At 44.7% G+C, this 135872-nt stretch overlaps 3 protein-coding genes across 6 annotated transcripts; 2 read left to right on the top strand and 1 right to left on the bottom strand.

Moving 5' to 3' along the window:
- The first annotated feature begins 25026 nt into the window (after window positions 1-25026).
- On the top strand, window positions 25027-28281 carry LOC117040382 (probable G-protein coupled receptor 34). The gene is made up of 2 exons (XM_033138121.1): window positions 25027-25079; window positions 27234-28281. The coding sequence occupies exon 2, from the start codon at window positions 27238-27240 to the stop codon at window positions 28246-28248; it is 1011 nt and encodes a 336-aa protein (XP_032994012.1). The 5' UTR covers window positions 25027-25079; window positions 27234-27237; the 3' UTR covers window positions 28249-28281.
- A 9173-nt stretch (window positions 28282-37454) lies between these two features.
- Window positions 37455-63489, bottom strand: TMLHE (trimethyllysine hydroxylase, epsilon). Of its 4 annotated transcripts, none has more exons than XM_033137742.1 (8): window positions 57471-57629; window positions 53510-53691; window positions 52751-52927; window positions 49639-49918; window positions 47610-47729; window positions 44567-44803; window positions 43070-43208; window positions 37455-38300 (listed from the first exon to the last, which is right to left on the bottom strand). In XM_033137742.1, exons 2-8 carry the CDS (start codon window positions 53688-53690, stop codon window positions 38169-38171), a joined length of 1266 nt encoding a protein of 421 aa, XP_032993633.1. In that variant the 5' UTR covers window position 53691; window positions 57471-57629; the 3' UTR covers window positions 37455-38168. The 4 variants fall into 4 exon arrangements, with proteins under 4 accessions (XP_032993633.1, XP_032993634.1, XP_032993635.1 ...); XM_033137743.1 differs by lacking the exon at window positions 57471-57629 and adding an exon at window positions 56690-56857; XM_033137744.1 differs by lacking the exon at window positions 57471-57629 and adding an exon at window positions 56710-56857.
- Window positions 63490-124495: 61006 nt separating this feature from the next.
- Window positions 124496-135588, top strand: SPRY3 (sprouty RTK signaling antagonist 3). Its single transcript, XM_033137586.1, has 2 exons — window positions 124496-124654; window positions 134621-135588. The coding sequence occupies exon 2, from the start codon at window positions 134668-134670 to the stop codon at window positions 135574-135576; it is 909 nt and encodes a 302-aa protein (XP_032993477.1). The 5' UTR covers window positions 124496-124654; window positions 134621-134667; the 3' UTR covers window positions 135577-135588.
- The last annotated feature ends 284 nt before the right edge of the window (window positions 135589-135872 follow it).

The raw sequence follows: 135872 nt of genomic DNA, 5'->3' as shown, positions 1-135872 counted from the left end.
TTCAATTATTCTGGCCAACTGGGGCAACAGATTAGCTAAGCATGGAAGAGGTAACCGTGTTAGACCAAGGGGTGGAGTTTATGGGCAATTTATCCGGAAGACATTTGTATTTCGAGGAGTTAGTGATCTGACATGGTTACCCTTCCTGCCTCCTCTTCCTTCTCCCTCTCTATCTCCTGAGCCGTGTATCAGGAGATTTTTTAATGCTGGATGTTTTCATTATGTTTTTAGATATGCTGTAAGCCCCCCAGAGTCCCTTGGGAAAGCCAGCCAAATGGGTGGGGTATAAAGATTATTATCATCATCATTTATTTATTACATATAGCTGATGTGCATACAGAAGCTGTGCAAAAACTTGCAATGTTTATATTTTAAAAAGATGAATACTACAATCACAGTTGCAAACACTTTCTATTTGCACGGTGTCTAGTCACTGATCTAAGTGACAGCGGACGGCTGTATAGGAACTACTGCTGGGTCACACTAGGTTGATGGCGTTCACTGTGCCATCAACCCAATATTTTTTTAAAAACGATCTCCCCAATCTTGGTGTAGAAAAGGGGAGAATCGTACATATAGCTGATGTACGTGTAGAAACAGTCTGTCACGAACTCAGAACGACTCTTGCTTCTTTCAGCAAAGCAGCCTTTTATTACAGCAAATCATAAATCACACACCCGGGGGACAGAGCAGGCATCTCTGCCCTCCGTGAAACAGCAACGGAGAAGACTGGGAAATACACCAGTACTAAAACATATACAGACAACAGATCGTCACATCTTGTGGGCTGGACGCAGCTTGGAGCGGAGTGTAACCCTTTCAGCTCACCCCTCACATTTGGTTTTCCTGATCATTCTGTTAGGGCTTCTGTCATTTTTTTTCCCAATGTTTCTTTCACACTACATTACTTGTTGTGTCATGGAACTGTGTTTTTTTCCATCTTTTACAACGGAAATGGGGCTGCTGCAGTTGGACAGATGCCTCACTTGGTCATATGGCACAAATGGTTGGAGCCCCATGGTATTAATGTTTAAGACATGCCTGCAAGGAGGTGTGGGCCAGCTCTGACACAGAGCACTCTGCATTTTCTTTGCCATTCTGAAACATCCCACAAATGTTTCAACTCACACCTTTTATAACAGCTTTACATCCTTGCACACGGCATTGTAGGAATGCCTTTCAGTGAGATAGGAAACTTGCTAATGACAATAAAAAATCAAAATCAAATGCCTTCATTTCTGCAATGCATCTGCCTCCTTAATATTTTAAAATTTAGGCTAAAAAGCATAGTTAACAAGTTCATCCCCAAATTTAAGTCGTTACAGAAATAAATCCAAACCACTTCCAATTAGATTTAAGTTATGAAACCATACTCAAATAATCCAACAGTGTTAGTTTTATTATTTGCACCACTTAAGTAAAAATGCTTAACCCTGTGAGCTTTACAGAAGTTTCTTTCTCCTCCCCCTCTAATATGGTTTTAATAATCAAGAACACTAGTTCCGTCTTGATTTCCAAGACTAGTTCAACTGGTGTATTTAGTCTATCAGGACATTTAAGCAATACATTCTTCCAGTTACTGTTAAATCAGGTATGGGGAACCTCCACCTTGCAGTCCCAACCCTATTCCCAATTTGGCATGATCCCAGTTTCTCAAATGCCCACCTTCCCCTCACCTAATGTGATGTGTCAGATGTGGGATAGGTAGAGATACAACTGGATTGACTTTAAAGCGAGTTCCTAGTGGAGAATGCCAGGTGATTGACAGGTGGATCAGCCCATGGGGCTGGGAACTAAAAAGGATCTGGCCTGCCAGGCCAGAAAGGTCCCCCCCACCCTGGTATAGGCAGATGTAAAAAATCCAGAACGGATTTAAGTATCAAAGGCAACTTCAAGTAAGGTTGCAGAATCAGTTAAGGAGTGTCTTAACAGGAGTTCTTTAATTGCAGGCTTTGAGTTGTGTGGCTGTAGCACCTGATGGTGTGTTTGCAAGGCAATCAATCGTGGTGTAGAAAAGGGGGTTGAGGTTTGCACAACCGCCGTGGTTGTGTATATAAAAAGGGTTCTTTGGTTTTTTTTGTATTTCAATGGACATAGTGCCTAACAGAAAGGCTTCAGGTCTTTTTAAAAAGGAGAATTTAAAAGATCTTTTTGAGTTCATTATATCTTATATCCCATAATTCTCTTATGTTAACACTGTCCCACTGCAAGTGTACAAAGATATCTAGCCCTTTTTTGCATCTCTAGCAAACAACTGAACATTTCTAGTACAGCTTGGCCATTTTGGCAGGGGTCAGGTACTATCGGTACAGCATTTTCATTACGTTTTCTCTCAAGGTACAACATGCAGTGAACCCTAAGTCTTCCCTCCACAGCCTTTTGATTAGCTTTAATTACGAAACAAAATATTTTGCTTAGCTTTAATTGCAAAAACAAAAACTCTTTTTACATTAAATGTATAATTGCAAAAACAAAAACTCTTTTTACATTAAATTTATAAGTGTGTTTGTTTTTTGTTTTGTTTGTTTTTGTTTTTGTGTGTGTGTGGTTTCCAGGCGTCAAAGCTAGCTGTCCTCTGGTCTCTTGACCCTCAGTATGCCACAGCAAGACCCATCAACATGCATCCTTGGTGTGAGGGCTTGCATTGACTTGACCTAAAGCCTTTTTACCCCATTGTGGTTAGGTGTGGCACTCCTTGGAGAGAAATGCCCCATGCTGCCCATCCTTGGGGCCTCTGTGGCTTTGGTCCTGCTCTCAAAGGGGTGGGCCTGCGCTCTTGCTATTTAAAGGGACGTAAGCCAATGACACCTTGGATACACTTGTCCAATTCAAATGAAGTCCAATTAAAATTTATATATGACAATAGAGTTGCAAAATACCCGGGTTGGAAAAACTCCTCTGCTTGACAATCTGGGTTTCAACTCGTGGATCATTAAGGGCAGTCTGGTAGAGGAAAAAGTTAACATGATTTTTTGGAATTGGTTTGTGGTATTCAGGGATTCAGTCCCAACTAGATCGATCTCTGAAGTCCAATTCCAAGTAAGTCTGATAGATGTCGTTTGGCAAACTGGGCGCCTTTCCAGTTAGGAGTTTGATCTGAACTTCCACAGGTTGTCATGCAGATCTTTTTGGGTTGAAATATTAGATGAGAAGAGTTAATTTTAAGGAGCAATAATAAAAAAAAAACAAGAAAAGACAAAAAGTAGTGATTTAAAAAGCAGACAAAAGCTAGGATGAAAACAGGGGCAGGAGGAAAGGGAACAGAAAATCCCTTTCTCTTTTCCCTCTCCCCTCCCCTCTATATATTAAAAAAAAGGTAAAGGAAAAAAGGGGGTCTTCCTTTTCTTCTTCCCCTCTTCCTCTCTCTCTCCCCCCCTCCTCCTCTCCCTCCTACCTCTCTCCTGAGGGGGAAGGGCGGCGGCAGCGGCAGCGGGGCGTTTTTCGGCCCCCGGATTGTCGGCGCTCTGCGGGGCAGGCTGATCTAGGCCGCTGGGCCTCGGGGCCCGGAGCTCGACGGCGGTCGCAGCAGCCGCTGGAGCGCGGCGTCCCTGCCCGGCCTCCGGGGCGTCGGTGCCCCGCTGGGCGGGCTGCTTTGGGCTGCTCGTCCCCGGGGCTCCGCTTGCAACAGCGGCGGCAGCGGCAGCGGCAGCGGCAGCGCGGCGTCCCCTCTCGGTCTCTGGGATGCCGGCGCTCCACGGGGCGGGCTGCCCCAAAACGCTCACAGGCCGCTAGGCCTCGGAGTTCTGGGCTCTGTCCGGCCAGGTATCCCCGGTCTCTCCGACCCGCCCGGTGTTCCGGCGACCTCCTCGGGCAGCCGTCGGTGGTCGTGCGTCAGCGGCAGCGGCAGTGGCGATTTCGGCAATGCAGAAGCCAGCCGGAGGAGCTCCGTTGGCGCTTGTCGCCCTTAGGAGCTCCGCGGCTGCGTGCCGATCGCCATCTTGCCTCGCCGGAAGTTTTTTAAAGGGGAATTTAAAGATCTTTTTGAGTTCATTAAATTTTATATCCCAAAATTCTCTTATCTTAACACAGTCCCACTGCAAGTGTACAAAGGTATATAGCCCTTTTTTGCATCTTTAGCAAACAACTGAACATTTCTAGTACAGCTTGGCCATTTTGGCTGGGGTCAGGTACTATCGGTACAGCATTTTCATTACGTTTTCTCTCAAGTTACAACATGCAGTGAACCTTAAGTCTTCCCTCCACAGCCTTTTGCTTAGCTTTAATTACAAAACAAAATCTTTTGCTTAGCTTTAATTGCAAAAACAAAAACTCCTTTTACATTAAATCTATAAGTGTGACCTCCATCGAGGAGGTAGGTAAGCTTGCTGTTCCAGTAGGGTACATGGGCCTCCTTGTTGATGAGCAGGCCCTGGTTGGAGTGGCTGCTATGTTGTTTTGTTTTGTGGGTTTGTTTTAAAGTAATGCCGCCAGGTCACTAGTCGGCATCATTTATGGTCGGAACTATGACAGTATCTGATCTTCTTCGGACCTCCGACTTTTGTTCTTGATTAATGAAAACATTATTGGCAAATTCTTTCGCTCTGGTTCGTCTGATGGCCTGGGTCTCCTTGAGGCGGTCACCTGTGTGAAGGGACTTGTGTAGGCATTCGCTGCCAGCCAGGTCCACCAAGCTCAGCACGGAGGAGGTTATGACAATAGAGTTGCAAAATACCCGGGTTGGAAAAACTCCTCTGCTTGACAATCTGGGTTTCAACTCGTGGATCATTAAGGGCAGTCTGGTGGAGGAAAAAGTTAACATGATTTTTGGGAATTGGTTTGTGGTATTCAGGGATTCAGTCCCAACTAGATCCATCTCTGTAAGTCCAATTCCAAGTAAGTCTGATAGATGTTGTTTGGCACGCTGGGCGCCTTTCCAGTTAGGAGTTTGATCTGAACTTCCACAGATTGTCATGCAGATCTTTTTGGGTTGAAATATTAGATGAGAAGAGTTAATTTTAAGGACCTGTACACATTCTGCGTCGAGCTTAGGGGTCTGCTCTTGTTGACACCATTTCACTTTGGTGCTTTGGTCTGTTGGTACCTGCTTATTATTAACAGATAATCTATGGACCTCTTTGGATAATTGAGTTATTTGGGAGTCGATACCTCAAATTTGTTGGAAGATGTGTTCAACCGTTTTTGCAACTGGAGTTAATTGGGTGCTTCTTTAATTGCCGGCTTTGAGTTGTGTGGCTGTAGCACCTGATGGTGTGTTTGCAAGGCAATCAATCGTGGTGTAGAAAAGGGGGTTGAGGTTTGCACAACTGCCGTGGTTGTGTATATATAAAAAAGGTTCCTTGTTTTTTTTCTAGTAGCACCTTAGAGACCAACTGAGTTTGTTCCTGGTATGAGCTTCTGAGTAATACCCCTCTGAGTAATACCCCTCCCCACTCCCCCACTATATTTAAGGATCTGGTGACTTCTGTTTCAGTGTATCTGAAGAAGTGTGCATGCACACGATAGCTCATACCAGGAACAAACTCAGTTGGTCTCTAAGGTGCTACTAGAAAGAATTTTCGATTTTGTCTTGTTTTTTTTGTATTTCAGTGGACATAGTGCCTAACAGAAAGTCCTCAGGGTTTTTTTAAAAAGGAGAATTTAAAATATCTTTTTGAGTTCATTATATATTATATCCCAAAATTATCTTAACACAGTCCCACTGCAAGTGTACAAAGGTATCTAGCCCTTTTTTGCATCTCTAGCAAACAACTGAACATTTCTAGTACGGCTTGGCCATTTTGGCAGGGGTCAGGTACTATCGGTATAGCATTTTCTTTTTTTTCTTTTCTCATTATTATTCTCTTTTTTAAAAAAAAAATCTGTATCTTTATTGTCAAATAAAATTGTATACATGTACATCTGCTCAAGATTCCAATTCAAAGGCTCAAAACAGAACAAAACAATCCATAACAGAATACCAAACAAAATACTCCAACATTTATCCATCCAGAATTCCCCTCCCTCTTCCCCCTCCCCCTCCCCTCCTCCCTTGCTTCCCCTCCCCCATGAGTGATCATATATCGACAATTTCAGTTTCTCTTAATGTTTTCAGTTGCGTTCTTTTCCAAAGAAATATTATCTTCTATCTATTTGTAACCTATCCTTTTATCCTCCTTTTCCCGTGCAAGTCTCTCTACTCAATCTATTAATATTTCGTAATTTGGACAGCATTTCTCCATGTATTCTTTTAAACCTCCCCAATCTTTAATTAAATCTTTGTTTGTGCGTCCTCTAATATTGGCTGTAATTTTGGCCAATTCAACAAATTCAAGGAGTTTTTCCCTCCAATCTGCTATAGTTGGTAAATTTTCCCCTTTCCAATTCTTAGCAATCAGCATTCTTGCTGCTGCTGTTGCGTATAGTAATATGTTTATTTATTTATTTTGGTATATTTTCTGGAATTAGTCCTATCAAGAATAGATCTGGTTTTTTATCAAAGTTTATTTTTAGGATTTTCTTTAGATGTTCAAATACTTCATTCCAGAAGGATTTTATTCTTTTTCATTCCCACCATACATGGAGAAAAGTACCTGTCTCCTTTCCACATCTCCAGCACATTTTTGATTGGCTCTTATAAATCTTTGCGATTTTCTCAGGTGTCATGTACCAACGATAGAACATTTTTATCATATTTTCTCTAATCGTGGAACATGCAGTAAAATTCATAGAATCATAGAGTTAGAAGAGACCACAAGGGCCATCCAGTCCAACCCCCTGCCAAGCAGGAAACACCATCAAAGCATTCCTGACAGATGGCTGTCAAGCCTCCGCTTAAAGACCTCCAAAGAAGGAGACTCCACCACACTCCTTGGCAGCAAATTCCACTGTCGGACAGCTCTTACTGTCAGGAAGTTCTTCCTAATGTTTAGGTGGAATTCATAGTGCTCTTCCACATCTTTCCCCACTTCTCTAATTCAATAGTTTGACATAACTCTCTAGCCCACTTGATCATGACCTCTTTCGTAGTTTCGTCTTTTAACTCCCATTCCAATATATTTTTGATATTGCCTTTTTTGGTGGGTTGATTAATACTGTTTGCAATTTGGATGTTCCTAATTCAAAGCCTTCCTTTTTATCTTGCCTAAATCTAAAAGCCAATTGGTGATATTGAATCCATGTGGTACAGACATGTTTTAATTCCTCATATGTTTTTAGCTTAATCTCATTCCCTTCTACTATAGTAAGGTCGGAATATGTGGGCCATTTTGTATCTTCAATTTGCATCTTAATTGCTTCCAATGGGGAGGACCATTTTGGGATTTTCGGTTCAAGTAGCCATTTGTGTTTATTCCAAATATGGTACAATGATTTCCTTATAACGTGATTCAAAAATTCTTTATGAACTGCCACTTTATTATATACCAGATAGGCATGCCAGCCATACTTGTTGTTCCACCCCTCTATGTCTAATATTTCGGAGTTGCTTAGCATGACCCAATCTTTAATCCAGTCTATGTAGACTGCTTCATAATATAGTCTCAGGTCCGGTAGACCCAGTCCTCCTCTTGTGTTGTATCTGTTAATAGCTTGTATTTTATTCTCGGTTTTTTTGTTTTGCCAGATGAAATCCACTTGTCAAAGCAGTCGCTTTTACCTATAATTGGTAACATTTGGAAGAGATACATCAACTTGGGCAGTACATTCATTTTTATTACTGACACTCGCCCCAACAATGAGATTTTTAATTTCTGCCATTATTCCATTTGTTTTTTAATTATTCTCCATGTTTTTCCGTAATTATCTTCATACAGATTAATGTTTCTCATGGTTATTTCAATCCCAAGATATCTAGCTTTTTGTACAATGCCCAATTTGGTTTCTCTCTCCAAATTTTCCCTGTCCTTCTGGTTCATATTTTTGGTCATTAATTTGGTTTTTTCTCTATTTAATTTGAATCCCGCCACCATCCCGAATTCCTCCATACATTTTAACATTTTATTTACACTTTCCACTGGTTCTTCCACCATCAGTAACATATCATCCGTGAATGCCCTTATTTTATGTTCTGTCTTTCCTACCTTAATTCCCTTTATTCCTTTATCCATTTTGATGACTCTGATTAGAACATCTATGACTATTAAAAATAGCAAAGGGGATAGAGGGCAGCCTTGTCTAGTACCCTTCTCGATTTTAAAGAATTCCGTAAGTTCACCATTTATTATTATGTTGGCTTTTTTATTCTTATATATTGCGAGAATACCTGTCGTCATTCTTCTGCCTAGTTCCATACTTTCCAGTATCTTTCCCATAAATCCCCAAGACACTCTAACGAATGCCTTTTCGGCGTCTACCAAAACAAATGCAGCTTTTCCCCCTGGTTGCCAATCAAGGTATTCTATTACATCCACCAATAGTCTCATATTATTACTCATTTTCCTTCCTGTCAGAAAGCCTGTTTGGTTTGAAGTAATGATCTCATTTAAAACTACTTTTAACCTGTTTGATAGAATATCAGCATAGATCTTATAGTCATTGTTAAGTAGGTCGGTAATTACTTACATCCTTCCTATCTCTGTCTTGTTTAGGGATTACTGTGATTGTAGCTGATTTCCACGACTCCGGTGTTGTTCCTTCGTCTAGTACTTTATTTACTACTGTTTTCAGTGGGATGGCAAGTGCTTCTTCCATTTTTTTGTAATGTATGGCGCTAAGACCATCTGGCCCTGGCGTTTTTCCTGCCTTAGCCTTTCTTATAGCCTCATGGATTTCCAACATACTTATTGGAGAGTTTAGAGATTCAAGTTTTTCTTTATTTTGGGGATTTGTTTATCTTGTAAATATTTTACAATTTCTTCCTCTGTTTCCATTCCTTTTTTATATAATTCCTTGTAATAAGAAATAAAAGCTTGGTGTATTCCTAGTGGATTACTAATTATTTTCTCTCCCGCTTTAATTTGGTCAATTTGCCTTTCTTTTTGTTTTTTCTTTAATTGCCAAGCCAACAATCTGCTAGGCTTGTTGGCAAATTCAAACGTCCTTTCTCTCATCCACTTTAGATTATTTTGAATTTCGGTATTTAGTATTCCAGATAGTTGTATCTGTAATAATTTGATTCTTTCCACAGCTTTGGTGTTCTTAGAGTTTTTTGCTAGCTTTCTTTCGTTGGCTGCTATCTCCCCTCTTAGTTTCTCTAATTGTGCTTCCTGTATTCTTTTTTTTCTGGCACCTTGTTGTATATAGTAGCCCCTAATGAAGCCTTTACTTGCGTCCCATATGGTATTAATATTGGTGTCCTGTGGTTTATTGTTCTCGAAAAACTCTTTTAACAGATAAATCCCCCTTTCTACTATTTTTTTGTCATTTAATAATGAATAATTTAACCTCCACCTTCTATTACCCTTCAGGGTCTTTCCTATTTCTAGTGTCACAGGGTTGTGATCCGAAATTGTTCTTGCTTGTATTTTGGCTTTTTTGACTTTTGTAATCAAATTGTTGGTAATCCAAATTGAATCTATTCTCCCTGCTGACTTTTTCACTTCCGAGAAATATGTATACTGTTTTTCTAGTGGGTTCTTAAACCTCCAAGTGTCTCTCAAATTTAAGTTCTCTGTTAATTGAAAAAAGGTATGTGGTAGTCTGCCACTTTTATTTTTCTTTTCTCTTTTTGTCCTGTCCATGTTTAGGGAGGGTACGCCATTTAAGTCTCCCATTATTATAATATCATATTCAATATAATCCAATAATTTTTCATTTATCTGTTTGAAATATTTTGTTTTATTACCATTCGGAGCATAGAGGCCAACCAGAACTATCTGGTCTTCCCCCTTTGTCACTTTAACCCCTATAGTTCTCCCCTCTTCATGTTTAAAAATCTGTTCAGCTTGCAGATTTTCGTTTATATAGATTACCACCCCTCTTTTTTATGTTTATCTGAGGTTATGAACTCCTGTCCTAGTCTCTTATTTTTTAAGATTCTTTCATGTTTTGTTGCAATATGTGTCTCTTGAAGGCATATTATGTCCCATTTCTTTTTCTTAAGGAGGTGTTCTACCCTATTTCTTTTCTTCTTATCATTTAACCCATTCACATTCCACGAGATTATTTTCAGTTCCATTTTAAAAGTAAACTAATAATTCAGACAGGTTTTAGAAGTTTTTATTAGATATTTTATTTTGAATATTCTGGGGTTAAAAAGCAATATTATACTTTATCAACTTTAAACTGAAACTGTGTTGCTGTCTCCTCCTGCAGGTTTTTTTTTTGGGGGGGGGGTGCCTTCACTCCTGATCTGGTGTTCTCGTTCCTAATTTTTTCTTGTTCTTTTGCCAAAATCTTTTGGCTTCCTCTGCTGTTCTAATTGTCGTCTTTTTTTCCTTATATGTAAAGGTAATCCCTTCCAGGAACTCCCATCTAAATCTAGTTGAGTTTTTGTTCAATGCGTCCGTCAGTTCCTTGTAGTTTTGTCTCTTTTTAAGTATCCTTTTGGGGATTTCCTTCATAATCCTTACATTTTTGTCGTCAATTCTCAATTTGGTTTGTCTACTTTTTATTAGGATCTTATCTTTTAAAAGTTTTGAGTTGAGGAAAATTAAGCAATCTCCTGGGCCCTTATATGCTTTGGAACTTTCATATTTTATATGAAAGATTTTGTCTATGTCCAGCAGGAGCTCATCCTGTTGGACGCCTAACCAATTTGCTAGCTCCATTATCAATTTGGCTTCCACATTTTCATCTTGTGTTTCTGGGAGACCTCTAATCCTTAGAATCATCTCCCATTGATGCATCTCCAAGAGAGCAATTTGGTCTAAAATGGATTCTTGTAGGTCTCTCAGTTCCTTCATTTCCTCACTTGTCACTTCCTGGGATTTTTTTAATTTCCTTACTATCCGTTATAATTTTCTTAACTATTTCCTCTTGTTTGTTGGTTTTAGTTTTCAAGTCTTGGACTGATTTATCAATTTCTGTATGCTTTGTTGTTAAGTCTTTTATTTAATCACTTTTACGTTTTGTTCGTGTTTTTTGTCCATTACATCAAGTTTCCCGTTTATATTTTTGTCCATCTCGTTAATATTTTTATCCATTTTTGTTATCATCTCTTTAAGTTCCATCATAGGGTCAGCCTCAGGTATTGATTGCCGCCTTGTTTGCGCTAATGCCGTTAGTGTCTGTTGTCTTTTTGTCAGTGTTTTATTTTCATTATTCTGTCCTGAACTCATTTTGTCAACACACTTGATCCCTTAAGAATTATTTCTTGTCTCTGATTTGGATGCGTTGATGTCAGTATTTATGGGAGTCCCTGTAGGAATATCAAGATGTTATTACCAACAGCTTCCCAAATAATTACCAAATGCGAGTGGTAAATGTAGAATATAAAAGTACTTATCTCAAATGCCCTTCACGCTCCCTTGCTCTAATTATTTTTCACTTCACCGCTTATCAAAACTCTATTCAAAACCAGCAGGTTTAACAGGAACCCCCCTTACATTCAAATCACCTTTACAAATTGTTAGAATCCTAATATATAGTTCTTAGTATGTTTATTTATCCTCCCATCGCTAGGTGGCGCTGCACCTTCTTATCTTAACTTCTGGGTTCCCCTTCTTTACAGCCCATCCATTGTTTAAACTTCTGGTAGCTTCTCTTAATTCTACTTATTCACCACGTCTTCCCCACCCCATAATTCGTTCAGTAGTCTTTATTTTACAGAAACTCCCGGTATTTTCCTCTTCTCAAATTCTTTTTCTCAGTGTTCCAAACTGTCTTCGGATTCCCCTTTCGCCAGTTCCTCGCCACTCCTCTCTCTCTCTCCCCTCCACCAACGCTTCCTCCGTCTCACTCTCCCTTGGCGTCCTGCTCTTTCCTTGCTGGTCTCACTCCACCTCCAGACTTCAAGCTCCAAAATTTTCCCTTTCTCTCCTTGTCTTTTGCTGGATTTTAATGAACTTTAATGGGTTATAACAACCCTCAGCACAGTCGAGTTTTGAAGCCACACGGTTCTCTATAGGCCCCTTGAATAGATCACTCCCTGGTGAGTCTCTGTTATTTATTAACTTTTCAACTGTGCTTAACTTATCTCTGGTTTTTCAGTCTCCTACTCAATATTTTAGTTGTTTTCAATATTCTAAGGAGACTGTTCTCGGCGTCAGTTGTAAAAATAAAGAGTACCTGGTGCCTGCTTTCCTGGGTCCTTGGGACGCCTCGCGGTGGGGAATTTTCCCTTTTGCGCTGGGGTCAGCTCCGGTAGTTTCCGCTCTTTGTTCTGAGCTTTTTATCTTCGGAGGCAGGAAACCCCTTTTTACGCTGCTGGGCGTTCTCTTTTATCAATTAGGGACCTCTTCCCTAATTTTTTGGGGGGGTTACGTTATCCTTGCTCCCCCCTGTCTCCCCAAACCGCGTCGGGATGAGCGGAGCTCCTTTCCCCGACCCGTTTCTTGGAGCGCACCACGCCGGAAGCCCGGTATAGCATTTTCATTATGTTTTCTCTCAAGTTATAACATGCAGTGAACCCCAAGTCTTCCCTCCACAGCCTTTTGCTTAGGTTTAATTACAAAGCAAAATCTTTTGCTTAGCTTTAATTGCAAAAACAAAAACTCCTTTTACATTAAATCTATAAGTATGGCCTCCATCGAGGAGGTAGGTAAGCCTGCTGTTCCAGTAGGGCACATGGGCCTCCTTGTTGCTGAGGACGGTGATGACCAGGCCCAGGTTGGAGAAGCTGCTGTTTTGTTTTGTTTTGTGGGTTTTTTTATAGTAACGCCGCCAGATCACTAGTCGGCATCATTTATGGTCAGAACTATGACAGTATCTGATCTTCGAACCTCCGACTTTCGTTCTTGATTAATGAATACATTTAATCTGTTCCATGTCTCTAGTTCTTTCTTTATTTCCTTCCATGCCTTAATATAATTATCTTTAAATAAATTATTTGTGTTGTTGGTGACCCAGATTCCCAAGTATTTTGTTTTACTTATCACTTTCAAGCCAATTTCCTTTTGTAATCTCTCAATCTCTTGTTTCGTCAGATTTTTTGTCACGATGTTGGTTTTGTTCTTATTTAAGCTAAGGCCTACCAAGCTCCCATATTCTTCCACTCTCTTTATACTTTGCTTGATACTTTCTATTGGATCTTCTACCATAATAATAATAACATCATCAGCAAACGCTTTAATCTTATGCACATCTCTTCCATTCCTGATGCCTTTAATTTTGTCATCATTTCTCATATTTTCCAATAGACATTCCAAACTCAATACAAAAAGTAATGGGGATAAAGGGCACCCCTGTCTGGTACCTCTTTGAATGTTTATTTCTCCCGTTATCTCACTATTTATTATAAGTTTTGCTCTTTGATTTTTATATATTGCCTCAACTGCATTAAAAAATTTTTTTGCCGAATCTTAATAATCTTACTGCACTTTTAAGAAATGGCCATGAAACTATCAAAGGCAGCATGGTATAATCTCAGTCCAGTAATCAACAATCCTAACACAGCAAAATTCACAGTATTGGTATCAGCTGTGACACTGTGTGTGTGTGTGTGTGTTTGTTTTTGTGTGTGTGTGGTTTTGTGTGTGTGTGCTTTCCTCATACAAACATTGCAGCCTGAAACTTCCTCCCTTTATTTGCACCTCTAGCGGACACCAATCAATCCTAGAGGACCACTCCTACACACTAAAGAAAATTCTACAACCCTTTTTAAAGCTTCCAGGAACTTTTATCTGTTTCTTAAAGAATGTTTTCCTAACACCCCCTCTCATTTGAACAGAAACAGTACAGTATTATGAACATATGCAAAAGTATTCACACATCATGCAACACAATTCCCAACTTCATAACCAGTTGTGCATGTTGTTCCTTTCAAGCAACTCAATCATTGTGTGTCTTTCACTTAACAAAAAACTTCCACCATTGGTTCGCTGGATCTCTAGACCAAGGCAATCCATCTTGGTGTAGAAAAGGGGGTTGAGGTTTGCACAACCGCCGTGGTTGTGTATATAAAAATGGTTCTTTGGTTTTTTTGTATTTCAGTGGACATAGTGCCTAACAGAAAGTACTCAGGTTTTTTTTTTAAAAAAAGTAGAATTTAAAGATCTTTTTGAGTTCATTATATATTATATCCCAAAATTCTCTTATCTTAACACTGTCCCACTGCAAGTGGACAAAGATATCTAGCCCTTTTTTGCATCTCTAGCAAACAACTGAACATTTGTAGTACAGCTTGGCCATTTTGGCTGGGGTCAGTTACTATCGGTACAGCATTTTCATTACGTTTTCTCTCAAGTTACAACATGCAGTGAACCTTAAGTCTTCCCTCCACAGCCTTTTGCTTAGCTTTAATTACAAAACAAAAACTCCTTTTACATTAAATCTATAAGTGTGACCTCCATCGAGGAGGTAGGTAAGCTTGCTGTTCCAGTAGGGCACATGGCCCTCCTTGTTGATGAGGACGGTGATGACCAGGCCCAGGTTGGAGAGGCTGCTATGTTTTGTTTTGTTTTGTGGGTTTTTTATAGTAATGCCGCCAGATCACTAGTCGGCATCATTTATGGTCAGAACTATGACAGTATCAGATCTTCGAACCTCCGACTTTTGTTCTTGATTAATGAATACATTCTTGGCAAATGCTTTTGCTCTGGTTCGTCTGATGGCCTGGGTCTCCTTGAGGCGGTTGCCTGTGCACACTTGCTGCCAGCCAGGTCCCCCAAGCTCAGCACAGAGTAGGTTATGGCAATAGAGTTGCAAAATACCTGAGTTGGAAAAACTCCTCTGCTTGAGAATCTGGCTTTCAACTCGTGGATCAGTAAGGTCAGACAAGCTGAAGAGAATATATGAAACATAATAAATATTTTTCAGTGTTTGGAGAACAACAGAGGGAAACAAGCAGCCATATTATCAGTAGACGCGGAAAAAGCCTTTGACAGGGTCTCTTGGCTATTTATGATGAAAATATTAAGAGAAATAAACTTCGGAAAGGAATTTGAAAGGGCAATCAGAACAATTCCTGCAATTCCGTTGCTCCATTGACCTGTATGGGAATGAAAGTGTATATAAGTCAAATTTGCCTATTGTTTGGGGTTCTCACTCCGTCTTTCCTTGAGAGCTGGCAGTTATTTGTTAAGTTTGTTAAGTTATTATTTTCCTTTGGATTAGTTTATAACTTTTTGAAGTGTTTTTTGAGCTATTCTGCTCTCGTATACAATGGTTATTTAAGTATTACTATATACCGTATTTTTCACTCCATAGGACACACCGGACCATAGGGCGCACCTCATTTTTAGAGGAGGAAACAAGAAAAAAAATATTTTTCTGGTATTCCTCCTCTAAAAGCCCTGTTTTTTTTGTTTGGTTTTTTTTTTTTTTTTTTGAGGATCAGCTAAAAGTTTTGCAGCTTTTTTGCAAAGGGAAAAGCCCTGGCTTTTTTGAGGATCAGCTAAAAGTTTTACAGCTTTTTTTGCAAAGGGAAAAGCCCTGTTTGTTTTTTGTTTGTTTTTTAGGATCAGCTAAAGGTTTTGCAGCTTTTTTTGCAAAGGGGGAAAAGCAAAGCTCCTTTTGCAAAGGGGGAAAAGCAAAGAGGAAAAGCCCCATTTTTATGGGGTTTAACTCACATTTCTGAAAAATCTTAAGGAAAGGGAGCCGTTTCTACTGTTTCCAGACAGATAATCTAATCAGCTAGTCACATGTCCTGGGGAAACAAACAACCTCCCTCTGCAGCACATTCAACAAAGGAGGGCGGGGCTGAAAGGGAGCCAAAGACTCTCATCTCTTTCCTGATCTCTTGCTGATCAGCTGCTGAGTGGGGTCCTTTCAACACTCCCTTTTCTCTTTGTAAAATAAAAAGCACAATCAGCTTTTGGCCCCTGGGCAATTCAGCTCCAGGGACCACCATTCGCTCCATAAGACGCACAGGTATTTCCCCTTACTTTTTAGCAGGAAAAAAGTGCGTCTTATGGAGCGAAAAATACGGTAAATATACGCTCATCTTGTTACATGGATCTTTCACCGTGTGGATTTTTTCTTGTTATTTGGGAATCCTGCTACAGCAGCTCGCTTTCTCCCAATTTTGTGTGTGTGTGTGTTTTAAGTAAAAATCATGCTTTGCTTTTGAATTTTCCTGGTGTGGTCTCTGTAATTTTTCCCTACTGGTAAGAGCCTACCAAAATTAAGACTCTCCCCGGAGGTTCGTCCTCCTTATGAGGCAAAGACCTTATTATTATTATTAATTTCCTATTTCATTTTTGGTGAGCCAGGCAGGAGGGTCGGTTTCACCAAGACTCGGGGTGCCAGATGTTGGAAATCCAATCACACCCTGCCTCTTGCAGGGAGGTTTCCCCGTTTTCTGAAACCCTCGAGTCCCGGCTCTAACTGGGATCCTCAGCAGGGCAACCCAGGAGGAAGCAACGGTGATCCAGCTGGCTGTAAAGGGAAGGGAAGGGGTTGCTTTCCCTTTCCTGGATTTTATAACCTTTTGTGGACTTTTCTCCTCTTTCTTGGCATCCCTGTCCCCAACCGAGATCCCCAGGAGAAGGAAGGACAGTGCGCTTGCGAAGTGGGTATAATAAGGAAACACGGTAGCGGGTTGGGACCCCTTAAAGGGACCCCTTAAACCACAGCAACCAAGATCTCCTCTTCTCTCCTTTTCTTCCTTTGAATCCGTGAACCTTTCCCTTCTTAGCTTTATCCCCTAATTTTTACCACAAATCCAGATTCCTCGGAGTTGTCCAGAAGAGGGTTTGTGGTTTTCCTTTCTTTAAAACTCAATCTGCCGACCTGAGTAGAGAACTCTATCCTTAGCTCGTAACAGGCAGGAGGTTGCTGTGGGCTCCCCGACTGTGAATGATCATGGGGGGAGGGGGGTTAGATGTCACCAATTGCACTGATAACTCAGTAGCCAGAAAGGGCCAACAGCTGAACCAGCCTACTAAATCAGACCAGACGAATGGCGGTGTATCACAGTAGGATCCCTCAGAGTTGCCCACATCAGATTTTACTGTGGTTCATTTTGTGTTTCCTGAAGAAGTGGGGTAAGACCCTGACTGCAGTATAAAGGAAGTAGAGACCAACTCTATTTAAACATTTCATGCACCCTTGTCCAAAGAAGTAGGTTCCCAGACCTCTGACGAGAAGGAAGCTCAAGGGATGCTTACTTCTTGTCAGAACTCTGACAGTCCTCTCAAATATGTGCTCCTAACCTGGAACAATTTACCGGGAATGGAAGGACTTCAAAAATCCAAATTAGTGAAACTTTGCACCAGGAGCTGGGTGCGAGCCGTCACCCAACATTCATTAGAAGGCAGGTGGATTAAAGAGGGGTCGTTTAACATCCAGCGTCTCGTTACCCTGCGCACTGTTCTTGAAGATCAGAACCCTTTTCAACTCCGTTATCTTGAACTGTTTGAACACGCCCAAAATAAACTTAAAACAGATAGCGTTAAGTCCTGCCAGATGCCAGTTTTGCCTTCCTAAAAGAAGCCTCCCTCATATCAAGAAGCCGTTTAGGAAGAATTCACCCATTTACCCCTTGCCCTGAGACAACCCGTCTCCAGTGCACCCCTTCCTCCTGAAAACAGTCCTAGAGTCTCTGCGTCTGGGGCTTCTACCCCCGCCAGCCTTCCCAACAACAGGAATAATAACCCACCAAATTTAAATGCAGAGCCCAGACCATTTCAGCAGAACTTCTACCACAGACTCCAGCCCGCCAACCTTAAGCCCAGCAAGCCCTGTTACACACCGCACTTGCAGTAAAAACACTGATGACACCCTAGTGTCTCAGCTGGTCATTGCTTTAAAGAACGTGACCAACTCCAAAACACACCAAGGGGAAGATGTGCCTGGCGATACAGAACTTCCAGAGGCAGGACAGTATCCCCTTAGGTCTGTCCCTGTTGTCCCAGCCACTGCGGGACAACCAACTACGTATTTTCCCACGTTCCCTTCTTGACATCAGACCTCATGGACTGGTCAAATCAAATGACCTCCTTAAAGGAAGATCCAGACCGATGTTACTGACAGATCTCCACTATTTTCTCTACACACAACCCTTCATGGGCTCATGTCCACATGCTCTTAAACGCACTATTCAATGACCCGGAAAGAGAGGAAATATTTAATAAGGCAGGAGAAGCATTAGAGAAACCTCAATTTCAATCAGACAAACCTGACAATGCTGAACTAGTGACAGTGCCCCAGCTACACAACAACCCCAACTGGGATTACAATACAAAAAATGGCTTCTGGTGCCTAAAGATTTTCAGAAAAGCTATATTAGAAGGCATCAAAATAGCTGGGGAAAAGGGCATAAATTGGACCAAAATCCAAACCATCACCCAGGGATCTGACGAAACTCCTTCCTCATTTTACATCCGGCTAATATCAGCCTTTTGAACCTGGGGAGGAATAGATTCTGATAACCCAGAGAACCAAATGATTGTTAAAAGCTTCTTTAAGGACCAGTCCAATATAGACATTAAAAAAGCTCTAAACACGGTAATGCACATGTGGTGGACGTGTGAGATAATTAGGCCATTTTGGATATTGATGCATGAAGAAATTAGGAAGATATTAAAATTATCGATAATTAAAAGAAAGGATTGAGGGATGGATTATAAGTTTTTAGAGTAAGAGATAAAAGATATAAGGAACGCAAGTTGAAAAAGTATGGATTAAAGGAAATCGAGAAAAGGGTGGAGGGAAGGGTGAAGGGAGGGGGGTGGGTGAGGGTGCATATGACTGTAATTGCTGTATATGACTATCAATGTACAATATTGGATCTATGGATTATTGTTTATGGAATGTATGATTGTCAAGCAAAATAAAAGTTTAAAGTTGTATACACTGTTTCCCTACCCTCATGACAGCACTGCACAAACCCGCTCCCCACACCTCCGTTCTTGCACCTTTGCAAACTGCCCACACTGTACCTGAGGTTGTACCCATGTATCATCTGGGAGAAGGTGAATATGTGGCCATGAATTTGTGAGGCAATAATAATTATTTTTTAACAAAAAATAAGCCTCAGAGAGGGGAAATTGTTGTAAGAGAGAATTATCAAGAGGAAAGACAGAATCTGAAAAAGACAAACATTTAAGAAGGAATCCATGGTCAGAGAGGGGAATTACACGTAGGCACTCTCAGACCCCAGTGGTGCTCAAGGCTATGTGACGGTGTTGACAACTCCCCCCCCCCTTGAGCAGAAAGTCACATATGCAGAGGGAAGTGCCTCAAAGGACAACTGCTGGACAAATCCCTTCCTCCGGACCATCCAGGTGTCAGGTGTCTCCCATGCAGCCCCTTCTGTGTTATGGACTGCATCTAAATGAATTCCCCCTTTATCTCCCATGCCCTTTTCCACCTCCGTTTGCTCTTTTATCTTTCTCAATCTACTGCCTCAGGAAACCCTGCATAATTGTTAGATGTCTAACCCCCCCCCCCTATACAAAAAAGATGTCCACTTTTCCATCCACAACCACCTCACAAAGTTGCTGTACAATTGTATCCTGAATGCTACCTATAGATTGTATCTAAAAAAATATGTCTCTTTTTGTATCGCTGTTTTAAGACGTGACTTGTTGCTGCCTGTCTGCAAATGTTTGTTTCAATCCCTAATGTTTATCCAGTTGTATTCTTGTAATGTCATTTCCTAAATGTGTGCTTTCCCCTGCAAATAGAAGAATGCTGTTTTTCACCTCCCCTTATATTCAACAATCCTGCCTTGCTGCTGACAGATGTCAAACTTTTCTAGCATCCTGAGCTGTCAACCTCCCTTTTACCAGCGCCACCTACTGGGTCTATAAAGCAATGTCAGAAATACACATCAAATACGACTGTCAAACCCATTTTATTGACCAAAGAACTTCACATTAAGGATTGATAAGTATGCATGATAGGTGTGGCACCCCAGTAGATCTGCATCCTGATGACCAATGTTTTCTTCGAGATCCGATAAATTCCTTCCTGAAGACGAAACAATCAAGAATTGCCAGCCAAACCCCGGGACAGGAAAAATCCCGTAGCACCTTTTGTCTCCAACTCTGGACTTGAAAGCACCCCTAATTAAATAATGTTAATCTTATTCACACATTTCCTGTAATTCCGTTGCTCCATTCACCTGTATAGGAATGAAAGTGTATATAAGTCAAAGTTGCCTATTGTTTGGGGTTCTCACTCCGTCTTTCCTTGTAAGCTGGGAACCCTGCTGCAGCAGCTCTCTTTGTCCTTATTGTGTTTTTTTAAAGTAAATAACATGCTTTGCTTTTCAATTTTCCTGGTGTGGTCTGTTATTTATCCCTACTGGTAAGGGCCTACTAAAATTAACACGCTTCTGGAGGTTCATCCTCCTCATGAGGCAAGGACCTTATTATTATTATTATTAATTTCCTATTTCTCTAGCAAGGTTGGAGGAGGAGAAAACCAGCCACTCATCCGTGAGCATTCCAGAGCCATGAATGCGCAATAGGCCACAAAGGCGCAGGCAACCAGCAACACCCTTAAACTGCTCAATGGCAGAAGAAGACATTAAGTTCCTTCCTATAACTCATTTCTTACAGATTCCCTCATGGCAATAAGACACACCCTTGGCCCACACACAAGTAGCAGGACAAGAGAAATCCAACTTCAAGTCTGAAGGAATGTCTATTTACATTAGAGACTGTGGAGTGGGCCGGGGGGGAATGTCATTTCTGAAGGAGGGTTTCCACACAAAATGTGACGGAGTGGTTTCAGAACACTTTGCTCTTCTGCATAGCAGAACTTCAAGAAGTGGGAAATACAAAAATAAAAATAACACACACTAGCCTGAGATGCCCAATAAGCTCGTATCAGGAATAAGCAAGCAATGTCAACAACTCAAATCTGTTTCCAAATCTGGAGACAGGGACCTTGCAGAGAACCTACTGCAGAAATAGTAATGGGTCTTCAACCCTTGGCCCCACACCTGCATCATGTTTTACTGAGAAATCTCTGGGTGAATTGTGCTGTATTGGGAAAGGATCCTGCCTCCCAGTTGTTTAATGATCAGAAATAACATTGCCCATTAAAACATTCTGGTTGCTTATTTCTCAGTCTCACCCATCCTTGCCTATGTCCACACCACCTTGAACTTACCTGATTTTGGAAACTTAAGAAGGATCAGCCTTGCTGAGTACTTGGATGGGAGGAGAGCCTGGAAATACTGGGTGCTTTAATGGGGGAAGGGCTGTAGCTCAGTAGCAGATCTCCAACCTTATAGCATTAAGGTTACAGTATCAGCTAAATAGAAAAGATTCAGAAAGGGAGGTCTGACATAAACATTAGTTACACTCAGAAGGGAAGATTTTGTAGCGTTATACATTGTTTCAAATAGAGAGCATCAGTGTATCAATAAAGCGATAAAGAGAACTAAATATAACTACAGTATCACTCAGCAGGGCAAGGGATATTTACAAGAATATTATGGTTTTTGAGTCTGACAGCTGTCATTTTGAGATGAGTTTCTCTCCCCTCCTTCCTATGTGAGACAATAGCTGCTAGCTCATCAAAGGAGCAGATTGACAGCCCTGCTGGGCTGTGGAAGTTGTGAATTGTTGCTGCCTGTGACTGATTGAAAGGAGAATTTCCTTCCTGAGGGGTGATAGGTGATCTGAGGGGTGATAGGTGATAAATTCCTGAGGGGTAATTTGCAAATGGAATGAAGAGGAAGATGTTTGAAAGCTGTGCCAGTGGATCATGGCGTCGAAGAGGAGGATTCTGGGAACTGGTGAATTGGGCCTCATCTCCAGTCCAGTTACCCCTCTCTGTTCATGGCTAAAATGGTAAAACTAGACATGCCCTGGCATCGCCCCCCCCTCGTAAATTCTTATAACAATAATAATAACAATAATTTATACCCCGCCCTTCCCGATTTAAAAACAAGGCTCAGGGCAGCTAACAGCAAATATAAAAACATTGATTAAAAGCGACTTAAAAGACAGCTTAAAAACAGCATAAAATACAAAATAAATGTAGCATCCATGTCAATAAAATTAAAAAAATTCAGGGTCATTTTTTTTTGGGGGGGGGAGGAAACCCAGTTCAGTAAACATCAAGTGATCACCAGGGCTAACTAGCCAAGTTTGTCCTGCTAAGGCCAGCAAGGAGACCAGGGAAGAGTTTAAATGTGGGGTCCCAGAAGGGTTTCTTCATAGAAAAAGGAAAGGGAAAAGGGAATGGTGGATCAGGCTAATTCATATTGAAGGCCAGGTGGAATAGCTCTGTCTTACAGACCCTGCGGAAGAAGATAAAGTCCTGCAGGGCCCTAGTCCCGTGGGACAGAGCATTCCACTAGGTCGGAGTCATCACTGAAAAAGCCCTGGCCCTGGTAGAGGATAATCTGGCTTCTTTAGGGCTTGGGACCCTTAAGCTATTATTATTCATGGACCTTAGGGTCCTCTGCAGGACATACCAGGAGAGGCAGTCCCGTAAGTATGAGGGTCCTAGGCCGTGCAGGGCTTTAAAGGTAAAAACCAACACCTTAAACCTGACCCAGTACTCCACCGGGAGCCAGTGCAGCTGGTAGAGCACTGGGTGAATATGCTCCCATGGCAAGGACCCTGTGAGGAGCCTCGCTGCAGCATTCTGCACCTGCTGGAGTTTCTGGGACAGTTTCAAGGGCGGCCCCGCATAGAGCGAGTTACAGTAGTCAGTTCTGCCTTCTCTGTGTCATTGAATAGCATTGAATAATTCATTCTGTGTTTTGGCTCACCTGAACCTTCTCCCTGCAACTGTTGGCTGCTTGTGTATACTTTTCTCTCATGATTTCTCCTTTCTTACATCCATAGGAAACCAACTCCTAGGGGCTATGGGGGCTTTGGCCCCCACAATAAAATATTTGAGGGGGCTGAGCCCCCGCAAAGTTGATGGGCATTCCCATTCAAATGGTGTGTGTGCGTTGTGTCATGTGATTGATTATGCAAGGGGGGGGGCTTACCTGGCCCAACAATATTTTATTCAAGTTGTCACCCCAGCTTCCATCTCTTACATTTCAGCTCATCTGTGAGCTACTTATGCAGCTATTTAGGTGTTACACCCCCACCCCACCCACACCATTTTATTAAAATAATTTGTTATAGAAAATAAAGCGATGAAAGAACAAAGAAGGAGAAAAAAGTGCAAAAAATACATGGGATTTCACTCAGTAGTTCCTTCAGCTTTTTGAAATCAGCCTTCTTAATTGCCTGCTTATAATGAAACCCAAGAGGACATGATCACTTCCTCCCAAGCTCCCCAGTACTTTCACCTGGTCAATCAGTTCCTCCCTGTTGGTGAGGATTCTCTTGTTGCTTCTTCCACCTTCTGGGAAATGAAATTGTCGGTGAAGCAATTGAGGAATTTGTTGGACCTTACATTCTTGGCAGAGTTTGAGTTCCAGCAGATACTGGGGTAGTCTTCCATGACCACAATCTCTCTTCTTTCTGAATGTTTGGTAATGTACTCTAGCAAGGCATTATCCAAGTCCTCAGTCTGGCTTGGAGTTCTATAGCCAACAGACATAGTAAGATCACTGTTGCTTCCTACTCCTACCATTTTTACCCGTATACTTTGAAAATGCTTCCATGCTCCAGGTCATGGATCTCTTTACAAACATACACATCCTTTATATATAATGCTACTCCTACTCCTTTCCTGTTTGGTCTATCCCTTTTGAATAGGTTGTACCCAGTGCTATTTTTCTAGAAAAAGGGGTGCTGGAGCTCACCATGAACTCCCTTGTTTTCTAAGAATGGCAATGGCGCCCATCTGAGAGGTGCCAGAGCTGAATTCCGGACAACTCCAGCTGGGAAAAAAAGCCGCCAGTTTCTATATTCCAGTCTTAAGTCTCATCTCACCAGGATTCAGTAATGACTATTAGGTCATATTTGCCATCCTGTATTAAGAGCTTAAATTCCTCTTGCTTGTTTCCTGTACTCTGTGTATTAGTGTGGAGACAGCTAAAATGAACAACTAATGTTAAGGTGGTTGCTAAGAGGTTGCTTTATTAAAATTACATTCTGTTTTCATTGTATGATTTCAAAAGGTCAAATGTGCTACCCTTTAAATAGGCCAGTTACAATTTTTACTGAGGAAAGACTGGACCACAACCAACGCACATCCACCCCAGTGTCTCCACTCCCCCTTATCCCCAAACCCCACATCAGATAGTAAGAATTCTGAACCCTCACTGGGCTGTTTTTGAGGTCTCTCAGTGGGTTGATGCTTTTGAATTATGGTGCTGGAGGAGACTTTTGAAAGTCCCATGGACTGCAAGAAGATCAAACCTATCCATTCTGAAGGAAATCAGCCCTGAGTGCTCACTGGAAGGACAGATCCTGAACCTGAGGCTCCAATACTTTAGCCACCTCATGAGAAGAGAAGACTCCCTGGAAAAGACCCTGGTGTTGGGAAAGATGGAGGGCACAAGGAGAGGGGAACGACAGAGGACGAGATGGTTGGACAGTGTTCTCGAAGCTACCAACATGAGTCTGACCAAACTGTGGGAGGCAGTGGAAGACAGGAGTGCCTGGCGTGCTCTGGTCCATGGGGTCACGAAGAGTCGGACACAACTAAACAACTAAACAACAACAACAACTGGTAGGTTGTGGGTTGGTTTTTTTTTTTTTGCACTTTGTAAAAATTGATGTTTCTCCAAGCCTCTTGTATATGTTTGTGGCTACGTAAGCAATGAAACTTACAGCTTTTAACATTGAAAACAGAAGTAATACTGATGATTGCATGCTCAGATGCATATGTATCTCACCCCAAGACACACATGCTATATACAAAGCACACAAGGAAAACACCATCACCTCTTATCCTAAGCCCATGTCCACTCCCTACTTCCTCTCCATCCAATTGCTTCTGTTTCCCTTTGCTGAAAAGCAACCAAGCAAGCAAGCACACTCTTTCACTTCTGCTCTTTCTGCAGCAGGCTCAGACACTGCTGGATGTGGGCTGATTTTTGTAGATTTGCTCTTTTATATATATTTTAAAAAACCCTCCCACATACCAAACCACATCCATCTCTTTGCTGACAGTACAGCATCTTGACATTAGAGGTGAAAGGTGCAGAAGACACTACATGAAGTTCTGTCACAAGCTCGTTGGACTTTCTAAAAGGTCTGGGACGTGTGAAAGAAGCCAAAGCTGCAAAGGTAGGCAAGAGTTGATGGTTTGTTTTTAAGCCTAGAATGGTTAGCTTAAGCTGTAAGCTGGAAAACCAGGCATAGGTATGGTATTTGTTAACCTCTTTATGGGGAGGTTATGTAAATCGCTTCGTATTACTTGGAGCATTAGGATTTCAGTATGTCTGATTTCTGAAACCCTTGGGTATTTTTTCACTTCTGCCCTGGATAGTGTTGTTTTCTTGTTTATTGTTTTGTCTTTGAGGATTTTTGTTTTCGTAAATAAAAAACAAATATTTTTGTTTTTCAGATTGTAAATAAAACTGAAAAAGGAGAGATGGTACAGAGATGTGTGGGGAGGGGTCTAGATTTTGCTTACAAACATTAATAGTTAAGATACCCAAAGATGCTGGTATTTAAAGGAAATTGCAAAACCTCCTTCTAAGATAAAAATGTGCTTCGCTGTCACATGTTTTGCTTCTGCAACCAAACTACCATAGGAACACATGAAGGTGCCTTATATGAAGTCAGACAACTTTTCCATCCAGCTCAGTATTGTCCAAACTACCGGTAAACAAGTATTGGCTCTTCATGGTTTCAAGCAGGGGTCCTTTCCAAACTTACCTGGAGAGGCAGGGCATTGAACCAGGGGCCTTCAGCATGCAAAACAGATGCCGTACACTGAGCTATTGCCCACTCCCATATATTGGCAGAGATATACAAATATAGAGCCAATTCTGGGTTTGCTGGTCATTTTGGATGTTTCTGCTGGCAAATCTCTGTCCACAGACATTTGACACTCTGAAACAGTAGATTCATCATCAGGGCCAGATTTAGGTTTGATGAGGCCCTAAGCTACTGAAGGTAATGGGGCACTTTATATGTCCAGCTGTCCTTTGTCAACAACAAATTGTTGATGTTTTTTTGTGTTGAATATATGCTATATGGTAATTTATGGACTTAATAGGTATCTAAATCCATTTGCACATAACAAAATATGTATTTTATCAAAGTTATTGTTGAACTGAAATACAATTAAGAAGAAGTGATATTTTAGGGAGCAGGCTAGCAGGCGGGGCCCATTACTTACATCATGGGAGCCTGCACAACATAAAACACTGTCTGTTGCTGTATGAAGGTTTTATTTTATTTGTTCTTTATCTTATATTTTGGAAATGTACATCCAGTTTGTTTCTTCTTTTAAAAAATTTTGGGCCCCCAAGAGAGTGGGGCCCTGAGCTTTAGCTTGTTTAGCTTATATGTAAATCCGGCACCGTTCATCATTAAATAATGTGATTAAATAGTCATGGGTCTGAGAAAGTGGTGCCACGTAGGGAGGGGCAGTGGACCCTGGGTGCATTGGGGGAGTGCATCTTGCTCCTTGCCACCCTGCCAGTCCTGTGCTACAGGGCTGTGTGAAGAGGACACAACAGGAAGGGTGCATGCCTGTTGCGTCCTCCTCCACATAGCACTGCAGCACCGCAAAGTGGTGCAGGGCTGGCAGGGCAGTGTGATGTTCCCTTTGTGCCTGCTGAGGGCTGCTGGTGGGCAGGGGCACAGCGTGGCTGCACCTGGCTCAGGTGAGTGGCATGTTGGAGGTGAGGGCTTGACACAGGCTCTGTTCACCCTCCACGCCCTGTCCCCAGGGCATGCATGCGCCCACAAGCAGCTCATGCTGTGCCCCTGGTCTGAGAGGTTGTTGTTGTTGTTGTTTTGTTCTGCCACTTTCCCCAGGAAGACCTGCTGTTTACTGTTGAATTGGAACAAATGTCCATTGGATTTCCTGTGGATTGATGTTCTGATTCAGCAGTAAAACAGTGAGTTTTCCTAGGGAAAGCAATGGGACAAAGAAAACCCCTCTTGGACACATGACTAGAAATAATAGGACAAACAGAATAAATCACAGGACAAAGTAAGTGCAGATGAGCCACTAGTTATGCACAGATGCATTTATGTTAAAACATAGCACTTACACCATTTAATTGTAAATTTTAGATTTCCTTTAACTTCTTAAACAAAACACATTCTGAGTTTTCATCGCATAATAGGCAGATATGAATCAGCAACATGCCTGATAAGTTAACCAGAGATGTTTGCAGCTAGAGCAAAAATGGACCAAGTCATTTGTGGAATCAGTTAATCATCTGCACCTTGGTTCCCACCCCACCCGCTTTTCTTTTGCAGAACTATGGATTTCCTTTCCCCTAATGACCATCTCCCAAGGAATGATTCTAATGGATCAGCCTGTGAAATCCAAGATGGCTTTCTTGCAGGGACTCTGCCTGTGATATACTCAGTCATTTCCACAATTGGTTTCTTCAGCAACATGCTGGCCCTCTGGGTGTTCCAGTTTGGCACGCGGAAGGCAAACTCCATCACGGTGTACATGAAGAACCTTGCCATCTCAGACCTCTTGCTCGCCCTCTGCCTGCCCTTCCGGGCTGCTTATCAAAATGAGAGTGGCTCTCCCATCCTGTGCAAAGTGGTTGGAACAGTCTTCTACATCACCATGTACATCAGCATCCTGCTCCTCAGCCTGATCTGCCTGGACCGCTACCTGAAGATCATCTGGCCCCTCCAGCAGTTCCAGATCCACAAAGTACCTCACAGCACTTCTGCCTCCAGAGTGGTGTGGCTGCTCTGCATTGCCACAATGCTGCCATACTTTTTCAACAAGGGCAATAGCAACGACCCCTGCAGCCACAAATGCTTCCACTTCAAGAAGAGAGGAGCTCTGGCAGCAGTGCTCAACATGACAGCAGTGCTCCTTTTCTTCTTCCTGTTGCTGTTTTTCATTTACTCTTACAGCAAAATCTCACTTAAGCTCCACACAGCATCCTTAAGGAAAAGCAAGAGGTTTAGCAGCAGAGCCACTCTGAAGGTCTTCGTGGTCCTGCTCGTCTTCACAATATGCTTTGCCCCCTACCACGTGGTCCGAGTGCCCTACATCTTTGCCCAGGTAGGGGTCTTCTCTGCTCCAGAGAGTGTTCAGGCCCTCCACCTTGCCAATGAAGTTGTCCTTTGCATCTCAGCCCTCAACTGCTGCTTCGACCCTATTATTTTCTTTTTTCTGTCCAGCAATTTCAAGAGGGCTCTGCTGGCAGCCACCCATGGGAAACTGAAAGGAGCTCTTCAGAAGAACCCAGACATCTCAGGCAACAGAAAATCCATCACAGACACCAGAATGCAGGAGAGCTGAGGTACAGGATGAGCGACTGGTTGTTGGGCAGTATGGAAGATATGCAGCAAACATGTACCGCATTTCAAGGAAGCCAGACACTAGGCTAGGGAGTGGACATATATGCACATCAAAATCCAAACAGGGGTGCAGAAACCTCTTTTATGTGGCTGGAACTCATCCCATTGTTCAAAGGTGGGAGTCACATCCATTGCTCCTTCTGCTTTTGCCTATAACCCCAGCCATCTCTGGTTTGTGGTTCCATGAGAGAACCGAGTCCTATTACCATGCCTCTTTGTTTTCATATACATTCAGTAATACCTTCCTTGGCTGGTGGCTTGTTTTTAATTAGTTTAAAATGTTGCCCTACAATAAAAACATCGCATTTTTCTTTAAGACGTGGTGGGTTAATCGAAGACCCAGTGCTGAAATTGTATGCTTAGTTACATCACACTCGCAGGTTCAACAGTACATTCTAGGACCAGAGCCAATTTTAGGGTAGTGCAACTGCACCGTATGCTGCATTGCTAAGAGTGCCACAAAAATGCTTTAGAATAGAGCACAAGAAGAGGCCCCCCCCCATTTGTCTCACACAGGGCGCCACTGAAAGTTGAGAGCCCAAAGTCCGCCACTGCCAGGATGTATACAGAAAAAGCAGCAGCTACAGGGGCTGAAGCATAAAATGGTCATTTACACTTGCATGTATTGTAGGGTGGAAGCATGACTGGGTCACACTAAAAGCCCATAGTTTGGAAACCACTTTTTATCTACTTGCCTCAATGGTTTCCCCATGAATTTGCCTGGCCTGGGGAACTCCAGCCTTAACAGAGCAACAGTATTTATAGTTCTCCTGCCAATGCTTTACTATTCAACTAGCCTCCCTCCCTCCCACATTGAGATTCCAGTGCCTTTTTTTTTGTTCCTGCAAACGTTTAACTTGTTGGTTTTAACTGACATTTATTTTATTTTTCTTGTCCTGCAAACTGTTGAAAGACTATGGTAATTAAGCAGCATATGCATTGTTTAATTAAATATATAAATAAAAGACTGCATAATCAGTGAAATGTATATTTATGGATCATTTACCTTATTTCTGTAATCAAACAGGCATCTCTTTCAGTTTATATATTTTATAATTGCTTCATCTGGGATTACATATTTATTATTCTTCAAAGTTAACAAGGAGCAAGTTTTATTTATTTTTTTATAATATTTTTATTTATTTTCCATTTTTAACATATATATATAACATATTCATTTAGTATATTAATAGTTCCACAGAGCTTCTCAACTTCCCTCCATCCCGTCGTCTGGTTTTTTAATATCTGTTTCATATTCACACACATTTGTATCATCTCCATTCTACCATTTTCCTTAGATATTTTAAACTTTAAACATCTGTAGATAGATCCATCTGTTTGATGATACAAGATTTACCGTATCTCAGTCCTGCTAGTGTCTTTAGATGTTTACAGTGATTGTCCATATATTGAATAAATTTACTCCAGTCACTCTGGAATATTTGGTTGCTCTGGTTTCGGATTTTTACCGTCAACTTTGCTAGTTTGGAAATGACAAACAGGTTCATTAGAGTAGTGGGTCTACTCTAAGGAGGGTTTAGGTCAGGGGTCTGCAACCTTTAAGACAAAAAGAGCCACTTGGACCCGTTTCCAAAGGGAGAAAAAAACTGGGAGCCGCAAAACCATTGCGACATTTAAAACAAATATAACGCTGCATATATTGTTTCTTACCTTAATGCAATAATAATAAACTAGTGGTTTAAGCCCATTAAAATAATGGGCGCTAGAACATATGTGGTAAACATGCATGCTTACTCAGGAGTAAGCAATGGGACTTAACTGCAGGTAAGCATACATGGGATTTTCTATCATGCTGGAGCCCCCACTGTGTCAATTATGCTTGAAAGGGGATAGGACACGTCCCTGAAATAAGATTGACCTTTGTGTTTCATTTGGCAGTTTGTAGATGGTGGCTGTGATTTATGGTGAGTGGGCTGTATATTAGGCTGTTTAAGTTGGAATATGGTGGATGGATATAGTTGGTTACCAGAGGTTAAACATTAAGTACCTTAGCTTTTGGGTTGGATGAGTTATGAATAGTGTAGAATGTGGAATGTTGGATGTTCGCAGGGAGGTTGGGGGTGGCTATGAATGTAAAGGAATCAGCTGCAACTGTTGAGGTAACCCTTCCTATATATAATTTGCATATAAGGGCTTGTTTGCCTGTCTTAAAGGTGCACAGTCTTAAGAACACAGGCTATTGATGTTTTCAGTTTCAGTATTAGAAACACAGGAAACGGGTATGATGAGCAGCAGTATTGATTCATAAATTAGCAGGACCTACAAATAACTACAGCGCAAGCCTCACACAATTGGTAGTAGCTGTTTCCTATAAAACGGTCTCCCCCCGTCAAATGCCCAGGTCTGGGGGGTTATTGCCCCCTCCCCCCCAGCCAAGCCACCCCCCTTACTACATGCTTTGCTCCCCCAATAAGCAGAGAAAGAGGAGGGAGGGGAAACCCCACCAGCATCCACCCACACCACCCAGCCTGAAGGGGAACCATCTTTGCCCCCACCCCACCCCACCCCCTGTTGCTGTGTGTAAAAGGAGACTGCACGGGGGGGGGGGAGAAGTACGGGCAAACAAACCTCCAAGAAACCCAGCAGCTGCCACTCGCCTTGCCTCGCACGCCTGCGTAGACCCTCCCACTCCGCCCGGCACGCTGCAGAAAACCTCCTGCAGAAAAGCCAAGCGCGCGCCCGGCAGGCAGTTAAAAAAAGAAAATCGGGACTTCCGTGGATATATAGGCGACCTAAGCAGACCTAAGGCTGCTCCGACGAATCCCCGCCGTTCACTCCCGCTGCAGGGGGCAGCTGGGGCTGTTGCTCCGCGGGCACTACAGCTGGGACGGTGCTGCCGCCCGCTGGGTTCTCAATGGGGCGAAAGCGGGTGACTGCGCCCGGGGAAGTCGGCGAAGGGAGCCCCCGCCCTCAGGGCGCGAAGGAGGGAGGAAGGCTCATCCCGCCGGGCCAAAACAAACTTCGCCGCCGCGCTGGAGGTGGGAGAAGAGAGATGAAAAGGTCAGCGACGCCTTTCTCCCGTCAGCGCAGCTCACCTTGAGTGCAGGAAAGCTGCCCGGAAAGCTTCCCGCAGGGTTGCTGGTAGCGCCTGGCGCGCGGGCCGGTTCTTGCCCCCTGCTGATAACCATTTAATTATTATTGAAAGGGCATTGAAAGGGGGCATGCCGGAGCCGCGGGAAACCTGTCAGAGAGCCGCTTGCAGCTCCGGAGCCGCAGGTTGCCGACCCCCAGTTTAGGTAAATATTACCCCAACTTTAAATTTGCACTGAAACACTCTTTCATGTAAACACTAATCCTTAAGATATTCACATGATACACACCTAAATAAACTCATATTTTAAAAACTGATTTGAAATAAACACACATTTCTAAAATGGCATGCTTAGTATACACACAGAGACACACTGGAAAAACTGTTTCACTTCCACATTTGCATCTGTGCACAGAATTGCTTACAGAAGAAGAACAATGACCAGGCGACAATAAAACAGGAATAGGAAACCTCTAGCCTATGAGCCAAATTAGGCCCTCTAAGAGTCATAATTAGCCCTACAATGCTGTCATGCCCCCTGCCCCTGCTGGGTGCTCTATGACATCAGATGTGGGAATAGGTAGAGGTGCAGCTGCAAATGAACAATCAAGCACATTAAACCATGGTGCCAATTATCCCTTGGCAAATGGGGCTTTTGCAATTGACCTCAAATATTGCCCCAGCTATGGCTGCTTTCACTCGGGAGCTCCCAACTCTTGCTCCTGAGTGGAGCTGATCCCTGCTAGAATCAGCTCCACTTGAGCACTCCGAAATGAAACCAATCCTAGGCCAGCTTGCATTTAGGGGCCTAATGCAGTTCAATCATTTTTATTATATGTAGCCAAAGGCCTTCACAATGAACAGCAGGGGACAGAAGCATGGCTTTCCTCTAAAATCAAACAACTGAAGTCTATAAAGGGCTACAGCATAAAAGTTTACGAACACAAAATTTAAAATTAAGAATAGATGTATGTATTTTTTAAAAAAATATCTGGGTAAATGCAAAAGCCCTACTTGCTGAGGCACAATTGGGGGGGGAGGGGTAGAATGAAAGCTGCCACCTTGGAAACACCCATGTTGTCAATTTTTGTTATGAAACCTTGAGTCCTAATAGGGTGCCATTGTTGAATGATCTTGTGAAATGCTTAACTGAAGTATTTAATATATAGTGGGTGCTGGGTTCAGATTAGGGAAATGAAGTCATTTCCCTGCGAAACGAGGCAATGTCGTGCTTGGCTAGATGAGGTTTACCACAAGCTTCTGTGTGGTTTCTCTGCAGAAACCAGTAGAACACTTCAATCTCCCAGGACATTCTATACAAGATCTCAAAGTAGCTGTCTTAATACAAAGGAATTTCAGAAATAGACTGGAAAGAGAAGTTGCTGAATTGCAACTCATTACCAAACACTGTCGAGGACAGTGTTCTCGAAGCAACTGGCATGAGTTTTGCCAAAATGCGGGAGGCAGTGGAGGCTAGGGGTGCCTGGCGTGCTCTGGTCCATGGGGTCACGAAGAGTCGGACACAACTGAACGACTGAACAACAACAACAACCACCAAACTTAAAACAACAGAGAGACCTGGTCTGAACAAAGACATTGGATTCTTATCTCATTATACATGACAAAGCTATCTTTAGCCATCTTACCCCTTGCTTTTCCCTTAAGACTAATTGCAGTCGTTAACAGTCATCAACACGTTTTCCACACAAATCAGCCAATCACCCATTCCCACCACCCTTCTGAGTAATACCCCTCCTCATTCTCTCACTATATATAAGGGTCTGGTGACTTCTGTTTCAGTGTATCTGAAGAAGTGTGCATGCACACGAAAGCTCATACCAAGAACAAACTTAGCTGGTCTCTAAGGTGCTACTGGAAGGATTTTTTGATTTTATATTTTGTTTTGCAGAATTAATGTCATTGCAATAAAGCACTGCTTTGTTTTCACACACCCCAAGTGTCATTTGTCTTTCATTTCTTAACTGTGCTGCAGGGAAAGGATGGGTGGGAAACAAGATCTGACCAGTAGGCCAGATCCTCAGCTGTCCTACAATCCAAAGGCATGCCGCTGCTCATCTTCTCCAGGCTACTTCATCTATGCTAAGAAAGACTGTGAGGGTTAAAAATAGGTGTGCATGAACTGTGTAGAACAGGGAGGGGGAATCTAGCAGGGCTGATGGACTTTGGGAGTCCAGGAACTTCCAGAGGGCCATAGGTTCCCCATACCTGATGTAGAAAAGATGAAAACTTCTCTCCTGTTTCGTAACATTTGGAATTTGAGATCATTTAACAAAGCTGATTGGCAATAGGGTTCAGTATCAACAAGAGGAAAAAGTACTTTCCCGACACACTAAGGATAATTTATGGAATTTGCAAGTATAAGATGAGGTTGTGATAGCTGCAGGCTTAGAGAGCTTTTGTAAGGGATTCTTAGATAGTTTCATGGAGGACAACTGTGAAAGTGCTTATTAAGCCATGCAGAAATAGTGGAACATGTGGCCCCCCAAATGTTGCTGGACTCTGGCTCCCATCACCCCTGAGCACTGGCTATCCTGGCTAGTGCTGATGGGAATTGGGAGTCCAGTAACATCTGGGAGGACCACAGGTTAGCTAACCTTGAAGTAAATGGATTTTGACCTGATGTAGCAATCTAAGTATTTGTGTTCTGCATGCTGTTTCCCAACAAAATTCTGCACACAGATTAACCCAGATCTAGTGCAAAGGAACACTGAATTCCACCACATGTAGAATTTTACTTACATTTATTTAGTTTCTGCTCAGTAGGGAGACAGCAAGCACATAGGAAAGGCTTACTCCCTATTCTTGCCCCTCACCCCCTTTGATGGAGACAGAATTGTGAAAAGTCATCGAGGAAAGGTGAAAGAGCTTTTGTTTTATCTACAGAAAGTTAGCTGGAACTGAGAAAGCTATGGTTGCATTATACATGAAACCACCTGTTGAATAGAATGTTAAGCCACAAGCCAGCTGCTCTGAAAAGAAATGCCACTTGTTTTATGAGCAGAGAGAGAGATGCAGAAAATGCTGGCTTCAAAATATGACCAGAAACACCACAGTGAAGGCAAGCTATTCTTATCCAAAACACCAAATGCATAGATCGGCAGAGGGCTGAGCTTGAAAGAGAGTACAAACTACATCAGCTATTTCTGATGTTATAATTTCCCTGCTTGCAAAAATGTGTGCAGGGAAGTGTGCCTGGGCAACAGCACAAAGCATCACTCTACTGTAGATCTGCATCTTGGAGCAAACACACCTGGCATTTGCCTTTCAACCTTCTTTTCTCGCTGCAAAACCAGGTTCCACTTCAGAAAGTCACCAGCTTCCAGGCAACAGGCCTCAGGAGCAAGTATGGCTGGTGGTGAGGTTTATGACTCAGAAAGATTCACAGAAAGATGATGTGCTTGCATGAACAGATGCCTCTGTATTGAGCTATTGCATCACAATCAACTTGATCTTTATGTTCCACACTTTAAAAAAAAGCTAACACAAGCAGGGAAATTACGTGTGTCACCCTGCTCACTCCCCCAAACCTGAATGGTCCTGTATGCTAACAAATGTCAATGAAAAAGTTCACAGAGGAATTAGAACCATGTTAGGTCACTGAGGAAGCCCCACAAAGGGCTGAGGAACCTGCAACCCTCTAGATGTTGAACTACAACTCCTATCAGTCCCAGCCAGCATAACCAACAGTCAGAGGTGATTGGAGTTAGGAGTCCAGCAGTTATCTTGAGGGTCACAGTCAACCCAGCCCTACCGGACAGTAATGATGTGGTACAAGTACTCAAGCAAAGGGCTGGTAGAGTAATGGAAATAACCAGCTCTGGACACTTTGCTGGTGACCAACTTGTATGGTACTTGAAGACCACAGGAGGCTAGGCTACAATCTATACTCTTGCCCTGGATTTGTGTTTTCCTGGAGAAGCATTAAATGACACAAGTCTCCCCATCCTCCCTCACTTTCCGCTGTAGCAGCACTGTCCAAAATACATCACTTCTATGCAAAACTCAGCTTTAGATCTCGATTTTTGGCACTCCTGGGGGAATCTAACAGCTTATCTTACTTTGATGCATAAAGGGAAAGCCGCCAAGCACCAAAAATGCCACCAGGGAAGTATAGCATCACTTCCTACCGGTATTTACTAATAGAGACCAGGTTTTCACAGCTGCAGGGTATAAATTAAAATTTATTTTTATTTTTATTTTTATTATTTGCAATGACCCTGTGCACCTGATTCTGGTCATACCTCGGCTCATGTGGAGTTGGGAGCCGCTTTCCTTTCCCCAGGAAAATAAAGTCCACTGGCCTAGCTAGCTGAAGCCGGTTGCCAACCCCTATTTGACAAAAAGGTATTCCAGCTACAGGAAATGGATTTGGCCCAGATCTTGCCAGATTCACCAGTGGAAATATGTTAAACCACAGCATACTTTCAACCCCTTCCTCTGCCTGAGATTAAAAACATATAAAATATTTTCAGGCATTTACTTTCAAATACAATGTGAAGCTAATTTCACAGAAATAGAAACACACACAAAAACTTTTTTTTTTTAAAGATGAACTGCGTGAACTGGAGACATAGGCAAGGAGTCTGCATCTGAAAATAAGTGTTGCATTGTTAGACATGATTAACAACTGAAGCATGGATGCAAGTCCAATGTGGGCTGGGTGGCAGGAAGTTTACATTCAATTCAGGACAGAAAAAGTGGATCTTTAGCTGCTACTTGAGGGGCTCGTGCAATGGCAGGTAATTACTTCCTGTGTCAACAGAAATAGCAGCCCTTGATATCCCAACTCTGTCCTTGCCAAGAGCTGCAACACGAGAGAAAGGAGACCCACTGTGCTGATAGGACCCATAAGAAGGTACTCCTGGTGAATAGCTTACATTCATACCTCATCTGCACATACACAGAATCCTTTGTTCGTGGCCAAAAAAGCTATTTTGTACAGGCAGTGAGGTTGTTCGGCACAGTTTCTTCACTTAAGACATTCACTTGAATTCTAGCAGAAGAGTCCTCTGTGTGCTATTCCTATTCCTACTGGTACAAAAGGCAGCTGCTGAGAAAGGCCCATAGTTCCAAAACAAAACTGGTAAGTCGCTCAACCAGCAGAGAGATTCCCAGCTCAAGGAGCGCAGAATTGAAGAAAGTTGGCTTTGTTTCCTTTTTTTCTTGAGGTATTTTCCAGAACAGGGCTCAACTGCTTCAGGCCTTCCCTCGAAACAGCAGTGCCGATGGTTAATTTTAGATGCTGGACTTAATGGCCTTATGCAAGGGCCGATCTACTATGAAACTAATGAAGCTTAAACTACAGGACCCTTAATCCCAGAGGGGCTCCAGAAGTGACTTTAGTGCAGCTGCACAAGTCAAATTGATTAATTTTTCAACAATCCCAAAGTTTGAGAGTCAGTGGCACAAACGCTGCAAAGGTGGAGTGTTGCAGGACAGCAATTTCAATCAAAATATGAGATGCAGTAGTTGAGTTATTATTATTTAATTGTGGTGATGTGTCATGAAACAAGCCCATTGAGGAAGACAACCATGGTTACCCATACTTTGTTCCTGGTTGCAAAGGGGCCCCCATAACAGAGCAAGCTTCAGGGCCCCAAAAATGTAGGCCCACCACTGGTCTTATGGCAAGTCAGTGCTTTTCCCCACCTGTATGGAGGAACATTGCCTCTTTTTGTGCTGGCATCCTTGGTGTTAGATATGAGTACCAGCACCTCATTTTTTTTTTAAACCAAAGAAACCACAGCTGGGAACCCCTTCCTCACTTTAGATGGTCATTCATCTTGTTCCAGTAACTTCAAAAATGTGGAAAGTCAGTCCTGCTACCATGTCTATCGGTCTCCATGCTCATTTTGCTGTGGGGACCATGGCCTCTGCCCCAGAGTCCTGCCCTGACAGTGCCACTGCTCCTAATTCAATTACATTCCTATTGCTCACAAGGTGAGAGGCTATCAAGGAAGTAGGAGTAAATCCTTGGAAGGCCAAAGCAATAAGAAAAAGCAGAAGGCCAATAAAATAAAAAATTCAATAACTAAAATGAAGAAAGGGCAGCAAGGTGGTGTCAGATGGACTAGGAGGAGCTATCATGGCAAAATAAAAAGAATGCAGGATATAGGGAAGGGGAAGATGTCACTGCGCAAAAATTGTCGTTCGCAGATCTGGTAAGGAAGGACCCCCAGCATAATTTTCTGGCTTCAGCCACGCAGCTCTCGTCCCTTGCCACAAAACTTCCTGTATCTGCTTTCCTATTAATATGGCAAGTTTGAGCCGCCAGCAAGCAATGGGGACAACCCTAAAAGCTTCCAGCACCTGGCACTTGTGTATTTTTGAAGGTGTTTGAAGACTGGCGGCGGGTGGAGAGAGTTCTCTCCCCACACTTCTAAGGACACTCACTTGTCCTGTGGTCAGCAAAACCATGGAGTGCCAGTGTATAAGAATACCAGCTGACCAAGGTTAGCATTACAGTTCAGTTTCAACAGCAAAAAGGCACAACAAGATCTGGCACTTCGAGTGCTGCAGCGGACTTTGATGCCTTCCCGCACCAAATGAGTCCATTGTGTTCGTGAAAGCCAAAGGAAGCTGGACAACAAAAGACCAAAAAACTGGGGTAGTGTGTGTGTTGGGGGGGGAAGGCAAATAAACTGCATGGGATGGCTGGCAATCAAGTAATCCCATGGGGAACTCTCCTCCTCTTGCGAGCAGAAGGTCAAGTCTGTGAGGTATATTGCGAAAAGCTCTCTCTCGTTCCTGGATCCGCAATCCCCAAAATTCTGGAAGCCCAGCTCAAGCTAGGCTTGCAGCCCCAGGAAGCGAGCTGTATTCAGCACGTCGTCTCTCGTCAGGTAGCAGCCGCAGAGCTGGCGGTAACCCGTGAAAGACTCCCGGCCGTGCAGAACTCGCCAGTTGTCCACAAAAAGGGCCTGCAGAAAGAACGAATGGGAAATTTGTTCCACGCCACAAGGCTCTTCACATACCTGTTATATCATTGGCGTCTGGTTAAGTACCGTATTTTTCGCTCCATAAGACGCACTTTTCCCCTCCTGAAAAGTAAGGGGAAATACCTGTGCGTCTTATGGAGCGAATGGTGGTCCCTGGAGCTGAATTGCCCAGGGGCCAAAAGCAGAGTGTGCTTTTTATTTTACAAAGAGAAAAGGGAGTGTTGAAAGGACCCCACTCAGCAGCTGATCAGCAAGAGATCGGGAGAGAGATAAGAGTCCCGGCTCCCTTTCAGCCACCCCTCCTTTGTTGAATGTGCTGCAGAGGGAGGTTGTTTGTTTCCCCAGGACATGTGACTGGCTGATTAGATTATCTGTCTGCAAACAGTAGAAATGGCTCCCTTTCCTTAAGATTTTTTCAGAAATGTAAGTTAAACCCCATAAAAATGGGGCTTTTCCTCTTTGCTTTTCCCCCTTTGCAAAAGGAGCTTTGCTTTTCCCTCTTTGCAAAAAAGCTGCAAAACCTTTAGCTGATCCTAAAAAACAAAACAAAACAAAACCACCCAGGGCTTTTCCCTTTGCAAAAAAGCTGCAAAACCTTTAGCTGATCCTTAAAAAAGGCCTTTTGCCTTTGCAAAAACAGCTGCAAAACTTTTAGCTGATCCTCAAAAAACAACAAAAAAACCAGGGCTTTTAGAGGAGGAAAACCAGAAAAATATTTTTTCCCCCTTGTTTCCTCCTCTAAAAATGAGGTGCGCCCTATGGTCCGGTGCGTCCTATGGAACGAAAAATACGGTAATCTTAGCAGGAACAGACATGTAGCTCATGTCCCCCATTCTTTTGGAAATGGAAAAGCTGACAAAGCTGCTTTATACAAGGGTCATAAGATCTGCCCACCCAACCAGGATTGTCTGCATAGCTTTGCACTACAACTTTCTTAGTGGGTGGTAGGAGAGCTGAAAAAAATGCCAATATATTTTGCATTGGACAACCAATGAGCCCCTTGGGTTTCAGACAGTATACAGGTACAAGAGTCTAAAAAGCCTGGAACCAGGGTGGATAAAAATCAATGATTTTTTTAAAAAGTAATTAAAAAATCGGATTTTTTTTTTATTTAAATCAATTTTTTTAAAATAAAATGCTTTTTGGTGAAAATATATTACCATCCAAAGGTTATTCAATCATGAAATAAAGATTAGTTTTTTTAGTTATGTAGAATAAGGCTGTATATGTTTATTTTTTTGGTAAATAAATTCCATTAATCCATTCACAATGTCATTTATGCTCTTCCAGAGGTTTTTGTATGATTATTGGGCAGTTTCTCTGCCTACAAGATATTATCACAGATGCTTGGTTTACTTTTGCACTTCTCAAAACTGAATTTGACTCAGCACAGATCACATGCCTCTTCCTCACAGCAAAAATGTTATAACATGAACAGAGTTTAGAAAAAGACCTTAATCCTATTGTTCTACAAACCTATGAATACAGAATCAACCCCTTCAATGTTAAGTTTCAAGAAGTTCAGTGAATAGAATAGAAACAATATTTTTCTGATTGTTTGAGGTGGAATGGATCTAATAAATCTATTTAAATTGTTATTATTAAGGTAATGATTATTTTTCTCCTTCCTAAGTACAACAGAAAAGTTGTCCAAATATGAACGATTAACCTATTACCGGTAAACTGGGGATAAAAAACTAATATGAAAAGTTGTTATTCTAAAAATCTTCATCTACTTGCATATTAAAGTTATACCAGCAAGAATTAGTCTTTATGTAGAAAACTGTGATTTAAATCAAGCCTTACTGACTAGTGATTTAAATCGTGATTTAAATCAGTTTGATTTAAATCAAATCCACCCTGCCTGGAACACAAGTTTTCATAGCCCTCTAGTGGCTATGGTGGCTCATTGACCACAAACCTATCCATTCTGAAGGAAATCAGCCCTGAGTGCTCACTGGAAGGACAGATCCTAAAGCTGAGGCTCCAATACTTTGGCCACCTCATGAGAAGAGAAGACTCCCTGGAAAAGACCCTGATGTTGGGAAAGATGGAGGGCACAAGGAGAAGGGGACAACAGAGGACGAGATGGTTGGACAGTGGTCTCGAAGCTACCAACATGAGTCTGACCAAAGTGCGGGAGGCAGTGGAAGACAGGAGTGCCTGGTGTGCTCTGGTCCATGGGGTCACGAAGAGTCGGACACGACTAAACAACTAAACAGCAACAACAAAATGTATTTACTAGACGTGTATACCTGATTCTGACCAAACTAACCCTCCTTATGTATATGGTCCTCTAGGAGGCTGAGTTTGGTCAGAATCAAGCATACACCTCCAGAGTTAATGCTAAAAACATTACTTCTTGTCAATGAGCCACCATCACTGCTTGAGGACCGTGAAAATTTGCGTCCCAGGCTTTTTAGACCTGTCTACCCATGTACTAGCTGAAACCAAAGGGGCGCATTGGTTACCAAATGTTATCCCCCCCCCCCCAGCTCTCCTACATCACTATCTGAGTCTCAGGAAGAGGGGTCTTTCCCACCACTTGAACTGGAGAGGCCATGTATTGAAGGAGCATGTGTCTGTCTGTGTATAAAACTGTGTGTAGCCATGATGAGGCTACTTAGTACAGCAACAGTGGGGAAAAGTCAGCTGGCTCCTTTCTCCCTCCACCCCAGCTTTGAAAGGTGGGCGGGTCCACACACCTGTCAATCATCTAGAGTCATTTGTGACATCACAGAGGACCTTGTTGGCATTTGCGCTCGCTCTGTAGAACGCCCTCCTGTCAGATGTCATGGAAAGAAACAACTATCTGACTTTTAGAAAACATTTGAAGGCAGCCCTGTATAGGGAAGTTTTTAAATATTTGATGTTTTACTGTGCTAAATGTTTTTACTTTGTTGGAAGCCACCCAGAGTGGCTGGGGCAACCCAGTCAAGATGGGCAGCATATTAATAATAAATTGTCACCATAACCACCATCAGGGGATGACTTCAGAAGGTCTCCCTCTCAACTGATGGGTGCTGAGAGCAGCCCCAACCTGAACCACATCTTTACTTGCTTTACACCTTATGCCACATACGATGTCAGACGTTGGACAGATGGGTGTGGTTCGGGTAAAAACAGCCTCATGGGCTAAACTAGCCCGTGGGCTTGAAGTTCCCCACAATATGAACATAAAAAGCTACTTTATAACGAGAATTGAGTGTCTGTTGCCCACTTCACTCTTGAGCAGATGTTGGTTTGGTGTGAAATTAGTGCTGGGAGCCTCAGTATGTTCCCTTTGTGTTTCCCCTGAGATGCTTGAAAGATATAACAAGGATGGTTCATTATACTGCCTAGCAAGTGGCAGTGTCTCTGGCAGTGGGGGTAGAACACAGCCACTGTTGTCACTAGGAGACATGAATAGCCTTCTCCTCTGTGAACACGTCCAACCTCTTTTAGTGCCATCCAAATTACTGGCGATCTCTACGTCTTGTGGGGGCTAATTAATACTACTACTACTAATAATAATTTATTATTATTATTATTATTATTATTATTATTAGTAGTAGTAGTAGTAGTACCCCACCTATCTGGCTGGGTTACCCCAGCCACTCTGGGCGGCTTCCAACAAAGATTAAAAATACATTAAAATGTCACACATTAAAAACTTCCCTAAACAGGGCTGCCTTCAGATGTCCTCTAAATGTCAGGTAGTTGTTTATCTCTTTGACATCTGAAGGGAGTGTTCCACAGGGCAGGTGCCACTACCAAGAAGGCCCTCTGCCTGGTTCCCTGTAGCTTTGCTTCTCGTAGTGAGGGAACCGCCAGAAGGCCCTTGGCACTGGACCTCAGTGTCTGGGCAGAACGATGGGGGTGGAGACGCTCCTTCAGGTATACTGGGCCAAGGCCATTTAGGGCTTTAAAGGGCAGCACCAACAATTTGAATTGTGCTCGGAAACGTACTGGGAGACAATGTAGGTCTTTCAGGACCGGTGTTATATGGTCTTGGCAGCCGCCCCCAGTCACCAGTCTAGCTGCCGCATTCTGGATTAGTTGTACTTTCCGGGTCACCTTCAAACGTAGCCCCACATAGAGCGCATTGCAGTAGTCCAAGCGGGAGATAACCAGAGCATGCACCACTCTGGCGAGACAGTCCGCAGGCAGGTAGGGTCTCAGCCTGCGTACCAGATGGAGCTGGTAGACAGCTGCCCTGGACACAGAATTGACCTGCGCCTCCATGGGCAGCTGTGAGTCCAAAATGACTCCCAGGCTGCGCACCTGGTCCTTCAGGGGCACAGTTACCCCACTCAGGACCAGGGAGTCCTCCATACCAGCCCGCCCCCTGTCCCCCAAGAACAGTACTTCTGTCTTGTCAGGATTCAACCTCAATCCATTATCCGCCATCCATCCTCCAACGGCCTCCAGGCACTCACACAGGATCTTCACCGCCTTCACTGGTTCCAATTTAAAAGAAAGGTAGAGCTGGGTATCATCTGCATATTGATGGACACCCAGCCCAAACCCCCTGATGATCTCTCCCAGTGGCTTCATGCAGATGTTAAAAAGCATGGGGGAGAGGACAGAACCCTGGGGCACCCCACAAGTGAGGGCCCAGGGGTCTGAACACTCATCCCTCACCACCACTTTCTGGACACGGCCCAGGAGGATTTTGTAGTTTAGCAATGGAAGAGGACTTAACTCTGAGCTGCTAGTACCAAACGCCTCCACACCAAAACCACATGCCGATCTGCTCGCCATGACTTTACCTTGCCCGGCTTCAGCTTCACCCAGAGCTCATTCTCTGGTCTCCTTAGCTCCGCGGTGAGAGTGCGGTGTGCGCTGTACCAGCGGTGCACAGTGTCGTAAGGCACCGTGTTAATGACGGCTCGGTCGTAGTTGTTGTACCTAAAATAAAGCGGCAGAAGGGAACATCCACAGTGCACTACTTAAGGATTGCAATCCCCACATAGGAACCAGTAAGACTCTAAGGATCCGCATGGCAGAGGCAGGGCTGCTAGAAGTGCTATCTATTTATCAGTGGGAGCAAACGCTTTGTGTATATCAGAGGAGGGGAACCTGTTGTTAAGACTTCAGTTTCCACCAGCCAGTAAGGCTAATGGTCAGGAATGATGGGAACTGTAGTATAGGAACATCTGTGAAGCCAAAAGTTCCCTATACCTGTGCACATATAAACTGGACTTGGGTTTTCTGCAAAAAATTACGGGGAAGGACAGGAATGGTGTGCACAGCCAGTAAATCTGCCAAAACGGTGCATCTTTTAGTAGCTTCACACCTGTGATTTTTTTAAAAAAAGCAAACATTAATTTTTTTGGGGGGGGGGGTGTCATTCCATTCAGTAGGAACTTGCCAGGGGATGGGGGGCAGAAGGTAATTTTGCAGCACAACTTGATTTTCCTTCCTTTCCCAGTCAGATTCCGTAATAAAGTGGCAACTATTTTATCAGCACAAGATGCACAACAGAGCATCGCCTGGGTTCTGGTACAGGACTATTTTCTGCAAAAGCAGCATGCTGGGATGGTTAGAGGAACAAACAAGGACTGTAGATATATCTAGGATCAAATCCCTGCTCAGCTCTGGCTGAACTCTGATTTGCCTCATCTGCACTATACATGTAAAGCAGTATTGTGTCATTTTAAATCAGCCACTGCTTCCTCCAAAAAAAGCCTGGGAACTGTAGTTTGGTAAGTGTGCTGAGTTGTTAGGAGAACAACCATTCCCTTCACAGAGCTACAACTCCCAGTGTTTCCCAGGAAGAGGTACTGGTGGTTAAACCATTCAGGTATCTCTTCTGGTGGTGGAACATGCAATTCGACCATGTTTGCATGAACACAAACTGCTCCAAATGAAGTTGCCATGACCCCAGAATCCAGCAGCACCCCAGCATACCAAGTCAGAGGTTGCAGAGTCACCCCCTAAGGATCCAGAATGGGTTCTTGTCACAGAACCTGATGCTGGAGACTGGGGGGGGGGCCTGCTAAACTGGAGTCTGATGGGCAAGAGCCCCCTGGACCAGATTCCTCAACGCCAGATCCAGGACCCTCACAGGTGCTTTCCCTGGGCCTGAGAAGAACTGCCTGTCTACAGGCCCAAGTGTGGCCCCTTTAAGAACTGTAGCTATCACAAAGGGGGTGGAGCCTAGGACTGGTGACAGAGGCTCAAATGGCCTCAGTCTACCTCTAGCGTTGTTCACTTGGAGTGCTCTGTGGTGCGGCAAAGACCAGGGCAGACACCAGCCATCTCACCTGATCAAGTAGATCTCGTTGTTCCAAGGGTAGACATTCAAGACAGGCCCAACTCCAATCATGTGGTTGTGGCAGCCCCCCACATTCTCGATATATTCGTGCTTCAGTGGCACCTTGGTGAGGAGCTCAAAGTCATCCGGGGCTTGCTGGAGCACCTGCTCTGCTGCATAGAAGCCATCCACAAGCAGTGTACGACCACCTGTCCCTTCGTGCCGGAGGCAGTGAAACACCTGGATGCTGTGGAGGGCAAGGAAGGAGCCGGTCACTTGGTGGCAATATGTACGTTCAGATGTGGAGGGCAAGGAAGGAGCCGGTCACTTGGTGGCAATATGTACGTTCAGATGGGGGGGGGGCATCCTGTTAATGCTCCTGTACTGTTCCTTTCACAGTGCATTACCTATTGCATTATGGAGCATTGGCTTTTTGACCAATATACTGTACCAAATATAATGTGGAAATTAACAGGGAAACTGAATGCAGCCTGGAAAGTGATTCTGTTGTGGCTCTAAGAGTGGCCCTGACAAGTTAGATCAACAAACTCTCTTGTGGTCCTTTGCAGTGGCCTTGTTCTAAACCAGGTGTGGGACACTAGAGCTGGCCAACAGTCAGGATTCTTGTCTCCCTCCTTGTCCCCAATATGACAGATGAGCAGAGCCGGCCACCTGCCAATCATCCCAAGCCACAATGTCAGGTTTCACATTCTTGTCCGTGTGGTTTGAAACCAAATAGTGCAGGTGAAAAGCAAAGCCCTGTGTTCTGTTAAGCATGGAAAATGAGCTGCGTGTTGGTGCTTCAAAGCCCCATGCACAGGGCTTTTCAAGCACCATTGATCAGCTGACTGGCAGTGCCTACAGCCTCTCTTTTGGCTCAGCCATGTCATATGTGGCCTCAGGTGTAGAGCAGGTGGGTAAGGCTTGGTGGGCCAAATGGGGAGGCCTAACAGGTATAACTAGGTCTGTGGGCCGGGGTTCCCCACTGCTGTTTTTGACATTACTCTTGTCTTTACCGCTTTGGCTCCTGACTCATTAAAAGAAGTCTAGTCCCTGGGAGGAAATGAGTAGGAAGCACAGCATCCATTCCCTGACACAGAAGGTATCTCAAGTAGAATAGCACCTGGCTCCTCCTTGCTTTGGGCTCCTGGAAAATCAGACTTCAGGTTGCTGCCAAAAGGTTATTGAATCTGATTTTCTGGATGCGAACCACTGAATGCCTCCCATATGCACCTGGTTCAGTCACCTGGATTTAGTTAGGGAATTAGGCTAAAACTTCCACTGCTGCATCTACTGTGGAATCGTTTATTGTTTAGGCCTGCGATGGACCTGGACCTAAGCCTTCTGTATGTAAAACACAGACTATGCCAGCAACCTACAGTTCCTGTCCACTTGTCTATTTATGTAAATAAATGTTTTTAAATCCCTCTCCCTCTCTATTGCTTCTGTTAGTTATTAGAAGGGGCAAAACTAATATTGCAAGGTCTCTGAAGTTCAGCTGGCTTCTGAGATTCTACAAACATTTTTGTTTCCCTTTACTATCTTGAGGTCTAGAAACCTGCTTCTTGTCTTTTGATCATAACGTATTACATATAGCGGTGAATATAATGGTGTAACCTCAGGCTTTCTCAACTTCTTTTCTTTTCCCCTTAAGAGAGATTTTAAACTTTGCAGTCTCTGTGCTGGATACGTTCTCCCAAAATCTTGTCCAAGGTCAATGTTTTCAGGACCTGTTCAGAGCGCTATTCAAGCAGGCTCAGGCTATTTGGAATTACCACAGGTTAAAGGGACTTAAATTCCTCTGTACTAGAGCTCTCTGGAATGTGGCTATATTAGGTTTTGAACTTCACGTAACAGGGTAATAAAAGCATGAAGCTGCTGTCACTGGTAATAAAGGCAGGACTGCTTAGTTTTCTGTTGCTTTTCTGAAGCACTCTGAGAAGCTGGAAGAGATAATGACAGCTGGGGAGTCCCTTAATACCCTGTGCTGTTGTATTCTTCACTGTACTCCTTTCAAAAATAATCAGGAAGCAGGGGATGTGAAGAACCTTTAGAGAACCACTGCCACAGAGTTGACACAACTGACCTAGGTAGAAAAGTAGTCTGATCTGATAGGAAGCTGCCATACCGAGGCAGATCACTGGTTCATGTAACTCAGTACTGTCAACACTGACTGGCAGCAGCTCTTCTAGAGTTTCATACAGGGTTCTTCCCCCAGCCTTACCTAGAGATGTCAGGGGTTGAACCAGGGATCTTCCTTGTGCAAAGCAGATTCTCTACCACTGAGCTATGGCTCTAACTGATGTAAAAACAGCTTCCTAGGGTTTTTAATAGGCTGGCTGGTTCCTAATTGCAGGTGCAGCCACTGTTAATGAGTTCAGGGGAGCCTGCCCTACTGACAATGACTGAAGTCATAGTAGACTCAAAATCTGAATGTCCCACAACCTCTACAGCATTTGTTGAGGTAAAGTGAACCTGACTACTCTGGCAGGGTGGGTTCCCTAAACCCTGTAAGGTGGGGTGGGAATGGGGTAGTTATTGGAAGATTTAGCAGAGATTTTAAAAAGTGTTTCACGCAGCTCAGGGTCAAACTATAGAACTCTCTCTCCCAGAAGGCAGCGATGAAGGGCTTTAAGAGGATTAGGCAAATTCATAGAGGAGAAGGCTATCAATGGCTTCTAGTTCCACAGTCAGAGGCAGCAATACCAGCTGTTGGAAACCACAAGAGGGGAGAGTTGCCCTTGTGCTCATGCTCTGCTCCCTGGCATACCACAGGCATCTGGTTGGCCACTGTGAGAAAAAGGATGTTGGACTAGATGGGCCATGTAAATTTGTTAAACAATTCAGGCCTCAGGATAACTTAAAATACATCTGCATTACTTACTTAATCACCTAGACAATCCTTGGACGGAAGCCCAATGTAGGCTGTTCTAAAGAGGTAACCAGGATAGAAGTATTAAACGTAATAACGTGGTTAAACCTGATCGTGACAAAAAGGAACAGTGCATTTGTGACTCGTGTCAGTCCCTGCCTCTTAGGCTATTGGAACATACCCACAGGGTTCCTGGAAATAAGTGGTATCTGTGTGACGATCCAAAGCCAGCTTGGTGTACGCTGTGTCTCCCCGGGAGAAGTCAGAGGTGAAGTGCCACATCCTGCCATAGATAGTCTCCCTGGAAAAGAAGAGAGAGAGAGGAGCACACACATAAAGGCCTCTGTGTTGGCACCAACCACTGAAGCCATGGTAGGTGGGACTGATGACAATTCATGCGAATGGGCAGGTGATGCAACACCTGTGCAGACCAATTCTATCTATGCATGCTCAGAAATAATTTCCACAGACTTGGAAGCGAGCACAGAGTTAGATATTTCGATGAAGGGGCAGTATATAAATCTAATAAATAACAAGAACAGGTGAGTTCCTGAAAATACACATCTCGGGTATCAAAGTACAGGGAAAAGAGGAGTGTCTTCAGCATAAGGCAGAAACAATATGATGAAGGTGCCAGACACATCTCTGTGAGGAGGGATTTCTACAACTTAAACAGCTGTCAAAGAGAATGCCCTTTCCTGGGCCACTGAACTTCTGAGTGTGATGGAACTGCCAAGAGGGTCTCTCTCTGCTTATCAAAACACCCGCAATCAGTTATTCCTACTTCAGCTATTTGTCTCTGAACCCAGTCCTGAATTCCCTTCTGGGGTTAAGGGTAGCAAGTCCAAATCTTGTATGCACATGTCAATCTTTCAGGAGTAACAATATTTACTAAAGCGAGAACAAATCTGGGTGGATTTGAGAAGATGAAAAGAGAATCCAGCCTTAAGAACAAGCCACGCATGGGAGGGGTTGAAAGGAACAATTATCAGACACAGCAGCAAGAAAGACTAGAAGCTCCCAGGCCAAAGAGGCTGCTCAGGCCACTTACAGGCTGGAGAGAAAGGGAGGCGGCAGGCAGGCAGCTGGTATAAATCCCTTCTTTTCCCCAGGGCAATCAAGGGTCAGCCTGACAATTGCAGTTTAAATTGGAAGGGGCGGAGAAGAGAAACATTCCTTGTACTTTCCTCTGACGTCCCAAGCACTGCTTTCGTCTTTGGGTCTCCAGGGGCTGAGGCTGTTTCTCCTAACCTTTCCAGGGAAAACAGGAAGCAGTGATTGGCGTGAACACTAAAATGTTCCCAGCCTGCCAAAAGAACTTGCTCCTTGTTCTATGCTCAGCTCCAGCAGCTCTTGAACAAAAGATGGTACTCTTCTCTCCACCTTCTTTATTGTGAGCGGGAAGAAAAATAAACATTTCCCCCCAGCATAGCTGTCAACTTTTTCCTTTTTTTAAGGGAAATTCCCTTATTCTGAATAGGATTCCTCGCAAGAAAAGGGGAAAGTTGACAGCTATGCCCCCCAGTTCTGTGCAGCAACACAATAATCCACAATAGACATCAGCATGGAGCACATTATCTAGTGCAGAAGAAGAAATGCCACAACCACCAGGGCCCAGGTGCAACTGATGCAGGTAGACAAGGACTAAACAAACCTGGAGTGCTCCAGATTTTTTGGACTGCAACTCCCATCAGCCTCATCTAGCACAGGAGCTGATGGGCATTGCAGTCTAAAACACCTAGAGGGCACCAGGCAGCTGAAAGCTGGACTAAACCATTTATCAGTGGTAGAACACAGGTTTTGCATTTAGAAGGTGCTTTGCAAGATAATAAATAAAACGTGCTTTTTAAAAAGTACGCTTCATTGCATATATAAAGTGGTTTGTAACTCTCGTCCTGCCTAAATTCTTTTAACACGGGGTGGAGAAGATGCAGCACTTCAGATGTCTCCAGACTAAAATAATCCATAGCCACTGGCTGGGACTGATGAGAGCTGGAGTCCAACAACATCTGCAGGGTGAGAGGTCAATGCTTCCGAGTCTCTTTCCAGCCCTATGAGCATCAGCAGGAGATGCTGAATGCAAAGGCTGCAGACTCCAGAATGCTACACTCCTTTCTGAGCTCAGTCAGAGGAGAAGCGCAGCAGTGTTGTGACCCAACCCAGGCAAGCCCCTGACATATTTCCACTTACCAAAACACCCACACAGTTACCTGATCAAGCTGATCCTCTCTGCTAAGATCTCGGTGTCTTCTTTGGTTGGGGGGACGTTTTCCACAAATGCGATCCCGTAGAGCAAGAAGTTCTGCAGGAACTCTTTCAGGCCCTCATTGGTCTCCAGGAAGCTCTGGCAGTCCACCGAGGGCACCTGGGCTTCCTGATAGATCTGAGCATTCCAGAGAATGCGTGGCTGCATGACCTGCTGTTTCTGCCCTTCGTAGCTGTTCTTCAGCAGCCATTCCAACCCGTACCTCGTCACGTGGCCATCTGGCCCTGGGAGACAGACAGGATTAGTGCAAACATTTTTTTTGAAATGCTAAAGGCAGATCTGGGTAACTGATAAGCCTTTTATGATCTGAGAAAAAGAGAGGCACAAATAGAGTCCACAGTCTGTTTCTCCCAGCAGCCTTTCGTGCAACCCTTTGATCTGCTATGTAGCATCAGTGCAACCCAGGGCTAGGGAAAGCTGTTGTTGGGACTCCAGATGTTGTTGGACTCCCAACTTCCATCAGCCCCTGATGGCACAACCAATGATCGGGGTGATGGAAGCTGGACTCTAAACAACAGAAAAAGCCACAGGCTCCCCAGTCCTGATCAAACATAAAGGATCACCTTCTTTTATGTGAAGCCGTGCCAATCCTGCATGAACTCTGCGATATTTTGCTAGGCTGGTTCTACACCTAGATTTATGCAACTGGAATTTGGTTGCATACTGAGGTTATTTTGAGTGCACGTTGGGATTTTCTGGAGCTTATGTTTGTTTTGCCTTTGCTACTTTTAGCTGCCTTGAGCTTCTTTGCAGAATAAGGTAGAACATGAGTTTTAAAAACAAAACAAAACTGAATGAAATACCGGTTGAAAGAGTGGTTTGGTTTGATAAGGTTTAGTATATGGCTGAAATGACCAAACTTACTGAACTTCTTGTTCTGTATGTTTATAATGAAAATATTCAAGTCCAAGTAAATAAGCGGTAACAACTTCACTTTCATCTAAAACCAGAGCCAGCCAGAGGGCAGTTGTTTCTCATGCCCTCAGTTTACAGAAGGGCTTCTTCTCAAAGCAACACTTAATCAAGGGAGAAGCTTGCATGCTTCCCATAGGCATTTGGTTGGCCCCTGTGAGAACAGAATGCTGGACGGGTTGGGCTTTTGGCTTAACACAGCAGGACTCTTATCAGCTTATGTGGGTACAGGAAAACACATATAATGATCACAAGGTCTCTTCTAAGAATTAAACCTCTGTATTATGCTTTACCTAAGTAAGAAATTACTTTTTAGTTATTAGGTACTAGCTAAATATTAAATAGAAGTAGTAGACTAGAGCATGTATTGATGTTTTGTTGAAGTTTCCAAATATCAATTTCCTGTAACCAAGCAGATAACAGCACATTATGTAGTTAAAAACAAGGAGGTGATTAATCTTGCTAAAAACAGGTGCAAATCATACCTGGAAGAACAGAATGCCCAAGGAACTGTAGGTTTCACGCATGGGCAGAATCATCAAAAGCAGAAAATAATATTGGATATTTTAAGACCCTTTGCCATTTCAGGAATGAAAATTAATAATCACAGGAGGAGAGACAAGGAAGTATAAAGGTGGGGCTCAAATTCTGTGCTGCTGTGATTTGGACTGGGTGTGGTGCTTCATCAATAGAGTTTTGTTTTCTTACACTGCTTCTGAGTTTGTAAGTCTATAAGCTTTTGCTATGAAAGGGTGTGATTGGTTTACTTGTTTTTGTTTATTTATTTTGCTATTAAATAAAAATCCTTATTGGACATTTGTCTGCGGCGATGTGGTATGTGAAATTTGCTGAAGCTCGAAAGCCTGTGTCTTGGGAAAAATTGCTGAGTTCTCAGCACCCTTTGACCCCTAATAGTTGAAGATTCCTTCCACAGTCTTCCACGAATGCTGGTTACTCATTGACTAGAAGGAGTCTTTAAATGGTTTTGGCTGCTATTTTGTATTAAGAATAGTTAAGAGTGAGAATAAGAATATTGCTCAGTCAGTTCAGAAGGACAGTTCAGTGAAGGAAGCCTGAAGTCCAAATTAATAGGAGTTCAGAGTAAAAAGCAATAAAAGCAACTGAATAAATATAGGGGTATAAAATTCAAGTCCACAGGAAAGGGTCTATTTTTAGGATCTATTTATATCTATTTGTATTATTTAATAGCAAATTTTGATTAAACCTACTTTTGACAATTAAGCTTGCTTTTTAATCCAAGGACACGTGAGATGGTATAAGGTCGAATGAGGGTGTGAGAATGTGTGAAGCTGCAATTGATGGGTGTATAACGAGAATGGAAACTTGATGGCTATATAAGGCAACATCTAAATGAATTCCTATGAGAAGGAGATACCAACAATTAAGCTCAATAACTGATATTTAAGATAACATCTAAATGGATTCAAAGAAGAAGGTATAATAATTTTAAAGTGTGCACATAGTTAACACTCCCTGTTTGGATGCTCTTAAGTATCTGTTTAAATGTCTTAAGAGAATTTTTATGGTTTTGAGTAAGGAATTGGCTGTTTGCTGAAATGATGTTGCTTATTTGGCTTAGCTACTTCCCAAAATACTTCTTCGTTAATTCCTGAATCCTAGCAGGAATATCCTTTCTGTTTTTGCTTCTTTGCAGATTTTTTAGACCTGCCTCAGCAAAAGGGCAACAAGAGCAACAAGGAAAACAACCATTTATGTTTTATGCTATGTCTTATTTACTTGCTATTAGTCTTGTGGCCGTAACAGAACCATATTTGAACTCATTTTATTATGACTTACTTTTAAATCCTTAAGAAATCCTATGGACTCCTTCTGTGTTGGATTTTTTTTTTAATTACTTTGTAGGAATCTTTAAGAAACAAATTCTTGGTATCAGGATCACTAGCAAAGTCATGAAGACGGGTGTGAACCCATCTTTTACAGGTTCCTTTTCTTTAGATGTTCAAAGAACTTCGAGTTTCCTCTTCTTTTACCACAAATAAAGAAACGGAAAAGGCCTCTTGGTTTCCTCTTTACTCAAATTGTGGTCTTGAGAAATCCTTCTCGGCATCCTCCCCTGCTCCCTCCTCAACTAAACCCAAGAAAACAATGTTCCATGGACTCACAGGTGAGAAAGAGTGTTGTTTCATCCACACGGATACTCTTTGGCCTGATGCACAGATCCACACTGGCTGTGTCCAAGCTGCGCTGGTTGGTCTTGGTATTGTAGCAGGAAGCCGAGCGGCAGTGATCACGTAGCCATACGTAGTCGAAGCGCATGAGGACATCCCCATATTTCAGCTCTAGGAAACACACACACACACATACCACTTGGCTAAATGCAAGAAACAATAAGGAGGATTTTCTTCCAAATGAAATCCTATTCTTTGCCAGAAACTATTAATAGTAGCTAATGTAGGTCACATGCATCCCACACATTTAAAGCAACCCCAAAGAATCCTAGGACCTGGAGCTCCCACAGCCATGACTATTTAAGTGGCATGAATGTTCTTCAAAAGTACAATGTGGATGCAACTTTCTAATAACGAACACATTCTGCAAGCGTGCATGGCAACACAGCCAAGATGGCACCAACTGATTCGCAAGAAGTCAGCTTCAAGCAAGCTTGGGGGAATTCCAAACTCGGGGGGGGGGGAGGGAGACCCTAAAGAAAAAGAGGACCGACACAGCTCAATGAAGGCTAAGTTTGCTCTATAGACATGGAATGCTGATTAACTACATGGTGGGGGGAAACTGAATGTCCTAAGAAAGCGGCACACTGGCTGGCATCTTGAATGGGAGCACTTTTGCCCAGGAAGCCACACACATGCTCTGACTTTTATCCTTCCCAGCCCTTCAAAGCCCCTCACCCCCAGGCTCCTTACCCAAGTGATCATCGTTTAACCGCCAAGCACACTTCAGTGACTCTGGGGCTGTGTGATGCCAACGGGTCAGACTTGGAAGGGTTTTCCTGAAGTTGACCAGCCATGGCGCCCGGCACCTGGGACTTTTCTTCAGCAGCCGCTGGGAGCTAGAGAGCAGGTGAATCAGCTGACGACCCCACATCCTGGGAAAGGGAGACCAAATAGGGAGAGACCCTCACTCACACATGCCATTGTTAGAAAGTTTTTTGAAACCACACTGCAATCCATGCTTGACGCTCTGCATGCAAGGAGCTGTGTGTGTAGCGATATAAGAAAAGAAAGACACTTTGGATAAAACCCTGGATTACAGCTGCACCACCTGATATGCAGCTGGTCTCCTGGGGTAGGGGAACCTGCAGCATCCTCAGCCAATATGCTGATTTGGGTGGTTGCTGCTGGGTTTTGTCCTTTGCATATGAACAGGTAAGCAGGGCTGCTGTGCAACAGAATTACATGCAGCTGAAAATACCTTCCCTCCCTCCCAACCAACCCTGCATGGAGTTTATCTGCATTCACCTGGAGGGGAACCTTTAGAACAAGAGTTATTTGCAACGAAGAGAGAAGGCCAAGGCCATGTTGTGGGTTAATGATCACACCCACATCTCAGACACTTGCTAAATCAGACCGCAGTCGAGAAACTGCTGTTCTGGGTGGTAATTGGACTTGCAGTGTGTCAGCTGCTAGGTTGTGTGATGACAGCAGCGAAGAGAATTAGGCAAGTAGCTCTTGGGTCTTTTGCTGGCAACAGTCACGTAAACGGCCTGCTGCAATCAATCAGTCCTCTGCACCTGGCAATTATATGCTAGGAACCATGGTGTGGCACAGCAGCACAGGTCCTGCTAACTTGTTCTGCTGGGAGACCTGACTGAGTAGAGATTGGCTGCAAATAAGCACCCGCTGAAGTGGATTTAGGAACATACAGGGTTGTCAGATTATCAGGTCAGAGTACTTGTTCATATAACTCAGTATTGCCTATTCTGACTGGCAGAGCTGTATGTACAGGGTCTCAGGAAGAGGGGAACAGATTATAGCCCAGTGGTTAAACACATGCTTTTCATACAGAAGGTGTCAATCTCCATCATCTCCAAGTAAGGTGGGCAAAGATTCCTGCCTGAAACCCTTGAGAGCTACTGCCAGTCATCTAACTGAGTTAGATGGATGAATAGTATGGCTTGGGGTAAAGCAAGTTGCCATGTTCTCATATGTGGTGTCCCTACCTGCAAGAACACGTCCACTCTTCCCAAATCCTAGTGACAACCAAGCAGGGATTTATCAATGCCAGCAACATCCTTACTTGACTACTGGTTTAGGTTACACAACATAGAGGTCAAGCAGGTATTCTAATCTTTATGGCGGTATTTCACAAAGTTATGCAACTGACTTTATATCTCAGCTCAAGGCAAAAACAGAACTGGTATGGCAGTGATGGAAAGAAAACACAAGAGGAGGGAAGGAGGGCTGCAGAAAATTGCTCATAATTGTAGTAAAACTCCAAAAGCAGGACCCAGAGCACTAATTCAACCATTCTCACAGCAATTATTTTGTGACTGTGCTAGCATAAAATGTAAGGTTTGGCAGGGTCTAAACATTCATTTCATCCAAGGCTGGTTCAAGACATTTTGGCACCTGAGATGAACCACAAAGATCTATGCTGGGGACAAGGGTAGAACGCAGCAGCAGCAACAGTGAGCAATGCATTCATTGCAGGTTGGATCTGCTGTTCCTGTGGATCCTGCCACCTGAGGCGGTCACCTCATCTTGCCTCATGTGTGGGCCCATCTACTAAGAACTTCAATCCTAGGTACATTTACTGGCCAGCTGCAATTCCCAGTATTTTAATCTTATCTGGATTATAATTTCATTGTTGTTGTATATTAAATTTCTATACTGCCCTTCATCTGAGGATCACGGGGCAGTTTACAATATGCATTGTTGGTACAGCATCTCTAGAACACTAGAACCAAGTTAAACAGACCAAAACAACCAACTGGGTTCAATTCCCAGCATCACTAGGAATAGCTGAGAAAAATTCCCTGCCTGAAACCCTGAGATCCACACTGCCAATCAGCTAGCTAGATGAACCAATGTATAGAAGATGAACTCAGTATAGTATAAGGAAGCTCCCCATGTTCGTAGTGTAACAGGCAGGTCAGTGGTAGATGCATCATTTGTGTGCAAAAGATTTCACCTTCAAGCCCTGATATCCCCAGATAGGTTTCCTGCCTGAAACCCTGGAGAGCAGCTGCCAGTTAGTGCAGACAAAACCAAGCTAGATAGACCAAGGGTTCAACTGTATACAAGTCAGTTTCCTATTACAGCTTTTTAAAGAGAGTTGACAAAGAAGATACCGTGAAGCAATTCACATGAACAGCATAACACAGACATCAGAGTTCACATTTATCATCAACAGATAAGTTAGCAAGAATGATTCTTAATAGCTGCAGCTGATCTTTTGAGACCCTCACATTATCGATAAGTGGTTACCTGCTAGACTGTGGCTATGATGCTCCTCTCAAAGCATAAAGCAGGGGACATGATATACTTTTATCAGACTGATTTTCACTGCTACAAGAAGTTGCAAACTTTTGAGTTTCAGGTGAGTTGCCTGTTGGCAGCAAAGATGCATTTTTAAACCATTGCCGAGGTTCTGCGCCTTTTTTGTTTGTTTTGTTTAACCAAGAGCCCTGTGAAATGCAAAAGCTTGCATTTTTTTCCAATGCCAACTTAAGCTTGTCTGATAAAAAAGGCCATTTAATTAAAGTCAGCAAGAAAAACCACTTCTGCTATGTTCTCCTAATGCATTTGCTCCCAAAACTCTTGCCAAAGGGAGAAGAAACTAATTCACACATTGGTAAAAAGCAGACCCAAAACACAAAGAAAAATATGATCTTTATGTTAAATCAAGAGAGGAACAACCAACAGAGCACTCAGCACCATAAACTGCAGAATTAGCTCTTATATCCCCACTTTTGATTCCTAGAAAACAGCTCAAGAGAGAGAAAAACAAACCTGAAGAGTGGAAGTGTTCATTTCTACATGACGTTTCTCTAAGCATCAATGAGAAATTTGAATGACTACAATTCCAAGAGCCTAACTGGCATGAATGCGTATGCAGAAACTGAACAGAAAGATGTTACAAACCTATGCTTGCTCCAACAAACCTGCCAACAAGACTCTCCTGGGTTGCCAAGAGCCTGGAGTTAAAAGCTGTTATCTCCTTCCCCACACACAGTCTCTGTCACCTTTCCCGTTCCAGTATCAAAGGTTGCCAGAGACAGACTGAATATATTTCACAGCTAAAGGGCTCACAGCCTTTGATCTAATCAGTCCAGGCGATTCTGTATGTTCAATTCCATGCATTAGAGGCTGGTTATCAGGGCAAGATGGGGGCAGAGCCCAACCATTATTTTTACTCTTGCACTGCTTAAATGCCCACAGTATCTTTGCAAGGGAGGAAAATGGGGAGAAAAGCAGAACTAAATGACCACACGCCTGGTGATCCCTTGGCTACCCCCACCAAGTCCAGTGATTACCAGCTGGCACTGATCCCAGGTGCTCGTGGCTCACATCCAGAGATTTTGCATGGACCTTTAACCTTTACAATAATTCAGCATGTTTAAGGATCCAAAGGCTGGCAGACACACACACACACACACACACACCAACGATGGAAATTTGCATCAGCCACCAATCGTGGCAATTTACGTACAATGTACAAACATATACACACAACTAAGCAGATAAAATTGCCAAATAAAATATAGAATTAGAAATAAAGGGGAATGACCATGGCTCTTACAATGACCAGTTGGTAACAGAAACAGTTCAGAGGTAAATTTTCTGTTATCCTCAACATCCCTGAACACCTCCTTGTTTTTTAGGGAAAGGCTGAGCAATTACTTTGTCGTCAAGCAAAGTTTACCTCCGAGCTTCAGCTGAACATAAGCAGGATGAAATCCGCAGCTCATTCCAACCAAGTACAAACTCAGTGGTGATCTGGAGTGTTTAAGGGAAGGAAGTGGTCATCTCCTTGGTGGCGACAACAACAGACTCTTGCTTCAAGGGGGCCAGACTGTGCTGGATCTGACCCAAGAGGTGAAAGGTGAGATGGAATAAAGGAAAGTGGTCAAGAATTGTCAGCAATTCCAAAAACAGCAGATAGGACCAGCCATGCCTAGGGCATGTATTCTTGGGGCAAAAGCAGAATTTGAGGAAAAGGCAGGAAGGCAGTGCAGCTGTAGCCCGTGGGAAGCTGCTGAGCAACAGAACAGCTTCCCTGTGAGGATCTAAGGAGGGGGAAACAGTCCTTCAGCTATTAGTATATCCCCTCCCTGAAGTTGGTCAGAGGTCAAGGCAGCTTATTGGTGCTTTTTTTTTTTTTTTTAAAGCAAAGCAAAGAGCTAAGTGCTTTCCAAGGGGGAAAAAATGAAATAAAAGGAAGGCCATGGTGACTTCAGGTCTCCAGAGGGGCTTCTTGCTCTGTTTGCACAGAGGATGCTGTGACTATGAAAAATAGAGAGATACAGCATGATAGGTTCCAAGAGTTCCACGTATAAACAAAAATGCATATACTCAAATACTTGGAACCAACTATCCTCGCACAAGCAACTTGAGGCTTCTGGAGCTTGCGTACCAAAAGATTTACACCCCCAACCAAGACAGAAAGCTTTAAAGCTCCTTTCCCACTGGTTTCCCCATCTCTTTGCCAAGATGTCCTTGCAAGGCTATCCACAGAGGCAAATTTAGGGTAGCGTGGCTGGTTCAGTTGTACTGGCTGCAGACCACCAAGGGCACTGCAACTATGATGCAGAATGGAAGGGGTGCCTGTGTGCGTATATCAAATTTTGGCATACCACATAGGATCCGCTGAAATTTGAGACCTCCAGGTCTGTCACTGAAATCCAAGTTCCTGCACACTCTTGCAAGAGCATCCCAAACCTGGCACATAGAGAGGGCCTTGCGTCAGATTTTGTTCCATTTAAAATGTGCAATTTCAACTGCATGTGGTTAAAACTGCACAAGTTAAATGTGCATAAGATGCGATCATATTGTATAACAACTGGTCTGCTGCAAAACAACATCATCGCAGTATATACTAACATAGGTGCATGCACCCACCTCCACCTAGGCGCTTTCTAGGTCAGGGTTCCATTCAGCTAGCATGTCATTGTCATACCTTCCTATGAGGTACTACAGGGTAGCCCAAAAGTAGGTATACTTTTAAGAAAAACGAATGATTTTTTTTCTTTACCAAAGCAGTACACCTACTTTTGGCTCATCCTGTATTAGGTGTCAAGGTAGGTGGAAGGGGAATATTTATCCATAGAGCAAGACTGGCCCGCCCTTGAGGGCATCCAGTGGTGGGTAGGTTCAGAAGCAAAAGCAGGCACAGAAACAGAACTGACTTGTTGTGTGGCTGGTACGTTCCAGACACACAAGTCCAAGGTTTCTACACCGCTCACATCTCTTCAACCTTTATCCAGTTGAGGAAGTTTCAGTCAGGCAAAAGAGTGCAAAGTAGGGCTGGTAAGGGGTGTGCCCTGAGGCGAATCTTAAGGGCCAGATCGAGAGGTTTGGGGGGCCACACCCATGTGAGGGCCTTCCCCTTTAATGTAATCTTTCAACTGACCCTCAACATTTCACGGATCCTGGAGACCACAACTTTTCTTTTTAGTGCAGCTTTTGAGCCATAAGTGGTTGCTCATTTTCTGAAGTGGTTTTCACTACTATGGTTAAATTATTTTGGTTGCGCTCTCTCTCTCTCTCTCTCTCTCTCGTTTTTCAGCATTTAATGGCTGCCTTTCTGTAATGATTAGAGTCTTCAAACTTTTTTTTAACTTGTTAAGTTAGGCATAGGTATCAAAATGAATAAACAAGTAAAACCTATGGGTGCTTTTACTAGAGAACTGAAGAGCCAAACTCTTATTACGTTTGCAAGCATCGTTGACACCATCCAGTTACTGTTGAGTTGCTGTTCCATCACGAAGGGTTCAGATCTTTGGATGGCTGACAGTACACAACTAGTGATGTGGCTTTGCCCCCAAAAAATTCAATTGGAAAATTGTCAGTGGCTGGGGGAAGCACCTATGTCAGGGGTCAGCAACCTTTTTCAGCTGCGGGCCGGTCTACCATCCCTCAGACTATGTGGTGGGCCGGACTATATTTTTTTGGGGGGGGGGTGGGTGGGTGAACGAATTCCTATGCCCCACAAATAACCCAGAAATGCATTTTAAATAAAAGCACACATTCTACTCATGTAAAAACACCAGGCAGGCCCCACAAATAACCCAAAGATGCATTTTAAATAAAAGGACACATTCTACTCATGTAAATACATGCTGATTCCTAGACTGTCCACGGGCCGGATTGAGAAGGCGATTGGGCCGCATCCGGCCACGGCCTTAGGTTGCCTACCCCTGACCTATGTAAATCAGGCTAATTTACATGATTTGAGTGATTTACATATTTTTTGGGTTCGCATCAGAAAATTTTCCGATGTCATTAACAAGCAGTCAAATTTGCCATGTTTATTTTAATTGTATTTAGTAAGCCAAGATTTCAAAAAGCACTCTGTTCCAGTCTATTGTCGGCATCCACAAAAAGCATTTGACCTCACATGTATGAAGGGTAAATTGAAAGCTTACTTAATGCGGTTTAAATGTTACATTTTGCAGAATGTTTTACTGGAATGTTTGTGAAAATGAAATGACAATAGCGAGGGTTTCCTTTACATTGTTTAAAAACTACTAAAGTACTGAAAGCCGTTGACACACTAATAAGCTTTAGCAACCCAAAGAACTGTGTGTGATATGCCGACTCGCAAATTTGCTAGGGATAATCACCTGAAAAACATTAATTACAGCTCTGGAGCAGCCAAGTTTGCCTAATATTATCCATTGTTACTAATGAACTTATGAAACACAATTTTCGGCAGGGGGGAAAAGCACTGGAATTTTCCTGCCTCAAATCACTGACTGCCATGATGGTTCAGGTTGATGAGAGTTGGGAGTCCAATAACATCAGCAAGACTAAAGATTCTTCACTCCTGATTACACACATACAAAATTTAAAAACCCAGCCATGGACTGATGGCAAAAGAAAACCATGCCTAGAAGACATGTCTTGTAACACATGTCATCATGTCTTACAAGAAGTTTATTTAGTACCAGCAGTGTGTTAAATACCTAATGGAACACAGAAGTTATCTAGCAATGCCTAGAGGTTTTAGGAACATAGGAAACTGTCTCATACTGAGTCAGACCATTTGTCCATCTAGCTCAATACTGGAAGGAGGTTTCAGACAGAAGGGGCTCCCAAACCTACCTGGAAATGCCAGGGTTTGAATGTGGGGCCTTCTGCCTAATGGTGACTTGTGGATGTATGATCAAGGATTGTCAAAGTGTAATCAGGATGGGGAGTCCTCATATAGCAATAGAGGGGCAGGTAAACTACGGCGAGGTGGTTCAGCCACAAGCTTTCACAACCTGGGACCTTCCAGGTGTTTTGGACTACAACTCTCACCATTCCTGACCATGGACTGGGCCATGTTTCCTGGGGCCGATGGGAGTTGGATTCCAGAACATTTGGATGGCTCCAGGGTTGGGGAGGGCTGTGTACAGTCTGTTCTGCAATTAAAGCAAGCCACAGCTAAGATGATAGAAGGGTACAATGATAACTTAGCAGACGGCAAGGCACCTGCAGAGCACAGAGAAGCTACAATAGGATCAGGCTAGAAAGTCTGGACTGACTCACGGTGACACTAAAAGCCATGCAACATTCGGCAGAGCTCAGATTTATTTCCAGGTGCTTCAGCAGTTCAAAAAAATTATGTGCCAGACAAATATAAAAAAAGCCAGGCAAGTCTTTGTTCCTGCCTGACATCCCTTCTCTGGTGGAGTCCTGAAAGCCAAAAGGCAACTTCAAACACGCTTTCCAATTGCTTACAGGAAACCACCGTTTTGCATGGGGGTTCCTTTCCTAACCTCCACAGGCATCGGCAGAGCAAGTGTGAGCCAGCATGATGCTTGCGTGCGCAGCTGTGCGTCAATTGGGCATGCCTGAAATGGTTGCTGCCTATAGTTTATTTTTAAACACTGAATATACCGCTTAATTGTAATAAAACCATTTGGGGTAGCCAACATGGTACCCTTCAGAAGTTGTTTAACTCCCATCAGTCCTAACAAGCATTGCCATTAATCAAGGATGATGGGAGTTGTAGTCCAACAACATCTGGAGGGCACCACGTTGGGTACTACAATATGAACAGGAAAGGACATTAAGTTGCCTTCTTGCCAGAAATTTTTATTTCAACTGTTACTCTAACCATGGAAAACACACACAAACATTTCTTTTTTAAAAAACCTATGACCGCAGGTACTGTATTAGTAATAATTTTTAAAGGCCAGACAACAAGTTACTTGGGCTTCCACAAATGTTTTCATCCCAGCTTTTAGGAATTTGTAACTGATTTTAGAGCCACATTCAGTTTGGGATAAATACAGAGTGTTTCATTCAGTTTGCCTAAAATACAGATAGGAAATCTGTAGCCCTAAGCTAGCAGATTGTGGTTCTTAGCAACCAGCAGTTCCTTATATGCAGATGGAAAAGAGTGGAAGGGAAAGAATAGTGTCAAATGTATTAGAGAGGAAGATATAACAGCTGCTTGTGGAATGCTAGGCCGAAGCAAACAGGTTTTTGCAGTAGTCAAAATGAGTATTCCACTTGCACAAAACGTCCTAGTGAAATGCTGGAAGAAATGACATTTTGTTAGAGCCAAGGAACATAGCAGAAAGAGTTATACATATTTATTTCCATTGAAAATAGTCAGGAGGGGAGCATGGCTACTCCATTAAACAAATATGGACTATACAAGTAGTTAGCATACATGAGTGCAGAGGCACCTCAGCCAATCTCTTTGTGTGGCCCCTGACAACATACCGTAAACATATAGCCCACAACCAGAACAAATGACAAAAACCCCCTCATTTCCCAGTTCTGTCAGGCACTGGAGACAGCAGCAGAGAAGGAACAGAGGGAGCACAATTCACCCCAAGCAGATTCATTGTGGGGAACGTATTTGATGCTAATAAAAACATGAGAACATCGGTTAGATTTGCAAGGGGGAGCTTCCCCAGGGCAAACCCTTCCATCTAGATATGCCCCGGGATTGACATCTCAGCATCCCTTTTGAGAATCAAGCAACAGGTTTGGGAGGATTTCATTTTTTGTGTGCCAGATTCAGGTATACAAACATGCCACCAAGTCATGAAATTTGGCTTTCATGATGTGTTTTTCTGCCTTTATTTCCCCTCATTATCTGCTATCTATTTATTTGGAAAACACTAGCTCCTCACTGCTCCTATGATTATGTTTTCTTCTTTGTACTTTTGAATTTACATTAATAAACCCACACCCCCTGTAAAACCCATCAACAGATACCACTATTTCATATCTAAACAAGAAGTGGCGGGGTGGGGGTAGAACGTTTAGGTCTGCCTATGGGCTGCAATCCTGCCACTTACTCGGGAGTAACCCTCAATGACTGACAATAGGACTTACTTCTGAGGAAACTGAACAAACATGCACGGCGCTCACTTAACCAGCTGCCCTTTTCTCCACACACACACCCAATCCCTTATGGGTTGTGGCTTTCTTTCGGCGGAGGAAATGCACTCTGGGCGTGCTCAGAGGCACTTTCTCCTGGGGGATCACATGTCCTACCGGCGAGCTGTCTCAATTAAGCGCAATTAAGAGGCACCCCCACGAATGCTTCCGAAGTTCTGTACCCTCCTCCCGACCCCAACTCCCCTTTCCTCTTCACTGTTGCGCGCACACGCCCCCCCCCCCCGCCTTTCAGCTCAGCATTCCTTACCTTCGAAGGTATCCGCACCGCTAGCCAGCAGGCCGCCCCGCCCCTACAGGAGGAGGAGGAGGAGGAGGAGGAACCCAGCGACCATAGAGTGCGCGGAGCAGAGAGGTCTCAGGAAGATGACACTGTTGGGAGAAGCAAAGAGGAGAGCCATAATAAAACTGTTAAGTCACGTCCGGTTGCTATTTTAACCGTTGGAGCGACCAAGGGTCAGAGATAGGCCGGGGGTAGGGGCGTTCCACCATATGGCATTTCTGTCCGTGCCCCGCACATGGCGGCCATCCCACGGGAGCAGGAAGGAATCCCGCCCCCTATGTAGATACCGGTAGAGGATTGCAGGGCTCTTTGGAGCGAGTTGGCCGCTCGGCTCAAGGGGCTGCAGTCTCTGCATATCGGTTTTCGGTTCTTGACAGCAGCTGTTAGGCTCCTCCATGTGCGGGGCGGGTGCTGCGAGAAAGGCATAGGGGGTCAACGTTAAAATGTAAGGATCTGGCGAAGCCGGCCTAATCGGAGGCACTTTTTTTTTGTTTTGTTCCAGTGTTCCCGGGACATTTTTTCGTTTCGTGTTTGCTTCAGTGTTTGATTCTGTTTTTGCCGAAAAGCAATCCCAAACTGGTTGTCAATAACATAGGCCATAGAAACTCCCTTCAAAACACTACTTTGTCACGTAAATGCAAAACTAAACAAAACACACAATGTGACAGGCTGTATGTAACTATATAAATTCTTTTTTTTTAATTCTTTAAAATTCTTTTTAAAATACGATTCAACATATCATATCAAAATATGTGGTTCTGTAGACGGACTTATCATACAAACAAAACATATTATTAAGAAATTAGAGTCCAGCAGATTGACCAGGAGATACAATCTATTGAGTTCTTATGTTAGCAATATCCACAATGTGGAATTCTTATATCAATCTTGTAATGTTCCATGTGAAGTTGCTTTTAAGAATTCTGGCGTTCCTTGTATGCAGGTTTCAGACGAAAGACTTAGAACTTTTGTCTGAAACCTGCATACAAGGAACGCAAGAATTCTTAAAAGATTGATATAAGAATTGTATCTCCTGATCAGTGATGCTGAATCGTATTTAAAAAAAGAATTGAAATAATTAAAAAGAATTTTAAAAAACAATTTATATAGTTACATGCAGCCTGTCACGTTGTGTGTGTTGCATAGAAACTCCCTGGCAAGGAGGGGAAGGTCCATTTTGTGGTTCACCTCCTGTACCAAAATGCCTTGGACTGGCCCCAGTCATAGGCCATTGCCATCATCAGGCTGCCATACTCCTGCACAGAGCAGGTACTCCTCTTCTTCCTGTAATAGGAGTATACCCATGTCACCTACATCTTCGCCCCACCACCACCCCTACGCACAGAGAGGGGACCTGAAATCCACTGCAACGCCATTTTAGATCCACTTCTTTCCAGAAGCAGAAGGACAAGTTGGCCAGAGAGGGGAGGGGGAGGCGGGCGATAACAATTCGGATGTTCAGATGCAAATCTGACCGCTCATTATCATCCAATCACCCACATCTCCGCACCCACCCATCACCTGCAGCCAGATTAGCTTCCCCACCCAGCCCCTCCACCGTTTGCATATCTAAATGCATCAGCCAAAACCCAGTGAGTGAAAACAATAGACAAACATTGCCTCAGGTCCTGACCGAAATAAACATCCTTATCGCTGGGGCTGCCCTTCCTCAGCGCACCCCACCCGAACCTGCAAAAACACCGTAAAGGCGTGCCTTTTTCCCTAATTGCTAAGCAGATGTCTCCCCTCTGTAATCGCTGATTTTAATGTGCCCTTTTCACCTCCAAAATGTCATGTATCGTTACGTTGTGTGTGGGTCTCTGACATTGTATCCAAAATGTAACTCTTGATTCTCCAGCTATGTACCTTAAATGTATCCCTGCACTCCATGTATTTTTCTCTGTAACAACTATAAGGTTATAAGGTTATCTGCACTCTGACTGTATCAAAATTACGTTGCAAAGGGCTTCCTCTAGCTGCCGCCCTTCATAAAGACCAACTGCCACTCATCCGGGAGCTGTCAGATTCCCGTCCTCAACATTCTATGAACTGTCAAATTGCTTCCCCTATACCACAGCGCCATCTACTGGGTCTACCACCAAAGCAGCAGGATAAAAGACAATGGAAACATCTGCCATTCAAAGAGAATCACCTTTATTCATATACAAAACAACACGGACGTTCACCCTCCAGGAAGTTCCGATCACCAACTCCACCCTGCAGGACAGAAGACAACAGGAGTATTAGCAAGTCCAAAGAACCGGCAGGAAGACCACTTCGTCACTATTGTATAAGCCATCTCCTTGTACTTACCTTATGTAAATCCCTCCTTCCTGCTCTTTTCCTTCCATTCACCTGTATGGGAACAAAAATGTATAAAACCCTCCCTGTGACTATACTCATGGTTCTCTCTCTTCGTGATTCTACACGACGTAGGGGAACCTCTGTTGCAACAGATCCAAATAAACGGGAGGGCTGTGCCTTGCTTTCCCTTCTACCAGCTCCGGTGTCGCCTCTGTTTTTCCAGCGTAAGTGGGGAGCTCAGAAAAGGTGTGGGCTTCTCAGGGCTAAATTTCCGGAACTCCTCCTTGGGAAAACCGGGCCCCTTTTTGCCTTTTTTGTCCAAAATTGGCTTACAACATTTGGCGACCACGAAGGGACCCAAGTTTCCCGGTGATCTGAGGGGTCTGGGGACGAGGGAGCTCAGCGCGCACCCAGCCTTTTGCAGGGAGAGCATTCCCCCGCCCCGGGGACCAGGATCTCCGGCAGTAATTTGGAGTTCCAGCGGGACGCACCGGAGGAAAGCAACGCAACCGGGAAGGAAATTTGTTTTTTTTTGTCATTTCGTTCATTGGTTGAAGGCTAAAGGAACCCGGGAAAGCCATCGAAAGAGCGCTAAGTGAGTATAGGGGACACGGGATAACGGGTGGATAAGTGACCGCAGCAACGAAAAACTCTGTTCTATCCCTTTTCTTTCTCTTGGCTCGGACTTTGGTTAGCAGCACAGCTGCAGGGCAAAGTGATAAAGCAGAACCAAAGTCCTGGGTACAGCGCTTCCGTCCTAAACGCGACAGCTGACCCAAAATCTACCCTGACTCTCTTGTCGAAATCTTACTCCTTTCCTCTTTTAATCTTTGAAGGTAAAGCCGCCCCTGCGCAGTTCTGATCTGAAAAGACGTGACGGACTGCTGTCAGAACGCAAGGTTACCTTTTCCTTTCAAAAATCTATCCTGGGCTTACCGCTTCGGCATTGCACACGCAAGCGTTCGAAGGCAGGTAGCCCCTTCCTTAGCGTGTAAGAGGCAGGAACGTTGCTGTCGGACCCTCAGCAATTGAATTGACACTAGTAAGGGGGGTCTCGAAGGTACTTGATCGCACCACAGCCTAGTAGCGAAGGAGCCAACGGCTGGCCGCCTAGTAGTTAGCGCAGACGAACGGTAGGCATGAAGAAGGGACTGTGCAGTCCCAGGGTTAGTGTTAGTGAGTGTCCGATAATTCAGGGTTTCCCCAGCCCGAACTGCAGTATAAAAGGCCGACCCTATAGTTAAGATGGGTGCACCTCAGTCCAAGGAATTCCAATACCAGACTCCCGAGCAGGGCAAAGCGCAACTGCGACTTGGCCCGGGACGGGACTCTGAGTCTGACAGCCCGCTCCAGTTCGTCCTTCTGAACTGGGCGAAGCTGCCAGGGACACATGATCTTGACAAAAGGAAGCTAAAGAAATTATGCAGGACCTGTTGGGTGAGGGCTACTGCCCACCACCCCGTAGATCAAATCTGGCTATCCGGCGGTTCCTTTAATATCAAACGTCTCGCCTTGCTACGGACCGTCCTGGAAGATCAATACCCGCTACAGGTCCAATACCTCGACCTCTTTGTAACAGCAAGAGACGTCTTACAGAGCAACAAATCCCCTAAAGCTTTCCACCAGATGTCAGTGCTAGGGAAGAAGGAAGTTAAACCGCCTCCCTACCGGGAAGTTACAGAAGATGAGATCCAGGACAGCTATCCCCTCCGAACCTGTAGACTCGGGGAAGTAAGAGGAGCCCCATCCGTCCCTAACAACCCAGATGATGAACCTGAGACCGCACCGCCCGTCCTCAGCCCTGTGTCACCATCTCCTAATAGACCCCGGAGCGAACGTACTACCCCTCCAACCCTGAGCCCCGTTTCCAGCAGGACCCGCAGTAACTCCCTCATAAGGCAGCTCATAGTGGCACTGAAGGAAGTGACAGCGGACCAGAGCCGCAGCGACGGGGAGGGTACCAACTCCACTCCGACTAAGACAGCGGAAATGGACACCCCTGAGGGACAGTATCCCCTCAGGCATGTACCCATAGCGCCCGCCTCAGATCAGGGAGCTGCCACCTTCGTGTACTCTCACGTCCCTTTTACATCATCGGATCTAATGAATTGGGCTGATAAGATGGCCACCCTTAAAGATGAGCCCGGACAATGCGTCCGATTTATTAACTCTATCTTCAAGACGCATAATCCATCTTGGGCAGATGTCCACATGCTGCTAGAAGCCCTCTTTGATGACCCCGACAGGGAGGAAATATTATCTAAGGCAGGAGAAGCGCTTATCTTGCCACAATTTCAGGATGGACAAAATAAACCTGCCGATGCCGCTTTAGTTACCGCGCACCAACTCAGGAATGAACCTGACTGGGATTATAACTCAGCAAAAGACCAGTGGCACCTCAGGGTTTTCAGGAAAGCGGTTATTGAAGGAATAAGAGCAGCCAAGAAGAAAGGGATAAATTGGACAAAAATACAAGCCATAACACAGGGAGCTGATGAGACCCCATCCTCCTTTTACACACGTCTCATAAATGCATTCAGGACGTGGGGAGGCATCGACCCCGATCTAGCAGAGAACCAAATAATTGTGAAAAGCTTTTTCAAGGACCAATGTAATGCAGATATTAGGAAGGTCCTCTCCCTACAGCTTGGCTATGAGGGGAAACCTATCAGTGAAATCCTGGCCATAGCAAAGACTGTGTTTGACGGAAGAGATGAACGAAGGAAAAAGGAGGCTAGGAAGGAAAAGGAGGAAGATGCCCGTGTGTTGGCCCTAGCCCTAGGCGTTCCACAGATTGCCCCGACAGGGAATAATGTTCCCTTCCACAGAGGTCCGCCCGGGAACCCCAGCTTCCAACCGTCCGCTGGAAACCTACGAGGGCAACCCCAAGGCAGGGGAAACGGCTTTAACCGAGGCCCAGCCCCCTACGGGAAACCGGGGTTCAGCCGCCAGCCCGGCCCCTACCTATGCTATTACTGCAATCAGGAGGGCCATTTCCGCCAAAATTGTCCGATTTTCTATAAAGATATGGTGTCGGCGAATCCGCAAGGGATGGTAACCCAGACCCTACCACCACCCCAGAACCCCACACCGAACGCTGGCCCAACTGGAGGAAATCCCTTTCATAACCAGTTTACGCAACAACGCACCCAAGCCTCACAGCCGCCACAACCCTATAATTATTGACAATTAGCAGGGAATCCCGAAGAGCCAGCCCTAGTTTGCCCGACTTTCCTGTTGTCCTCGCAAGATCCCATCTGTACACTTAAGATTGATGGTCGCATGATTATGCCCCAAGCCTGGGTCCCTAGACATTTGCGCGTGTTACATAATTTCACCCATTGGGGAGCCAATCGCCTAGCAGACAGCCTTCTTAGGAATTGGTATGCCCCTGGTGCACATCAATTTGCCAAATCCGTGTCAAAGAACTGCCCCATATGCGCAGACTTCAATCCCAAGAGAGAACCCCGAGGTCCCCCCGGTTCCCGACCTTGGGCATATATCCCCTTCAAGAGTCTTCAATTAGATTTTGCCGAGCTCCCCAAATGTCAAAACTATCGGTACATTCTCATTATCACGTATAAGTTATCAGGCTGGCCTGAAGCTTTTCCTGTAAGACAAGCTAATGCGCAAACTGGGGCCAGAATCCTTATGCAAGAGATCATTCCTAGATATGGGGTTCCACGACGACTTGACAGCGACCGCGGAACCCACTTCTCTGCAGAAGTCGTCCAAGCAGTTACCAAAGCTTTTGGGATAAAATGGGAATTACATAACCCGTATCATCCTCAGTCTTCCGGCCAGACTGAGCGCATGAATGGACTCATAAAAACTCAGTTGGGGAAACTGTGTAAGGCCACCAACCTCAAATGGATTAACGCTTTACCCATAGTTCTACATAACATCAGAAGTCAACCTAGGGGACCCACAAAGCTCTCCCCGTATGAACTTTTATTTGGGAGACCTTCCCCTACCCACACTTCCCAACTCCCCGTCTTTGAGCTCAAGGCTGGGGAAGCTGAACTAGCCACTTATGTGTCAGAATTGCAGCGGCACCTTAAGAAACTGCATCACTATGCCGCAAATTGTCAAAATATCCCCCTTGACATTGACGCTCACCAGTTCAAATCAGGGGACTGGGTCAGGGTGAAGACCCACAAGAAATCCACCCTCGAACCACAGTGGGAGGGTCCCTTCCAGGTTCTCCTTACAACTCCAACCGCCCTCAAGGTGGCTGAACGTTCAGCTTGGATACATTATACCCGGTGCAAACACGCCTCGCCTCCCGACGACGACGTGGCAACAAGAGACAACCAGGAACAACCAGCCACCGACCCAGATGACACCTCCGCGGCTCCAGCTCCTTTGCATCACACCGCCACGCCTGTGCCAGACACCGTAGAGTCATCCCCGGATCCTTCACCACACCTCCCACCAACGTTCCCAGATGACAGCGGGGGTAATCGTAGTCCCCTAGCAGCTGGAGAGGGGTCCTGGAAGAACCCTGAAGAAAAGTGGCTCTCGAGGATACTTATCGATCCTAGCCCAGAAGATCCAGACCATCCTCCCATCAGAATGCAGTTTCGGAAAGAGGCTCGCCCGTGACGAGCCTTACCCTCCCCTCTTCCCTTTAAAACACCACCCCCCTCCTTCCCTTCTGTCTCATTCCCCCTTGTCTGTCAATCTGCTCTCTTTCCTCACAGGTAGACCTCGCCATGGATGTAAGAAGCCGGAAGCTCACCAGGATCATCGTAGCCGCCGTCCTGCCAGGCTATACCCTCGAGAGCACCACCCAGCCCTACAACTGTGGAAGAAACCCGTCGGAACACTTCTTCCTAGACCAGACCGCCCTTGGAACCCCAGGCCAGCCCAACTACAACTCCTTCGGTGACTTCCCATTCTGCCTGCCGGGAACCAGGACATGGCTCCGTCACGCGTTCCGACCCTGTCTCCAAGGCTTACAGGTCTGGGAACTTCTCGTCAGGTCAAGCTCCTTTGAAATCTTTGGTAGAGCTTTCTTCACCCTTGACCAGCAGTGGAACCGTTTGACTTGCCACAATGGGACTACCTTGCAAGGTCGTTGGGGGGGAATTCACGCACCCATACTTCCCCCAGGACCAAGGACATGGACTTTGGGAGGGCCACACAGATTCTTTTTACACCGAACATTGGACCTATGGGTTTTACTGCAGTGACTCCGCCTCCGCCTCTTCCATCCAAGGGCAGGGCGTGTAAGCTCATCGGGGCAGAGTGCTGTTCTTATGTCACGGACCAAACCTTCAACATCTCAGCCCACCTAAACGCCATTGCCTCCCTCACCGGTAACCTTAAAGGCATCCAACATGAGGGTATATCCGACTGGGACCCATGGTCATGGCTCCCTAATACATCGTGGATACGTGAAACAGTGAAAGGAATACTTTTTATAACTGCCTCTGTGATTGCAATAGCTGCCTTCTTCTGCTGCTGTTTCCAATGTTTCCCCATTGCACTGCGTTCAGCTTGACCCTCCCCCCCTTCCTGTCCAAGCCCCCTTGGTGCAGCTCCATGGAAACCCGGTACCAATTCCTATGTACCACTTAGGGGGCGGCGTCTACTCCACTAAGGATGTGCGGCCATAATTTTGTGCCAAAATTAAGCCGCAGAGAGGGGAAATGTAATAGGAGTATACCCATGTCACCTACATCTTCGCCCCACCACCACCCCTACGCACAGAGAGGGGACCTGAAATCCACTGCAACGCCATTTTAGATCCACTTCTTTCCAGAAGCAGAAGGACAAGTTGGCCAGAGAGGGGAGGGGGAGGCGGGCGATAACAATTCGGATGTTCAGATGCAAATCTGACCGCTCATTATCATCCAATCACCCACATCTCCGCACCCACCCATCACCTGCAGCCAGATTAGCTTCCCCACCCAGCCCCTCCACCGTTTGCATATCTAAATGCATCAGCCAAAACCCAGTGAGTGAAAACAATAGACAAACATTGCCTCAGGTCCTGACCGAAATAAACATCCTTATCGCTGGGGCTGCCCTTCCTCAGCGCACCCCACCCGAACCTGCAAAAACACCGTAAAGGCGTGCCTTTTTCCCTAATTGCTAAGCAGATGTCTCCCCTCTGTAATCGCTGATTTTAATGTGCCCTTTTCACCTCCAAAATGTCATGTATCGTTACGTTGTGTGTGGGTCTCTGACATTGTATCCAAAATGTAACTCTTGATTCTCCAGCTATGTACCTTAAATGTATCCCTGCACTCCATGTATTTTTCTCTGTAACAACTATAAGGTTATAAGGTTATCTGCACTCTGACTGTATCAAAATTACGTTGCAAAGGGCTTCCTCTAGCTGCCGCCCTTCATAAAGACCAACTGCCACTCATCCGGGAGCTGTCAGATTCCCGTCCTCAACATTCTATGAACTGTCAAATTGCTTCCCCTATACCACAGCGCCATCTACTGGGTCTACCACCAAAGCAGCAGGATAAAAGACAATGGAAACATCTGCCATTCAAAGAGAATCACCTTTATTCATATACAAAACAACACGGACGTTCACCCTCCAGGAAGTTCCGATCACCAACTCCACCCTGCAGGACAGAAGACAACAGGAGTATTAGCAAGTCCAAAGAACCGGCAGGAAGACCACTTCGTCACTATTGTATAAGCCATCTCCTTGTACTTACCTTATGTAAATCCCTCCTTCCTGCTCTTTTCCTTCCATTCACCTGTATGGGAACAAAAATGTATAAAACCCTCCCTGTGACTATACTCATGGTTCTCTCTCTTCGTGATTCTACACGACGTAGGGGAACCTCTGTTGCAACAGATCCAAATAAACGGGAGGGCTGTGCCTTGCTTTCCCTTCTACCAGCTCCGGTGTCGCCTCTGTTTTTCCAGCGTAAGTGGGGAGCTCAGAAAAGGTGTGGGCTTCTCAGGGCTAAATTTCCGGAACTCCTCCTTGGGAAAACCGGGCCCCTTTTTGCCTTTTTTGTCCAAAATTGGCTTACAACATTCCTCCTCCTCCTGGTTGCTGCCTGTTCACTTTGCTTCTCCCAAACATGCAAAATCCTGGGTGAGCTGAGCAGGGGTGCAAATGGGGACCTGTGGGAATGGGCAAGGCAGTGGTTACAGAGCAGTTGGTTACAGCAGCAAAGAGGCTCTGTGAACGACCTCAGCATCTACAGGAGCACTTCCACGTGGGACAATGAGCTGGCAGAAGTTGACCAGCCCTTACAGTAGAACTGGCACTCCATACACTTGTTCCCTGTTCCCCGCCTACTGCTGGGCAGCCGTCCCTGTTCCCCTTGTGCTCAGCTCCACTGTCCTCTGCCTCCTTGTGGGCATCTGCGCCAGCAGCAAAAGGCAGAAGGAGGAAGGTCAGCAGCAACTGCCCCAGGGTGTGTGAAAGGTGGAGGCGAGTCACTTTTACTTCATCACCTCCTGCCTCTAGGTGAGGTTTGGGCCCAGACCATGAGAGAACAAGCCAGGGAAAGACGCAACAGTGTGATGTAGTGCTTAGAGTGTGGGTCCAGGACATGAGAGGGTTCAAATCCCCCCTGGGCCAAAAAACTCACAGGGGTGACCTTGGGCCGGGAACTGCCTCTCAGTCTATGCCTACCTCACAGGGCTGTTGTGGGGTTTGAACGAGGAGAGGATCATGGAGCCACCTTGAGCTCCTTGGAGATGAAGGTGGGATATGTATGCAATAAATAATAACAAGGGGGCAGAATAACACAAAGGGAAGAATTCTCTGGGAAAGCCAAGCAACACCCTTGACAACCCCAACTTTTGTGGCTGCCTGTCATCCCCGCACCCCACTCCGCACCCCCCAGTGCAAGGCCCTGCCTTAGCTCTGCTGCTGACTAGCAGCAGGAGATAGACAGAGGGGAACAGGCAGTAGAGGCAGCCCTCCTAGGGCCGCCAGGGAGGTGTGGTTTTTTGGGGGGAGGGGAGGAATGAAACAGGAGAAAACGGGGCGGCTGCTAGTCCCCCTCATTTGCCCCTCACCCACCCTTGGCCGCTGTCCCACCAGCAGGGATGGCAGTTGTGGGGGCAGCAGGGAAGGAGAGTTGCAGGGAGGACTGGCAGCCAACACCTTCCCCCGGGGCTGGGCCATGGGTGGGTTAAGGAGCTTTCCTGCCTTTCAGCAAGGCTTGCACAGGTTTGGAGGGGACCCCATTTTGTGGTGGGTGGGGGTGGGGTGTTCGTAGTTAATTATCCTTTTCAGCAACTGATGTCAGTTGCATGGTAGTCTGGTTTTGCTGTAAGAACCGCAAACCTCTGGGCAGGTCAGGAGCCCTACATGCACATATGCTAAGGACTTCCTCCACCCCCGCTTTTGCTGCAATTATTGATGATTGTTTTTGCAGTTTGCTGTCATGTAAAAATGCAATGATATTTTAAATACATCCTAACTCTTTGCATATTCTATTTTGTTTGTCAGGCTATAATTCAAAAAAATAAAAATAAAAATACTCAGAGTGTTGTGCGCTCAGGTAGTTCCTAATTCACGTAATGCCACATACATTGTTTGTGGGGGTATTTTAATGTAAATTTTAATGTAATGTAATGTAAATCACTGTAAGATTTTTGTTCTACCACGTTACTGTTATTTAATGTTTGTAAGCCGCTTTGGGATCTTTTGAATGAAAAGTGGCAAAGAAATGAAATCCATCCATCCAAACCCTCTGCTTATTTACGGTATATGGTCTTCCAAGTGTGCATTGAATTACGACACGGGTGGTTGTGTTTTTTAAAGGGATTGAATTGTGGCGGGGCTTGTTTCCTAAATAAATTTTAACTTATACTTGGTGTGCTATTAACATTACTTTGCAGGAAGTTGACATGTAAACTCACTGAAGGAAAAAGGACTTAAATATGCTGCAGAACACTATTCTCTCGTAGAATTATATGTGGCATCATTGCATTGCGCCTGTAGTTGTCCCCGCAGTCTGCTATGGGATGGGCAGCTACATGAAGCTGTAACGTGCCGCGAGTATCTCTATTTTGTGGCAACTTTTCCTTCTTCTTCTGGCTATTGTATACAATGCAGTGGCGTTTTAAATACAGTGCTGGTAATCCAATATTTATATCAGGCTAAAATGCAAAAATGAAATAAAATACTTTTCTTTCTTTTTACCGGGACTGTGATGTGCTGCGTTCGGGCAGTTCCTTTTCATCACAGTAGGAGGTGCTGTGCCAATGTAAGAAATCATGACTATTTAACAGTAAAACAGATATGCTGCTACAGTCTTTATTTGTGTGTGGTTATACGTGTCAAGAACCTTGGCTCTGGGGGATACGAAGGGGGGGGGTCCGCCCCATGTTCCAACGTGGAGTGGGGTGACAAAATTATTAAGAACAATTACTGCCCTACCCTCCAAGGTGGTTTGGGACCCATTGCTGGGCTTCCTGGGTCCTGGAAAGTCAGCCTATGTGAAGAAAATGAGACTATGCTGAGCAGATTCAGCCTTGCTTTGCCTTCGCCCCGCCCCCTGCACGCAGCTGATTGGCCAGCTGGTTTGGGGGCGGGGCAAAGGCAAGGCAAGGCCGAATCTACTCAGCCTAGTCTCATTTTCTTCACATAGGCCGACTTTCTGGGCTGCTGGGGAGGCCTGCCAAGGCCGCAGCCACCCCCTTCAAGCCCCTATCCCCCTCTGAAAAGCCTCTGCTGCCCGCAAAAGCAGAGCACGTGGAACAATGGCAGCCCCCCCCCCCCGTTTCGCCTGTGTGTGGCGCCAGGAGGAGTTCAGCACTGCCCTGGGTGCTCAACAGACCGGCCTCCCTCTTGCCCCCCAGTCTTCACTTCATGAAGGTAGGATCCCCCAAAAGCAGTTGTGTAATTAAAAGAAGACAAGAAAAATCAGCAAAGCAATTCTGTGGCTAACTGACCAATTCCTTTAAGTAGGGTCTATTAATGAAGTTCACACCTTTGACAACCAGTATGATGCTTTCGCAGAAAAATATTCCTAGACACAATACTTTTATTTTTTTATTTTTTTAAAGCCCTTTCAGTCTCCCATCTCGAGGCTAAGTACAGCAAACTGTACATTCCCACCCTTCTCCCCAAGGTTGGATTATTTACTTCTTTGTGCTTGTGTATCTGTGTCTCCCTTGTATCTGTTAGGGACTATTCTCTCGCCTTTCCTTTGATAGCTATGCTGCTGGTTACTACTGCTGTTTTAATTTTAGAGGAAGTGTTTTGTTAAATGTTCAGAAAAAGTCAGAAGCCCAAGGCAGTATAAGTTCCTCAACTACGTTTATTCAACATTTGTCCAGTGACAACAGCCCACTCCTAGAAAAACAAGAACAGAACTTGCAGGATGCATACACTAAAAACCCCAGCAAGAACTGCCAGTTGACAGTTGACAGTGCCTGCGCTTACTTGCCATTAGAACGTTTGTCTACCAACGCTTGTACGATTGGTTAGAACGCACCTGGCAACATAAAATGTGTTAAACCCAATACATAACTGTTTAAAAAGGATCTGTACTATAATCATAATCATTTATTATTTATACCCCACCCATCTAGCTGGGTGACTTCCAACCAAATATTAAAAACACAATACACCATCAAACATTAAAAACTTCCCTAAACAGGGCCGCCTTCAGATGTCTCTTAAAAGTAAAATAGTTGCTTATTGCCTTGACATCTGATGGGAGGGCGTTCCACAAGGCAGGTGTCACTACCGAGAAGGCCCTCTGCTTGCAACCTTACTTCTTGCAGTGAGGGAACTGCCAGAAGGCCCTCGTGCTGGACCTCAGTGTCTGGGCTGAACAATGAGGGTGCAGACGCTCGTACTGGGCCGAGGCCATTTAGGGCTTTAAAGGTCAGTACCAACATTTTGAATTGTGCTTGGAAACGTACTGGGAGCCAATGCAGATCTCTCAGGACCGGTGTTACATGGTCTCGGCGGCCACTCTTAGTCACCAGTCTAGCTGCTGCATTCTGGATTAATTCCAAGTCAAATTCAAAGGTAGTCCCACGTAGAGTGCATTGCAGTAGTAGAAGAAGAAGAGTTTGGATTTGATATCCCGCTTTATCACTACCCGAAGGAGTCTCAAAGCGGCTAACATTCTCCTTTCCCTTCCTCCCCCACAACAAACACTCTGTGAGGTGAGTGGGGCTGAGAAACTTCAAAGATGTGTGACTAGCCCAAGGTCACCCAGCAGCTGCATGTGGAGGAGTGGAGACGCGAACCCGGTTCACCAGATTACGAGTCTACCACTCTTAACCACCACACCACACTGGCTCTCAGTAGTCCAAGCGGGAGATAACCACACTGGCAAGACAGTCTGTGGGCAGGTATGGTCTCAGCCTGCGTACCAGATGGAGCTGGTAGAGAGCTGCCCTGGACATAGAACTAACCTGCACCTCCATGGACAGTTGTAAGTCCAAAATGACTCCCAGGCTGCGTACCTGGTCCTTCAGGGGCACAGTTACCCCATTTATGACCAGGGAGTCCTCCACACCAGCCCGCCCCCCGTCCCCCAAGAACAGTACTTCTGTCTTGTCAGGATTGAACCTCAATCCGTTAGCCGCAATTGATCCTCCAACCGCCTCCAGACACTCACACAGGACCATCAATGCCTTCACTGGTTCTGATTTAAAAGAGAGGTAGAGTTGGGTATCATCCACATATTGATGGACACCTAGCCCAAACCCCCTGATGATCTCTTCCAGCGGCCTCATGTAGATGTTAAAAAGCATGGGGGAGAGGACAGATCCCTGAGGCACCCCACAAGTGAGTGCCCAGGGGTCTGAACACTCATCCCCCACCACCACTTTCTGGACACAGCCCAGGAGGAAGGAGCAGAAGCACTGTATAACAGTGCCCCCAGCTCCCAGCCCCTCCCAATAGAATAGCAGTGGTAACAATACATTGAAGACAAGTAAATATTTTTGGGAGGGTGGTGCTAGAGATCTGGCAGCATCCCAGAGCCCTAGCGCAACCATCCCAAAGAGGATAAAATGGACAGACTTTGGTACTGTTTTGTCCTCCCCTCCCCCAATGTCTTTCTGAGCTGGCTCCCTGCCTGTTACGTTACATGCGGGGAAACCCGTGTGGGGTTTATTTCTGTGTAAAGTCTTCATGCTGTTCCTGCGCATGCCTGACAAATCTGCCCCATTGTCATAATTTATTCCCCCCCCCCAGTCTCTGTTGTGTGTCCTGGCTGAGGGGAAAAACAGAAGACAGATGGCCATCAGTCAGGGATGGTCTAGTTGAGATTCCTGCATTGCCCCAGGGGTTTGGCTAGATGACCCTCAGGGGTCCCTTCCAACTACACTTCTCTGGTGCAGGCTTGTGCAGATTTTTAGGTACAAGTTGGATGCAAGGGGTGCATAGGTGCATAGGATTGCAGCCCATCTTATGCACCATTGGCTCGGGAATAAGTCCCACTGATCATGATGAGACTAGATTGTTGCAGTGCAGTCCTGTTTTTTAAATAAATGTTTTCCTTTTCAGATAATACAGAGCATGGTCAAATTACAATAAATAAAACCTCCCCTTCAGTAGTTTCAAGCACTACTACAGGTTCCACATCATCTCTCTACTGCATTGTTTAGTGTGACAGCACCTGCACTTTGGAACTCCCCGCCTATTGCAATAAAGCACATGCCTTTGCTAGACTATTTTCGGGCACCTGCTAAAAGCATTCTTCTTTAGGCAAGCATATCTAGATGCTTAGGAAGTTGAAGTAATTTTAATCTTAATATTTTAGCTTTTTTATTTTTATTTTATTTTAATTGATAAATACAATACATGCAAACACACATCTAAACACAAAACAAACACACTTAATCAAAAACAAAACTAAACCTCAAGATACAAAACTAAACATAAAATTATGTTGCCCTCCACCTATGTGTGACTTCCTTTGTTTTTCCTTCTTTCATCACTGTGTTATCAATATTAATCTAACTTCCTATTCTTATATCCATTACTTCTCTGTTACTTCCTCTATAAATTTTCATTCATTGCATATTGATATATTTATACCATAAAAATGTATTCTTTGACACATGTCCACTCCTCTATCAGTTTTTGATCTGATTAACCTCTCACTGCTGCCGTAAGTCTTGCTAATATTTTAGCTTTTGTATGTTTTAAAGTAGGATTGTTAATTTTTCTTGATTTTACTGCTGTGGGGTTTTTTTGTTTTTGGTAAACTACTTTGCAGGTTTTAAAAAATAAATGTTATTAAATAAACAATAAATATAAATAAAATAACACAAGCCAAAACACATTCCATCCTGTATATTTACTGGTAAGTATCTGTCCACAGTCGCCTACTTGTTATGAGAGGCCCAGAATCCACATTCCTTTGTAAGAAAATATGAAATAAAGTCAAACCATTTTTGCCGGCAAATAATAATAATAATAATAATAATAATAATAATAATAATAATAATAATAAATCAATGGGGGGGACAAGAAATTTTCCACACCGGGTACCACCTGACCTTCCTATGCCACTGGTTATGGCTTCATTTATGTGTGGGTGAACAAAAGAAGAAAGCATGGTTTATGTTGGAGTAGGCCCAAAGGACATTTCACCAAAAGGGAGGCCCCCCTCTCTTAAGTCATTTAATCCTTTCTGCAGCTATTATTAATTGTTAAACATGAGAGGGGTTGAAAGCTTCTCTGGGTAGTTCACATAGGATTGAAACAATACACATTGTTCAAACCCTCTAAGTGTTCCTAATTTCCAGGGGTGTCCCTCATTGAGAGATGCCGTCCTGGTTTCTGATTTGATCCTGGAAAGTCCCACCTCTTCCTATGATGTCCCTAGTTTCACTGAAGAAATGTAGGAGGGTATGGAGTTATCTGACCCCTGAGCCATCAGAAGGCAATCCTGTATAGGGAAGGTTTTTTAATGTTTAATTTTGTATTATCTTTATATATATGGTGGAAGCTGCCCAGAGTGGCTGGGCCAACCCAGTAAGATATGTGGGGTATAAAGAGTAAAATTATCATTATGGAATGGGCTGTCCCTATTTTCATCCAATAAATGTTGGAGGCTATGATTTTTAAACAATTAACATAATAAGTTTTAAACACCCTAATACTTGGGGGGTAACCAATGTGGTGCCCTCAAGATGTTAGTGGAGGACAACTCCCATCATCCCTGACCATTGGCCATGATGACAGGGACTGCTGGGAGTTGTGTAGCCCAGCAAGATGTGGTGGCTATTGCTGCAAAACTTCCAGAGGTGACTACTGGATCATGTGTGTGGCATTTTTAATGATGTGTGAATAACACAACTCTTCTCTTCTTCTACCTCACCGTGCCACACACATTTTAAAAATATTTCTTGATGTACCTACCACCCAAGCATGGGATTGTCCTTAGAGCCCCCACACACATGACAAACGTGAATAAAACTAGCTCTCCCCTTTCTTATCAGCAGTGTCCTGTTCCTTATACCACAATCCCAAGCATGCTCACTAGGAACTAATTTCCACTTGAGTCAGAAAAAACTACTCCCAAGTAGAGCTATTTAGGAGGTTCAGGCCCACAGGTGCCTTTTCATGAGCAGGAGGCCTCTTTCTGACTTAGTGAAATATTCTTGGGTGAGAAAATACAAAAAGGACAGTGTGTCTATATATGTATTTATTTAATAGTTTTGTCTGTATAATTCTAAGCACCATATCATGGGTTCCCTGGTGGTCTCCCATCTGGGCACCTCAGCAGACCTGCCAAGTGTCCCTATTTTCAAGGGACAGCCCCAGATTTACAGAAGCCATTGTGACACCTCCCTCTGCTGGTTCACTGCTCACCAGAATGCAAAAAGGCCTGGGGAACTCCTATGGTTGGATCATTTCGCATTTGTTACAGGAAGTAGACAGACACGTAAGTAGGATTACTCTCAGCATCTGCATTCTGTGATGATAGTGAATTCCTCTTGAGCTTAGAGGCATTAGAAAGTACTAACTATGAGTCCCATTTCTCTTTCTTTTCTAGACTTTCAAGGCTGAGAAAAGTCTGTCTGGGAAGGGGGAAAAATCCACTCTCCCAGATACCTTCCCCTCACCCACTACCTCTCCCTCTGCCTCCACCTCTGAACCCATCTCTGAGAGGACACAAAAGGTAAAATCCTTCAGCATATAGATATTGCTTCCAGAGTAATTTTAGTCCCTAAGGTTTCTTAGGAAAGGTCTCTCTGTAACTGTCTGAGGCCTATTTCGAGGTTCAGAAAATAAACATATTCCAAGTGGCTCTTTGTTTCCCTGTAAACCTCCTCCCTCACATGGAGAAAGATGGCCCAGGACAACATGAAGGTAATGCCTATTTCCATGTATATATTCAGTGTATATAAGAAAGTCTCTCTAACTGCCAGCCTTCTCTTCTTTTCCTTTCAGAATATCTAATTGTAGATTGAGTGAACTGTACAAACTTGCACAAGAACTCAATAACAGGTCTGGTTTCTGAAGGGTTTTGCTGACCTTCTGAAAACGACCTAGCACACGGGTCCAAAAATGCAGCATAAACACAAATTCCAGTTCTTCCATTTTCAGCAAAAGATTGTTAGCTTGGAGCCTGGTCTCCCCCTTCCCATTAACACCAGAGTACAAATGACTGAGGGCATCTGTGATAGCACTGTAAGTTTCCAAAACAGCTTCTGTGGCTTTTGCGTGTGCGTCCCACCTAGTGTCTGACAATTATTTAGGCACTTTAGACTGAGGTGACAAAAATGATTTGAGAACTGCCCATCTCTTTGTGGAGGATGAAAAGAAGGTATAAATTTCATTGATAATGCCAAAACAGTTGACTGCATCAAAGCAGCAATCCACAGCTGAATGGCCTACCAGATTTAAAGAGTGACCTGCGCATGGAATAAATTTTGCAAAATTGGTTTCTTTGATGAGTTTTTGCTGCATACCATTGTACTTGCCAGCCATGTTGGCAGCATTGTTATAAGACTGCCCACAACATTTTCTAAAGTCAAATTTCAAGCTCAGTAGTAAAATGCTTTCTCCTTAATGGTCTTTTAGCTCAAGGAAAGTAAAAAAATCTCTCAGTTGGCAAACCATCTTCAGGTGATATATATCTGATAATTAAAGTCAACTAATCAGTATGTGAAATGTCAGCAGTGGAATCCACTAAAAAGCTGAAATATCCAGTCTTTCACACATCAGCTAGAATTGTGTCCTTAACTTTTTTTGCCATGAGCTGAACAATTTCTTTACATACAGTTTTTGACAAATAAGAGGGATTGCCTGATCCAGAATGTCCATACCGAATGATATGAGCATGTAAAAATGAATCAAATTTTGCCACTAGTTCTAAAAGACCAAGATAACTGCCATTATTTGGTGATCCAAAGTGTTCATCGTCTCCCCTGAATGGTAAGCCTTGTTCTACAAGAGTGCATATCACAGCAACAATTCTCTCCATGACATGCCGCCAGTACTGCTGGTTCTGCTTTTATTTGTTCCTCTAGCTTGGGAGTAAACGTTTGTCCGCGCTTCCTTGTTAGGTAGGCCAACATGGCATTCCTATGCTTTTCTGAGTTTTCATGACTTTGGATAAGATGGGGGTTGTGCCAGTCATCAAACCCTTCAGTAGCTAAAGCTGAAAGAAGAAGATGCAAGGTCTGGAAAGAGTTTACAAACAAAGCAAAAAACCACCCTTTTGAGGGAGAATATGCAAGCCACTCTCAGCTATATGTTTTCCCATTTGCTTTTGTTGAATAAAAAAGAGCTTTTGTGCAAAACCTGGACTGCTTTTTGTACACTCGTTTGGAATTTGACAATGGTCCCAATGATGCAGAACTTGAGAGGGACCCCTCTCTACCCAATAGGATACTTCCTCATGTGATAATTCTGACCACACACCAACATCTGGTACAGTAGATTTATGTTTGGCATCATCTTTATCTGCATCCGGAACACCTTGGACGTGGCCTACTATTGTATCAGGTGTGAACTGCAAAATCTGACTATTCACATTCTTTTCTTGTGGCTCTTTAGCCTCTCCCTGCCCAGTAAGTGACTCTTGAATTAGTTCTATATTTTCAGTTTGAGCTAGCATCATGACTGCTTCCTCATAACCAGCTGACTGAAAGCCATATTTCTTATCCAACTTATAAACTTTATTTATTTGATAATATTGCAGCCAGTCAGATACTTTCCCTTTCAGTTGGTCGTAACTTTTCAATTTAAAATTCTGACCTTCTTGTTCTAGGATGTCCACATATTTCGGCCAATCACTTGCCATATTTATCTTTTTATGAGCTTTGGCTTCTAGTGGTGATAACCACCTGGGTGTTTTTCTTTCTAATAGGTCTTTATTTCGGATCCAAACCTGATACAAAGCTTTCCTAATAATATGGGATTTGAAACCCTTATGGGCATTAATCTTGTCATACCAAAGGTATGCATGCCAACCAAACACATTATCATGACCTTCCAAGTCCAAGATATCAGTATCCTCCAGCTTAAACCAATCCTTCAACCAACAGAAGGCTGCTGCTTCAAAATAAATCCTTAGGTCTGGCAGGGAAAATCCCCCTCTTTCTTTAGAATCTGTTAAAATCTTATATTTAATCCTGGGTTTCTTCCCCTGCCAGATAAATTTTGATAAATCCTTTTGCCACCTCTTGAAACAATCCATCTTGTCAATGATCAGGAGAACTTGAAATAAAAACAGCATTTTTGGCAATACATTCATTTTGATAACAGAAATTTGGCCCAACAATGATAACTTCAACCTTGTCCACATCTCTAAATCCCTCTTTACCTCATTCCACAGTTTATCATAATTGTCTTTGTACAGGTTTAGGTTTTTTGAGGTCCTATTCACACCCAGGTACTTTACCTTCTTAACAAAGTTCAATCCTGTTAGAGTCTGTAACTTTCCTACTTCTAGCATTGTTAAATTTTTAGTTAAGACTTTTGTTTTGGCTTTGTTCAGTTTAAAACCTGCAACTTGTCCAAATGTCTCTATTATCTCCAGTGCTTTAAAGAACAATAAAACTATCAATGCATATCCTTGCCTTCTGGCCTTCCCAATGATGGGCTGTGGGAACACCTGGCCTCAGGAAACCCATCAATGGATGTTCATTTTTACCCTCAAGGGAGGGGTGCTGTGTTGTTGTTGTTCAGTCGTTCAGTCGTGTCTGACTCTTCGTGACCCCATGGACCAGAGCACGCCAGGCATGCCTATCCTTCACTGCCTCTCGCAGTTTGGCCAAACTCATGTTAGTAGCTTCGAGAACACTGTCCAACCATCTCATCCTCTGTCGTCCCCTTCTCCTTGTGCCCTCCATCTTTCCCAACATCAGGGTCTTTTCTAGGGAGTCTTCTCTTCTCATGAGGTGGCCAAAGTACTAGAGCCTCAACTTCAGAATCTGTCCTAGTGAGCACTCAGGGCTGATTTCTTTGAGAATGGATAGGTTTGATCTTTGAGAATGGATAGGTTTGATCTAGGTTTGATAGGGGTGCTGTGTACTTGACTGTATGTCCCAAGGATTATGGGGGAGGGTGATAAACAAGTTGAGTACGTGATCTCTCCCTTAGATGATTATGGAGGAAGACAATGTCCAAGTCCGCCTTTCCTTCATAGCTGTCAAGTTTTGGATATGAAAATAAGGGATCAGCTCCCTCACCTGTCCCGGGGACAGTCTACGGTTCTCAGGGACAGTCCACGCAGCGGTAATCACCCCAGGCTACAAATTAATTTACACCAGGCTACACACCAGGCTTTCCCCACCTCAGGGTCTCTTTTCCAGGGAGTCTTCTCATGCAATGCTTCAGGATTTGTCCTTCCGGTGAGCAGCCAGGGCCGATGTCCTTCAGAATGGACACCACCCCCATGGCCTGCCTGACACTATTCATGGTCTCACTAAAATCAACCATCTGAATGGTCCTAGACCGCTCTTATTTTATGATTTCCAAATACTGAGCTCTGAACTTTTCCTAGTTCATAAAATTATGATTATCTTCCCAGTAACTACCACCCCTCACTTCTGGGCACTTGGAACTTAAGGAAGTGATTTTGCCCAGTGCCCTTTAGAACATCCATTATTCCTTATCTCCCAACTTTGTGCTATATAGCTCATTAGCAATCTGAGTGCCCCTACCTGAAAGCCCAGTACAAAAATCTGAGACTGATCTTCTTCTCCCCCAGTTCCTACATATAAACAAAATACACCACCTCAGAATGTTTAATGTGTTTCAACATGCTTATCTTCTGTGTAACAATTAATATGAAAATCTCATGTAAATTTAACCTACTCTGACATCAATCACATTGGTTTTTCAATCTGTTGGTTGCAGTTCTCAGTATGCACTGTTTTTATCGTGAGCGAGGAAAAAAATGGCCCAATGCTGAATATGGCCCAATGAGTCTTTGGTTCAAGATTATTTTTAACTGTTGGCATACACAGCAGTACTATAAGACATTGCAGATATGAAATATATTGCAGTATATTTTAATAATAATAATAATAATAATAATAATAATAATAATAATAATAATAATAATAATTTTATTATCCTATACACAGGACCTAAGTGGCGTTCAGCCTCCTCAGGACCTGCTGAGAGAGACTGAGGATTAGGGAGAGGAGCTGCTTCCTTTGAAATAAGGAATTTTAAGGGATATCAAAAATAAGGGAGAGCAGCGGGAAACGGTTTGGAATAAGGGAGTTTCCCACCAAAAAAGGGATACTTGACAGCTATGCTTTCCTTTTGAAGCAAAATGTCATTGAAATGGGGGAGGAATGCCCTCGCATGAAGTCTTAGGTTTGCAGTTTTGGGAGAGGGGAGACTGCAGTGCTAGGGAGTGGGCAAGCTGGTGAGGCCCCCTAGAATTAGAGGCTCAAGTTGCCCTGCCCTCGCATTAAGTCTTGGGTTTGCAATTTTGGGAGAGGGAAGACTTGTCTGTGGTGCTGGGGAGTGGGCAGGCTGGCGAGGCCCCCTAGATCTAGAGGCCCTAGGCTTCAGCCTACTTAGCCTATATATAAATCCGGCCCTGCCTAGCATTAGAACACATGGCCAATTATTTCCTTTATTTCCAGTTATAGAAAATATAATGTATCCATCCAAGTGGCAACCCTGGCTAAGCCTTTGCAAAGGTTCCTATTCCTGCCCACTAGAGGTCCTCCTAAGTCAAAGAATGAACACAGTTCCAGTATTTCCTCCTATTTGCATGGAACTACAGCAAACTCTGGGAAGTTCTTAAAGAAATGGGAGTGCCTGATCACCTCATCTGTGTCCTAAGAAATCTCTGTGGGACAAGAAGCTACAGTTAGCACTGGATATGGAACAACTGATTGGCTCAAAATTGGGATAGGAGTATGACAAGGCTGTATATTGTCTCCCTACTTATTTAACTTATATGCAAAATTCATCATGCGAAAGGCTGGACTGGATGAATCCCAAATTGGAATTAAGATTGCCAGACAAAATATCAACAGATACAGATGATACAACTTTGATGGCAGAAAGTGAGGAGGAATTAAAGAATCTCTTAATGAGGGTGAAAGAGGAGAGCATGGTCTGAAGCTAAACATAAAACCCCCCTAAGATTATGGCCACTGGTCCCATCACCTTCTGGCAAATAGAAGGGGAAGAAATGGAGGCAGTGAGAGAGCTTACTTTCTTTGGCTCCATGATCATTGCAGGTGGTGACAGCAGTCACGAAATTAAAAGACGCCTGCTTTTTGGAAGAAAAGCAATGACAAACCTAGACAGCATCTTAAAAAGCAGAGACATCACCTTGCCGACAAAGGTCCATAGTTAAAGCTATGGTTTTCCCAGTAGTAATGTATGGAAGTGAGAGCTGGACAATAAAGAAGACTGATCGCCGAAGAATTGATGCTTTTGAATTATGGTGCTGGAGGAGACTCTTGAGAGTCCTATGGACTGCAAGAAGATCAAACCTATCCATTCTTAAGGAAATCGGTTCTGAGTACTCACTGGAAGGACAGACCCTGAAGCTGAGGCTCCAATACTTTGGCCACCTCATGAGAAAAGAAGACTCCCTGGAAAAGACCCTGATGTTGGGAAATATTGAGGGCACAAGAAGGGGACAACAGAGGACGAGATGGTTGGACAGTGTTCTCGAAGCTACCAACATGAGTCTTACCAAACTGCGGGAGGCAGTGGAAGACAGGAGTGCCTGGCGTGCTCTGGTCCATGGGGTCACAAAGAGTCGGACATGACTAAACGACTAAACAGCAACAACAAACAGGCTGATGCCCTTTTGCAAAACTTTGCTGTCTAGCAAACTATATCTACAAGCACAGCATCGCCAGACCTAATTTCACCCTGCCACTTCCAGAATGTCATTATTTTGTGGATGGGATTGAATTAAGTACATCAATAATAAATGGGGGTTGTGGTAAGGAAAGTGACACTATATGCTCCTTCCTCTCCAGGAGAGGAGGGGAAATGACATCACACAGAACCCTCTATACCAGTTGTCTTTCTATGGTTAGCAATAAAGCCTTGTGGTGTTTGCCTCTTCTCATGCTAACTAGCAAGAATATGCATTTGTTAGTTTCGGCTACTAATATCCCACAGTTTACCCCACAGAGCTACAATCCCCAGCAACCTTAGCAAAGTACAGTTCCCAGGATTCTTTTTGAAGAGCCATGTGCTTTAAATGTATGATTTATTACGCAGCCTCTGTAGGGGGCTGGATGGAATGAATTGCCAAAAGCATACCATTCCAAGTGTAAGTACAGTGTGCATATGTGTGGACTTGAAGGAATGGATTCAATTCATACCCAGTGCAGGACAGGAGTGGGGAGCATGGTGGAAAGAAAAAAGAAAAGAAAATGTTGCCTAAACAGCATCTAAAAGATGGGAGCCAATCCACACTGACTGATCTGAAGGTGTGGCCATGGCGATTCCACAGCCCTCTAACACACACAGCAGCTGCACAGCAAGCACAACAGTGCTGCAGCACCCCACCATCAGTAGCACAAGCAGCAAACATACAGTTACTGAGAGATCCCAGGGGTTCCGCCAGGTGCATTAATCATTGCATCAATAGCTCTGGCATTTTACCGGTGTAGCAGAGCTTCTGCTAAATTCTACAGCTCCTTGCTTAAAGATATCCAGTATAGGATTATACCCTCATTCTGTTTCTTTTTGAAGTTAATTTGTTTTAACTGGGTTTATCTTCCACAGCCTTGTCAAAAGGCTTGTTAATAACTAAAAGGAATGCTTATATACCTGACGGTGTTATTTGTAGGTCACTTTACAAAAGTGTGTTCAATGTAAGTCCGACCATGAGTCCATCTAGTTCAGTTTTGTCCACACTGACTGGCAGCAGCTCTCCAGGGTTTCAGGCTGGGACTCTTTCCTAGACATTCCTGGAGATGCCGGAGATGAACAGGGGGATTTCTGCATGCAAAACATATGGCCTACCCCTCAGGTACAGCTAAAAGGATCTGATCAGGAGTGGGGAACTGTGGCCTTCCAAATGTTGATGCACTACAATTCCCATCCTCCTTGACCAATGGCCATACTGGCTACAGCTGATGGGAGTTGGAGCCCAGCAATATCTGGAGAGCCATAAGTTCTCCTTCCCCTGGATTAGACAATGGATGCGAGAACTGAGGATACTGTACTAATTGCATGCTGATTACAAATAGCAACAACAAGGGTTAGAAAATGATCCTTCAGTTTCTCCACAAAGGCTGTGCACACACAACTAGAAGCAATGGAGTACTTCTCTCTCTCTCCATAATCCACACACATTGTAAATCTATTGCATATTTCCCTGCTACTCACAAAAGTGCTCCTTGAAAATGAAAACTCATTGCAGATTGATTCAGTGTTACCCCACAGCGTGTCCATTTGAAAACAGACCTACGTAGTCCCAGAAATGGTGTGTGTGAATGTATTCACACCTGCTTAAGATTGCAATCACCACTTCCTTCTCCGTTCACCTGGGGCGTGTGCAGGGAGAAAAAGGCATGGATATCCTAAACAAGGGGTGGGTTTTCAAATACATACCAAGTAACTACACCCACCTTTCTGGGTGGCAAGAACCATGGCCATAGCCAGGATTTTTGTTCGGGGGGGGGGCAAGCCTTTAGTTGGGAGGGGCAGGCCTTTTGTTCGGGGGCGGGGCGGCAGAACCTCAGCTATGTGTTTTTGTTTATTTTTATTGATTGGGGGGCGACAGCTGCCCCTCCCTGCCCCCCCGGCCATGCCTGTGGTAACAACCCAAATCAATCTTGATTGAAAGCAGCATGACTGGGTCACACATGAATGATACCTGTTCGAGAGAGAAAACAACTACATTTTTTAGGCTACAAATGTGTTAGCATGTATTAGGCCATAGCCAAGCATTAAACAGTGACATTTGAGGCATCGCCTAAATTACAGGGAGTTCAGATCATCCTGTTTTGCTGCACTGCCCACAAAGCGGCAACCACAGTGGCTGTTTCCAGCGAGATCTCACATGCTCTGTGATATTCCAGCAAGATCTCTCTGGGAACCAGCATCACTGCCAGTGCCGTCAGTGCTGTCTTTTGCTGGTGACAAGGAGGGTTGGGGTAGGGCACCTGGAGGGGATGCTCCCTCTAAAAATTCTGCCACCTGAGGTGGCTGCTTCACCTCATGGGCAGCCTGCCCCTGGTTCCATTAGAGCCTTGTTCTCTTACCTACTGTTTGTAGAAGGCTTCATGAGTGGTTAAAACTAGGGAAAATCAGAGGTGGGGCTTGTGGATTTCATCCCTATCCCTGCTTCTCCCATTCTCATAATTTGCACACTGATTTTATGCATGTATAGGTGATTATTCCAGAAAATGGTTCAGTTTGATTCATTTCCGATGCCTGCCTTGGTAGATGGCACCCAACTGTAACGTGGGGTGAGAGAAAGAGCAATGAGTTGCAAGCAGCTGTAAAGACCTGGTCAGGCATGTTTTTTAATCATTATATATTTGGAGTGTGTTGTTTGGGGCAGAAGGGCTAGAGAAAAGTTCATGGGCTCTCATGCCGAGTGGCTCCCAGAGGAACCAAAATGAGTGACTCACTCAATGACTTCAGAACTGAGGCATTTTGGCATCCATGAGAATTTATCTCTGGCCCTTCCTGGGATTCCTGAAGGCCGCTCGCTCTTCTCTGTGGGGGTCACAGAGGTGACCCTTTTCAGCCAATGGCAGATGGCAGCAGTCTTGGCATTGCTGGGAATGACTCCATGCCCCTTGATGTAATCTTTCCTCCCTGAGCTTCCACATCACCAAGGTCTTCACTTTTCTTCAGAAATAATTTGAGAGCAAACCTCCCAGGCATTTCTCTCCCCCTGCCCCAATTTCCCTTTTAAAAGGGGTGGGGGAGGAAAGGAAGCAGGAGGGAAGCCAAAAGGAAGATATAAAAAAGCCCTCTGTCTGCTAAGGTAGGAGCAAGGAACCTTTTTCATTCAGAGGGCCACATTCCCTTGTGACCACTTTCCTGGATGGAAACCGCATACCAATGGTGGGCATGGCAAAACTGGGTGCGGCCAGACACACACTGCTTTTCATCTTCCATGCCGGCAAACCAGAGGTATCACAGTCCTAAATTAGACTAAATTAAATAAGCAATTATTTGCCTGAAACTATATAGTGGACAATCAATAAAAGGGGCAAGGGGAGGGGAAGGGGGAAAGGAGCAAACTCTTACATAGGACTCAACTACATTAGTAATGAAACAGCGATTTGAATGCACTATAAATATGCAACACCAGATGGTGCCAAAGAGCAGGAAATTTTAAAGTGTGATTTTCCACAGCGATTTCTTTCTTTTGTTAAAGCAATATAATTTATGACTTCTTTATATCATCCCCCCCCCCGTGTTTAGATCCACCCATAGTATCATAGAAAGCTATCTTATACATATTGCAGTGGGTTTTTTAAATGAAAAAGTGTTGCAATTGGGACCCAGCTATACAGTTGCAAATAAAATGTTTTAAGTGCAATATACAATGTGACACTGGATGGTGATGGTGATCCTTATGGAAAATTCGATTTATTTTTTAAAAAGCTTTTTTAAAAAAACATTTCTAGGGCGATTTTTAAATGTGTGTAGATTCTACCTAGGACTCCTTAGTAAACTGGTGGTGTACCTGTTGAAGTAAGTAGCTTCAATTTATTATACTGAGCAGAGAATTAGGTCCAGTTCTACCTCCAAAAAGCAGAATTCAGGGGTAGAGCCTTGATGTGGGGTAGTGGACTGCCATTTCAGACTTCAGGTTTGGGATGCCATTTTGAATACTCCCCCACATTCTAAGAAAAAAAGTATTTGCAAGCCAAAAACTAGCTCCTGCTGGGGAGTGGGTGGGAAATCCCTGTTCTAATATTCTTATTATAGGGGATCTTTTATGCCCTCGATACTCTCCCAGGGCAACACCTACTATAAGGTCACAGCCACTTTCTCCAAGGTCTTGCTCTGTGCTCAGTTTGAGTGCTTTTACCTGGCTTGAATGTGCCCCCTTGAACTGTGATAATTCCCCTCACTTGTCTGGATGGAGAAATGTGTGGGTAGAATCCCTCAACATTTGCACGGTTGTACTACTGTACAAAGAGAGCCACCTCTGCTGCTCCACCTGCTGTTGCCCCTAACCCCACCCACCACTGTCATGCAGCCCTTGAAAGGTTTTGCACATGACAATGTGGTCCTCAGCCTGGAAAATTTCCCCATCTCTGCCTTGCCACTATACCATCCCATTCCTACTCTGGCCTCAGCTTGCACCATAGTACCTGTGTGATTCAAAAGTCTGCTTATTCTTCCCCCAACCAAAGTTGACCAACCAACACGGTCGTCACTTCGTCAGTTTCCTCATGACAACAGTACTCACATCTTCCTCCCAACGCCCACAGATTTTCAACTCAGTTACCGTGGAGACATAATCACTTATTTATTTGTGTTGATTTTTTTGGCATGTAATTAAGGTTCCTCTTAAACTTGCCCCTCCCCTTTATTCATGGTAAGAAGGAAGTCCTGGCTCAAATGTTTATATTCATTCTGTCCTAGCTGATATTCTCTTGGTCTCACTCCAATGACTGATAAACTAGCCAGGAATGGGTAGCCTATGATGAGAACAGCAGAGCCTGGGAGAGGTCAGACTTCCATCCCTCCCCCTAGCACTTCATGTCATAGCCATTCTCTGGTCCATTTTAGTCCTGGGATGCTATTTCCCTTCTCTGTTGCAGAGGGACTTTCTTTTCTTTTCTTTTTTTCTGGGTGTGGGGGGGTCAACAGGCCCTCCTGAGTTAGGGAGTGGGTGGAAACAGCTTTCAGCAAAGGCTGTCCATCATGGTATGTGGAAATTCCTAGAGAGAAAAAATAACATTGAACCAAAGACTGGGCAGACTAATTTGTTAGTGGTCTAGCATTCAGAAGTGGGTTTAGAGGGACAAACAGCTGTGCAGGATCTGGAAATGGTGCTTTTGAGTGGGTGCTGGGTTAAATGTCCCCTGCTTGGCCCTCTCCTCTATCCAATGGCAGTAGTGTGCTTTATCTGCTTGGAGTCGCAGCCTCAGCATATGGTGGCTGTGTCAGCCCTCAAAACAGAGAACTGTCCCCTGACACATGACCACCCTCACAATACCTGTACATTTGTAAATAAGAAGAGCAGGGGCAGAGGAAGCCGCCCAGCTATCCGGGGCGGCAAACCCAGAAGCACCCGGGGGGGCGTGGTTTCGTTCCCAGCACGCATGCTGTGCATGCATGCTGGGAGTGGCGCATCGGCAGCGGGCGAGCCCCGGGCGGGGTGGCCTCGCTCTGCAGCTTGCTCGGGGGCCCGCCAGTGATGCGCAGTGCTCCATAGCGGCACGCTGCCAGCAGGAGAGCCCCGAGCAAACCCGTCCGGGGCTGGCCCACCGGCAGCGCACCTCTCATAGCGTGCAGGTGCAGTGTACGACGCATGCGTCCTACACATGCGCCTGCACGCTGGGAGTGGCTACTGCTGGCAGGTGAGCCTGGGACGGGCTTGCTCGGGGCCTGCGGGCAGTGCGCAGTGCTCTGTAGCGGTGCACTGCTGGCAGGTGAGCCCCAAGCAAGCCCGTCCAGGGCTGGCCCGCTATATGCGTCGGACACATGCTGCGCCTGCGCACTGGGAGCAGCACGCTGCCTGCGGGCCAGCCCGCGACGGGCTTACTTGGGGTCCACCGGCAGCGTGCAGTGATCCATAGTGGCACGCTGCTGGCGGGCCAGCCCCGAGCAAGCCAGTTTGGGTGGAGGCGAGCCAGGGAGGGGCGCCCAGAGTGTCACCCGCTCCAGGGTCGTACTCGGGGCAGCCCGCCCCTCCCCCTCCCTATGCCACTGAAGAAGAGCATTCAGAATACAGCATCAGTTCTCTCTTGCCCAAAGGACAGTAAAGCTGATTCGAAATTCCTGCCTCTTGGGGCAATCTACAAATGTGCATTTGGCCGAATGAATATGTGGCTGATCGTTTGTGCCATCAATGGCAACATCAAAGAGGCACTGGCTATTAGTAGCTCCAGGAGAAGAAAATCCATTGTGTGTGTGGAGGGGGTGGGAGTCCTTCTGCAGCTCTCAGCTCAAGCAATTAGGTTGTAAACTCTGCTTCCTACATGGTATAATATATGTCTGACATGGCCCATAATGGGCAGATATTTATGGAGTATTGAATATATGCCATGCAGGAATGGATAAAGGAGGAACATAATTTGCTCATGGAATTTGGATCAGTTTGGGATAGGCTTCTCAGTGCCTTTGATGTCTTGACTAAGGCCTAATAGGATCCCACTAGGGTGCCTCCAGGCTGTGAGCATTTGGTGGGAAGTACCGGTATGTGGTTTGGAAATTTGCAAAGAAATGCACTGAAATTGTGTGGAATGAGTGAATGATTTTTAAACACTCTGAAAGCAAATAAGGATGATGCTCACCATTGACAAACAACCAGGATGACTGCTCAATAAACAGGTCATCTGGAGTTGGACCCCTTTAAAAGTATTTCTGAGTCATTTTCATAACATAATAATCTTATCATATCACAATCCCATTAGTTGGAGCAGAAGGGTATTCAGTGTGGAAAGGTTTTGTTATTATCCTCCACACCTCAGTTCGTCAAAGTGCAAGTAGATAAATAGGTACCGCTCCAGTGGAAAGGTAAACACCGTTTCCGTGCGCTGCTCTGGTTCACCAGAAGTGGCTTAGTCATGCAGGCCACATGACCCGGAAGCTGTACCCCGGCTCCCTCGGCCAGTAAAGCGAGATGAGCGCCGCAATCCCAGAGTTGTCCATGACTGGACCTAATGGTCAGGGGTCTTTTTACCTTTACCTTACCTCAGATTGAGAGATGGGGTGGGCTTGGAATCTAGATTATATGCTTAGTTCAGTGGTGCTGATTGTGGGTGGGCTCTTCTTGAGAGAAGGGACAGGATACATGGAGGAGGCACAGAGTTTCAAGAATGGCAATCCTCTGCTAGACTTCTTCCTGTGTTGGCAGGCCCTAGGGTTTAACTGGCAGTGGTGGCAGCAGGTGGATGCCACCTAAATTTCCCATAGTGCTCTCAACATAGCATCACTGTGGGGCACTGAGTGAAATTTAAATAGCCACTCCCTAGATCCAAGTGCCTAGTGCTAAGGGAAGCCATGGGGCGTCATAAGCAGTGCTTGGAAAAAACAACTGTGTGGCTTGCATACGTTAAACAGGGTAAGTATCTTCTAGTATTGAAACCCAATTATGGGGAAAGCTTCATCCTGACCCCTGATTTACTTTTGGACCTTATACTTCAGCACACCAGTTTGGAACAAAAATGGCAGAGGATGATGAACTAAAATGATGAACCAAAAATTCATTTGTATGAACTTGATCTGAAATAGTTGAATTGGACCTAGCCTTTATTTTTTTGACAGAATGAACTAGAACAAGAAATAGTTGCTTTTAAAAATGAATTTTCCAAAAACTGTGCATCAGCTATGCCAGGGTGCTAGGTAATTAATAACCGCAGTAGATAGCCCTTAATAAATAACAATCCTATGCCCTTTTAAAAATGGTTTGGGGGTGGATATTGGGTTGTTGTTTTTCTTTTGATTATATTTTTGTGGTTTTGTGTTCTAGTTTTGTTCTGTGAGCCGCCCTGAGACCTCCAGTTATAGGGTGGTATATAAATTCAATAAATAAATAAAATAAAATAAAATAAACAACAAACATGGGTTGTGTGAAAACAAATAATGAAATGAAAGTGTTAATTAATAATGAAGACCAATAGCATGACAAAACAAAATTGGGGAAGGGCTGCAGCTTAGAGGTGAAGCATCTGTTTTGCATGCAAAAGGCCCCAGGTTCATTCCCCAGCAGCTCATTTTCCCAATCTTAAATTCAGTTCTCCACATTTCTACACCAGTTCACACTTTTTTAAAACCCCCCCCCCCAAAAAAAACCCCACCTGAAACTTCAACATTTTTGTGTGGATTTCTCTAAATATACCCGGTACACATTGCTTCAGACAGTGCATATTGGGTAGAACGAGAAATGCAGAGTGAAACAAATTTCTCTCCTGTCACTACTTCAAGCACCTTTTTCAAGGGGATAAGATGACAAATTCAGCAAAAGCTCATTGCATGTGCACATGTATCACTTAGCTTCTCCGCATGTGATGACTGGTTGCTGAGTGCATTAACTGGCTCTGTTGGTCAAGTTAACAAGGCCTTCAGCACCTTCAAGCCTGAGACGCATCATGGGGTGTGGCTTGGTGATGTCACAGCATTGCCAGCTCTGCAAAGTAAAGTCGGCTCTGAACTCTGGCCCCCTCAAATAGTTTTTGTCAGCTAGGGCTTAGAAAACCACTGTGTGTTGTTCCTTCCCTGACTCAGCTGTGCCTGGTTTGCAGCAGCAACAGCTCTTTGGAAATCTTGCAGCAGCCTTGCTAAAGCCGTTTGTCCCACACTGGGTCTTTCTTGCCCACACCTTTTCCAACACCGCCCTCTTCCTACCAAGTCCTTCGGATGGAAAGGATATGTTCACCCTGAAGTCAAATTGCTGCAGATAAATATGGCCACAAGGGGGCAGATGTGCAGTGAAATACAAATCCTCTAGAAATGCTTCCAGCCTGAGGCCATTTTTTCCACAAGTGACTATTCATTATTCATTATTACTATTATTACTATCATCAACTTGCCATTTCCCCCATCAGAACTGGAAATATGGTCAGGAAACATACACACAATTTTTCTTTGGCTTTCTATTCTGGACCACAGTTATGCATGACTCGGCAACTCCCAGATTTAAGTACAGTGGTACCTCGGGTTACAGACGCTTCAGGTTACAGACGCTTCAGGTTACAGTCTCTACTAACCCAGAAATAGTACCTTGGGTTAATAACTTTGCTTCAGGATGAGAACAGAAATCGTGCTCTGGTGGCGCAGTGGCAGCGGGAGGCCCCATTAGCTAAAGTGGTACCTCAGGTTAAGAATAGTTTCAGGTTAAGAATGGACCTCCAGAACAAATTAAGTTCTTAACCCGAGGTACCACTGTGCTGCAATATGCTCTACACGGGGTTATCTTTGAAGACTGGAAGCTACACTTAGTTCAAAATCTAGTTGTTATGGGGCTAATTGGGACCAGTTGATAGGAACACATCTCAACAATGCCTAAGCAACAGGTTCCTGGGCAATTTTCTGAGCACAATTTATGTGCTTTAAAACCTCAGGTGGCTTGGCAACTGTGTGCCTGAAAAAAATGCCTAATCTTATATCTACCTGCTTATGCAAAAATATTAATCTACAAGAGCCTGCCTCTAGATTTGTTCTCAATTCGAAATGGGGATAAAGCTTTCTCATGTAAAGCATTCTGCTCTTAGGGCAGAGTTGTGGTCAGCAGACTGAGGTGAGCCAGAACCCAAGAAGATAGTAGTCTGGAACTGAGGACAGAGGAGTTAGGTGGTGGAGTTGAGGGACTTGCCAGAAATCAGGACTGAAGAACCACCAATGATTCAGGAATACACAACAGTCCAGGAAAACTTTGTTGCTTAAGCAACGCTCAAGTGGAACAGGAGACCTTCCATTCTATGCTGTCCTGTAGCACCCAGTGGTCAACCTGAGTGGGTAGGTTCAGTCCAAGGCCAGAAGGTACTTCAATGAGAAGGTACTACCTGCCTCTGAAAAGTTCTCTCAGTACCTATCCTTAGATCTTATTTTCAGGCCTAATATCCTCGTCCTTGTCAACTGCTTTCTCTATTTTGTCCCTAGTTTTACCTTTATTGGGGATGACTTGTTATTAGTGTGAGTTGCTAGATTTGCCATGCTTCAGGATCCAGCTCCCTCTCCAGGTTTTCTAGCCACTAAGTCTTGTGCCTAGTGCCCATGCTGGTAAATGTATGCACATGAACACTAAGGTTCCATGACATTCAGTTTGCATGCTGATGGAGCTGATTTTGAACTGTTGAAAATAGAAGGGCTCTTTCTGTTATGTTCATTGCGCATGTGGATAGTAGGCAGTGGTAGCTTTCAGTGCCAGCTGTTCATGCTGCCATGTGTCCTGTATATATGTCCCAATGTCACCCCGAGAAGGACACTGATGAATCACAGATAACCTCACTTGGGGTGAACCCTCAGCATACTGTCAACACCCACCCAGCCTGAGGAAACAACTCTTTCACCATCCTCATACTCTGGGAACAACCCCGCTGTCATTTTCTCTGCTACACAGCCACAAAGGAGCATGCAACTGCAGAATCAATGGCAGGTCCTCACAGCTATCCTGGGCATGGGCAAAGATTTCAGATGAATCTGGTTCTTTGCTGAGACAACATCATTCTACTACTCAGCTAACAGAGCAGATTTAGTGCTATCCATGGTTCTGATTGCTGTTCACCAGAACCTGCTGTGCAAACCCAGCAATGAACTGACATGCTTTGACCTGACTCGTGCCTAAATTCACCCCAAACAGAAGTGACTTTGACCTGATTTACCATCACCTGACCCAGCCTTGCCATATCCTAATAGCAGCTCGGCTTGAGTGCACCTGACTTACTTCCACCTTAATCTGCACAACTCAGCTTGCTTCTTCCCTAGCAGGCCCCAACCCTCAACAGAACTGGATGCAGGCACAGAAAAACATGTTTGTGATCTGCCTGTGCACATATAAGTGTATGCAAGGTGGCAGAACACCTTGCAATTAGACCCCTTCTTATGTACAGATGCTGAGATGTACAGATGTGCTTTTCAATATACAGTCTACTTTATATTGGGAACCTTTTACAAACCAAGGACTGCATCCTCCTACAGTAGATTAGTTTCTGCACACATTTACACACCACTTTCTATTCTCCATCAAGGCAAGCAAGTGGGTTTACTGAAGTTCAAGGACACATTCCTCCAAGCAAAAGCACTCAAGGAGGGTATGAAGCAAGGCTGGTGAGGGGTGTGGCCTAGGGAGGATTCTGAGGGCCAGATAGAGGGACAATCCCACAACCGATTCTACCCCACAGTGAACACATGGAAAAAGCCCAACAGGAAGAGGGCTGGAGCTGTACAGTTGTCCCCTCCTAATGCACAAGGTTGGTAAAGACTGTCCTACTGCATCTTTACACAAAAGAACAAACACTTAATTGGTTTTGAATGCATAGGAAACAGCCTTATACTAAGTATCTCTTTGGCTCAATATTGTGCAGCAACTCTCCTGGAGATGCCAGGGGTTGAACCTAGGACCATCAGCATGCAAAACAGATGCGCTAACCCTGAGCCACAGCCCTTCCCCGAAGGCCTTGCCAACTCTTGATAGTACCCTTTAACAGTGAAGGCTGAGCCATCATGCATTGTGAAAATGATTTTAAGTCCTTTCCCGCATGCACACACAAACACACCTGGATTTACACAGAACATATAACAGCAGGAAACATTAGAGGGCCTCACATTGAGGGAGATCACAGAGAACATGCAGCTGGGAAGATGCTGGCTTCAGATAACAAGCCTCAGCCTTTAATTCCTGTGGGCTCCGCCTTGCAACCATCTGTTTGCCTGCTGTAACTCTAGCCTCAAGTCTCCTTCTGCTTCCCAACCCCTCGAGCTTGCTGACTCAGGTGCTGCTAATTGAAATGGTAGAGCAGAGAGATTGGCAGGCCAACGGAAACTGGTCTGATGGGAACTAAATGTGCTGTTAAAACCCAATTAAATTAAGACATTTCCTCTGTCTAGCTCTCTTTCTCTCGACTTGGGTCCATGTGCCTCTTAATGCTTGGAGCACTCAGCTTTTTTTCTTCTTCTAAAGGGCCCCTATTGAGGCTGCACTGCCGATTGCTGCTGCCCCCGCTTAGAAGATGCCGGATTTTCAATGGTGGTGACTCAGGGATGCTAGACACTCTTTGCAGCAGTTGCGTTTGCGGTGGCCACACAAGGATTTCCTGCAGTGCACAAATAAATTATATGCGTCCTTCAAACATTCTCTTGACATGACTCAGGGAACAGAGGGAATGGTTTAAATGATTGCCCCCCTTTTGCGCTACTGCAAATGTTGGGGTGTCCCCAAGTCGGCTAAAGCCTCCCTTGAGTGCAGATATGGTGCCATTTTGTCTGCAAAAGTACTGGCACTCATCCCTAAATTTCACAAATAGAGGAAACTCTTAAAATTGTTATACAATTACTCTATATGCTTTGGTCCTGAGACTCAGGTTTGAGGCATCCATTTTTAAGAGCAGCAAGTTTAAATCTCAGGAACATCAGCCAGTCTCAGGCTATTGCCTTTGAATCTTGGGCCTAGGGTAGGGGTGGGGAACTTTAGCCCCAAGCCCCAAATGGGGACCTTGAGGCCTATATTTCTGCCCCTCAGAACTCTTCCCATGCAACACCCCCTTTCCCAAGACCATGATCCTCACTGGACCTGCTTTACACCTTGAGAGTTTTTGCCCAGCTAAGATGTGTCATTGAACTGTGATAATGCCTCATGCTTGGCAGGATGAAGGGTGGAGGGGTGTGTGTGTGTGCGCGCGTGCGTGCATGTGTGTAGAAACTAGCCTGCTGTACAGAGATACAATTTGCATTTGTTGCTCTGCCTATCAGGTCCCACCCACAACTGGCAGTGGAACATGGTCTCAGATGTTGCTGGTCTCTCCTTCACTAGAGGTTTTGAAGCAGAGGTTGAATAGTCACCTATCAGGGATGGGTTCCCCAAATTTGCAGAACAATAGATCACCCTTGAGGTCCATTCTAACTCAGTAACTTCTATAGCAGGAGACAGCAACATAAGCCTCAGTAAGTATGACTGTCATAGGAACATTGGAAACTGCTTTATCCTGGGCCAAACCATTGGTCCATCTAGTGCATCATTGTCCACACTGGTTGGCAGCAGCTCTCCAAGGTTCCAGGCAGGGGATCTCGACCAGCCCTATCTGCCATCAGGGAGTGAACCTGGGACCTTCTGCAGGCAAAGTAGGTACCACTGAGCTACAGAGCTTTACCCCAAATAGATAGGAGAATGGTCTGACTGTTCTATCTTGTTCTTTACTCTCTACTCAGTCTGGCAACAGCTTTCTGGGGGCTCAGGCCAGAAGGAATCTTTACAAGAGATTCCGGGGTTTAGTCCTGGGATGTTCTGCATGCAAAGTGGGTGCTGTTCCACTGAGCTATGGCCCTTTTTGCCCTGAAGTAACCGAGCCTGGGTTCAGATCAAGTGCTGACGAGAGGAGAGGAAAGTGAGAGGAGGCGGGCGGAGGAGCTGCTGACCAGCCTAGGTTTGCTCTGTCCTAGAGTCTGCTTCCATCACCACAGCACAGCTGTATGGGGGGGAACACATACAATGACCTCTTGTGGGATGTATTATAAATATTTGATAGGCCTAATGTAATCATATACAATCAATAAGGGCAGGAATATATCCCCCCCCCCGGTCTCCCTCCCACTCGCCCCCACCTTCTCTGGCCTTCTCTCTCCTGCTCTGCCTCATCCTTCCTTTCCACTCCTCCCTTTTGTTCTGCCTTTCATTAATGCATTCTCCAGTTTACATTATTTATCAACTTCCTCCCCCGCCTTTATTTTTCCTTTCGAAAAAATAAATTAAATAACATTGGTTATCTGTCGTCTCGGACACTCAGGCTAAGCAGTTTGGGGTGTGTGGCGGGGAGGGCTTTGCTGCTCTTCTCTTTGACTTTCCTGATTCAGATAGCTTGGGGGGGGGAGCCCATTGTCCAACTCCCCACCACCCTGCTTCGTTCATACTCTCCTCAAACTTTTTGTCTGACTGGAATGAATCCTTGAACTCTGATAGTACTGCTTGATTGCCTGGATGGAGGATAGATAGGGAGGTGTGAACATGTGCAGAAATGCACACACAGGTCCTGCTATCCAAACGTTCATTATACGTACATTCATTTATCCAAACACAAGGAATTAGTACCTAAAACCTCACTATACACACTGCAGTTTCAGATATCCAAACAGCCGGACCTACATATGGTACTCTAAACAAATAAACTATAGTAATAAGCCTTCCTTTTTGTGTTTTGCTAGTCTGTGACAGCTGTTTCACCAGAAACTGGGGGGGGGGGAGATCAAACAAATAAGAAAGGGTTCCCCCCCTCCCTTGTCTGCCTTTTGCAAGGTTTCAGGGGGCTTTCCTGGATTTTCTCATTGTTTTGGAGTCAAGATTCTGTGGCCAGGAACACATTAGAAATTTCCCCACAGGAGTCGATGGAACTTGTTGAGTCATTATGTGAATGCTCACCTAACAAATGACTTCCTGAGGATGTGTTGTGTTTGGGTAGCAAGACCAATGTTTGTGTGTATGGCTCCATCCACATTTGCACATGGCCCTGCCCACCATGTGGCCCCCAAGAGGTTGCTCAGAAGGGAATGTGGCCCTTGGCTGGGATGGAAAAAATACTCTGCTCTGCCCCATAGCCAGTCATCATATTCAGCCTAACCTACCTCACAGACTTATTGTGAGGGTCAAACTTCATGCTAGGTGTGTGGGGAGAGAGATCATGTATGTTGCCCTGAGCTGCTTCAAGGAAGACTAGAGAGAAAAATCAACCCTGCTCCTGTCACTGAGTAATTTGGCTTTTGCTGCCAAGAACCTCATATATATATTGTTGTGTCTCTGTGTGCAGAACTGCACACACCACCACTTGGCACTTCAATAATAGCAAATATCCTGCGAGCATGTGCAGAGTACTTTTCATAGCCAACTGCTTCCCATCTGGAACTAAGAGGCAAAGCTTGCAAGTAAGAGGGTGTAATTTTAGAGACATGCAGAGTTTTTATTTCAGCAATGAACTGCTGACTGAAGTGATCCTTGGATTGTTTCAGTATATACGAAATGACAACGCAGTACACTTATTATTGAAGTGAACACCCCAACACCACCACCACAGCCAACCTCAGACAGCCCCCACCTCCCCACCTTTCCCCTTACAGTCTAGGGGGTGGCCCTGCTTCATCCTCCTTTGTCTCAGAGTTTCTCCTTGAATAACTTTCAAGGAGGAGGTTAGGGACAGATGTAAAATTACTGGTATTTGACTCTGCCTGTCATTGTTTCTGGCTCCACCTACCATTGACCTCACTCTTTTTGACCCCACCAGTCCCAATGGTCACCAGCCATCACATTGCACATGCATGCACACATGCACACACACATGCACACACACCCACATCCACACACTAGCAATATCAATGCATGCCAATGGCAAGAGGCTTGTCTAAATAAGCAAATCTTTGGAGCCTGTTTAAAATGACCAAGACCTCAAATGCAGCAAACCACAACAAGCCACTCCATCTAAAATCTGGGCCCAATACTAAGCAGATCTTCTCTGTTTGCTACCAGTGAACAATGGAGCCATCAAAAGGGTAGCTGTTCTAGTAAATATAAGGCAGGGCCCCATGTACTGAAGGAGACCCTCTTGTTACATCCTCTTGTGCTCCCAGTTTCATCTCAGTCCACACTCCTCCCAGTTCAGGAATCTGGAGTCAGGAGCTCCTGGATATGATGCTGCCATCCCAGACAGCAGCGGATGGAAATGCAAAGCAAATGCAACGGCTTGCAGCTGGCACTAAATAATTCATGGGCTGATGGTTCTGGTTGCCTCTGTCTTCAATCTGCAGAAGCAGCCATAATGAGTTGAATGGCTTGACCTGGAGCATTTAAACAGAGAAATTGGTTGCTCCTCCCTCTTACCGTTCCTTTTCAAGGGAGTGCTTAAGGAGCTTCAAAAAACTCACCACCATCTCTCAAGCGAGGTTATAGCCACCCAAACTGTAACTGGCATTAAGTGAGGCTAATGGAGAATGGGAGGGTGTGTGTGTGTGTAGGTTTGGATTGGTTTCTAGCTGAGCATTCCTGTTCTTTCCCAGGTCATAATTTGAGGGCTGGCTTTGTCTGAGGAAGGACCAGAGCACCTGCTTTGTGTGCAGAAGGTCTCCAGTTCAATCCCTGACACCTCCAGTTAGGGCTGGGGAAGACCCCTGCCTGACATCCAGAAGAGCTGCTGCCAGTCAGTGTAGACAAGACAAAACTGTTGGTGTGTCTCAGTATAATGTCTCATACTGATGTTGCCTCTGGTACAAAAATGTCAGGTAAGGCTAGCATTGGGTGCCATGCATTGGGTCCCATCGTGGCACCACCCTCTCCTTCCAGAAAAGGATTCTACATTGATGATGATGATGATGATGATGATGATGATGATGATAGTGATAGTGATGATGATGATGATAAATTCAACTTATACACTGCCTTATACCCGGAGACCTCAGGGCAGTTCACAACAAGACCACAACATATAAAATCAAACCAAAAGCAGTAACCCAATACCCCATTCTAAAAGGGTGTTGGATGTCAATAAGATCAACCAAAGGCCTGGTTAAAAAGGAACATTTTTGCCTGGTGCCTAAAGGTGTATAATGAAGGTGCCAGGCAAACCTCCCTGGGGAGAGCATTCCACAGATGGGGAACCACTGCAGAGAAGGCCCATTCTCATACAGAATACTTACTTTACATTTTTATATTGCATGTGGAAGTATACAGCACCTCACAAAAATGATCTTCTTGAAATCCCTACGACAACCTCATGAGGCTGGTCAATATGATTATGTTTGCATAGCAGACTAGGGTTGCAAAGACTGGGAGAGAGTAACCTGAGCTCACAGAAGCGGTGGAAGCAGACCAGGAAATCCCCAATTAGCAGTTCATACTCTTAGCCACTATGTTACACCAGCTACCTTACCCTGTGAGAAATGCAATGGAACTTCCCCTTCCTTCTCCTAAAGCATCACCATCATCACCATAATTGCTGCTTTCTTCTTACCACAAGCTGATTTGAAGAGCCCCTTATACAGTTAGATCTTGCTTCTGATCTCTCTCTCTCTCTCTCTCTCTCATTAAGGTCACCAGCAATTTCCTCTAGTTCCCAAGAGGCAGAGCAGAACTCGGGGCTCTAATTAAGACACAGCCCAATTTACTTTGCTCTTTGTTTAAATGTCACTCATCCCAACTGCAAACACCAGTCAGCCCTGTTTATCGTGCCATTCCCCTCTTTGTTACTTTCACCTTTGTCTCTATTCCCTGTGTTCAGGGTGCATATCCATTGCATAGGCAGCCAAAACAGTACTCCCCATGTACAAGGGAGAGGTGCTAACAGGTTTAGTGGAACACCAGGGTTTGCAGAAGGTAGCCATGGAATGCTGACTGTTGGGTAAAAATATTAAACCTGGATGAGAGCAGAATAGAATGAGGAGGGCATGACTTTCTAATTGTCAAGGCAATCCTAAATGTGCCTACTAAGAAGTACATGTTACTGAGTTCAATGAGACTTATTGCTCTCATGTCCCATCAGCATATGGTTTGCCACTATATAAAACAGGATGCTGGACTCAATAAGCATTTCGTTGGATCCAATAGACCTCTTCTTATGATTTTATGCATTGCTGCCTGAAACACCCAAAAGTAGCACACCATGCTGCAACATTTTGATGAAAGTTCCACTTGTCATTTTATGAATGCACAGAAGTGCTTTTTTTTTTTTTACACTGAGTCAGTTTACTTTTTTTTTTACACTGAGTCAGTTTACCAGTAGTACATCCAGCTCTGCATTGCTTACTTCAAAATGTGGTGATTTGACACTGTGGTTTTGGGAGGCCCTGCTGTTCATGCTGCTGAGCTTCTGGACCTCCTTGAGTTCTACCCAGACTGCTCTGGGGAACTAAGCCTTGACTGGAGTAGAACGTTTTCCAGTACCAGTCCTCAAGCAGCAAAGAACATCAGGTGCCAGAGAAAGGTTGAGGTTTCAGGACCTAGGAGAGCTCCCAGTGAATGCACTCAAGTTAAGGCAGCTGCTCCTAGCACCCTGCACTCAACTGAGTACTTAAATAACCTAGTGACTTGTTGACTCTCCAAGCCACACCCCTTTAGCCAAAATCTGAAATGTAAAGGGGGCGGGGAGCTCAAGATTGGAGCTTGAGAACTCTGGTGTTTGAGAGTGTCTTTTAAGTGTGTTGTCTGTCATCTCCATACCTATTTGTCTCTTTCTTTAGTCTGGTACAGTGCACAAAGATGCTCTAAGAAATATTGATTAAAACTGAGTAGAATCACACACACCCTGCAATAGTTAAGACTGCAATAGTTAAGCACCAACCATTGTATGTTTCTTCATCCCAGTGGTCCTGGGGGTGGTCCTAGGTCATAGCTGTCAACTTTCCCCTTTTCTTGCAAGGAATCCTATTCGGAATAAGGGAATTTCCCTTAAAAAAAGGAAAAAGTTGACAGCTATGTCCTAGGTGCAACCTGAAAATCAATCTATTCACTTGTCAAATGCATTGATTTGGATCCAGACTGACTGAGCAAGCGTAATCTGCTCAGATATAAGTCCTATTGAATTCAATAGGGTTTACTGCAAGTTAATGGTGGTTAGGATTGCAGCCTAAGTTAGCTGCACTTAATACCCAGTTAAACCCAATGATATGTAAGCTAAGATATGACTTTGTAAAGGACTCCCTCTGAAGGTAGTGGACTCTCCTTCATTGGTGGTTTTAAACAGAGGTTAAGCAGATTGTCATCTGTCATAGATGCATTAGCTGAGATTCCTGTTTTGCAGGGGGTTGGACTAGATGACCCTCAGGGTACCTTACAACCCTACAGTTCTGTTGGGAGCTGCCCAGAGTGGCTGGGGGAAACCTGGCCAGATGGGTGGGGTATAAATAAATAAATAAATCATCATCATCATCATCATCATCATATTCTATATGACTAACTTATTCCATTGATGTCAGTGGGACCTCAGTGCAACTAAGGTTGCAATCCTATATATACTTACCTGGGAGTAATACTGCAATCCTAACCCCATTTACTCAGGATTAAATCCCACACAATTTAATTTACATAATAGACAAAGGGCTTGTGCTGTAACAGAGGAAACCTATTTATGTTTACTCAGAAGTAAGCCCCACAATGCCTGTGGCCATTGGGATTTACTCCCTAGGGTTAGGATGGCACCCTTAGTTTGAATCTAGCCAATCATCTGTACATTTACTGTTCATATGAAAGTGGGCTACTGTCCATTTAGGATTTTTCCACTGAATGGGGAAAAACAACAGCAACAGGACAAAACTCTGTCCATCATAAGGATGGGCAGATCTTCTGAAATATAAACCATTCATAAAAATTATGAATGGGTAAAGAAGCTGATTGGGCAAAAATGGAGTTGGGTTTATTTTTTGGTGCGGGGTGTGTGTAAAAAAGAAGAAATGAATTGTGTGGTTAAGGGATAGCACTCCACTATGTTCTGCAGCTATCCTGCACAGGGGGACCCCTAGTACTGTTGTCTAGAGCCAGCATGGCATAGTGAATCTTTTCAACTGCCTCACCGCCCACCACTCTGTGCACCCTCTTCTGCTTTGCAATCAGTCGCAGCAGCAGCAAAAACACCAGGAGCCACCAATGCAGCCCAAACCAGAAGTGCATATTCTCCTGTTACATAAATAAAAATTTTACAGCAGGGTGGCAGGAAATGCAGGGGGGTGGCAGGAAATGCATTTTCAGTTCATCTGCAGCTATTAGATTACCAGGAAATGGCTGGCTGGCCAGGAGCCAAGCCTCTGGCTTAGAGGGAGAAGGGAGGCAGGAGGTGGAGAGAGAGAGAGAGAGAGAGAGAGAGAGAGTTTTCTGGCTAATGGGCACTCTGCTGAGCTACCTGCAAGGCAGCAGCCTCTGACCAGTGAGAAAGAGAGACTCAGTATGTGCATGTGCAATGGTTCCTGGTTCCTGTTGGGACTGAAGGCAGGGAGGCATAAAAGAAAAGGGAGGAGCCAGAGCCAATGACAGGCAGAGCCAACTAAACCTAGTTTTGTTCCGCTCCTCCTCCTCCTCCTCCTCCTCCTCCTCCTCCTCTCTGCTGACTTCTGCAAGGGAAACTCAGGAGAAAGAAACTGGCAGCCCCTGGACTTGGTTGGAAGGGGTAGGAAAATGGGAGCTATCTAATGGCGGACTGAGGTTGGTGGGGCAGTGCCCCATTTGTCCTAATGGACCACCCCCTGCCCCCTGCATCCCTTCTGTGCAAAAGAGGGGAATAAAAAACAGAGACCCTCTCTCCCTCTATGCGGGCCTTCAAAACTGAAAAGGTGGCAAGTGTGATGGGGTAGCAGAATAAGAGAGAGGCCAAAAGTGAGTTCTTCAGGTCCATCTAAGGTTGCTGTCTGTATTTATGGCAGGGATTCTATATCAGCCATGCCATGGATATGAACATTTCCCAGTGCATGGCAGTGGGATGAGGAGTAAGTGGTAGGAAAGCTTCTCCTGCTGATTTTCTGCCCAGCATGCAGCTGTGAAAAACACAGGACCAATGCTGGGAATAGAAGTAAAGATCTATAATGGTGATTATAACAGCATTTATACCACTGTTTTGCCTCTTGCAGCCCATGGTGGCATACATGATTCTCCACTTTATTTTATCCCCAAAAGCCTATGGGGTAGGTTAGGCTAAAAGATGGTGGCTAGCCCAAGGACACACAGTGAGCTTCAAGGCAGAGAAAGGATTCCAACCCTGGTCCCTCATGCCTTGGCCCAACACTCTGACCACTACACCCTACTGGCTCTCTAAATGCTGCAACTCTATTTTCACCATGCACATTTTTATCAGCACCAGAGTTTTATATTTGATCTCATAGCAGCATAAAGCGTATGCCGAGTTCTTTCTGCACCTACCCTCATTTTCTCTTAACAGCAACCCTGTGAGGTAGTTTAGGTGGAGAGGAAGACAATGAGGTTCATGGCTGTGGCAGGATTAGAGTTCAGGTGTCTCCAGCCCTAGTTTGATGTGCTGCTCTCATTAGCAGAAGGGAAATTCATAGGATATATATTGGCATGGGGGAGGATGGAGGACACATGGCCCAATGAACAAAGCAAGTTGGTGTTGCATCTGAAAGACTTTGGTTTGACTAAAATCTCTACCAGGGACTTTCCAGCCTAACCCCCAACTCCCAACACACCACCACCAGGAAGCTGCTAGCCTGAGAGCAAGCACTTTTTGCTACAGAAATCATGAACACGGGAAGCTGCCATCTGAGTCTATGAAGAGGACATCTGAAATAGTTAACTTTTCATACAGAACAGGGAAGCCTGTAGGTGAGGCTGATCTATTAATACCTTCAAGGTAACTCTTAATGAGGATTGGGAATTGCCCCCCCCCCCACAACTTGGAGAAACTTAGGTATTAAGAAACATCTTTCTTTTCTTTTTGTTCTTAGAATAAATTCCTCCTCCCACCCAATCTCTTAGAGGTGACCGTAGTAGGGATGCCCTATATCAACTTCAACCATAACTTCCAGCAGCTTTCTTATCTGTAATAAGAGTTTGTATTTTTATTTATTTATGTAAAGAAACTAAATCTAGACGCTGTGGGTTTCTGTTCAGATGGGTTTCTAAGGAGCAAATGGGAAGGTGGAGTAGAAAAGGGGTACCAACTAGGGAGATTAACAGTTTTATACATGCCTAACCATAAGATGGGACAATTGTTGGAGATTGGCAGAGGCATAAGTAAGCCCTGGACCTTTTGCATCAGTCGCAAGATCTCTTGTACCTCCCCACCTTCAAAAAATTTAACCCCCCTCCTCTTTGTTTGCAGAGCGCTTTCCCCTCTAACACTTGGCACCTATACATGTAAATTAGCACCTGCAAATATATACACATTTGCAAATATATACACAATTTGCACCTGCAAATTGTATAGAGATTTATGGTCTGTGACCCAAATATTTTAAGAACTGAGCAGCACAATGATTCTGGGGCTTTGAAGTTGCCCATCAAACAGTTTGAACCTGATCACTTGGTGACCTGTGTTGCATTTCTATTTAGACCGATAGAAATAATTTAAAAAATTGCATTTAACACATACATTAACAAGGTCTATTGGAGCCAATAGAAGACTACCACTCTGCCCCCAAATTTTGTCCTTGGGTGGCAAAACCTTCTGTTGGCAATAAAAGGCTTCGTCCAACAATGAAAACAAAAAATAAATTAAAAAAATCCTTCCAGTAGCACAGGCATCCACAGGCATCACATTCACAAGCTTGCAGTCAAACTTTTTCTAGTATGTTTGCTCCCATGTTAAAATAAAATAAAATTGGGGGGGGGGGGAGTTGAGAAGTGCAAGCATGTCCTCTATATTTTTGATGGTGATGACATTTTCAAAAAAAAATTAATCAATGTATATGCCACTGCTCAAAATATAGGCTTGTCTTCAATTAATTTTTTCTAAGATTAGACCCATAGAAATTAAAAAACCTCTGGAATCATAGAACTGTAGAGTTGGAAGGGACCCTGAGGGCCATCTAGTCCAACCCCTTGTAATGCAGGAATCTCAACTAAAGCATCCATGACAGATGACCATCCAACCTCTGTTTAAAAACCTCAAAGGAAGGAGAGTCCAAAACCTCCCGAGGGAGACTGATCCACCTAAGTGAGCCATGTTCATAATTTCAGTGGGTCTACTCTGTGTAGGACTAGCATTGGCTACAACTCCTTTTGTCTTCCCACAGCAGCTTATCACTGAAAGTGAAAAAACCCCCAAATCAAACATTAAGCTAGGTAAAGGTAAAGGGACCCCTGATCATTAGGTCCAGTCGTGTCCGACTCTGGGGTTGCGGCGCTCATCTCGCGTTACTGGCCAAGGGAGCCGGCATACAGCTTCCAGGTCATGTGGCCAGCATGACAAAGCCGCTTCTGGCGAACCAGAGCAGCGCACAGAAACACCGTTTACCTTCCCGCCGAAGCGGTACCTATTTATCTACTTGCACTTTGATGTGCTTTTGAACTGCTAGGTGGGCAGGAGCTGGGACCGAGCAACAGGAGCTAGCTACTTGATGAATAATAAGATGATGATGACAAGAGCCACAAAACATTTCACTTCTAACCCAATTCCACCACTTACAGTCTTCACCTATATGGTTCCCCCAAAAAACATTTTGGATCACCGGGGCTGGTGGGAGTTGTTGCCCCAAACATCAGGAAAGTACCGGGATGGTGAGAGTCGCCTTAATTTACCCCAATAAAAATAGGTGCCCCTACCTTTCCCCACCTAAAAGCAGTGATGAATACAAACATGTTTAGAGCCCATCTAAATGATAACAAGGAGGAGGTTGATCATATCTCTTGGGGAAGAGTGTTCCACATCCATAGAATTGTCCCTATTCTTCTTTCCCTGGTGACCAGTAGTGTAGGACCTCCATCACTGATCTTATATGTCTAACAGGTTTGTATGAGTGCAGGTGTTTCTTCAGCTAACTTGGTCCCAAGCTGTTAAGAGCTTTAAAGGTTGTGACCAGCACTTTGGATCATGCCTGGTATCATACAGGCAGCCACTGTCTGCAGGTGACACACCCATTTGTGTAATATGATCAAAGTGTTTAGCCCTTGCCAACACAAGGGACCTGCATATCTGCCAGTTTAGGTCCCCCCCCCCCAAACTCTCTTTTATTCAGTTCTCCAGATTTTCACATCACTTTGCAATTTTTTTTAAAGAGTCCTTGTAAAAATTCACCACCATTTTAGTGTGTGCTTCTACACATTTTTATATGCAATTTTGCCTAATGATACATATTTCTGCAAAGCAATTTCCCTTAATACAATACATTTTTAATGCTCATTTTACTAATATTTGCATTTTGATGCACACTTCACCTAAGTATATGCATTTTTGTATACATTACTTGGGCTGGAGGACTGCATTGCAAAATTTGCAGAAGTGTGGATTTCAAAGGTTGGCTGTGTTTTGGTTCACATACCAATTAAGAAAGTGTGAACTAGGTAGGTTCACTTTTAAATATAAACTGAATTTTACTTGATATGAGTAGGGTTTGGTGTCAGCATTGTTTATGTAGGTTATATCAAGTAAAAAAGAAACATAGTCACCCCACCCCACCTACCTCCCCGTCCCACCCACTTCTTCCCCCCTCCCCCTTTCTTTTCTAATGTCTCACCAACACAGACTTATAAAAATGTTATATGGAAAAATTCGAGAGAGACATTGTAATACCTTTGAAAATCTTTAATAAAAATATTTTTTAAAAATATATAAACTGAATTGAATTTCTGCTCCATCCCCAGTCAGCAATGTCTGGGTTGCTGCATTCTGCATCAGCTGAAGCTTCCAAGCCATCCTCAAAGACACCTGGAACCCACTGCAATCATTATAACCGGGGTATCCCTAACTCCCAGTTCACACCTTCACCAATGTCCTTCATTCTTTTAAAGAAGAATAGTGAGCATTTAAAACAAACTGGCCTCTTTTTTCCCAACTCCTGAGATGGGTACAAAGTAAATTGCTTCCACTCTCCATCCAGCACCCTGGTGCTGGGCATTTAACACTCAGAGTAAAATACCTAAGCTGACAAATGCTTGCTTTTTACTCACTCTGCAACATCAGGGGGGGGGGTTTCTTGGCTTTTTCCTCACCACAGCTTCCTCAATTCCCTTTCAGGCAACACTTAGCTCCTCAGAACAATGTGGGTTTGGCAAATATTTTCACAGCTTACTTGGCCATTGACTGCCGAAAATGCTGAGCCCTCTGGATGTCCACTCTCTGCTTTGTTATCGTTCAACTCATCAACAGCTGCCTGAAACAGTGTGCATATCATTCCATGCTCTCACTGACTGAGGCTGCAATCTCATGCTCACTTGCCTTGGAGTAAGCTCCAGTGAACTCAATGGGACTTTCTTCTAAGTCAACGGTAAGCCTCCATTCCATCCACGACAGGTGTAGGGAACGGATCTTTGTGTTAGGATGGATCATGACCTCCCTGCCCCCATGGACTACTTTGACAGGTGGGTGAACTCTCTCTTCCCCCATCCAGGCAATGAAGAGGCATTATTGGAATACAAGGACACATTCAGCCAGGCAAAAACACTTTGGGTCCAAAGCAGAGCCAGTGAGGGGTTTGACTGGGGGGAGTCCCAAGGGCTAGATAGAGAGGCCTGGAACACAACATTTTGCCCCCTCAGCCTGTGGTTCCTCACCACTGAGTTAGATTTTTGGGGCAGGACCTTTTCAGTGTTGACCCTTCATTTGTGGAATTGCTTCCATTCAAGGATATTCAGCTGGCCCTGTTAGTTCCATTTCAAGATGCTTTTATTTAATAAGTAGAGAAGCAATCTAAGGCTTGTCTGCTTAATTTTTTTGCTAGTTTTAAATTCTCTACTTAATTAATTTACCAAATGTTTTAACTGATTTTATCAAATGGTTGGCTCAACTTTTTGGATATGTTGTTAATGGGTGACTTTAAAATGCTGGTAATATTGTGAGGGAGGGCTTCTCAGTCTGTGAAGAGGCTGCAATTATCTAGAAAAATAAAATAAAATAAAATTATCCACTATTGTTGCACTCTGGATTTTTGTAACACCAGGGTTTTCTGCGACAGCTGCCCAAAGCAGCATCCATGGGAATCACTGGGAAGAGAAATGAAAAGAAGTGAATGCAAAAGAGAAGGGAAGGAAATGTGATTGAGAGTAGAGAGGTTTATTAAAGTTTAACAGGCAAGAAGCCCCAAATGACTATATTTAGCCCCAGCTAGGATGTCAGCTGTGAAAATAGTGTGCTGGCAGATGCTGGTGTGGGCCCATCATCCCCCTCCCGGAGGAGCAGGATGCTGTCACACACACCCCACCCCAGCAGCTTGCCCGAATTGCCCTCTTTCCAGCTGCTACTAGCCTTGATGTTTGCAGCCACGAAAGCAAATGTGAGGGCAGCTTTCAGCACTGAGTGCTTCCCAAATCCCAGGGCCACTATGTGACCAGGACAATCTTATGCCAACACACCACACTAACACAGTGGACTCTCAGTGACATTGAGGCACTTGCTATTGGGTGCTGAGGGCAACAGAAATTCATTGGCCTCCTGACTTTGGTTGATGGAGTTCAAAGCTGCTCCAGAAGGCCACAGGCAGCCAGCACAGGTCATAGTTCCGCGGGCTAGGTTGGAACAAGATAGCTGTCTCTAGGACCAGGTAAAGTGGTGTCTTGAGCCAAGTGGGTTATCATTCTCAGCAAATGTGCTCATGTCTCATCTCCCCCACTCTTCTCTTCTCTTCTCTTCTCTTCTCTTCTCTTCTCTTCTCTTCTCTTCTCTTCTCTTCTCTTCTCTTCTCTTCTCTTTGTAGATGGCATCTAGAGCATTTCAACCCCAGGGATTGAAAATTCAAAGCATTATTTGGGAATGCATTCCCAGTTTAAAAACAACAACCAGTGGTAACTGGTTCGGGATATGGTCAGTGGTGAACTGAGCTGCTTGGCTGCCTGGAGCGGCAAACGCGGAGGCACACCCTGAGGGCGGGGTGTCACTCCGCAGCGCGCATGCGTCGTGACATGACGCATGTGTCGTGACGTCATGATGCACGCGTCAGTACGCATGGTGCATGTGCGGGATGCCGCACATGCACAGTCTGTCCGTGCTGGTGCTCCCACAGCAACCTTATGAGCTGCCAAGCGAGCGGCAACTTGTAAGGCTGCCGCGCTCGAATAGCGCGCGTAAGGCTGCCCCGTCTGTGCTGCTTTTTGCGCACAGCAGCCTTACGAGTTGCCGCTCGCTCGGCAGCTCATAAGGTTGCTGCGGGAGCAGCAGTGCTAGCATGGACGTACTGCACATGTGCGGGATTCCGCACATGCGCAGTCCATCCGTGGTGGCACTGCTGCTCCCACGGCAACCTTACAAGCTGCCGAATGAGGCTTTTTTTACCGGGTGGCAGCGCTCAGTGTGGGAGTCGGGGGGCGCCGAGTGTCACCCCCCCCTCCAGGATGGAACACGGGGCGTACCGCCCCCAATGCCCCCACCTTGCTCCACCCCTGGATATGGTGCTGTTTCCTTATCACAGTAATACAGAAGCCTTTGCTTGTGGGAACACTTTTGCATGAATCCCCAGTAGCTTGCTCTTGGGTATCAATAGCTTACAGACATGGGTATCAGTGCAGCTGTTCAGCATAATGGGCTGTCCAAAACAGTTGCACCAGGGATACCTGGAACACTATTTAATAAGGACAATGCAGGAACCATAGCCTGGTGGCAGAGCACAGAATCACCACCCCACCAGCCACCAGGTGGTGAAGGGGAGAGATGGAGGGAGAAAAAGGGATGTCACAAAGAGACAGAGAGACAAAGAAGAGAATGGCCCACCCTTATCAGGTGCAGAACAAAAGCAACCAAAATAATCAGGCAACTAGCCCCATGAGGAATGCTTACGATGTTTGGGACTTTTTAGTTTAGAAAGTAGGTAAGTAAGGAGGGAGGGAAATTATAGAGGGGCATAAAATTATGCATGATGTGGAGAAAGTGGACAGAAGTTTTGTGTGATATCCAACTTCATATAACCAACATGCTTAACTCTAATTAATGCATGAAGGGGTTAAGACCATAGAGTAAGCTGCCCTGCCAGACCTAGCTATGTCACTCACCCTCACCTTGTGAGGAAGGGTTACCAAACTCTTTGTATTCTCATTTCTTCTTCCACCATGTAAACCTGACCAGTAAGGAGGTCTGAGCTGGATGCTCCAAGCTTTAGACCATATGGCTTTAGCAAGCCATCTTTGTGTTTCCATACAAATAATAAAGAAGCACTTACCATTTTTGAAATTAATGTTATACTACCTGTTTTTTTTTCTTGCTCGTGTATGGAAAAGCAAATGGATCTGATATCTGAAGAGTTCGTATGTAAACCATTTTTAACCTCCCAAACATGTGGTCTCTTTCTATGATACGGGGAACTTTGGAAACAACTTAGAAAGGGATGTTTTAAAGGTTTGTTTTCCCACCCTTTACTTTGCTGCATGTTTTGTAATCTTAATTGTCTTCTGGGGTTCTCTCACCAAAGAGTACTTGCTCCAAAACTGGATCTAGGCATCCAGGGAATTCTCCTTTATTTATACCATTTTTATTATTTGATAAACTAATATGTTTTTCTCTGTCAATCACAATAATACAAGAACCTGGGGTCATCCAATGAAGCTGAATGTTGAAAGATTCAGAACAGATAAAAGGAAGTACAGTGGTACCTCGGGTTAAGTACTTAATTCGTTCCGGAGATCCATTCTTAAACTGAAGCGTACTTAACCTGAAGCACCACTTTAGCTAATGGGACATCCTGCTGCCGCTGCGCCGCCAGAGCACGATTTCTGTTCTTAAGCGGAGTTCTTAACCTGATGCGTACTTAACCTGACACGTACTTAACCCGAGGTACCACTGTACATAGTTGAACTTTGGAATTAGCTACCCCAAGTTGTAGTGATGGTCATCAACCTGAATGGCTTTGAAATGATATTAGACAAAATCACAGAGGACAAGACTGTTTGTGGCTGCCATTCATGACTGTTGTGTGTTATCTCTAGTACTGGAGGTGGTATGACTCTGAATACCAGTTGCTGTTCCTGTTGGCATCTTGGTTTGCCACTGTGCCAGACAGGATGCTGGACTAGATAGGCCTTTGGTTTGACCCAGCAGGGCTCTTCTTTTAAATACATACAATAAAAAAGGACCATCAGACCTTGGGTTACCTGGTTCTCGATGAGCAACAGGTGGTTCTCATTGGAACATTGGAAGCCGCAATGTTACCCTCTGGGGCCATTTCTAATGGTGGTGCTTTGTGTTGAAACAAAGGTGAACAGGAAGCTCTGGAAGCTCTGCAAACGCCATCTTGGTAGTCAATATAACCCTACAATTAATTGGTAGTTGTTGTAACAATGAGCTGAAATATGTTGATCTTCACTTGCTTTGATATGAACTAATTGGCTTCCTTTGATGTTGCGTTTATCTGTGGAGTTTGGGGTACTGGGCTCTGGCCCAGAAAGCAGAACTATCTGTAAGATTTGGATATGTGCCACCTATGCCTTCATCTAGTCAGGTGCAATGATGGGAAGTCCTGGGCAAAGATGTATAGTGCTTTGTATATAAAGAATGTATAAATATTTGCTTGGGTGTGGGCAAGCCCTTCCCTCACTGCAGTGTCTATATTGTATCTGTAGAGGCTGGGAGACCTGTCATGCTGATTTGTTGTACGTCTACAGCTTTCTTTTAATAAAGCACTTGAACTGATCACTCTGGCCTTTTTGGCATCCTTCTTCGGTACACCTGCATCCAACCACTCCCACAAGCCCTCCTTTGCGCTGGTGGATCAGGACATGCTGAACCGCAGCAAAAGGAGCGAAGACCTGGAGCAACATCTTCCTTGGGCAAGCTACCACAGTGGTTCAGACACCATGGCACTTACCGTACACCCTGCTGCCAGGGGCTGCCTCCTCCCTTTCAAGACCTTTGTGCCTCCCAAAAATGAGCTTTGAAATTAAAATCCCTGCCTGAGTGTTTCTAAAGGTAAAAGGAGTGCCTAGCTCCAGGGTAAGGCTCACAACAAGAATGTGTTAGTTAAAGGGGAAAAGGGGAGGATGAGACTATGAAGCTGTTTTGATTTACAGCAGTACATACCTAGCACAGGCCCTTAAAAGAGTAAGTGAAAGGTTCCCCATATCACTCTGCGGCTTGCCTTGCTCAAATATATGGGGGGCACGGGCACTGATAAGCACTGATAGGCACTGAGTAATAGGCCTTTGAAACAAATATGCACAAAACTGGCATGTGCTAATTTATTTGTACGGATGCCCCTGGTTAATTAAGATGGTGGATGACCATAGGAATGAGGGAAGCTGCCTCTAGCTCAGTATAGTCAACACTGAATGTCAGTGGCTCTCCAGGGTCTCTGGGCATTGGGAATTCCTAGTCTTACCTGGAGATGCCAAGGACTGAACATGGAACTTTCCATGTTCCAGGGAGATGCTCTGCCACTGAGCTACTTACTCTCCTTCATGAGAGGCTATAGTTCTTCCTCGAGAGCTGTCTCACCAGTGCATCCAGGCACCCTAACAGCACAGTAAAACAGATTGTGGTTTCTTTCAAAGAAGGAGCAGGAGATCTGCAGCCTCTTGCAAAACACCTTGGATTGGTAAGAATTCCACTGTCTTTGAGCAAGGCTATCAGGTCAGAAAAGGTGTTAAAAGCCCCATCCACCCCTTTTCCCCCTGCTGTCTATGGTGTGGTGATGGCAAAAGATGAACCCATCCCCAGAGCATTTGAGCTGATTCATGGCAGTTAATTATTGGACTGGAAAGGCAGAACCAGAGTTGGTGAGTCTGGAAGGTAAATGGAGAGGCTGTGGGGCTGTGGGCGGGGGGGGAGAGGGAGAGGGAGAGGGAGAGAGAGAGAGAGAGAGAGAGAGAGAGAGAGAGAGAGAGAGAGAGAGAGCTAATGGATCTCGGAAATAGCTATATGCTCTCCTTTTCCCTTGTTAGTCTGACAAGGAAACTTGGAAGTAAGGAGGATTCTTTGCTCCAAAATTAACTGCATTGTCTTCCCCCACTCATGCATTCCTCTCCAGAAACAAAATGAAAATAGAGCAAAGGGAATTGTTAACATTGAAATGTCAAAGATCAAGCCAGCCTACCTAATCATGAGATTGGTTTGGGGGGAATCATACCATTTAAATCGTTTCATTGTTAAAATTGTTATTTAGAATTAACAATAAAAGGATTTTCCTTGGGTCTCCTTATTTAAACTAGGGACAGAGTGGAACATTTGGTTCTGTTTGCATTTAAAGGCAAATCTATGAAACCTGCACTTCCCAAAACAAAATGCAGTCATCATTTGAAAAAAGGTTTTTTTTTCATAGATAGCTACTGCCCAGTTTTACTCACTGTTTCTCATTTTCTGTAGCTTTTTCAAAAGCTCTTGTTTTAAGAGTCATGGGATTCAATAAAAATGAAGGTGGGTTTATTTTTACAGCAGGGGAGGGGAACCTGTGGTCCTCCAAATGCTGCTGGACTTTCAGCTCCCATCAGCTCCAGCCAGCATGGCTAGTGGTCAATGATAGCAAGTGTTGCAGCCTCACAACATCTGGAGGGCCACAAGTTCCCCATTCCTGATTTACAGGGATGGGGAACATATGGGACTTCATGTGTTGTTGGGTTACGGTTTCCTTCATCCCTGACTACTGTGTATGCCTGGAGTGGATGAGATATTTCCATCCCTGGTTAAAAAGACTGTGGTAAAAATTAGGAAAAGCAAATTGGTCAGCTTCAGTCTGGTTCTCATCCCCCCCTCAATCTTAGGTTCAGTTCTGCACATCTTTACAGCAGTTCACATTTAATTATTTTCTTATATTACAAAAGGCTGCTCGTGAAAATTAATTTAAAAGCAAATTTCTCATACACTCCACATTTCGTATGCCATTTTGCCTAATATGTACACTTTGGCAAGCACTTTTCACTATTATAATGCATTTCCGTGTGTTATTTTCATTAATATGTGCATCTTGAGGCTTGCTTCCCCCAGTAGCTGTGTTTTCATACACATTGCATTGCTTAGCAGAATTCATAGAAATGCTAGTTTCATCTCTTCCAGGCAATCATATGGAAGTCTGTTCAAAGTGAAGCCTCACTTGTTTCATTAGCTCTTTCTCCCGGCTTACGTATACTTGGGCAGCCAGCAAGTGCATTTGAAAGATTGTTTATCAGGACCCACGTCCCATTGAACTCCATGGGGCTTTACTTCTAAGTAAATATTATGTTACAAAAATGATGACATTACAAACAGACAGCCCTTCGTCTCTATCCCTTCAGTGGAAATTTCTTGTTTTCTCTCTCTTTCTGGTCTTCTGTTGTCTCACCTTCATGCACTCAGGCAAAAATATTTACCATTTTTGTCACTCTGACGCTGTTCCCCCCGCGCTTCTGAAACCCACTCACTGGCTTCCTATCCACTCCTGGCTCCTACACAATATTCCTGTCCTCCTCTCCAAAGCTCTCAATGGCTTTGCCCCTTTTTTATCTCCCTGACCTTATTTCCTGACATGTCCCTTCCTGTGACCTTCCCTCCTCCAGCTCTACTACCCCGAGCCAGCCAAAGGTCTTCTGCTTCCTGAGATGATGCCTCCCATTTTCTGTTGTTGCCATAATTCCTCCAACCACTTCCTGAAATTGCTCTAGACAACTACCTCCCTTATTTCCTCCCCCAAAACTTAACTGTTGCAGAAGGCCCTTGGGACACCTCCCTATTCCACCAGTGAGGAACTATTTTTTAACCTGAAGGCCACATTCCCTCATGGGATGGAACCAACAACAAAAGGACCAAGGACCAAGGACAAAAGTGGTTTGGGCAGTAGATGGGATTCTTACCTTGTACAAAAACACCAGAGGGGTTTCTACACACACACACACACACACACCTCTCTTTCCAGGGAAGCAATAGGTGTTATCATTGTTGAGAGTCATATGCCAATCAGGTAAAAGTAGGCAAAGGCAAAACTGGTGAGGAGTGTGGCCCATGGAGAGATGCAAGGGATTGATAGAGAGACTTCTCCCCACATTTTCCCAATTCCTATTGTAACTAAGCCAAAGTATGCATAATGATCTAATCTCATAGGGTTGTATTCAACAGAGTTCTAAGGCCATGACTCCATCACATGATATCTTCTTCTTCTTTGATGTAGCCAAGTAAGATTTTGTTCCATGAACACGGTCTTAACAGTGAATCCATAAGTGACTGTGGAGGCCAATTCTGGACCCACAAGTCTTTCTAGCGGGGGCTTAGGTTTCTGGGCAGGAGTTTGAGCATCTTCAAAGTCCATGACACTTTTGGCAAAGGCTGTTCTCCAACTGGAGCACCCACAGGCCAGTGTTTTCCAATTGTTGGTGTTTATACTACATTTTTTTAAAAAATTGTCTTGAGAGAGTTTTTTAAACCACTTTTGTTGACCACCAGCATTACACTTTCCATTTTTAGGTTTGGAATAGAGTATTTGCTGCAGAAGACGATAATCAGGCATCTGAACAACATGACCAGTCCAACAAAGTTGATGTTGAAGAATCATTGCTTCGACACAGGTGAGCTTTGCTTCTTCCAGTACCCTAGCATTAGTTCGCTTATCTTCCCAAGTGATGTGTAAAATTTTCTGGAGGCACTGTTGATGGAATCTTTCAAGGAGTTGGAGATGGCATTTGTAAGTGGTCCACCCTTCACAAGCATACAGTAAGGCTGGTAGAGGTTGGTAGTATAATAGCTTTGTAAACAAGCGTTTTGGTTTCCCTGTGAATGTCCCTCAAACATTCTGCTCTTCAATCAGGAGAAAGCAGCACTTGCAGAGCTCAGGTGATGCTGGATTTCGGCATCAATATCAACCCTTGTGGAATGATAACTGCCCAGGTAGGAGAAGTGATCAACACTTTCCAACATTACACCATTGAGTTGGATTTGTGGCACTACAGAGGGGTTGTTTTGTGCTTGTTGGTGCAGCACTTTGGTTTGTGGGATGGTCATAATATAATTCTCATAGAATCATAGAATTGTAGTATTGTAAGGGACCCCCAAGGATGCTGATAATAGAATCACAGAATTGTAGAGTTGGAAGGGACCACAAGGATAATCTAGTCCAACTTCTTGCAATGCAGGAATCTTTTGCCCAACATGGGGCTTGAACCCACAACTCAGATTAAAAGTCTCATGTTCTACCAACTGAGCTATGTGGAGAGTGCCTTCTACTCCAACCCTCTGCAGTGCAGGAGCCTCAACTAAAGCACCCATGACAGATGGTTATCCAACCTCTGCTTAGAAACCTCCAATGAAGAAGTCCACAACCTCCCAAGGGAGACCATTCCACTGCTGAACAGTTCTTACTATCAGAAAGTTCTTTCTGATGTGTAGTCAGAATCTCCTTTCTTGTAACTTGAAGCCATTGGTTCAAGCCCTACACTCCAGAGCAAGAGAAAACAAGCTTGCTCCATCTTCCATGTGATAGCCCTTTAGTTTTTTTAAGATGGCTACCATATCTCCTCTCAGCCTCCTCCTTTCTGGGCTAAGCATACTCAGCTGCCTCAACCATTCCTCATCACGCTTGGTTTCCACACCCTTGATCATCTTAGTCACCCTCCTCTGCACACATGCAAGCTTGTCAATATCCTTATAAAAAGAGTATTCCAGAGCATTCTTCCCTTCTCCTCTCCCTGTGTGCAGAGGTGTGGCAAGCCCAAGTGCTACCTGGTGTGGATTTTTTTTGGTCACCCCCCCACATCCGCCCACACCCCTTCCAGTCACAGTGAGCGTTTTGCATCCCCCACAATGCTTTGTGGTACCTCACATGCAAACGAGGTGCCGCAAAGCATTGTGGGGGAATGCAAAACGCTCACTGTGAATGGAAGGGGTGTGGGCGGATGGTACCCCAGGTCCAGGTGGACTGAGTAAAGCAAGCACAGCTAATGCTTTTGCAGTGCTGTGGTGAGTCCTAAGCCCAAAGCCACTGGATTTGCTCTGGCTTGTGCTTGAGGCTCTAGGTGAAGGGGCCAAATGTTACCCCATGAAGATGGCACCTTTGTGCCCCTGAGAGGGCAGTGCCCTGGTGAAATGTGCCAGGCTGCTGGGTGGAGCCCTGGCTGGGCAGAGCTGTGCTTCTGTGGCTCTTCCCAGCAGGAAGGAAAAAGCAAAGTGTGTGCTGTGTAAGCCAGCTGCTGCACTGAGCAACTTATGAGTTGTGGGGTGGGCATGCTGAGAGTCACCCCCCCTCCCTGGAACCTGGGGTTGCCTGCCCCCTGCCCCCTAGCAACGCCCCTGCCTGTGTGCCCTCTAATCTGTTTTGTAGGCTCCTCTAAAGGAGATTTGGGGATGGTAAAGATGCACATGAGGGACGCGGGTGACTCTGTGGGTTAAACCACGGAGCCTAGGGCTTGCCGATCAGAAGGTTGGCGGTTCGAATCCCCACAATGGGGTGAGCTCCCATTGCTTGGTCCCAGCTCCTGCCCACCTAGCAGTTCGAAAGCACATCAAAGTGAAAGTAGATAAATAGATAAATCCTCTCTTCTGTGTTCATTTCTAATCTTCTTTAGTAACTTTATAACATTGTAAAATCTTCTTTCTCACAACTAATCTTAATCTTACAAATCATAATAATCATATACCTAAAATCTTGTTCCTAATAAATAATGTTTACAAACAGGATAAGGATAGATAAATAAGTGTGTGTAAGTTTTCTTTTTTGTATTTTTGTATTGTTTTGTAGTTTTTTGTAGTGTTTGTATTTTGTGTGTTTTTATTGTTAAAATTCAATAAATTCTTATTTTAAAAAAAGGTACCGCTCCAGAGGGAAGGTAAATAGCGTTTCCATGTGCTGCTCTGGTTTGCCAGAAGCGGCTTTGTCATGCTGGCCAGATGAGCGCCGCAACCCCAGAGTCATCCGCGATTGGACCTAATGGTCAGGGGTCCATTTACCTTTACCTTTAAAGATGCACACTGGGGGAAGGAGAGAGACGATCTCTATTGCCCTCATAGGAATCTTAGAGACCAACTGTGTTTGTTCTTGGTATGAGCTTTCATGTGCTCTAAGGTACTACTGAAAAGAATTTTCTATTTTGTTTCAACTATGGCAGACCAACATGGCTACCCACCTGTAACTCACAGGAATCCTTACTCTGGCTCCCACTAGCGTAATGAGTTTATTCAACAATATGGTCCTTATTCTTGACATGCCTCCATTTCCCCAGTTTCTCTGTGGTTTCCCCTGAATATATTGTAGATTGCAAGCCCCTTGGGGCAGAGATTTGTAACACCTGTTCTTTGTAAAGTACTATCTACAGAGATGGCAATATATAGACAACGTTAATACTAATGCTAATAACAGATAGGAGTAGGACTGAACTGTAAAACTGCACACTGACAACATTCCTGTGCACAAGTACTTGAAAAAAGCTCCACTGAATACAGTAGAGTTTATGAGCATACTTGCTTAGGGCTGAGTATGCCTTTCCCCTCTTCCTCCCCTGTCCCTTCCCCCCTTATGTATCATGTTTCTTAGATTGTCTTGTTTTAATTCATTGTACACAAGCTATTATAAGAGCCTTTTTTGGTTGAACAGTGGGTAGTACAAATGCTATAAATAAATAAATAAATAAATAAATAAATAAATAAAGGAGAGGATGGCATTTTGTTGCAGGCTGTTTCACACAAAATATGAAGAATGGTGCCTTTAAGCCTTTCCCATGCTATTTGGGTGCCTGTGCAAACATAGCAATGCTACTGGGTAGAGTGAACAGTAGGTTTGTCTCTCACAGCACTGTTATTCACAAACATATTGCACAGTGTACTTTAGGCACAAAGTTGTGGAAATGCTTTTTGGGTGCCACATGTGAAAATGTCTTAAGATAAATGTGATATTTTTTTTTTGTGGCCTTCTCGGTTGCAGAGCCAAACCCTGCTGGTTTTTGAAAGATACTGCCAGAGACAATCTCTCTAGGAAGACAAGTGTCCCAGCTGCATTCCTGATGCCAGCTATCAGGATGTTAGATACCCATATCATCCAGATCCAGTACTGAAATGCTAACAACAGAAATAATGCATCTCTAAGCCTGCCTTGGAAGGTCTTCTGTTCACACATTACAGGTTTATGTGGATAGAGTACACTTTTTGATTTGGGCAGTTCAACTGCTGTGTGCACAGGTAAACACTCTGCACACTTGTTGAACGTATGTGAACACACCTCTGAAACAGATGGATTTCCCCCCTCCAATTTTAATTTTAGGTGTGATTTCTGCATAGACTATGGAACTCTGTGTAAGCTTGGAAGTACTCTCACCTTTTATTTTCACTGTAGGTGAGCCAGACCAGACCTCTGCCACTGAAAGCAGGATATGGAAGGTGCAACCAGGTACCAGGGTGTGAGTGCCTAACTTCCTAGAAAACTGGGATAACTTCTAATAAAATGCCTTTTGAGAATTCAAGTTCTAAGGATAGGCGGAGTGTTGACGGAATTTCTCTTTTCTCTTTTTTAAAAAAAGACATCCTAGAAGCCTTTCCCTCAACCACTCAGATTAGTTTTAATGACTCGGGAGAGGGACTCTTTACATGCTCAGAGGCAAGCTCTCCTTAAAAAAAAAAACTTGCTATGTTCCAAAATTGAACATTGGATCTTAGAGCTTCTGGATTTCGGAGTTGTAGAGAGGGCGGTTTGAGCTCTTGAAACTGCTTCCTCCACCGCCTCTCTTTCACTCTCTGCTGCAAGGCTGGTTGGAATCAGCGGGCGAGCAGCAGCGAGATCTCTTTAGGGACGTCTAATGGGCCGATTCCATTTCAATTGGATGACGCCACTTGGGTAGCATTAAGAGCTACGGGAAAGGAAGAGCAGGGAAGGTGGGGAGGGGGAGAACAGGGGGAGGAGCTAAAAACCCGCCCCGCCCCCTCCTGCTCCCTCCATTCACAAGCGCGCAGGCTAGAGCGGCTACATTCACAAAAACAGCTCCACGCGCTGTAACCAGTGCCGCCCCTTCGGAGACTCGCCCCGCCCCGAAGGAGGGTTCTTGCCTTGTTTCATCCGGAACGGCTCCGGTCGCTCTCCCGGCGACTGTACTTAAAACCACGGACGCGGCTTCTCCCCAGGGCGTCCCTTGGATGGAATCCGCGGGAGCGCTTCTGATAACAGCTCTTGAATCCTAGTCGAGGTGAGCGCCCGCGGAAGGGATGGATGGATGGATGGATGGAGCCGTCCAACCTTCTTCCGCGTCATACTCTGAAGGGTTTATCGGTACCAAGGGAGTGCCGGCGCAACTTGCGATCTCTTTCTTACCCCCAGCACCTGCGCTACGGAGAGGTCCTGCTTTTTACACGGGGTGATGGTGGTGGCGAGGGATGCTCCGCGCTCCTCCAGGTGTTGGGAGGGAGCGTCGCTTTTCTCTTCTTGTCTGACGCGCGAGTTTTCGCGTTCAATAGAGTTCCTCGTCAGGAAGGTTGAGCAGGGGCTGTGGGGCTAGCGTGGGTCGCGCTGGTTGGCAGTCGTGGCCCCAGTTCAGGTCCATCAGCTTTGCTGTTGGGGGAGCGGCGGGTGTTCCTCTCTTGTCTCTTCAGGAAACGGCGGCGGCAGTAGCAGCAGCAGCAGCAGCTTCCCGAAGCGAAGAGTTGCTTAAGGCAGCAGCGTGGCGCCGGGCTCCTGCCTAGGCGGGACTCGACGGCGCTCTGACCCATAATCGGGCAGCCGCCGGATCGTTTCTTCCTGCCTGGCCTGGGGGATCGCCCTGGGCACGCTTTGAGGGGGGGCCTGGCGGGGATGGAATGGGACGAGGCAGGAGGCTACCTAGCCAGTAAAGACGTGAGAAGATATTTCAGTTGTTGGAAGGGATATCTTTGTGAATGCGGGGTGGGGGGAAGGCGACCTTGATTTGTGTTACCTCGTCTCAGGGTAGAGTTGCTTGTATCTATCTGTGGACGGTCTATTCGTTGTGCTGGGCGGGGTCGCTGTTTGATGCAGGGGTCGGCAATAGAGTGCTGTCTTGAAAGAGCTTCTTCTTATCTGATGGAACCAACCTGACGTGCCCCGCAGATCTGCCACTTTTAGAAAAGCGGCTTCTCTCGACTGGAGGGGCTCGGTTCCCTCCCGGGATAAAATGATTGATAACGTTAACACGATTAATAATTAGTTAATTAATAATCCATTAACCTAGGGGGGGGGCAGTGGTAGGTAATTTCAGACTCTGGACGCAAGGGCCCTATGCACCCCCCCTTTAGTGGGTAAATGTGTATTGCTTCACTTCGGTAAGCCAAAATGTGCTGGTTGGGGGGGGGGGACTCCTGCTTGTTCGGCTTAATGGGGCTTGGGAACTGCCTATCCTGTTCATTTCCCCGCCCCTCTCCACCACAGTATATTAAGGTATATTTAGAAAGAGTATGGAGTTGATGAGACTTCAAGATTGTGGGATCTACTAATGTATTTTTGTTAGACTACTGAGGTCCACCAACCAGAGGTGGCTACAAAATTGTGACAAGGGGGTGGGAGAGCTGTGGGGGAGCCAAACGCAAACGGTGTGTGGGGAAGCAATTTATCTCCTGCACCCATGATTCACACGTTGCTAATCTACATCTGAGTTACCATTGGGGTGGGTTAACACAGAATTGTACAATGTGCACCAGGATCTGGTTTAGTGCTCCTATTTCACAGGTAGGAACACTGAGGCTAAAAAGAAGTGTTTAGCAAAATACCGCCCCCTGCCAGAGGGTTCACCCCCTCTATTGTTCAGGTTCACTTATTGTTGGGTAAATATTAGGAGTTGAAAATGCTTGCAGACCTGCAGCAAATGGGGCAGTTGATCTCTACCTACCTTCAACCCCAAACTGCTTTATATTGCATGACAAAATCCTTGCTCCCCTAATAATAGTCTTCGCCATGACTTCATTTCCCCCAGATTAGTTTGGCAGATTCACCTTTGGTCCAAGTGCTCAAAAATAACCATTTATATATGTGTGTGCATGTGTTAAAGGGTTGGGCAAAGTCATGGGTGATAGAAGTCTCCACAGCTATTCACTGTGGTAGCTAGGTGAAACCTCCAAGTTCAGAGGCAGTATACCTCTGAAAATCAAATGATTGAGGCAAACCACAAATGGAAGGGTCCTTGCCTCTTAGAAGCTTAAAAGCCTTCAAGCTGTGTTGGCTAGCAACTGCTGGAAAGGGAATGTTTGAACTAGGGGCTCCTTGGTCTGGTCAGCAATGCTGCCTTTTTAAATTATTTGCAGGAGTGATGGAGGGTTCATATCCAGAAAACATGAACTTGGGGAAGTGTTAGATGCGCCAGAGAAGGGAGAACGGGTTTTTGGGGGGAGGCAGGGGAAGACAGGTGTGTGATGTTTATTATGTCCATTGTAGCTAAAATAGGATTTGAGGGATAATTAGGGTTGGAGATGCATGATATCAAACAGCATACCTGATTATAGTTGTCAGTTGGAGCAAGTGACATGAGATCTGGTAAAAGGTGTAGATGTGGGGCTTTCCTTGCTTTTTTTTTTTTTTAAGGAGATCATGAACTCATTTAGGGAAAGGGCTGAACTCATTCAATAGCAGAGCACATGCTTTGAATGCAGAATGCCCCATATTCAGTACCCAGCATCTTCAGGCAGTGCTGCTGCTTGCCAGGTGGGCCAGTTGTAAAAGGCATCCTCCTGTGTTCCTAACTTTTACAGGCAGCTGGGAAGCAAAACCTGAAAGGGGGCTGATGGACTGGAGGGAGAGATTCAGTATTGGGGCTGGGGGAGGAGAGGGATTGAGCCATCAAGGGTGGCGATGAAAGGATGCAAGAATGCTTTTTGAGGCAAAGGGGGACTTGTTAGCAGTAACATACCTGGATAATGGGTGAGGGCTGTGTTGAAAAATAATAAAAGAAATTAAGCAAGGAAATTGGCATGCCTCCTTAATTGGGGTGAGGTGGTAGGTTGGCTGGTTATTTCTAGCTAGCCAAAAGGATTCCATTTACTGAAAGACCCTTTACTCCTTAACTCCTTTGCCATTACAGCAGCTTGATGGAGTTGCTGCCCATTAATAATGCTTTAATAACATAGCATTTATATTGCATATTGCAGGTGCTAAAATTGCTTTGCAGGCATGGCACTGAGAAATCCTTGCAACAGCCTTGCAAAGTAGGCAAGTACATTACTCCCTATGGCAGGTGGGGGGGGCTGAGGCTGGGATGTGGTGGTTCCAAAGAACCTTCAGTGCAGGTGAGCCCAGGAGTAAGTTTTCCTATGTTCACTGGGACCTGCTTTTGTGATAAGATTGCAGCACTTGTGAGTTTGTGACTGAGGCAAGGATTTCATTGAGGACTTTCGAAGCTGCTGCTAGCATTCTTTAGCCCTGTGCTACACAGGCATCCATCCCACACAAGAGATCAGTATTGTTTTAAAAAATCCAAATTCTTTTTTAATTAGGCCACACCCTCCTGGATGGGACCAAGTTGCTGCTTGAAAAGATGCTCCTGCGATAAACCAGGGTTATCTTGTTGAACAGAGTTGAATAAGGAGAACAATTATATATGTGCATGCATGTGGCTTGTGTGCTTGAATGGAAGGAAATGCTTTATGTGCAGGCTCCAACCTGTCTGTATCTGAATACTCACACTCAAATCCATGTCAATTTCCCTGTTTCAGGGGGGGAACTGCTTATCAATTCTGCCTGAATAGTAGCATTTTGTGTAAATCAAAAGTTTGTATCTTCTTCTTGGACCAACTCTTCCACTGGCATAGCAGATCACCTGCTTATTCAATTGTTTCTAATGATAAGGTAACCAGGTAACAGTAGTCTTCATGAAAAATTGGGATGGGCTAAATAGTTCCCTGGATTATTTTAGTTTTGGGATTAACGGGGGGGGGATCACTTTCTCTCCCCTTCTCCTGATCTGTGTAGGAACAATGAATTGCCAGTTTCCAGCTGCCCCATAGATCTGTGGGGACTAACATTAGGCTGAGTAACTCTAACCTAGGGCTAAATCAAAATTGCAGCCCAGCCAACAAATCATCTCTGCTGGACAGTATTTGGATAGCATATGAAATGGCTGCTCCAGTGTAAAAATCAAGGCTGCACATGAAACTGCATGCTGTGTGCCCTTCTGTGCAATATCTTGTGGGTGTGTTGGGCTGGGCATCACAATAAATGATGGGGGGTACAGTCAGACACACTTTCTTCTTCTTCTTCTTCTTGTGTCCAGGTGCTCTGTGGGGTGGCAAAGGAGGAAATAGGTCCCCGAGTTGAGTCATGGCTCAAGCGAGGCCTTTTTTGTAAATTGGGAGGGCCACACTTAAACTTGCTTTCCACCTTGCTTCATCACTTTGGTGTTGGGGAATCATGATAGCTGGTTGGCAGAGGTGTGTGATTTGCCTTGAAGAGCGAAGGGGGTCATTAGCTCCTCTTGTCTGTCAGGCGCTGCTTTGCCATCCTTTTTCAATGGCTTGCTCTGTAGTGTGGCTTCCCCACTCAGCTGCTGCGGCTGCCAACTCCTTTCTATTCACCCTCTCTGCCTCTCTCCCCTTTTCCCTTCACTGCAGTATCTATTTCAGTCCCTCCTGCCGGCTGGATTGGATTCATCGCATCCGGAATGGCAAACAATTTATTGTCATTCAATCCTCTTTTCTCTCTTCTTCATCTTCTCCCTCCCTCCCCTCCCTCCATCAATCCTGTTTGGTGCTGGAGAATCTTGCTGGGTCCTAAAGGTTGTCCGGTCAAAATTTGGGCTCAATTAGGCTAGCATGTGAATAATAGCTTTTATGGAAAGGTTGTACTTCTGGAAATTTAAGGTGTTGCCTTATACAGAGCCAGACCATTGATCCATCTAGTTCAGTATCATCTTCGCTGATGGGCAGTGGCTTTGAAGACCTTCCCATTCCCTATCTGGAGATGTTGGGGGGTGGAACCAGGTACCTGCTGTGTGAAAAGCATGGTCTCCACCACTCAGCTGGGCCACCTGCACATCGGTGGCTGAAATTCTATGCTGAGAGAAGCTGGCATTGTGCATTCAAACTTCCCTTAGTGGTCTTAAGGACCAGAAGCACCGTGTGTTTCGTTGCTTAACAAAAAAATGAAGTTCTCAGGCTACCCAATCTGATGAGTCCTGTCTGTGCATCCTGTTCAAAGTTTCAAATTGTGCAGTGTAAATTTGCAGGACTACAGAATAGTGCATATTGCTTCAAAGTTGTGGCACTGAACCCATGCCCAACAAACAGCTTTTCAGCTTTAAAAAAAAAATCATCCCTGCAATTGCCTTGTAAGGTAGGCTAGTTGGAGAGTTAGTGATATGTCTGACCAACCCAGATGAATGGGAGATTTATATAGCAAACATCTATATAGCAAGACAGCTTTTTGTGTGTGTGGGGGGGGTGGGGTGTGTGTTCCTGGTTGATGAGATTGGTTGTCAACCAGATCAAGCATTGCACTTCTGGCCCAGAATAGGTGCTGTGAGGTTCCAAGTCAAGGAAGCCTGGCCTTGCTGGCCTGTATTGCTCCAAGCTCATTTCAATGTGATGGTTTTGGTTGTTACATTTATATCCCACCTTTCCTCTAAGGCGTTCAAGGCAGCATACATGGTTCTCCCTCCTTCCCAACAACCCTGTGAGGTAAGCTGAGAGAACAGTGGCTGGCCCAATGTCACCCAGTGGGCTTCATGATTGAATGAGGATTTGAACTCTGGTCTCTCAGGTCCTAGACTAAAACTCTAACCACTGCACCAACTCACTCTCTGAAGCACTTGATCCAAACTCGTGCCAGAGGCAAGGCTTAGTTTAGCTACCCATTTAGCTTAGCTTCCTCTTCACTGTGCCTTTCTGCTGGATTGCATCTCATGCCAACCATACAGTCCTATACATGCCTTCTCTGAAGTACCATAGAGGGCACTGACTCCCAGGTAAGAGGGTATTGGATTTGCAGTCTTCACACAAGAGTTTACATGTGCCTCTTTCTCCCCTCTCTCTGCCAGATAGCAGTACTTAATGCAGCTTGTCAACATGAGGCAGAGTACAGAAAAGAAATAGTATGCACTCTGTAGTAGTCAATGTAGATTTTTAATCTTGCATGAGAAGCTGATTTAAGAAAAGGTCCATGTCAGCATTGTGACAGTGGGGTAAATCCTCCATTGGAGGAATAGGTAAAAACATGCTGGGTTTTGCAAGCAGGAACAAAGCCATGCAAATTCCCCAATATGCATATGGAGAGAGATAACCCTTTTCCATTGCACAAGGAGGACCTTGCCCTCTGTGCAATGCCTGTTTTAGCTTCTATGCATTAGCAAAACTTTCCTCAACCTGGATGCCCTCCAGATATTGTTGGACTACATCCCTCATTGGCCAGAGCCAGCCTGATCAATGGTTAAGGACAATGGGAGTGGTAATCCAAAACATCTGGAGGGTACCAGGTTGAGGAGGCACTGAGATGCTTCCACCACCATCCAGAATGGGGGTGTACTTCAGCAGAGTACTCTCTCTTTGTCTGTTCATAGTCCAACGGAGAAACATACTGACTGCTTGCAGCTCTTTCCTGAACAGTAATGTATAATGGGTATGGGGAACGAGACAATGTTGCTGTATTCAGTGGTACACAGCAGAAAATTTCCCAGTGCACTGTTTTTCCATATAAAAGTTTCCATTTCACATGTTCATAAGCAACAATTAATGGGTGCCAATTGCAATATTAGGCAAGCTTGGCAACTTCAAAGTTTTAAACTCTGGTTTCCTAAATACAAGTAAAATAAAAGTATGCTAAATTAGATCACACTGCAGGCCATCAGAATCCCCTCCCCCGCGAAGCAAACTGCCTCAATTTGCATAGGAAATATTTACAACTCAACTGTCTTCCAGGAAACTCACATCATGGCATCTCCTCCCCCCTGGATTTAGAGGTGGATGATGGAGCTGGTATTGCTTTTCTCAGCCTCTTGCAGCCAGCCAGCCATGCTGTATCACCCAGCTGCATCCAGGGGCTTTACTGCCATGAATTTCTTGAAGAGTGAAAGCCTTGTGCTCTTTGCCTGCCAAACTTGGTGAGCATGAGAAGGGGGGCGGGCGTTGCGTGTGTGTGAAAGGAACGGAAATGGAGAAGAAGAAGGAAAAGAAGAAAAGGGGAGGGGAGAAATGAGGGTGTAGAAAGATTGAATGTAGGGAAAGAAAATACAGTATGCTGTTAAAGAAAATGGTCCGTTGCAGTGGGTTCCCCCTCTCTGAGTTCACACCTCAACATAGATGCTATTATCCACTTGTTGCCACTCTGTGTGGTCAGCGATTGTACCATTTTCCAGCAGGAGTGAACCAAGGTATGCACTCTTTGCTCTTCCCACTGCTTGCTTGTTTGGCAAAAGGGAGTGAACAGGCAGAAACCACAAGGAGCAGAAGCCAGGAGGCCCTGGGAATTGTGTGAGTAGGCTTTGATGGATACCCAATAATGCTGACCCCTGATGTTGGCTGCCTAATGGAGAATGTGTTGCAAAGAAAATGCTGAGCTGAAAACATAAAGCAGATGTTGTTGGTGAGGTAGCACCCTTCACTTAGCAGACAATGAGCCTCCTGGGTGATTTTGAGTTGTGTACTCTGGCTTCCAAACTTTTTGGGCATGTTTACCTGCACACCATACATTTAGAGCACATTTGAAGCACCTGGCTTCACCAAAGAATATTGGAAGCTGTAGTTTACAGAGTTACAATCCCAGCACCCTTAACAAACTACAGTCCCCAGGATTATTTAGGAGAAGCCATGTGCTTTAAATGTATGGTAAATCTGGAAGTCATTACAATTTCCTCTCCCGTATTGTATATTTAAGGTTCCTGTGTTTACTCTGGTAAAAAAAGGAAGCCTTCTGCACATGCTCAGTTGCTGAAGACACATTATGACACATGGGCCTGATTCAAAGAAAGCTCTGGTTCCTCTTCTCTTCACACCTGCCACCCCCACTCCCCCCACCTAATCCTACAACTCTTTCCAAGTTCATCTTGCCTTGCCTGGAAGCTCAACTTTGTTTTAAATGAATCTGGGCTAGCTGTTTTGTTTTTTTCCCTTTGGCAGGAGGAACACCCAAAGTAGTGCTGGCTTTTAGCAATCAAAGGAAGATGGCTCTTGATCTTCACTCTTCTTCAAGGTCGACCTGGCTAACAAAAATCAATCTTCCCACTGCTCTTTTCCTCATTTCATCCTGCTCAGGCAGCATTTGTTACCAGCTTCTCTGGCTTCATTGACTCACTTTCCTATATAGAGACTAGTTTGCTGACCTTAAAAATGGAGAAAACAGACCAGTCCCCTCCTGTAAGGAGGGAGAGACTCCCAAAATTGCAGGGAAGAATAGCTAGTTTGGGACTTTTTGGATTAAACCATAAATAGCCCCCTACAATGATTTTGTCATGGCTCCTGAGAGCCTAGGGTAGGGATGGATGACTCTATTCATTTCTTATTTTCCCAGTCATAAGCTCAGTTCTCCAAATTTCTGCATGAACTTATGACATTCTTTTTAAAAGTCCTGAAAATTCATCCACAGTCTCTCTCTCTCTCTCTCTAAATATAACACTTTTATATGTAATTTTGCCAGCTGCTCACATTTTTGCAAGCCATATATCCTAATATTGTGTTGTTGTATTATATTGTTACCAGTACTTGCATTATTATGCACACTGTCCCTTAATGTGTGCATTTGGTCTGAGAACTGCTGTGCAAAATTTAGAGAAGTGTTAATTTTGAAGGATAGCTGCATTTCAGTTCCAGTATCACTTCCAAAAGTGTGGCTTTTAGGTGGGCTTGCATTAAAAATGAACCAAATTTATATTTTTCTTCTATTCCTAGCCTTGGTGTTCTGGACCCTAGTTTCAGTAGCTGTCTATTGCCCCATACTGAATAACCTTTTCTCAATCTCCCTCCCCCTCCCTGTCTTCTGGGGATTGTAGGGCACTTCTAGCATGGCCTTGGTTTGCAAATGGGTTGTTGAGATATTGCAGATGGGGGTGCGGGCAACTCCCCCCCCACTTTGCCAGATTTTCACTGGAAAGGATCAATCTGAATCAAATGGTGGTGGGGATATGGGCTGGGTCTCCTACACTGTTGAGAAGGTTGGCATTACTCTGTGGCTGTAATGAGGAGCCTCCAGATGCTACTGGACTGCAACTCTCATCATCCCTGGTCATTGGCCATGCTGACTGTGGCTGTTAGGAGTTGCAGTTCTGCAGCATCTGGAGGGCCCAAAGTTCCCCATACCTGCTGTATGGGCATGTAAAGGAAAGGGTACCCAGTCCCACTCTGCCTGAAGTAGCAGATGAATCAGGGAATCGTATTGCTTTTCAGATCAGATGCCTTGTACAAGCCAGGTGCCACCTTGCCTGAAAGGGATGGTTGCAATTTTAAGCCACAAGCTTTCCAGAGGCTCCCAACATTCTGTGATAGCAATGCTTAAAAAAAACAAATTGCCTGATGTGTGTTAATAGGCACAACAAGTATGGCTGCTCTGGCCAATATTTCTTCATGAGTACCAGCTGTGCCTTGCTGTTTTTTTAAGTGGAGGTTCCAGCCCACTGCAAGAGATGCGTGTCCTTCCCCTCCCTCCCTAAAAGTTCCTGATCCAAGACTATCAGCCTGACACAGCCTTCCTCAATGTTGGGCTGCCAAATGTGGTTGGACTGTGACTCTTACCATACCTAGCTAGCAGGAGCAGTGGTCAGGGATGAATCATAGAATTAATTGTAGAGTCGGAAGGGCCCCCAATCGTCATCTAGTCCAGTCTCCTGCAATGTAGGAATCCCAGCTAAAGCATCCCTGATAGATGAACATCCAACCTCTGCTTTAAAACCTTCAATGTAGGAGAGTCTACAACCTCCTTGAGAAGTCCATTCAAACAGCTCTTACTGTCAGAAAGTTCTCCCTGATGTTTAGTCGGAATCTCTTGTAACTTGAATCCATTGGTTCAGGTCCTATCTTCAGAGCAGGAGAAAACAAGCTTGCTCCATCTTCCATGTGACAGTCCAACAACATTTGGGGACCAAAAGTTGAGAAAGGCTGCCAGAGCATAGAGGTCTCAATTTCTCCTCTGCTCCAACAAAATGTCTCAGTTGGTCTTTTACTGTTCTGATTTAACAGTGGGGTGGACTTTTATTTTATTTTATTTGCTTTGCTTTTTGTTCCTTCTCCTGCAGGACCTTCTGATGTTCCCTACTGACTGGAGCCTTCGTCCTTCCCCAGAATGCCCTTTTCGGCCAGCACCACTGAGCGCAGCTCTGAAGACACCATGGCTTCAGTGCCTGAGGATTTCCAGCAGGTCCTTTCCATCGACCAGATTTGTGCCATCCGTGCCACCAATGACTACGTGGAGAGGCCTGCCTCCTCCAAGCAAGCTCCCTCCACCCCTTCTACACCCCAGTCACAAGCAGCCGACAAGCAGGAGGTGGCTCAGGAACGCCTGGTGCCCACCACCTTCCAGGACCTTCAACCTGGCCAGCCACCCCTCCAGCAGCCTCTGAGCCATTCCAGCACTGCCAGCTCCATCTCCCACAGCACCACAGCCTCAGAGCAGAGGCTACTCAGCAGCATCACACCGTCGCACTCTGGGCACTCACTCGTCCGGACGCAGCCCCAAGTAGGCAACCCAAAGCCTGAGGAGCTGCAGAAGGGGACATCTGAGAAGTCTCGTGTCCTCCATGCTGGCCACCTCTTCATCTGCGAAGAATGCGGCCACTGCAAGTGTGCCCGCTGCATGGCAACACGCAGCTTGCCTTCTTGCTGGCTTTGCAACAAGCGCTGCCTCTGCTCACCAGAGAACCTCATTGACTATGGGACTTGCCTCTGCTGTGTCAAGGGCATTTTCTACCACTGCTCCTCAGATGATGAGGACACCTGTGCCGATGACCCCTGCTCTTGTGGCCCGGGATCCTGCTGTGCCCGCTGGGCTGCCATGAGTTTTCTCTCCTTGCTCATGCCCTGCCTGTGCTGTTACTTTCCCACCTTGGGGTGCCTCAAACTTTGCCAGCGGGGCTACGATGCCTTTAAGCGGCCTGGTTGTCGCTGCCAGAACCACACCAATACTGTCTGCAGGAAGATCTCCTCCACATCTAGTGGAGCCACTCTCCCCAAGACTTTGGACAAGCCAGTATGACTTCCCACAGGAAGTGGGCAGGGAGGGGGGGAGGGGGGAAAACACCCGGCTGTTCTTCATCATTGTGTTCTTCTTTCGGCTTCCCCTGCTGGAATCTTACAGCTTGGGAACAAAGCAATGATGGAATAGCCAGCCAGCTATGCAAGCTCCCTTTGGAGCTTGTTCCATGATAGATATAAATTGTCCCTGTGAGCAGGATTAGGCTCTAGGGCTTTTAATGTGTCCTCAACATTGGATAAGTAGAATGGGAAGCTGAGGCATGCACTAAATCAGCATGGTTGGTGGTGGTGTGTGGG

Source organism: Lacerta agilis, chromosome Z, assembly GCF_009819535.1.
Source record: "Lacerta agilis isolate rLacAgi1 chromosome Z, rLacAgi1.pri, whole genome shotgun sequence".
NCBI classification, from domain to species: Eukaryota; Metazoa; Chordata; class Lepidosauria; order Squamata; family Lacertidae; genus Lacerta; species Lacerta agilis.
The sequence above is the reverse complement of the archived record's forward strand: the minus strand, read 5'-3'. Positions and strand labels throughout refer to the sequence as shown.

Excerpts from the sequence above, each read along its gene's own strand:
- LOC117040382 (XM_033138121.1), top strand. The coding sequence starts at position 27,238 with ATGGATTTCCTTTCCCCTAATGACCATCTCCCAAGGAATGATTCTAAT.
- TMLHE (XM_033137741.1), bottom strand. The coding sequence starts at position 53,690 with ATGTGGGGTCGTCAGCTGATTCACCTGCTCTCTAGCTCCCAGCGGCTG. Across the intron at positions 52,928-53,509 it reads GTTAAACGATGATCACTTGG|AGCTGAAATATGGGGATGTC; the intron begins GTAAGGAGCCTG and ends TGTGTTTCCTAG. Across the intron at positions 49,919-52,750 it reads AACAACACTCTTTCTCACCT|GGCCAGATGGCCACGTGACG; the intron begins GTGAGTCCATGG and ends TCTGTCTCCCAG.
- SPRY3 (XM_033137586.1), top strand. The coding sequence starts at position 134,668 with ATGCCCTTTTCGGCCAGCACCACTGAGCGCAGCTCTGAAGACACCATG.